At 45.5% G+C, this 139935-nt stretch overlaps 13 protein-coding genes, 1 long non-coding RNA gene and 1 pseudogene across 17 annotated transcripts; 8 read left to right on the top strand and 7 right to left on the bottom strand.

Annotated features, from left to right (window-relative positions):
* Positions 1–16367: 16367 nt before the first annotated feature.
* Positions 16368–18411, bottom strand: LOC121536038 (cyclin-dependent kinase 5 activator 1). Its single transcript, XM_041843321.2, has 2 exons — positions 17721–18411; positions 16368–17639 (listed from the first exon to the last, which is right to left on the bottom strand). Exons 1-2 carry the CDS (start codon positions 18141–18143, stop codon positions 17109–17111), a joined length of 954 nt encoding a protein of 317 aa, XP_041699255.1. The 5' UTR covers positions 18144–18411; the 3' UTR covers positions 16368–17108.
* A 2495-nt stretch (positions 18412–20906) lies between these two features.
* Positions 20907–39075, top strand: LOC123484525 (formin-like protein 2). The gene is given in 27 exon segments (XM_045214991.1): positions 20907–21738; positions 22461–22544; positions 22835–22915; positions 23114–23190; positions 23461–23544; positions 23694–23843; positions 23944–24070; positions 24703–24779; positions 25797–25890; positions 26014–26088; positions 26701–26811; positions 26910–27059; positions 27326–27427; positions 29007–29184; positions 29187–29342; positions 29448–29621; positions 30966–31090; positions 31340–31542; positions 36109–36343; positions 36474–36542; positions 36898–36978; positions 37437–37566; positions 37737–37900; positions 38015–38116; positions 38217–38315; positions 38563–38692; positions 38778–39075. Coding segments are annotated over 27 exon segments (3255 nt in total). The 5' UTR covers positions 20907–21621; the 3' UTR covers positions 38858–39075.
* Positions 39076–40954: 1879 nt separating this feature from the next.
* Positions 40955–42919, top strand: LOC123484520. Its single transcript, XM_045214986.1, has 6 exons — positions 40955–41237; positions 41407–41462; positions 41776–41848; positions 41989–42061; positions 42149–42292; positions 42365–42919. The coding sequence occupies exons 1-6, from the start codon at positions 41208–41210 to the stop codon at positions 42907–42909; spliced, it is 921 nt and encodes a 306-aa protein (XP_045070921.1). The 5' UTR covers positions 40955–41207; the 3' UTR covers positions 42910–42919.
* A 395-nt stretch (positions 42920–43314) lies between these two features.
* Positions 43315–45486, top strand: LOC123484536 (coiled-coil domain-containing protein 14-like). The gene is made up of 7 exons (XM_045214998.1): positions 43315–43423; positions 43711–43726; positions 43825–43907; positions 44008–44151; positions 44353–44485; positions 44660–44882; positions 45250–45486. Exons 1-7 carry the CDS (start codon positions 43315–43317, stop codon positions 45484–45486), a joined length of 945 nt encoding a protein of 314 aa, XP_045070933.1.
* An 838-nt stretch (positions 45487–46324) lies between these two features.
* LOC123484535 lies at positions 46325–50854 on the top strand (annotated as a pseudogene).
* A 1088-nt stretch (positions 50855–51942) lies between these two features.
* On the bottom strand, positions 51943–52845 carry LOC123484526. Its single transcript, XR_006658563.1, has 3 exons — positions 52814–52845; positions 52514–52646; positions 51943–52421 (listed from the first exon to the last, which is right to left on the bottom strand). It is a non-coding gene; the product is annotated as an uncharacterized LOC123484526 (long non-coding RNA).
* Positions 52846–52853: 8 nt separating this feature from the next.
* LOC123484534 (T-box transcription factor TBX19-like) lies at positions 52854–57712 on the bottom strand (the record flags this gene model as incomplete). The annotated part of the gene is made up of 6 exons (XM_045214997.1): positions 57257–57712; positions 55594–55858; positions 53783–53917; positions 53558–53619; positions 53076–53134; positions 52854–52975 (listed from the first exon to the last, which is right to left on the bottom strand). Coding segments are annotated over exons 1-6 (891 nt in total), but the record flags the coding sequence as incomplete, so codon positions are not given.
* A 1968-nt stretch (positions 57713–59680) lies between these two features.
* Positions 59681–65173, bottom strand: LOC123484538 (vesicle transport protein SFT2B-like). Of its 2 annotated transcripts, XM_045215000.1 has the most exons (8): positions 64939–65173; positions 64612–64701; positions 63672–63757; positions 63367–63448; positions 63014–63049; positions 62791–62849; positions 62065–62094; positions 59681–61360 (listed from the first exon to the last, which is right to left on the bottom strand). In XM_045215000.1, the coding sequence occupies exons 1-8, from the start codon at positions 65002–65004 to the stop codon at positions 61321–61323; spliced, it is 489 nt and encodes a 162-aa protein (XP_045070935.1). In that variant the 5' UTR covers positions 65005–65173; the 3' UTR covers positions 59681–61320. The 2 variants fall into 2 exon arrangements, with proteins under 2 accessions (XP_045070935.1, XP_045070936.1); XM_045215001.1 differs by lacking the exons at positions 59681–61360; positions 62065–62094 and adding an exon at positions 62101–62206.
* Positions 65174–68964: 3791 nt separating this feature from the next.
* On the bottom strand, positions 68965–71502 carry LOC123484524 (gastrula zinc finger protein XlCGF64.1-like). 2 transcript variants are annotated; one of them, XM_045214989.1, is made up of 2 exons: positions 71119–71502; positions 68965–70548 (listed from the first exon to the last, which is right to left on the bottom strand). In XM_045214989.1, the coding sequence occupies exon 2, from the start codon at positions 70347–70349 to the stop codon at positions 69306–69308; it is 1044 nt and encodes a 347-aa protein (XP_045070924.1). In that variant the 5' UTR covers positions 70350–70548; positions 71119–71502; the 3' UTR covers positions 68965–69305. The 2 variants fall into 2 exon arrangements, with proteins under 2 accessions (XP_045070924.1, XP_045070925.1); XM_045214990.1 differs by having other exon boundaries at positions 71125–71502.
* On the top strand, positions 70797–81090 carry LOC121536044 (zinc finger protein 629). Its single transcript, XM_041843331.2, has 9 exons — positions 70797–70869; positions 75618–75820; positions 76442–76528; positions 76702–76779; positions 76920–77012; positions 77163–77289; positions 77390–77870; positions 78248–78306; positions 80387–81090. The coding sequence occupies exons 1-9, from the start codon at positions 70866–70868 to the stop codon at positions 81088–81090; spliced, it is 1836 nt and encodes a 611-aa protein (XP_041699265.2). The 5' UTR covers positions 70797–70865.
* Positions 81091–81095: 5 nt separating this feature from the next.
* On the top strand, positions 81096–85006 carry LOC123484533 (gastrula zinc finger protein XlCGF7.1-like). The gene is made up of 2 exons (XM_045214996.1): positions 81096–81543; positions 84813–85006. Exons 1-2 carry the CDS (start codon positions 81096–81098, stop codon positions 85004–85006), a joined length of 642 nt encoding a protein of 213 aa, XP_045070931.1.
* Positions 85007–87228: 2222 nt separating this feature from the next.
* LOC123484532 (NF-kappa-B inhibitor zeta-like) lies at positions 87229–94355 on the bottom strand. The gene is made up of 10 exons (XM_045214995.1): positions 94348–94355; positions 94181–94205; positions 92961–93081; positions 92057–92148; positions 91703–91804; positions 89553–89616; positions 89192–89364; positions 88850–88960; positions 88188–88355; positions 87229–87531 (listed from the first exon to the last, which is right to left on the bottom strand). The coding sequence occupies exons 1-10, from the start codon at positions 94353–94355 to the stop codon at positions 87478–87480; spliced, it is 918 nt and encodes a 305-aa protein (XP_045070930.1). The 3' UTR covers positions 87229–87477.
* Positions 94356–98927: 4572 nt separating this feature from the next.
* Positions 98928–104893, top strand: LOC121536048 (polycomb protein eed). 2 transcript variants are annotated; one of them, XM_041843344.2, is made up of 11 exons: positions 98937–99104; positions 99703–99855; positions 100228–100320; positions 100464–100655; positions 100861–100942; positions 101141–101232; positions 101378–101511; positions 101742–101847; positions 101962–102120; positions 102364–102437; positions 104336–104893. In XM_041843344.2, the coding sequence occupies exons 1-11, from the start codon at positions 98988–98990 to the stop codon at positions 104460–104462; spliced, it is 1329 nt and encodes a 442-aa protein (XP_041699278.1). In that variant the 5' UTR covers positions 98937–98987; the 3' UTR covers positions 104463–104893. The 2 variants fall into 2 exon arrangements, with proteins under 2 accessions (XP_041699276.1, XP_041699278.1); XM_041843342.2 differs by having other exon boundaries at positions 98928–99104; positions 101742–102120.
* Positions 104894–105110: 217 nt separating this feature from the next.
* LOC123484521 (protein Hikeshi-like) lies at positions 105111–111695 on the bottom strand. The gene is made up of 5 exons (XM_045214987.1): positions 111513–111695; positions 110410–110647; positions 108465–108616; positions 105624–105742; positions 105111–105361 (listed from the first exon to the last, which is right to left on the bottom strand). The coding sequence occupies exons 1-5, from the start codon at positions 111540–111542 to the stop codon at positions 105307–105309; spliced, it is 594 nt and encodes a 197-aa protein (XP_045070922.1). The 5' UTR covers positions 111543–111695; the 3' UTR covers positions 105111–105306.
* Positions 111696–116875: 5180 nt separating this feature from the next.
* Positions 116876–134384, top strand: LOC123484523 (copper-transporting ATPase 2-like). The gene is made up of 21 exons (XM_045214988.1): positions 116876–117162; positions 118214–119060; positions 119568–119819; positions 120010–120173; positions 120344–120505; positions 123855–123931; positions 124052–124235; positions 124461–124694; positions 126486–126577; positions 126832–126959; positions 127330–127484; positions 127648–127782; positions 127928–128122; positions 128346–128528; positions 129516–129711; positions 129937–130083; positions 131991–132133; positions 132395–132598; positions 132747–132864; positions 133114–133216; positions 133816–134384. Exons 1-21 carry the CDS (start codon positions 116989–116991, stop codon positions 134096–134098), a joined length of 4176 nt encoding a protein of 1391 aa, XP_045070923.1. The 5' UTR covers positions 116876–116988; the 3' UTR covers positions 134099–134384.
* Positions 134385–139935: the final 5551 nt, after the last annotated feature.

Here is a 139935-nt window from a genome sequence, read left to right as displayed (position 1 = left end):
TGATTCCATCCCGAGCACAGAGGAGGAACCTATGCAAGTGGGTCGAGCTCGACTACCTCCAGCAGAACGGCAACGGCGCCTCCAGGCGGGTGAGTGCCTGTACTGTGGAGACGCCACACACATTCTGGCTACATGCCCTAAGCGGCCAAAAGACAAGGCTCGCTCGTAACGGTGGGTCTACTTGCGAGCCCAGAGTTAGATCCTGAACCCATCATTCCCCGATTACAAGTACCTGTAACCTTACGTTTCCAGAGTCATTCCCTGCCACTCTCAGCTCTCATAGACTCAGGTGCAGAAGACAACTTTATTAGCCACCAGTTCGTTACACAAGCTCGTATCCCCATGGAGCCACTACCTACCCCCCATTCGGGTCACAGCCCTTGATGGGCGCCTCCTCGCGGAGATAACTCATCAAACCACCCCCGTTTCCCTAGTGATTTCTGGCAATCATTGTGAAAGCATTCAGCTAAGAGTTATGTCTGGCTCAGCTACCTCCCTAATCCTTGGCTTCCCCTGGTTGGCTCTTCACAACCCACAAATTGATTGGACACGTCACACCATTCTCAGTTGGAGCACTAACTGCCATTCAGAGTGCCTTAGGTCAGCGGTTCCCCCCACTAAGTGTAACCCAACTCATCCCTCAGCTCCTCTTGATCTGTCATCTGTCCCCAAAGAATACCATGACTTAGCGGAGGTTTTCAGTAAGGACAAGGCTCTGTCTCTACCACCACATAGGCCTTATGATTGCCCTATTGAACTGCTTCCTGGTGCTCCCTTGCCCTCTAGTCGCTTATACAATCTGTCCCGACCGGAAAGAGAGGCAATGGAGCAGTACATTGGTGATTCTCTGGTCTCGGGCATAATCCGTCCTCGTCGTCTCCTTTGGGTGCAGGTTTCTTTTTCGTGGAAAAGAAGGACAAGTCGTTACGCCCCTGTATCGATTTCAGGGGTTTAAACAACATAACTGTTAAAAACAAGTATCCCCTTCCACTCATCAACTCTGCTTTTGAACCTCTGCATGGCGCCACAGTTTTCTCCAAGCTCGACCTCAGGAACGCTTTATCACCTTGTCCGGATCCGTAAGGGAGATGAGTGGAAAACCGCTTTCAACACTCCACTGGGACATTTTGAGTATTTGGTCATGCCCTTTGGGCTCTCAAACGCCCCCTGCTGTTTTCCAAGCCATGGTGAACGATGTTCTTAGGGATTTTTTGAACCGTTTTGTCTTTGTATACCTGGATGATATTCTTGTTTTTTCCAAGTCACCCGAGGAGCATGAGTCACACGTCCGTCAAGTCCTTCAACGGCTCTTGGAAAACAAGCTGTATGTCAAAGCAGAGAAGTGTGAGTTCCACAAACAGTCTACATCGTTCCTTGGTTTCATCATTGAGAGCGGGCAGGTGAAGGCGGACCCATGAGAAGATCCGGGCAGTGACGGAATGGCCCATACCCACCACCCGTAAGCAACTTCAACGATTTTTGGGCTTTGCTAACTTCTACCGTAGGTTCATTAAGGGTTTTAGTAAAGTGGTGGCACCCCTTACTAGACTCACATCCCCAAAAGTCCCTTTTCTGTGGTCCCCTGAGGCGGAGCAGGCGGTAGGGGTTTTGAAGGAACTGTTTTCCACCTCCCCTGTGTTGATACACCCCAATACCTCTCTGCAGTTTGTTGTGGAGGTGGACGCGTCGGACTCAGGTGTGGGAGCCGTCCTCTCCCAGCGCTCCCCCCACTGACCAAAAGCTTCACCCCTGTGCTTTTTCTCCAAAAATTGTCACCCACAGAACGGAATTACGACGTTGGAAACCGAGAACTGCTGGCGGTCAAGCTAGCACTGGAAGAATGGCGGCACTGGCTGGATGGAGCTGAACTGCCGTTTGTGGTCTGGACAGACCACAAGAACTTGGCTTACATCCAAGCCACTAAGAGACTCAACTCACGCCAAGCCAGATGGGCCCTGTTTTTTAGTAGGTTTAACTTTATTCTTACATACAGACCGGGGTCAAGAAATGTTAAACCAGATGCTTTGTCCCGCCAGTTTGCTGACCCTTCGGAGACCAGCGAGCCTGAGGCAGTCCTGCCTTCCTCATGCGTCGTGGCGGCTGTTCAGTGGGAGATCGAGTCTCTTGTGAAGACTGCACTTGCCACGGACCCGGGACCGGGTGATGGACCTCCCAACCTACTCTTTGTTCCCGAGACGGTCCGGTCTCAGGTGTTGCAGTGGATTCACACCTCCCGTTTTGCTGGTCACCCTGGGATGAGACGCACGTTGACGCTGCTTAGGAGACATTTTTGGTGGCCTTCAATGGAAACTGACGTTCGGGCTTTTGTGGCAGCCTGTTCAACCTGTGCTCGGGGCAAAGCCTCCCATCAGTCCCCTTCGGGGCTGCTGCTACCCCTCCCAGTTCCCAGCCGTCCCTGGTCCCACATAGCCATGGATTTTGTCACCGGCCTACCCAAGTCTGAAGGTAATGATACTATACTTACCATTGTGGACAGATTCTCTAAATCTGTTCACTATATAGCATTACCAAAATTACCGTCTGCCAGTGAGACAGCGGACCTCCTAGTCCAACATGTATTCCGTCCCCATGGAATACCTGTGGACATCGTATCTGATAGAGGCCCACAGTTTACTTCCCGTGTTTGGAAGGTTTTCTGTTCTGCTTTGGGTGCTTCCGTTAGTCTGTCCTCAGGGTTTCATCCCCAGACCAACGGTCAAACAGAAAGAGCCAATCAAGACCTCGAAGCAACCCTTCGTTGTGTGGCTGCTCAACATCCATCATCCTGGGCCAAACATCTGCCTTGGATAGAGTACGCCCACAACTCCCTCACCACCTCTGCCACTGGTCTTTCACCCTTCGAAGTTACCATGGGTTATCAACCCCCCTCTGTTTCCTGCTCAGGAGAAGGAATTGGCTGTTCCTTCGGTTCAGGAGAACCTCCGCCGCTGCCAGAGAGTGTGGCGCGACGCTCGGGAAGCGTTGCTTCGGACCACCGACAGGAACAAGATGACAGCGGATAGGAGCAGGACTCCCGCACCTGTGTTTCATCCTGGTCAAGAGGTTTGGCTGTCGTCTAAGAACGTACCTCTTCGTACCAAATCACGCAAGCTGTCTCCTCGGTACCTGGGTCCGTTTGTGGTGGAGTCCATCATTAACCCCGCTGCGGTTCGTTTGAAGTTGCCTTCAGCCATGAAGATACACCCTACTTTCCACGTCTCCCAACTGAAACCTGTGTCCTCCAGCCTTTTGTGTCCGCCGGCTGTTCCACCTCCACCTGTTCGTCTCATTGACGACCATCCGGCCTACACCGTCAGTAGGCTACTGGACTCTCGGAGGCGGGGTAGGGGTCTCCAATACCTAGTCGATTGGGAAGGTTATGGACCAGAGGAGAGGTCTTGGGTCCCTAAGCGTTTTGTGTTGTATCCTCAGTTGATCACGGACTTCCATCACGACAACCCTGACAGGCCTGGTGGGTCGCCAGGTGGCGACCATTGAGGGGGGTACTGTTATGTGGGCAGCTTGTCTCTCCCTTTTCTGTTTCCCTTCCTCCTTGTTTTGTCCCCTCTGTGTCTGTTGTATCTGTATGTGTGTTTGTCCCCTTTATGTGGGTGTGTCTGGAGTGGATCAGGGGCGTGCTCAGGATCTGCCTCTCCTGTGCAGCTGCGGGTTGTTTCCAGTGATTCCTGCCTACGCAGCTGCATCCTATTCTCTAATCAACCTGCACTACTAATTCCGGGGCATGGCTCTCCACCGGCGCCAGATCGTTGTTCTTACCAGAGCGTTTCGGACATACCTCCCAACCTGCCTGCCTTCCTGCCTGTCGGCCTGCCTGCCTGCCTGCCTGCCTGCCTGCCTGCCTCAGCCTCTCCTTCCTCCGGAGCCGACTAGCCCACTCTGTTCCTTTACTTCAGTTGTTTTTGGACTAAGACAATTTTAACTTTTATTAAATATTTTTGTTTCTTCCACTCCCTTTGTCGTGTTTGTTTCTCTGAGTGCTGGGTTGAACCATAGCCTAACAGGTTGTTTCTGGATGGGGCCATAGAGGGTAGGGCCTAGGGGTTGTTTCTGGACGTGGCCATAGTAGTAAGACCTGGGCTGGTATTCATGAAGCCTCTCAGGTTAAATGCTGGTCCATTCATTATAATCTAAAAAGCAAAACTGATCCTAGATCAGTACTCATACACTGGGACACTTAATGAATGTGAGACCTGAGTTCTGACCACCACAGGGGGGCGCTAGATTCCACTAAATCAAATCAGGCTCTGTACCAATACTTCCACATGCATCCTTCCTTCCTTCCTAGAGGTAATGACTGATCGGTAGGTAGATAAGTGAGTGGAGAGAAGGAAGGAAGGAAAGACAGAAGCAAGGTCAGTCAGGATGGAGGGGCGGCCCACCCAGGCTTTGTACAAATATTGGTATGAGTTCCTTCCCTACTTTGACATATAGTAATTTTTTTACATTTTTACATTTTTAGTCATTTAGCAGACGCTCTTATCCAGAGCGACTTACAGGAGCAATTAGGGTTAAGTGCCTTGCTCAAGGGAACATCGACAGATTTTTCACCTAGTTGGCTTGGATCCAGCGACCTTTCGGTTACTGGCACAACACTCTTAACCACTAAGCCACTAAGCTACCTGCCGTAATCATCATATATACAGTATATATATATATATATACAGTGGCGGCTCCTGAAAAAATTCTCAGGAGGGGCAATTTTTCTGATGATTTAGGTGACCTACACACATTTTAAAAAGATATGTCCAGCAACAACATGAAGACAGGGGCAGCATATAAGTCAATACCAGAAGCATTTATTGACTGATCTGGGGGAGATGGATTCCAGTTTCTGTGACAGATTATAAATAATCTCTGATGCCTTTGTTATATTAGCTTTTGGTTGAATGTACTGTCGTAGTAAATATATAATGTTATAGCTTGGTCTGACTAAAATCTTGTGCATGACCCATTTTGTGTTGGGCGTTTGTTTTCAATCAATGCTGTTCCTATCCTATAACAATGGACAAAAGAGTCCTATCTTGTCAGCCTTGTCAGCAGGTGGCCAAGGACAACACCCACGCCATAGGTCTCTCAGTTCTTCCAACTCACGAGTTCTTGCTCTGAGGACACACACACACACACACACACACACACACACACACACATCATCACTGATAACACACACACACACACACATCATCACTGTTAAACACACACACACACACACACAAAAATCCCCTCTCTTTAGGCTGAACATTTGAAGACAGAGAACCCGACTCAGAGCCAATGCAACAGTGGAGGGACCTCGCCCAACTCATCAGGACCAATCAGAAGATCAGAACTACTAGATTCAACCTACATCATTTATTGTATAAAATGTCTGCACACAATGTTTTCGGGGCTCTCTTCAGATAGCTCCCTAAGAGTTTGACGAACGAGTCCGTGCACGCGATTCCAGATATCTTTACCTCTGAATAAACTGCCTTTATTATACCATATCCACCCTGTCCAAAGTCTCTACTTGGTCTCAGTTCTCCAGTAAACTTGTGATTATCAACAGTACACAACGGTAACAAACAATTGGGGGAACTCACGGGGCAGATAGTAAGGTCGCAGTGACACAGAAAGCAGTTCAATGTCGGGGGTACAGAGTCGCTCTCTTACCAGGATCGATTTTCCCTGTGACTGTCAGATCGCGGTCCGCTCTGACCAGGGTGAAGCCGGCCGGCTCCACTTCTCTGTCCGGGACTCTGTCATCCAGCCAAGTCTCCCAGCTGTATTGGATTCCGCTGCCAGCAGCGTTTTCATTATTTAGTCCGTTCGTAGCGGGTATGTACACGATCAACAAGATCAGTCCAAAACCCACCACTGGAAATCCATGGTTGGCAGAATGTTTGTAAACTAAGTGTACAAATTAAAAACATAAAATAACGCCACTAAGTGTACAAATTAAAAACATAAGATAACGCCACACTGCAGGTCGCAACAGAGACGCTGCTAGCCGCTATTTTCTTAGTTACGTTCATGGTTACGTCACGTATGACGAAAGCGCGTAAGTGCAAGCCCACAGACACCCATAGAGATTGTATTGAAAGCTTTGAAATTTGAAAAAAATAGATTTTACATGGGAGTCTATGACAGACTTCTGGGCGATTTTCAACATGACTGAAATCGCCCCAAAAACGGGCGGGGCCATTTGAAGCACGACTTTAGCCTTAGAACACTGATAACTACTGTTGCCGTGATATAATTGATTAGAAAAAAAATCCCTTCCTTTTCCCGTTTGGCAGTGCGTCGCCCATATCGCCCTATTGAACACACCGCCCCTGTATATATATATACTCCCCTATGTATTTATTTGGACAGTAAAGCTAACATTTTAAATGTCTTTATACTCCAGCATTTTGGATTTGAGATCAAATGTTTTATATGAGTTGACAGTACAGAATGTCACCTTTTATTTGAGGGTATTTCATACATATCTGTTTTACCGTTTAGAAATAAATGCACTTTATGTATCTAGTCCCCCCATTTGAAGTTGTCATAAGTATTTGGACATATTCCCTTTTAGTGTATTAAATTGAGTCAAAAGTTTAGTATTTGGACCCAAATTCCTAGCACGCAATGACTACATCAAGCTTGTGACTCTACAAACTTGTTGGATGCATTTGCAGTTTGTTTTGGTTGTGTTTCGGATTATGTTGTGCCCAATAGAAATGAATGGTAAATAATGTATTGTGTCATTTTGGAGTCACTTTTATTGTAAATAAGAATAGAATATGTTTCTGAACACTTCTACATGATGCTACCATGATGACGGATAATCATGAATGAATCGTGAATAATGAAGCATAAATATCATACCCCACAAAAAATGCTAACCTCCCCTGTTATTGGTAATGGTGAGAGGTTAATATGTTTTGGAGGCATGATCTTTGTGCAGCTGTAACTTTCTCACTCATCATTATTCACGATTAATTCATGATTATCCGTAATCCTGGTAGCATCCACATGAATGTAGAAGTGTTTAGAAACATATTATATTCTTATTTACAATAAAGAATGACACAATACATTATTTACCATTCATTTCTACTGGGCACAACATAATCCGAAACGCAAATGCATCCAAAAACTTTGTAGAATCACAAGTTTGATGTAGTCATTGAGGAAAATGGGCCCAAACACTAAACTTTTGACTCAATTTAATATACTATAAATTAATTTGTCCAAATACTTATGACACCTTCAAATGGTGAGACTAGATACATAAAGTGCGTTCATAGGGGAGTGTATGGCATGATTAGGTTTGGCCTGCTGCATTCAAATATTTAAAATGCTTCCTTCCAACCTAGGAAAAAAACACTATGTAAAACTATTCTGAGCCCACGCCAACGGCCTGACAATTAATTCATAAACCTCATGGAAATAGGTGACATCATGTTACAATGGTGTAGGTAGTTCTATCTAGCTAGCTATCTAGCTCTCTTTCACACATACACACACATTCAAACGCACCTCCCTGAGGCATAAGTAAGTTCAACACCTTCTTTCCATCCTCTTCGCTCTATTTCCAACCGACCAACCTTATCAGCTATATCTATTAAAGAGGAACTGCCTACACGGGTATGAAAAGGGTTTTGTCTAGAAGGGATACAGCTTTTGTCAAAATTGACTTTTCGTAGCAGGTTTAAGAGAACTTACGCAGCAGGTTAGGAAATAATTTAGCAAAATAAACTTTCGACGTCAAATTTGACAAAAAGTGTATCCCATCTAGACCATGAAAAAGTGAAGTTTGTATACGAAGCTCATCAGCCAGGCCGGAACACCTAAAATGGCGAAGAACAACCCCACTCCTCCTCTCGCCAGCACCCCTCCGGATCCTGGCCAATCCCATCGGGAGGGAGTGTGTTGCCCTTCTCAGGTGTCTCGGTGTTACTCCACCTATAAATCCAGGACGCTGGCTCGAACAGGGTCTGAAGGCTATACTCACCCATGAGAGAGAGAACATCACGGCTCTGTCTGGTCTGACCAACAAGGCATCCTCATCGCCAGCTGTGCACCTTCAATGCAGGTAAATTAGACTATAGCATAGGCTATATATGTTGCCCAAAAGTTTTATTTTCACAATCTGCTTTATGAAATACCTCTATGCAAAATAAAAACATCTGAAGCATCGAATAAACAGCCTTTGGTCAGCATCAACTCAACTTGATTTTATTTATTTTAGGCTACCGCTACATCACCAATGACAACTTCATAACTCCATCTCTGGACTTGCCCATGGAGTCTATTCTGTCTGTTTTTGCGAAAATGTTGTCCCTCTCGAGAAGGTGAGCTCCATTCGAAGATCTGCACCTGCCTCACGCTGAGCCACGCGCACAATACATGATGAGGATGACGTTTTGTTCGTTCGGCTCGCGTTAAGCAGGTGCAGGATTACTACATGAAAACAAAGCAAAAACAAAAAACAAAGCAGATGGGAAAAGTGATCAAGTTCAAATAAATGTGAATATAATTTGAAAAGGCGCTATAAGCATGTAATCCATCGACCACTCATATGCCTGTTCTACAATATTCCCGTAGGGACAAGTCATTGGATCAGAGCCCAGTTTTGAGCAGGTAGGCTACCAACGCGAAGCATAGAGGCCTGTATAGCTGTCACATAGACATACAAAGAAAAACTCTGAAAGGAAATGTTTTCCACTTTTTTCTTTGTGTTGAGCAGGTAGTCACTATCTGCATGGAAACAGGGAGCTCTAATGGCAGTTGCGTGCCTGTTCATTATTTAGTAAACATTTACATTGACTTTTCTCTCGCGGGCAGAGAGACGAGGACCAGGTACTTATACTACCATGGAGATCCGAGTCCCGTCCATCAGTGTGGGTAAAATTACACGGTAATAGTAGGGTAGTCTGATGGAGGAATCGGTTAAACATTAACGGGCCGTGCGTGCGGCCTGGTGGACACAGTGGAGAGCTCTCCAACCAGACCATCTGTCTGACAACGAACTACGTTTTCAGTTGTCAGGAAATCTAATCAAATGTATTTGAATTAAGATTAATAATAGGCCTATAATGACACATACACACACACAAACACACAAACGCAGGTCAAGAGGGTCTTGGTGGAGCTTGCTGCCTGGGGTGGGTGTGTGTGTGCACATTGGTAGGTGTTATTTCTGCCTGAAGGGTGTGTGCTTTTAACAGACAGTCAAATGTGTCACAAATTAGACATGCAAACACCCTGGGAGATTGGCCCTTATAGAAGATAGAAAGGAGATACGAGAAACCCTGAGGCTTTAAGCCTCTCTCTCTCTCTCTCTCTCTCTCTCTCTCTCTCTCTCTCTCTCTCTCTCTCTCTCTCTCTCTCTCTCTCTCTCTCTCTCTCTCTCTCTCTCTCTCTCTCTCTCTCTCTCCCTCTCTCTCTCTCTCTCTCTCTCTCTCTCTCTCTCTCTCTCTCTCTCTCTCTCTCATCTCTCATCCTTCGCTCTCTTTTTCTCTCTCTCTCACACCGTCTGTCCAGGTTTGGGTGGCAGGAGTCTGTTTTTCACATTTGCTCTTTAGGAAGATTAGTTTCCAGGCTAACATGTGGTTGCTTGGTAACGGGTGGTGCAGGTCATTTCCACCTCTGCTCACTATTCAAACAGCCTGACCTTACAGGAGGAGCAGGACAACACTCACACAACACTGAAACAACACTCACACAATGCTGAAACAACACTCACACAACACTGAAACAACACTCACACAACACTGAAACAACACTCACACAACACTGAAACAACACTCACACAACGCTGAAACAACATTTACATTTACATCATTTAGCAGACGCTCTTATCCAGAGCGACTTACAAATTGGTGCATTCAACTTATGATATAGCCAGTGGGACAACCACTTTTTTTTTTTTTTTTTTATGGGGGTGGGGGGAGGGGGGGTAGAAGGATCGCTTTATACTATTCCAGGTATTCCTTAAAGAGGTAGGGTTTCAAGTGTCTCCGGAAGGTGGTCAGTGACTCCACTGTCCTGGCGTCGTGGGGAGCTTGTTCCACCATTGGGGTGCCAGAGCAGCAAATAGCTTTGACTGGGCTGAGCGGGAACTGTGCTTCTGTAGAGGTAGGGGAGCTAGCAGGTCAGAGGTGGATGAACGTCGTGCCCTCGTTTGGGTGTAGGGTCTGATCAGAGCCTGAAGGGAAGGAGGTGCCGTTCCCCTCACAGCTCCGTAGGCAAGCACCATGGTCTTGTAGTAGATGCAAGCCTCAACTGGAAGCCAGTGGAGTGTGCGGAGGAGCGGGGTGACATGAGAGAACTTGGGAAGGTCGAACACCAGACGGGCTGCGGCGTTCTGGATAAGTTGTAGGGGTTTAATGGCACAGGCAGGGAGCCCAGCCAACAGTGAGTTGCAGTAATCCAGACGGGAGATGACAAGTGCCTGGATTAGGACCTGTGCCGCTTTCTGTGTAAGGTAGGGTCGTACTATGCAAATGTTGTAGAGCATGAACCTGCAGGATCGGGTCACCGCTTTGATGTTAGCAGAGAACGACAGGGTGTTGTCCAGGGTCACGCCAAGGCTCTTTGCACTCTGGGAGGAGGACACAATGGAGTTGTCAACCGTGATGGCGAGATCATGGAGCGGGCAGTCCTTCCCAGGAAGGAAGAGCAGCTCCGTCTTCCCGAGGTTCAGCTTGACGTGGTGATCCGACATCCACACTGATATGTCTGCCAGACATGCAGAGATGCGATTCGCCACCTGGTTATCAGAAGGGGAAAGGAGAAAATTAATTGTGTGTCGTCTGCGTAGCAATGATAGGAGAGACCATGTGAGGATATGACAGAGCCAAGTGACTTGGTGTATAGAGAGAATAGCAGAGTGCCTAGGAACTGAGCCCTGGGGACACCAGTGGTGAGAGCACGTGGTGCAGAGACAGATTCTCGCCACGCCACCTGGTAGGAGCGACCTGTCAGGTAGGACGCAATCCAAGAGTGAGCAGCGCTGGAGATGCCCAACTCGGAGAGGGTGGAGAGGAGGATCTGATGGTTCACAGTATCAAAGGCAGCGGATAGGTCTAGAAGGATAAGAGCAGAGGAGAGAGAGTTAGCTTTAGCAGTGTGGAGAGCCTCCGTGACACAGAGAAGAGCAGTCTCAGTTGAATGACCAGTCTTGAAACCTGACTGGTTTGGATCAAGAAGGTCATTCTGAGAGAGATAGCAGGAGAGTTGGCTAGAGACGGCACGCTCAAGAGTTTTGGAGAGAAAAGAAAGAAGGGATACTGGTCTGTAGTTGTTGACATCGGAGGGATCGAGTGTAGGTTTTCTGAGGAGGGGTGCAACTCTCGCTCTCTTGAAGACGGAAGGGACATGGCCAGCGGTCAAGGATGAGTTGATGAGCGAGGTGAGGTAAGGGAGAAGGTCTCCGGAAATGGTCTGGAGAAGAGAGGAGGGGATAGGGTCAAGCGGGCAGGTTGTTGGGCGGCGGCCGTCACAAGTCGCAAGATTTCATCTGGAAAGAGAGGGAGAAAGAAGTCAAAGCATAGGGTAGGGCAATGTGAGCAGGACCAGCGGTGTCATTTGACTTAATAAATGAGGATCGGATGTCGTCAACCTTCTTTTCAAAATGGTTGACGAAGTCATCCACAGAGAGGGAGGAGGGAGGGGGAGGAGGAGGAGGATTCAGCAGGGAGGAGAAGGTGGCAAAGAGCTTCCTAGGGTTAGAGGCAGAGGCTTGAAATTTAGAGTGGTAGAAAGTGGCTTTAGCAGCGGAAACAGAGGAAGAGAATGTAGAGAGGAGGGGAGTGAAAAGATGACAGGTCCGCAGGGAGTCTAGTTTTCCTCCATTTCCGCTCGGCTGCCCGGAGCCCTCTTCTGTGAGCTCGCAATGAGTCGTCAAGCCACGGAGCAGGAGGGGGAGGACCGAGCCGGCCGGGAGGGTAGGGGACATAGAGAGTAAAAGATGCAGAAAGGGAGGAGAGGAGGGTTGAGGAAGCAGAATCAGGAGATTGGAGGGAGAAGGATTTAGCAGAGGGAAGAGATGATAGGATGGAAGAGGAGAGAGTAGCTGGAGAGAGAGAGAGAGAGCGAAGGTTGGGACGGCACATTACCATCTGAGTAGGGCAGAGTGAGTAGTGTTGGAGGAGAGCGAGAGAGAAAAGGATACAAAGTAGTGGTCGGAGACTTGGAGGGGAGTTGCAGTGAGATTAGTAGAAGAACAGCATCTAGTAAAGATGAGGTCAAGCGTATTGCCTGCCTTGTGAGTAGGGGGGGACGGTGAGAGGGTGAGGTCAAAAGAGGAAAGGAGTGGAAAGAAGGAGGCAGAGAGAAATGAGTCAAAGGCAGACGTAGGGAGGTTAAAGTCACCCAGAACTGTGAGGGGTGAGCCATCCTCAGGAAAGGAACGTATCAAGGCGTCAAGCTCATTGATGAACTCTCCAAGGGAACCTGGAGGGCGATAAATGACAAGGATGTTAAGCTTGAATGGGCTAGTGACTGTGACAGCATGGAATTCAAATGAGGAGATAGACAGATGGGTCAGGGGAAAAAGAGAGAATGTCCACTTTGGAGAGATGAGGATTCCTGTGCCACCGCCGCGCTGATCAGATGCTCTCAGGTTATGCGAGAACACATGGTTAGACGAGGAAAGAGCAGTAGGAGTAGCAGTGTTTTCTGTGGTAATCCATGTTTCCGTCAGCGCCAAGAAGTCGAGGGACTGGATGGTAGCATAGGCTGAGATGAACTCTGCCTTGTTGGCTGCAGAACGGCAGTTCCAGAGGCTGCCAGAGACCTGGAACTCCATGTGGGTTGTGCGCGCAGGGACCACCAGATTAGAGTGGCAACAGCTACGTGGTGTGAAGCGTTTGTATGGCCTGTGCAGAGAGGAGAGAACAGGGATAGACAGACACATAGTTGACAGGCTACAGAGAAAGGCTACAATAATGCAAAGGAGATCGGAATGAAATGAACTAAACATCTGGGAAAGCGAGAGAGCACAACACTGAAACAACACTCACACAACACTGAAACACTCAAACAACATCAAACAACTTCCCTCAAAATGTGTGTGTGTGTGTGTGCATGTATGTGTGTGTGTATGTGTGTGGTGTGTGTGTGGTATGTGTGTGGTGTGTGTGTGTGCGCCCAGATGTTATCAGCCCAGGTCATGCAAATGATGCATTTGCCAGTGAAATGGGACTAACTGCTATAGATGGTGAAGGACTGAAGGTTTTAAGTGTTGAGGGAGTAGTTAAATAGTTCCGTTAGTTAACGTCACACACACACAAACACACACACACACACACACTGTGTCTCCTTTTAGGACCACTAGGTGGAGGCATCAGCTCATAGATACAGATCACCTAGCATTCCATGACAAATATTCTAACTCTTACCAGAAGTGGAACCTTTGTTGCCAACATGGCAGCCTTTATAATGACAGTAGGCTATAAATGAAACAAGGTTTTCCTAACTCTGTGAAGGCCCATGGCTATGCTACGTACAGTATGTGTTTTCTATTAGTCTGGGCCCATATTTATGAAGCTGCTTGAAGGCCCAGTGCAGTCAAAAACGTGATTTTCCTGTGTTTTATATACATATATTTCCACACTATGAGGTTGGAATAATACTGTGACATTTTGAAAATTATGATAATGCTCTTTTAGTGTAAGAGCTATTTGAAAAGAACGCCTGAAATTTCAGCCTGTTTTGGTGGGATGGATTTTTGGGCTGCCTGGTGACACCACCAGGCGGTAATTTAGTTAATAGACATTTTTAGTCATTTAGCAGACCAATAAGAAAGAGAGTTCCAAACCTTTCTGCCAATAACAGCTAGTTTTCAGTTTTCCCCTCCCCACTCAGACCACTCCCAGACAGTCCTAGCTAAATTCTTTGCTTGAAAAATTGCTCTTTGCTAAGAAGCTATTTTAGTTTATTTTTGACCATTTTAATTGAAAACAATCACAGTAAGGTACTTAATTGTTACCCAGAAATGATTTGATATTTTGATTAAAAGGCTGCATTGGACCTTTAAAGAAGGAGTGCTGATCTAGGATGAGTTGTATCTTTTTAGATCATATTGAATCCACTGATCCTGGATCAGCACTTCTACTCTGAGATAGTTTGTGAATAAGGCCTCTGACCTCCTCTCAAAAGAAGACCTGTTATAATGATGAAAGTTTAATGTGTCCAGTTTCTTCTGATCTATTTGTGTCTAACATGCTCAATGGGCCACACTGGTTAAAGTAACTGTCCAGTGAAAATCTAACTTTTAAAAGTTCACATTCTGTTAACTCACTCATACCCAAATAATGTTGTTGACTCATCCTATACTCCTATTTGTGGCCAAAGCATAAATTGGAGAAAAAACATAAAAGATCCCACTTCAAGCTTGTATCTCAAACAGACTGGTTTCAAAATGCTTGCTATTTCCACATAGAGGATGTTGTCTTCCTCCTGAGGAGGATGAGCTGGCCAATCAGTGGTCAACTAGCATGAATATTTTTTATGACCGGTAAATGGCCACACCATTCTGTTGTTGGGGTACACCCACACCATTCAACACAGAAAATCTGCTTTTTAACATACTTAATTACCATTTTTTGGAAGGAAAACTATTTAACTCATATTGTAATTAATTATATGTCATATTTCATAGAAATCTGGAAACACTGGACAGGTACTCCCTCTCTTTTAGCCCTATGCTTTATTATTGTAAGGAGTCATCTGTTATGCACCTGTGGATGCAATGAATTGTAAGACATTGTAACAATAAAAGTATTATACCTTAGAATCTCTGTGTGTGTGTGCGTGTGCCTATAAGCCTACGTTATGAGATATGTTCATCTTTGCCATAAGTCACCTCTGTAGTAGGCTAATAATTCAATATTGTTTCGCTCTCTCCTCTCTCTCCTTCCCTCTGCAACCTGCTGCCTCAACGGCGTCTCCATGGTAACCCGTGTTCTGTAAGCCGGTGCTGATGGTGTGAAGTTGCATAATCGGTTTCCCCCTTAACCGACACAAACAATAGCCTACATCACGTCAAATAAGCTGAAATTGTTTTTGCACCTAGGAGATGAGAAAATAGGCCCATATAGCTGCCCAACACAATTAGTGGGAATAAAATAGGCTAAATGAAGAAGCGTGCCTCTTTGGGTGATAATGAGTAGCCTATTTATAGGCTAATAAATCCAATCCATTAGCATTATTTTAACGCATATTTGTTGTAGCTTGATCAGAAAACAGATGGTATGAGTTTGAGGGGGTTTAGAGAACACTACATTTTTGTATCTTCTGTGTTTTTTACAGCATGGCGATGTGAGCTTGTGTAAAGTCTCTCGCTCTCTCTTTCTCCCTCCGCTCTCTGTCTCTCTTTCTTATCCCCTTTGCTGTCTCGGTTGTTGCCTTGGATACGGAACGGGAATGCAGCAGCAGCTGGAGTGAAAATGTTGAATTCCACGGGCCCCCAGCTCGCGCCTCCGCAGTATCTCCTCCTCTCTTCTCCTTCTTCACATCGCCACTCCTATCAGACTGCAGCAAAATTCATCCAATCACCTTCTTGGAAAACTGCACCACGTGGTCCATCTTCCTTTATTCACAAATTCTGGGGGTTCTAGCTCTGCGCTCGAGCTGATGAGTCATCACAGAATGGCAACACACACGCACAGATGGAGACGGTGATGAGGAGGAGAAGAAGGAGGTGGTGTTGATGATAATGGAGATGATGACGATGATTTAAAAAAATCATTATAATGGTGAAGATGAGATCACTGTTAAACTCGGGTAGGCTACATTATCACACTCCCCTGCAGCGCTGTTTCATCGCTACTCTATTTCAGCACCATGGACAGCGACAATAAGAAGGCCTAGCATTGCTCCAAGAACGCCTGCCGCTGAGATCACGACTCCAGTTTTTCCTTCTATAAAAAGCCCACCAATAAACCTTGATATTGTCCATTGAGCAATAGTTCTATAGATGTTCTAAATCTGAGTCTGAATGCAGTGTTGACCTGCATGCCTTGATGGTCTATCTCATCTGAACTTTGGTTGACCCATGTTTGACCTATAGCCTCGCTGACCAGGCCATAACACAGCTGGGGGCATTATGTGCCCAGAGACATCAGTGCCAGCCCGGCTGTTGACTGTTGCTTCACTGTAGCAGGCTATTGGCTAGCCTTTATGGTTTTCCAGAGTCGTAGGCTTATAATCAGTCATGGAGATGGTGTTGCTCTGGGTCTAGTCAACTTAAAGCTGTCCATAAAGTGTACATCTCAGATTATTGCATATAGGGCTAACTTTCAGCGTTCGTCATGCTGCATGTTCTTGAGCACATTAATCACAAGGCAATTCAATTAAACATTGCTGGGAGGCACCGGGACCGTTTGTAACGATTTATGCTTGTATTTCTGAATGTACAATATATAAAACAGAACGCTTTATAATACCATAGTAACAGTTGCCACATGTTAACGGTAAAGAATCCCGTTGGTTTGAAGTGGTAAAATTGTACATTCAACGTTGAGAGGGGGTGGGGGGCAGGCAGCGACTCTCGCGACACTGAGTCCAGTACCTGGGAGAGCACCGTGTCTTTTTCCCCTCTCATGAAACGAATATATAAATATGACCCCAAAACACTGACGCACTATAAGCTATCACTTTAGTCCACCTTATAATAGCCTATCCATTTCTCAAAAGCCACAATGAAGGTACAATCAGAATACTTTTTATACAGCATGCAGTAAAGTGAACTATAGCTATCCCCTTTAACCCAAAGCCCCGTGTAGTGTCCGTTAGATTCCCCGAGCTTTGATTGAACACATGGAACGACACGACAGTTCGGTAACCGGGCGAGGTGAAGCGAGGCGTGTAACCAATTCCTCCTGATTCCTCAGACTCCGGTTCCTGATAAAAAAATCCCCCTCGTGCGTCTGTCCGGTTCACTAACAGTAGCTATACATTCAATCCCCGCTCGAACAACCGGCGGGTGTGTGGCTGGTGTCCGCGAACTTGTCCTAAACCAAATTCCTCTCTCTCTCTCTCTCTCTCTCACTCTCTCTCTCTCTCTCTCTCTCTCTCTCTCTCTCTCTCTCTCTCCTCCTTCTCCCCTCATCCAGTTCTTAACGATCCAAATCACTTATCCGTTTCCCGTCCTTCTCCTTCTCTTTCTCCTTCTTCTCCTTCTCCTTCTCTTTCTCTCTTGACCCTCCCTCGTTCTTCAGGTCCTGGAACACCTCGGTAAAGTAGTGCGGGTCTGCGTTGATTCTCAGCATTGGCCCGCTCATCCGGTCAATGAGGCCCAGGGCCCGCTCCCAGAAGGCCTCCCGGCTGGACTCCACCAGGAACGGCTTGAGCGGGTAGGAGATCTCATTGCCCATGTAAGAGTAGGCCAGGTACAGGCAGGTGAGGAAGGTCGCCTGGAGCTCGTACTCAGAGGCCGTGTCTTCCTCCACGGCCTCTCGGCAGAGCAGGTAGACGAAGACCAGGTTAGCCGGGGTGATGAAGCCCTGGTCCTGCCAGCCCTGCACTAGCAGAGACCGGTCCACGTTCCGGAACCACAGGATGACCTCATTGGCCGTGAGCTCTTTGAGCTTGAAGCAGCGGCGGCAGAGGAAGTCAGAGAGACAGCGCAGGAGCTCGCCGGTGGACGCCTGGGGGACAACCAACACAAACAGTTAGGGTTAGGCTTTAACACAGACACACACACACACACACACACACACGTTACCCACCTGCACCACCACCCTCCGAGGGGAGATGAAAGAGCGGCCATTCTGGGTCTGCCGCCGGGTCTGGTCCGGTACTGTAGGAACAGGCACAGGAATTGGCCCGGGTTTGGGCCCTGTCGGTTTTCGGTCGAGTATTCCGTTGGACGGTTGTGATTTCTTGATGTTGTCGGTGTTGAGCTGGTCCACCAAGGGCTCAGATTTGGCCTGGCTGGCTTCGGGTTTGGGGTTCACCTTTTTGGCATTCTTCTTCTTGGCGGAGGCGGCGACCAGCCGCTTCCACGTCAGAGCATGGAGCAGCACGGAGTGGCGCTTCTTTAGGCTCTTCTCCTGTTGTTTCCCGCCGGTCGCAAGGTCAGGTTTCTCGTCCACACACACACCGCCCGCCGCCTTCCTTGACCTCGGCGACAGAGACAGAACGGTACCCATGTCTGCAGCGCGCAGCGCCTTCCAACACACAGAGCTTCCCGAGCTCTGTGTCCCAGTCCGTATCGATGGGGTGTTCGTATGGTTTAATTAAAGTTCACACATTCAGCTCCATTGACGGTTTGACCGCGGGAGAGTCCAGAGATGTCCGGAGGTGTGTGATGCTCCGTGATTCCAGCAATATGCGCGAGAGTCACTCACACATTTCTCTCTCTCTCTCTCTCGCTCCCCTACTCTCTCTCTCTCTCTCTCTCTCTCTCTCTCTCTCTCTCTCTCTCTCTCTCTCTCTCTCTCTCTCTCTCTCTTATATATATATATATATATATATTTCTCTCCTTCTCTCTATCATACACACGTTCACGAATCACGATCACACACAAGCTGTGCCACTCCTTCTGTCGCAGCGCAGCGCGTGGCACGAGCTCATGGAATGGACAGAGGCCGGTAACTGCGGGTGCGCGAGAGATGCTGCCGGTTTAAAAGCGTTAACCAGGAGTTACAGCTCCAAATATCCAACCAGAGAGGATAGTGCTTAGATTGACAGCTTATTCGACCAATGTGTGTGCATGTGTGTGCGTGCGTGCCTGCGTGTGTGTGTGATATCCTCCATATCTCCAGCTTGTCGTGTGTTAAAACAGGCTGCAGATGTTCATGGGAGAGAGAGAGAGAGAGAGAGAGAAGAGTGAGAGAAAGAGTGAGAGAGAGAGAGAGAGAGAGAGAGAGAGAGAGAGAGAGAGAGAGAGAGAGAGAGAGAGAGAGAGAGAGAGAGAGAGAGAGAGAGAGGAGGATAAGGGAGAGGAGAATAAGGGAGAGGAGGAGAGGGGAGAGGGAGAGGAGGAGAGGAGAGAGGAGGATAGGGGAGAGGAGGATAAGGGAGAGGAGGATAGGGGAGAGGAGGAAAAGGGAGAGGAGGAGAGGGGAGAGAAGGATAGGGGAGATGAGGGGAGGGGAGAGGAGGAAAAGGGAGAGGAGGAGAGGGGAGAGAAGGATAGGGGAGATGAGGGGAGGGGAGAGGAGGAAATGGTGGATGAGAGGAAAGGAAATAAGAGTCTGCTGGTAACATAACTGCTTCTCTCTCCCTTCTCCTTCAACCTCTCTCTCTTCCCTCCCTCCCTTCACACTCCACTCTCTCTCTTCCTCTCCATCTCTGTCTGCTCATTACCCCATCCATCCATCCATTCTCCCTCCCTCCCTCCTCCTCCTCCTCCTCCTCCCTCCTCATCCTCCTTCTTCCTCCCCTCTCCCTCATTTCTGTTCAACTGGTTCTACCCTTCTGCCCCAGGTGTTCATTTGTTCACTTCCCTTGGTGGAATTAAAAGGACTGGTATAAGAGATATGGTGGAAACTCCCTCTAGTTTAGCCCATGCTTACACCAATCCAATGCTTTGAACTTGTGGGGAGGACTGCACACTTTGGAGAAAAAGGTGGAGATTTGGGACTGATTGAGAGAGGTGTGTTCGCTGTGAGAGCCAATCGAATGCTTTTAAATGTGTAGGGAGAGGTGCCCACTTCTGGGAGAAAAGTGGAGATTTGGGATGCAGAGAGAGGTGTGTGAGCTGTGAGAGCCAACCAGAGCCAACCCTCCCTCCCTCCACAGAGCAGAGCGCTGCATCACGACACCGCCTCCTACTGGATGGCTTTATGGCCGACGCAGCCTTCATGAGACTTTCATCATAATTTCGCTCTTTCCAAATACTCACCCAGCTAACAGGGTGGACATTTATGGCAGTACACTGTCACCCTGTGGCTCATGCATGGTATTGCACTTCCAGTGCTACACAATAATCTACTTCTCACTGACCGAATCGTCACAGGTAGATGTAATACACGTGTTGTCCACTAGAGGTCATGCGCACACCGTGATGGTGAATGCCCCCATCTGTTCAGATATCAGTCAGAAACGGGGACAAAGGCGGCTTAGCGATGCATGGATTCAGGATGATATGATACCACAGGCCCTGAATACATGTTTATGCTGACTTTTTCATTTGCAAACCCCTGACTATAAGGGCTATAGGTCCGAGACGTTGGTGATTTGTAGCCTACTGACCACTAATGTTTATAATTAAAATGAAGGCCTATATTTTTGTATATATTGGATCTATGTATTTTCAATTTTATTATGAATAAAACTGTTTTTATAATTGTGGGTCTAGTAGGTATTACTATAAGGTCTTACTATAAGCATATCTGGGCCATAGCCATGCATCTGGCCCCAAAATAACTCAATACCAAAGCCACTAACGTCGTTTAGGCCTAATTATAAATAAAACCACTAATTTAATTTATCTCTGAAAGCCAGGATTAAAGAAGGCTAAACATGTTTAGTGGCAATTTTAGTAGGCCTAGGCTTAGATTGCCTGTACAAAATAACAGCAAAAGCCAGAAAGGTAGAATATGGTGAGAAGTCAGCAGGACCATTATAGGTCAATAGGCCAGGCCTATTCATAGAAATGGACCTAATAAAGGGGGGTCAGAAGTCTGGACAAAGAGCATCTGTGAGATAGATAGCTCGTCGTTAAACGATTAAGACTCCAACTACCAGGATGCACCAAAACAAAACAAAGCCTCCCATCCCTCTGCTCTGTGTAGAGATTGCCCAAAATAAGCTAGGATCAGTTTATCCTCCCCAAATCCTAACCTCAACCATTACTGGGTTACGCGTAAAACGGACTCTAGATCAGTGTCTAGGGGCAGACGTTATCCAAGTCCCCCTCCCTCGCGTCTCGCTCACGGATGTGGGCTGTGCGCTGCAGGGGGCGGGAGGCGAGGAGAGCGAAGCGGCAGAAGGCTCATTGTGTGTCGGCTAGAAAGTGGGGGTCGTTGCGGGGGGGAGAAAGCGTGCGTGGAGGCTGAACTCTCGCTTTTGTCGCCTGTGGAGGAGGGGGCGGATTAAGTAGCCTTCTCGCTCACACATACACACACCAGGGACGCCCGGTTCGTTTATCAGCATCATCATACCCGTTACCGAGGATACACAGTAAACCGGGAAGGGATGCAGACTTAGCGCGAGACGGACAGTGGGACTTCGGTCTCAGCTGGATTCGGTAAATGGTGCGTGCACCGTGCGGTCGTCGGCGATGAGAAGAAAGGAGGACAAAAGATGAACGCTGGAGGATAGACACGGCCCCCCGGTAGACACGCGCCATCGGTTTACCGCATCTCTCTGATCTCGTTTCGCCGTGCGTGAGTCTGTCTGTCGGTCGTTCAGACTGTGTCTCACTGGGAGAAAAAACCCGAATAGTATTCCCGAATCACAGGAGGCGTTGCCTGTATCTGACTGCCTGCAGAGAGACTATTGTCTGTGTGTGTTTGTGTGTATGTGTGATTTGACGTTTAGGGGTGTGAGCGGGTGTGCTCGTGTATGTGCGTGTGGTGACGACTGTGAGAGATGTGTTTGTCTGATTTGATGGCGAGGGGTGTGTGAGTTGCTGGTGTAAGGGTGTGTGTAATTGACAGTACAGGTGTGTGTGTGTGAGCCATGGGGAACACAGAGAGTATGGAGTCCCAGCTAGCGGTGATCCGGGCCAGGGCTGCTCCTGTCAAGCTGCCCATGCCTGATCCTGCTGAGCTGGAAGAGAGGTTCTCCATTGCACTGGTAGGTAACACACACACACACTCACACACACACACACACACATTCACACACACACACTCTCAAAAGGCCTACAGACATGCATGCATGCATGCACGCACACACACACATACACATGTGCACATGTACACACACACATGCATACACACAGAATGTGCACACACACACACACATGAAACTCACACATGCTCACATACACATCTCATACATTACATGTGTGTGTATGTACGAGCGTTGAGTGTGTGTGTGTGTTGGAGTGTGTACGCTAACCCATTATGGCTGACTAGTTAGAATAGATTCGTCTTGTTGTGAATACCATCTCTGTCTCTGCCTATGCAACGCATTGCCTCTCCCCCGATACACTGCCATATTTAATTCACTGAGTGTGTGGTTGTCAGTAAGAGTCTTTCATATGCACACATACTCATGTTTAATTCACTGCTCACGCATGCTCATCTCTCTGCTGAAGAGGGAATGTTTGTCTTCAGTAGACAGAGATCTTCTGGAGAAGCCGTGTGCGTCCTTTATTAGTTTAATTTCCCTCCCCCCTCTATCTATCTATCTATCTCTCTCTCTCTCTCTCTCTCTCTCTCTCTCTCTCTCTCTCTCTCTCTCTCTCTCTCTCTCTCTCTCTCTCTCTCTCTCTCTCTCTCTCTCTCTCTCTCCATCTCTCTCTTCATCTCTCTCTCTGTCTCTCTCTTGCTGTCTCTCTCTCCGTCTCTCAGAACTCGATGAACCTGCCTCCTGACAAGGTGCGTCTGCTGCGTTGCTACGACAACGAGAAGAAGTGGGAGCTGATATGTGATCAGGTGAGACAGAAGGTCAACCCTGATTGGCCAAAGAACAGCCTGGTCTGATAATGACCCCTAGCACTGTCCCTCTTCTATGTTAGTAGACCTGAAGGAACTGGATAGGTGTAAGATATATGGACAAAGCTCCCCTAAGCCCATTGGAAGGATGTGTGTGGCCAGCGTCACATGGCTGATATACCAGTCCAGTCCTTGGCCAGTGTGAAAGGCAAGCGTGTAACCATTGCTTGTGGGTGTGTGCGTGGGTGTGTGCATGTATGTATGTGTGTTTGTACTTGTGTGTGTTGTAGGAGCGGTTCCAGGTGAAGAACCCTCCTCACACCTACATCCAGAAGCTGAGAGGATTCCTTGACCCAGCCGTCACACGCAAGGTGAGTGACAACCACGTCACCATGGTAGCAGAACTAGTAATATCATAGAAACAAGATGGTAACACACCCTGTAACATTTGTCCCTCAACCTGACACAGTAGGGTAGATACAATTTAGAATTCCAGAATTTCCCAAACCAGCAGACAGGAAATTATTTTGAGGGGAATTCCAGAATAACCGTAACCCTACTGTTGTCAGAAATTCCGTCGGAGAGTCCAGGAGTCGACTCAGGTGCTCAGAGAGCTGGAGATCTCACTACGGACCAATCACATCGGGTGAGTCACAGGCCGCAGCCAATCACTTGCAAAGAGTCCTGGATCAAAATGAATCTGAACCGAATCAGAGTCACGCTGACGTTCACTCAGTTCCAAACCATTCTGACTCCGAGACAGGGTTTAGCTGGCTAGTGGTTTTAGTGATTGTTGATTGGCTAGCAGTTCTGCTGATTGTTTGTATAGCTAGATATTTAACAGTTAATTATTTCTATGACAATATATTATAATAACATGATAATAAATGGTAATATACTGTTCCTCTGTCTCCAGGTGGGTGAGGGAGTTTCTCAATGAGGAGAATCAGGGTCTGGATGTCCTAGTAGAGTACCTCTCCTTCGCTCAATACGCAGTCACGTGAGTGTGTGTGACTGTGTGTGTGAGTGACTGTGTGTGTGTGTGTGCATATCACTTTTTCCCTATGCGTGTGTTCTGTTGAGTCACACGTGTATGTGTGTGTGCGCATGCGTGTGTCTGTGTGTGTGCGTGACTGTGTGTGTGTGTAGGTTTGATGGGGAGGTATCTGAGGCCAGTACTGAGGAGAGAGCTGTAGATTCCCCCTGGAGTCGTTCTATAGAAGATCTCCATGGAGACAGCAACCTGCCCTCCCCCTCCAGTGGCAACAACATACCGCGCTCCGCACGCCACTCTATCGGGTAACACACACACACATTTATGCCAATCCATCAGATAACACACACACACACCAACTTCCTGTGTTCATTCTGTGTTTACTGTATGTTGACTGCGTGTTAGTTCAGCGTTGGTGTCCAGGTCTAACACACTGCCCAGTAGGAAGACACTGAAGAACTCCCGACTGGTGTGTAAGAAGGACGACGTGCACGTGTGTGTGATGTGTCTCAGAGCCATCATGAACTACCAGGTGAACTACTCCTCTGTCTCCTCTCACCTTGCTGCTCTGACTCCTTCTCACCCATCGCTCCCTCTCGCTTTTAACTCCTCCTATCTCTCGCTTTTAACTCCTCCTATCTCTCTCTTTTAACCCCTCCTATCTCTCTCTTTTAACCCCTCCTATCTCTCTCTTTTAACCCCTCCGATCTCTCTCTTTTAACCCCTCCTATCTCTCTCTTTTAACCCCTCCTATCTCTCGCTTTTAACCCCTCCTATCTCTCTCTTTTAACCCCTCCTATCTCTCTCTTTTAACCCCTCCTATCTCTCTCTTTTAACCCCTCCTATCTCTCTCTTTTAACCCCTCCTATCTCTCTCTTTTAACCCCTCCTATCTCTCTCTTTTAACCCCTCCTATCTCTCTCTTTTAACCCCTCCTATCTCTCTCTTTTAACCCCTCCTATCTCTCTCTTTTAACCCCTCCGATCTCTCTCTTTTAACCCCTCCTATCTCTCTCTTTTAACCCCTCCTCTCTCTCTCTTTTAACCCCTCCTATCCCTCTCTTTCCTTCTCTTTCTCTCTTCCTAGTACCACCTCTTCTTCCCCTCGTCCTCTTGAGTATTTGTTCATCAGCGTCATTATTTGCATTTTTTCTCTCTGTCTGTAGTATGGCTTTAACATGGTAATGTCCCATCCTCATGCTGTGAATGAGATCGCTCTGAGCCTCAACAACAGAAACCCAAGGTCAGTAGACAGTACACACCTCTCTCTGTGTCTGCCCTAGGAAGGAAGAAACCTTCAGAGCAGTGGTTCCCAACCAGGGTACTAGGACCCCTTGGGGTACTTGGTCTATCCACGGGGGTACTTGAGAAGACTCATGAGACTAAAGGCCTACTGGTAAAATTCATAGGTACTCTGGGCAGAGCAACATTCAGTTGGTGGTACAGTAACCGAAAAAGGTTGGGAACCACTGCTTTAGAGGGAACCAGACCTTGTATTTTGGCCAGGACTCCCTTGTAACAGAGAAGGGTAACTAGATAGAACCTCTGAAGTCCATCTAAATACTCTCTCTCTCTCTCTCTCTCTCTCGCTCTCTCTCTGTCTCTCTCTCTCTCTCTCTCTCTCTCTCTCTCTCTCTCTCTCTCTCTGTCTCTATCTCTCTCAATTCAATTTCAATTCAATTTCAATTTAAGGGCTTTATTGGCATGGGAAACTTATGTTAACATTGCCAAAGTAAGTGAAGTAGATAGTAAACAAAAGTGAAATAAACAATAAATATTAACAGTAAACATTACACTCACAAAAGTTCCAAAAGAATAAAGACATTTCAAACGTCATGTTATGTATATATATATATACAGTGTTGTAACAATGTGCAAATAGTTAAAGTACAAATGGGAAAATAAATCAACATAAATATAGGTTGGATTTACAATGGTGTTTGTTCTTCACTGGTTGCCCTTTTCTTGTGGCAACGGGTCACAAATCTTGCTCTCTCTCTCTCTCTCTCTCTCTCTCTCGCTCTCTGTCTCTCTCTCTCTCTCTCTCTCTGTCTCTCTCTGTCTCTCTCTCTCTCTCTCACTCTCTCTCTCTCTCTCTCTCGCTCTCTGTCTGTCTGTCTCTCTCTCTCTCTCTCTCTCGCTCTCTGTCTGTCTCTCTCTCTCTCTCTCTCTCTCTCTCTCTCTCTCTCTCTCTCTCTCTCTCTCTCTCTCTCTCTCTCTCTCTCTCTCTCTCTCTCTCTCTCTCTCTCTCTCTCTCCAGGACTAAGGCTCTGGTATTGGAGCTGTTGGCAGCTGTGTGTTTGGTCAGAGGAGGTCATGAGATAATCCTGTCTGCTTTCGACAACTTTAAAACAGTAAGTTGTGTGTCTGTGGGTATGCGTGTGTGTGTGTGTGTAAGTGTAAGTGTGTCTGGCTACACTGGATTGATTGCTGATGGTGTTTCTCAGCCTTTTCCAATCTCCCCCTCGTTATGTCAGGTGTGCTCTGAGACCCTGAGGTTTGAGAAGCTGATGGAGCATTTTAAGAACGAGGATGACAACATTGACTTTATGGTATGACTCTCACCCTCTCACTCTCTCTCTCACTCTCTCTCTCTACTCTCTCACGCTCACACTCTCTCTTACTCTCTCACTCTCTCACGCTCACACTCTCTCTTACTCTCTCACTCTCTCACGCTCACACTCTCTCTTACTCTCTCACTCTCTCACACTCACACTCTCTTACTCTCACTCTCACACTCTCGCTCTCACTCTTTCACACTCTCTCACTCTCACTCTCTTACTCTCACACTCTCTCACACTCACACTCTCTCTCACGCTCACACTCTCACACTCTCACTCTCGCTCTCACTCTCTCACACTCACTCTCTCACTCTCTCACACTCTCACACTTCACTCTCACAGTCTCACAGACTCACACTCTCACAGTCTCACAGTCTCACACACTCACACACTCACACTCTCACACACACTCAAACACTCACACTCACACTCTCACACACTCACACTCTCATACACTCTCACACTCTCACACACTCCCACACAGGCGTGGATGATGCCTGCTGATGCTTAGCCTTGATTGTGGTGGCTGCAATGTCAGATATGTGTGTATCTTAGATGTGTGTGAGAGTATTCAGAAGTGTGTGTTGTCCTCTGTCTGTGCAGGTGGCCTGTATGCAGTTTATAAACATTGTGGTACATTCTGTTGAGGACATGAACTTCAGAGTGCATCTTCAGTATGACTTTACCAAACTCAATCTGGACGATTACCTAGAGGTGAGAACACACACAGACACACACAGACACACAGACACACACACACACAGACACACACACACACACTGAATGAACACATTCTCCTCTCCCCCTTCCAGAGGTTGAAGCACACAGAGAGTGATCGGCTGCAGGTCCAAATCCAGGCTTACCTGGACAATGTGTTTGACGTGGGGACGCTGCTGGAGGACGCAGAGACCAAGACCGCCGCGCTGGAGAGGGTAGAGGAGCTGGAGGAGAATATGACCCACGTAAGGACACACACAGTCGGACCGACTCTGACACATACAGTGGTGGCTGGTGGCACTTTAAATCAGAGGACAGGCTCATGGTAATGGCTGGAACAGAATTAAATCATGTGTTTGATACCATATAATTCCGTTCCAGCCATTATTATGAGCCGTCCTGCCATCACCAGCCTCCTCTGACACACGCACACACGTGCAGGCACACGTACATACACACACACGTACACACACATACAGACTGCTGAGTAGACGTTTATGTTTCCTTGCAGATGACGGAGAGGCTCCTGGACACAGAGAACGAGGCCATGGCCAAGATAGTGGAGCTGGAGAAACAGCTGATGCAAACCCACAAGGAGCTGGACACCATACGGGTGAGGGAGATGCTAGGCTAGGCTATCGCTAGCAACGGGGCATTGAACACTCAGCCATTTTGTTACGTTACAGCCTTATTCTAAAATTGATTTAATAGTTTTTTCCTCATCAATCTACACACAATACCCCATAATGACAAAGCAAAAACAGGTTTTTAGACATTTTAAATGTATTAAACATAAAAAACTGAAATATAACATTTCCATAAGTATTCAGACCCTTTACTCAGTACTTTGTCGAAACACCTTTGGCAGCGGTTACAGCCTTGAGTCTTCTTGAGTATGACGCTACAAGCTTGGCACACCTGTATTTGGGGAGTTTCTCCCATTCTTCTCTGCAGATCCTCTCAAGCTCTGTCAGGTTGGATGGGGAGCGTCGCTGCACAGCTATTTCCAGGTCTCTCCAGAGATGTTGGATCGGGTTCAAGTCCGGGCTCTGGCTGGGCCACTGAAGGACATTCAGAGACTTGTCCCGAAGCCACTTGGATGTGTGCTTAGGGTCGTTGACCTGTTGGAAGGTGAACCTTTGCCCCAGTCTGAGGTCCTGAGCGCTCTGGAGCAGGTTTTCATCAAGGATCTCTCTGTACTTTGCTCCGTTCATCTTTGCCTTGATCCTGACTAGTCTCCCAGTCCCTGCCGCTGAAAAACATCCCCACAGCATGATGCTGCCACCACCATGCTTCACCGTAGGGATGGTGCCAGGTTTCCTCCAGACATGACGCTTGCCATTCAGGCCAAAGAGTTCAATCTTGGTTTCATCAGACCAGAGAAACTTGTTTCTCATGGTCTGAGTGTCTTTAGGTGCCTTTTGGCAAACTCCAAGTGGGCTGTCATGTGCCTTTTACTGAGGAGTGGCTTCCGTCTGGCCACTCTACCATAAAGGCCTGATTGGTGGAGTGCTGCAGAGATGGTTGTCCTTCTGGAAGGTTCTCCCATATCCACAGAGGAACTCTGGAGCTCTGTCAGAGTGACCATCTGGTTCTTGGTCACCTCCCTGACCAAGGCCCTTCTCCCCCGATTGCTCAGTTTGGCGGGGCAGCCAGCTCTAGGACGAGTCTTGGTGGTTCCAAACTTCTTCCATTTAAGAATGACGGAGGCCACTGTGTTCTTGGGGACCTTCAATTCTGCAGACATTTTTTGGTACCCTTCTCCAGATCTGTGCCTCGACACAATCCTGTCTCGGAGCTATACAGACAATTCCTTTGACCTCATGGCTTGGTTTTTGCTCTGACATGCACTGTCAACTGTGGGACCTTATATAGACAGGTGTGTGCCTTTCCAAATCATGTCCAATCAATTGAATTTACCACAGGTGGACTCCAATCAAGTTGTAGAGCAAAGGGTCTGAATACTTATGTAAATAAGGTTTTAAGTTTTAATACATTTGCAAACATTTCTAATAGCCTTTTTCGCATTGTCATTATGGGGTATTGTGTGTAGATTGATGAGGATTTGTATTTATTTAATCAATTTTAGAATAAGGCTGTAACGTAACAAAATGTGGAAAAAGGGAAGGGGTCTGAATACTTTCCGAATGACCTGTATATGCTCAAGCTAGGCTAACTCTCTCCTATTCCAGGATGTGTACACTAGCACTAACAACCAGGTGCACACCCTGCGGAGGATCGTGCGTGAGAAGGACCAGACCATCCGCAGGCAGAGTCGACTGGAGCGCCAGGCTCAGGAGGGTGGAGGGGGCACCTTGGTGGTACAGGGAGGGGGCACCTTACACCCCGCGAGGGGCGAGGGGGACGGAGGGTGGGGGATTTTTCCTCCCCTTCTCTGACCCTCGGCATGACCCTCTCCACCAGCCCAGAGACAGTGGGCTATGGCTTACCAGGGGTGGGACTAGGGATGATGCCAGCCCCTCCCCCTCCCCCACCACCTCCACCAATGCCAGGGATGCCAGGGGACAGTGAGTGTTAGTTCTGACCTATCATATCGCTCGGTTGTTAATGTAATTGATGTAATAGTTCTAATCAGCCTTCTCTCTCCTGTCTTCTCTCTTCTTCCTCTGTAGTTTCAAACGGGCCCTACCCCGCCCCTCCCCCTCCTACTCCTCCTCCTCCCCCTCCTCCCCCCTTACGTTCCATGGAGTCCTCCGGCCCTCTGCCTCCCCCTCCTCCTCCATGCGCCCCTCCACTCCCCGGCTGTGGTGGATCACCCACTGTCATCTTTAACTCCGGCCTGGCAGGTAAGGCTGTGTTGGTGCTGTGTGCCGCATGTATCAAAGAGAGATTTGAGAAGTGTACTTCTATAGTTATATAAGGATCTCCTGGTGTTAACACTGTAGTGATCTGCCTCCCTTTCTCACTGTAGTTGATTCTGATTGTAGTATTCTGAACTACCACTCTTCTCTACTGCCTGGGTTCTCTCCCTCTCTCTGGTTCTCTGTCTCTGATTCTAATGTTCTCTCTTGTTCTAATTCAATATTCTCCTCTGTTCTGCTCTCAGAGGGCTCACTCAAGCTGTTCTGTAGGTTCCCTCTGATCACACGCTTAGTACCTGTCTCACACCCCTCCTCAGTACCAGTCTCACACCTTAGTACCTGTCTAACACCTCTCTTCAGTACCTGTCTCACAACTCTCCTCAGTACCTATCTCACACCTCTCCTCAGTACCAGTCTCACTTCTCTCACCTTAGTACATGTCTAACACCTCTCCTCAGTAACTGTCTCACACCTCTCCTCAGTACCTGTCTCACGCATGTCTCATACCTGTCTCACGCCTCTCTCCTCAGTACCTGTCTCACACCTCTCTCCTCAGTACCTGTCTCACACCTCTCGTTAGTACCTGTCTCACACCTCTCCTTAGTACCCGTCTCACACCTCTCCTCGGTACCTGTCTCACGCCTCTCTCCTCAGTGCCTGTCTCACACCTCTCTCCTCAGTACCTGTCTCACACCTCTCGTTAGTACCTGTCTCACACCTCTCCTTAGTACCCGTCTCACACCTCTCCTCGGTACCTGTCTCACGCCTCTCTCCTCAGTGCCTGTCTCACGCCTCTCTCCTTAGTACCTGTCTCGCACCTCTCCTTAGTACCTGTCTCACGCCTGTCTCTGTAGTACATTACATCTGTGCCATACATCTCTCATAACGGTACACCTCCTCAGTACCTGTCTCACGCCTGTCTCTGTGCCATACATCTCTCATAATGGTACACCTCCTTAGTACCTGTCTCATACCTGTGTTATTCTGTGTCGTGTGGTTATGTGGTGAGGTGATGTCTTGTGGTGTGATCATGTTGTGTTGTGTGTCATTTTGTTAGATGAATGCTGTGTTCACATCTCTCTACTGCTGCTGATACTTCTCTCTCTCTTCCTTCCTTTCCCTCCTCCTTCTCTCTCCTCCTTCTCTGTCTCCTCCTTCCTTTCCCTCCTCCTTCTTTCTCTCCTCCTTCCTTTCCCTCCTCCTCCTCTGTCTCCTCCTTCCTTTCCCTCCTCCTTCTCTGTCTCCTCCTTCCTTTCTCTCCTCCTTCCTTTCCCTCCTTCTTCTCTGTCTCCTCCTTCCTTTCCCTCCTCCTTCTCTGTCTCTCTCTAGCTGTGAAGATTAAGAAGCCTATTCAGACTAAGTTCCGTATGCCAGTGTTTAACTGGGTGGCTCTGAAACCAAGTCAGATCAATGGAACTGTCTTCAACGACATAGACGACGAGAGGATCCTCCAGGTACACACACACACACACACACACACACACACACACACACACACACACACACACACACACCGAGACACACACACACACACACACACACAGAGACACACACACACACACACACACACACACACACAGAGACACACACACACACACACACACACACACACACACCAGAGACACACAGAGACACACACACACATCTTCCTCAGTACAATGTGTGTAACATACAGTATGTGTGTGATTCCCTGTCCTCTCCAGGAGCTGAATGTGGAGGAGTTTGAGGAGATGTTTAAGACCAAGGCCCAGGGGCCAGCAGTGGATGTGACTCTGAGCAGGCACAAGGCCCCTCAGAAGGGCCCCAACAGGGTGTCTCTGCTGGAGGCTAATAGAGCCAAGAATCTGGCCATCACCCTCCGCAAGGCTGGCCAGGGGCCCGAACTCATCTGTAGGGCCATCCAGACGTAAGTCACCCCTAACCTCTGACCTTTAACCGTTACACTATATATTACTATTACTAATTATTATAGCTCTCTGTCTCCCCCCCATCTCTCTCTCAATTCAATTTCAATTTAAGGGCTTTATTGGCATGGGAAACGTATGTTAACATTGCCAAAGCAAGTGAAGTAGATAGTAAACAAAAGTGAAATAAACAATAAATATTAACAGTAAACATTACACTCAGAAGTTCCAAAAGAATAAAGCCATTTCAAATGTCATTATGTCTATATACAGTGTTGTAACAATGTGCAAATAGTTAAAGTACAAATGGGAAAATAAATAAACATAAATATGGGTTGTATTTACAATGGTGTTTGTTGTTCACTGGTTGCCCTTTTCTTGTGGCAACAGGTCACAAATCTTGCTTCTGTGGTGGCACACTGTGGTTTTTCACCCAGTAGATAAAGGAGTTTATCAAAATTGGGTTTGTTTTAGAATTCTTTGTGGATCTGTGTAATCTGAGGGAAACATGTGTCTCTAATATGGTCATACATTTGGCCGGAGGTTAGGATGTGCAGCTCAGTTTCCACCTCATTTTGTGGGCAGTGTGCACATAGCCTGTCTTCTCTTGAGAGCCAGGTCTGCCTACAGCAGCCTTTCTCAATAGCAAGGCTACGCTCACTGAGTCCATAGTCAAAGCTTTCCTCAAGTTTGGGTCAGTCACAGTGGTCAGGTATTCTGCCACTGTGTACTCTCTGTTTAGAGCCAAATAGCATTCTAGTTTGCTGTTTTTTTGTTAATTCTTTCCAATGTGTCAAGTAATTCTCTTTTTGTTTTCTCATGATTTGGTTGGGTTAATTGTGTTGTTGTTGTTGTTGTCCTGGGGCTCTGTGGGGTCTGTTTGTGTTTGTGAACAGAACCCCAGGACCAGCTTACTTAGGGGGCTCTTCTCCAAGTTCATCTCTTTGTAGGTGATGGCTTTGTTATGGAAGGTTTGGGAATCGCTTCCTTTTAAGTGGTTATAGAATTTAACGGCTCTTTTCTGGATTTTGATCATTAGTGGGTATCGGCCTAATTCTGCTCTGCATGCATTATTTGGTGTTTTTCGTTGTACACAGAGGATATTTTTGCAGAATTCTGCATGAAGAGTCTCAATTTGGTGTTTGTCCCATTTTGTGAACTCTTGGTTGGTGAGCGGACCCCAGACCTCACAACCATAAGGGGCAATGGGTTCTATAACTGATTCAAGTATTTTTAGCCAGATCCTAATTGGTATGTCAAATTTTATGTTCCTTTTGATGGCATAGAAGGCCCTTCTTGCCTTGTCTCTCAGATTGTTCACAGCTTTGTGGAAGTTACCTGTGGCGCTGATGTTTAGGCCGAGGTATGTATAGTTTTTTGTGTGCTCTAGAGGCAACGGTGTCTAGATGGAATTGGTATTTGTGGTCCTGGCAACTGGGCCTTTTTTGGAACACCATTATTTTGTCTTACTGAGATTTACTGTCAGGGCCCAGGTCTAACAGAATCTGTGCAGAAGATCTAGGTGCTGCTGTAGGCCCTCCTTGGTTGGTGACAGAAGCACCAGATCATCAGCAAACAGTAGACATTTGACTTCAGATTCTAGTAGGGTGAGGCCGGGTGCTGCAGACTGTTCTAGTGCCCTCGCCAATTCGTTGATATATATGTTGAAGAGGGTGGGGCTTAAATTGCATCCCTGTCTCACCCTACGGCCCTGTGGAAAGAAATGTGTGTGTTTTTTGCCAATTTTAACCGCACACTTGTTGTTTGTGTACATGGATTTTATAATGTCGTATGTTTTTCCCCCAACCCCACTTTCCATCAATTTGTATAGCAGATCCTCATGCCAAATTTAAATTTTGAAATCAACAAAGCATGAGAAGACTTTGCCTTTGTTTTGTTTTGTTTGTTTGTCAATTAGGGTGTGTAGGGTGAATACGTGGTCTGTTGTACGGTAATTTGGTAAAAAGCCAATTTGACATTTGCTCAGTACATTGTTTTCACGGAGGAAATGAACTAGTCTGCTGTTAATGATAATGCAGAGGATTTTCCCAAGGTTGCTGTTGACGCATATCCCACGGTAGTTATTGGGGTCAAATTTGTCTCCACTTTTGTGGATTGGGGTGATCAGTCCTTGGTTCCAAATATTGGGGAAGATGCCAGAGCTAAGGATGATGTTAAAGAGTTTAAGTATAGCCAATTGGAATTTGTGGTCTGTATATTTTATCATTTCATTGAGGATACCATCAACACCACAGGCATTTTTTTGGGATGGAGGGTTTGTATTTTGTCCTGTAGTTCATTCAATGTAATTGGAGAATCCAGTGGGTTCTGGTAGTCTTTAATAGTTGATTCTAAGATTTGCATTTGATCATGTATATTTTTTGCTGTTTGTTCTTTGTTATAGGGCCAAAAAGATTGGAGAAGTGGTTTACCCATACACCTCAGTTTTGGATAGATAGCTCTTCGTGTTGTTTTTGTTTAGTGTTTTCCAATTTTCCCAGAAGTGGTTAGAGTCTATGGATTCTTCAATTACATTGAGCTGATTTTTGACATGCTGTTCCTTCTTTTTCCATAGTATATTTCTGTATTGTTTTAGTGATTCACCATAGTGAAGGCATAGGCTCAGGTTTTCTGGGTCTCTATGTTTTTTGGTTGGATAGGTTTTCTCAATTTCTTTCTTAGGTTTTTGCATTCTTCATCTAACCATTTGTCACTGTTGTTACTTTTTCTTCAGTTTTCTGTTAGAGATTTTTTAGATTTGATAGGAAACAGAGAGGTCAAATATACTGTTTAGGTTTTGTACTGCCAAGTTTACACCTTCACTATTACAGTGGAATGTTTTGTCCAGGAAGTTGTCTAAAAGGGATTGAATTTGTTGTTGCCTAATTGTTTTTTGGTAGGTTTCGACACTACTTTCCTTCCAGCATTTCTTAATATTATTCAGTTCCTTTGGCTTTGATGCCTCATGATTGAGTATTGCTCTGTTCAAGTAGACTGTGATTTTGCTATGGTCTGATAGGGGTGTCAGTGGGCTGACTGTGAACGCTCTGAGAGACTCTGGGTTGAGGTCAGTGATAAAGTAGTCTACAGTACTACTGCCAAGAGATTAGCTATAGGTGTACCTACCATAGGAGTCCACTCGAAGACTACCATTGACTATGTACATACCCAGTGTGCGACAGAGCTGCAGGAGTTGTGACCTGTTTTTGTTGGTTATGGTGTCGTAGTTTTGCCTAGGGGGGCATATGGGGGATGGAATGCTGTCACCTCCAGGTAGGTGTTTGTCCCCCTGTGTGCTGAGAGTGTCAGGTTCTTGTCCAGTTCTGGCATTTAGGTCGCCACAGACTAGTACATGTCCCTGGGTCTGGAAATTATTGATTTCCCCCTCCAGGATGGAGAAGCTGTCTTCATTAAAGTATGGGGATTCTAGTGGGGGGATATAGGTAGCACACAGGAGGACATTTTTCTCTGTTGAGATAATTTCCTTTTGAATTTCTATCCAAATGTAAAATGTTCCTGTTTTGATTAATTTAATAGAGTGAGTTAGGTCTGCTCTATACCAAATTACCATACCCCTTGAGTCCCTTCCCTGTTTCACACCTGGTAGTTTGGTGGATGGGACTACCAGCTCTCTGTAACCTAGAGGGCAACCAGTGGGTCCGTCTCCTCTATACCATGTTTCTTGTAGGATGACAATGTCTGTATTTCCGATTTCTTTGGTGAAGTCCAGGTTCCTGCTCTTTAGGCCAAAGGCAGATGACCTCAGGCCTTGGATATTCCAGGATGAAATAGTGAAGGCTTTGTGTTCCATAAAGTGTCTAATGTTGTTGGTCGTGTAGTTTGGCCACAGGCCAGTAAGTGTGAGCAGAGCCTGCTGAGCATCTGGTACATGCCACTGGCTTGGGCTAGTGTAAGAGTGGGGGTTGGGCCTGTTTGCCTGCTCACAGCCTGGGCGTATGTGTGACTTTCATGTTGAGGCCCTCTTTGCAGGAGTGGGGGGCATGTGGTAGGTAGGAGGGGCATAGGTCTGATCTGAGGGGGCCTAAATGGAGTGTGGGCATGGTTGACTTGGTGGGGTGTTAATTGGTGGTGGTGGGGGTGTAGATGTAGCTGATGGTGCTGTGGTCTGGATGTAGGTCCTCTCGGCGGGGGTCCTCTATGTGTAGGTCCGGGGGGGTCGTTTGTGCCTGTGTGTATTATTATGTGGCCAGTCAGACAGAAGGTCTAGGGCGCGCTGGGTTTTTGGACACCAGAGTTTAGACACTATTTCTCTCTCTCTCTCTCTCTCTCTCTCTCTCTCTCTCTCTCTCTCTCTCTTCTCTCTCTCTCTCTCTCTCTCTCTCTCTCTCTCTCTCTCTCTCTCTCTCTCTCTCTCTCTCTCTCTCTCTCTCTCTCTCTCTCTCTCTCTCTCTCTCTCTCTCTCTCTCTCTCTCTCTCTCTCTCTCTCTCTCTCTCTCTCTCTCTCTCTCTCTCTCTCTCTCTCTCTCTCTCTGTATGGTGTAAGTCCCTGATGTACCTGAAGTGTATAATGTGTGTACTGGTATAAAAACTGTGTGTGTTCTCTATAGGTTTGACATGCGTACTGTGCGTGTGGACTTTGTGGAGTGTCTGATGCGTTTCCTCCCCACTGAGGGAGAGATTAAGATGCTACGGCAGTACGAGAGGGACAGAAAGCCAGTGGAGGCACTGAGCGATGAGGACCGTTTCATGTTGCAGTTCAGCCGCATAGAGAGACTGGCCCAACGCATGTCCATCATCACCTTCATGGGCAACTTCCAGGACAACATACAGATGCTCACACCGGTACACACACACACTGTGATATACTCTGTCTGAACACACACATACTGTTACAGGTCCACTCATAATACACATAACATAACATAATAACATTCTATAATAACTTGATTGTTGGTTTGGTTTCTGTCCAAAGCAACTCCACGCAATCATCGCTGCTTCTGTGTCCATCAAGTCCTCCCAGAAACTCAAGAAGATTCTAGAGGTGAGTGTGTGTGATCTCTCTGTCTCTCTCTCTCTCTCTCTCTCTCTTTTTGTTCTCTCTCTCTTTTTGTTCTCTCTCTCTTTTTGTTCTCGCTCTCCTCTCTGTCTCTCTCTCCTCTCTCTCTCTTTTTGTTCTCTCTCTCTCCTTTCCATCGCTCTCTCCTCTGTCTCTCTCTCTCTTTTTGTTCTCTCTCCTCTCTGTCTCTCTCTCTCTCGTCTCTCTCTGTCTCTCTCTCTCTTTTTGTTCTCTCTCTCTCCTCTCTGTCTCTCTCTCTCTGTCTCTCTCTCTGTCTCTCTCTCTCTTTTTGTTCACTCTCTCTCCTCCTGTTTTAACTGTATATGTGTGTGTTTCTCAGATTATCCTGGCTCTGGGGAACTATATGAACAGCAGTAAGAGAGGAGCGGTGTACGGATTCAAGCTGCAGAGTTTAGACCTGGTAAAACACACACTCTACCCAACACACTATTTCTAATGTCTAACACACACTACCCAACACACTCTTTCTAATGTCTAACACACACTACCCAACACACTATTTCTAATGCCTAACACACTCTACCCAACACACTATTTCTAATGTCTAACACACACTACCCAACACACTATTTCTAATGCCTAACACACTCTACCCAACACACTATTTCTAATGTCTAACACACTCTACCCAACACACTATTTCTAATGTCTAATACACTCTACCCAACACACTATTTCTAATGTCTAACACACACTACCCAACACACTCTTTCTAATACCTAATACACACCTTCTGATTCCTAACACACACTACCTAATATACATATCTTTGTGATACGTAACACACACATAATACGCTTGATACACACTTTTGCATGTCAAATACACACCAGAAGGTAATATGTGTGTTCCTCCCAGCTGCTGGAGACTAAGACCACCGACAGAAAGCAGACCCTGCTGCATTACATAGCCAACGTGGTGAGAGAGAAATACCCTGGAGTCGCTCTGTTCTACAACGAGCTGCACTATGTAGAGAAAGCTGCTGCAGGTGAGTGTGTGTTTGTCTTGGTGTGTCACAGTTCTCTTCCTCTGGAGAACGTGGTGTGTGATATTAAGGAACTAACCTATTATATTGTGTGTGTGTGTGCCAGTGTCCCTGGAGAACGTGGTGTGTGATATTAAGGAACTAACCTATTATATTGTGTGTGTGTGTGCCAGTGTCCCTGGAGAACGTGGTGTGTGACGTGAAGGAGTGTCAGCGTGGTATGGAGCTGTCGTGGAGGGAGTACAGTATGCATGGCCACAACCCACTCCTCAAAGACTTCATCAGCAAACATGAGACCCGCCTGCAGAAACTACAGGAGGGACGACGCATCGCACAGGCAAGAACACACACGGGATCTCAGATACATCACATAACAAAGTGGTATATGACCATGGTGACCATGGTCCTTCATGGTCCTGTTTTCTGACCCTGGTTGTGTCATGGTTCTCAGGATGCATTTGACGATGCGGTGAAGCACTTTGGGGATAGCTCTAAGACCATGCCGCCCTCTGTCTTCTTTCCTGTGTTTGTACGATTCATCAAAGCCTACAGGGTGAGCAGAATTTGTGTGTTTGTGTGTGTGTAGCTACAGTATACATAAAGATGCTACTCAAAGCTGAACTTAATGTGTGTGTGTGTGTGTGTGTGCGTAGCTGGCGGAGGAGGAGAATGAACAGAGGAGGAGGCAGGAGCAGGCGTTGATGGAGAAGCTGGAGCAGGAGGAGCTGCAACAGGAGCAGGAGGAGCCTAAGGTACAGCCCCGTTACCATGGAGACAGGCCTGCCGGTCTGTCGCCATGGATATGACAGCATCACCTTGACTTCACAGATACAGTATCTGTTCTGTGGAATGGAAGGACTGATGTTTTCTCGTTCCCTCTCTTTATCTCTCTCCATCTTTCCTTCTCTACTCCTCACACATACATTGACTCACCAACACATATCTCCTCTCTCTCTCTCTCTCTCTCTCTCTCTGTCTCACACACACACACACACACAGTCCCCGTCCAACCGTCCAAAGCAGCGGCAGCAGGAGTCCCTGATTACAGAGCTGAGGAGGCGACAGGGTGGTAAAGACAGCAGACATGTCTACGAGGGCAAAGATGGAGCTATAGAGGACATCATTACAGGTACACACACGTGCACACACACACACACACACACAGTAGTTTAGTGCTGTGTGCTGTGTTTTGATTGGCTGTTTTCTGTCTGCAGTGCTGAAGACCGTCCCTTTCACTGCCAGGACGGCCAAACGCAGCTCCCGCTTCTTCTGTGATCCCGCCCACACTGAATAACACTACTAAACTCTCAGAGAGAGATAGAGAGAGGGTAGAGGGAGAGAGAGGGAGATGAAGAGGAAAAAATATACTCTTCGAGAGAGATATACAGGGTAGAGGGGAGAGAGAGGGTGAGGGAAAGCTAGGTGGGAGAGCTAAAGGGGAATAACAATGAGAGGAGAGAAGCATGGGGGAAAAGAGCGGCAGTTAGAGAGAGAGAGAGAGAGAGAGGGGAGGGAGAGAGAGAGAGAGAGAGAGGGAGGGAGAGGGGGGGAGGGAGGAGGAGAGAGAGAGAGGGAGGGAGAGGGGGAGGGAGAGAGAGAGAGAGAGAGAGAGAGAGAGAGAGAGAGATCAAGATGACCTGTGACATCACCTGTCTGGTCTGATATCACTGCCCCCCCACCCCCATCCCCTCTGTTTCACTTACACATGTTATGAAGCTTCTTCGCTGATTATTACTGTTAATAACCCTCCTATAACCCTGGAATCAACCTGCAACCCACCATGCACTTTGACTTTCTGTCCTCTAAACCCGAAGACTGTTGAAGGGGGTCGGGTGAGAGGGTGAGAGGGAGGAACTTGATATGCGATGACAGTGACTGGACATTTAGTAGCAACACAGTCTGGTCATTTACTAGCTACATAGCATTGCCAGTTTATCAGTTAATATTAGACATGACAAGCAAAACAGAACAGCAAAAATAAACAGTTGTTTTTTGTCCAATTAGTATTAGTGATGTACAGTATGTGTCTCTAAAGCTGTGTGATGATGTCAGCAAATGGCGTGATCGCTGTCATAGCATATTGAGAAGGGAGGGGAGAAGTTCGAATCGTTTCTTCTTGTTGAACATTCCAACCAATTCTAATTGGTAATGGCATCACAAAGGGTTCTTAACCCACTCCTATCCAGCTGTAAGATGCCAGAATTGAACACTGAGAATAGTGTTCGAAAAGCTCACACCTACAAGGGTCCCTCTCCTCTGTCTGCTGCTGTGTGCCAGTGAAACTTGTACAGCGCTCGCTACGTTCACTACATTGACTGTGTTTACTATTTACTACCTTTAACCTCCAACAGGGTTTTTCCAAAGCTCAAGCCCTCCAGTTCCTCAGTCCTGCTGGTTTTCCTTTCTCCCTGGCACTTGATTGATTGTTTAGTGTTACTGATAATGATTGGCTGTAGAGTGCACACACACCTGGTTTCCCAGGTAGAAATCAGTCTCTGATTAAACGAGAAGTAAGAAAACCAGTAGACACTGTGGCCCTCGAGGACAGGGGTTGATACCCCATACTACCCTCAAATAAAGGTCCCTGTCTTATCCTTGCCTGACCATCCAGTGGGCTGAGTCCCAGTCTGTTTCTGCTTTATAGCCAACTACTCCTTTGTTGTGGTCTTGTCAAGGTGAGGTAAAGGATGTAGTGTTCTTGAATGCAGAAACAGTCTGGCACCTAGGCTACTACATCCCCCATGATCTTTTCTGGCCAACTTTTGGCAAGACTCGAGAGGGATCGCTCCATTTCATAAAAAAATCATAAAAAAATGTAACTGCAAAAACAACAGCACAATACTTTTCTACGTGTATATATATTTTCTAGGGAATCCCGCTCGTTGCTTTTATCCCCCACTCCCACCCCTGCTGTTTGTCAGTGTTGATGTTAATTCTTAATCTGCACATGTTGTGTAAATAAACTGTATCCAGTCAGACTGTGTGTCTCTGTGTGTTTGCCACTGGAAGACCCTCACTAGTAACTTTGAACATATATTTATATCATAAAATTCGTTTCCATAGTAAGATTTACATTAATCCAACAACACAATATATATATACTTTAACACATATCACCGGGAAAAACTTCTGAAAAACCGCGAATGGTAATCAAATAATCTTTGGCGTTAAATTGTATCATCTCGTCTCCATGGTGACACCGAATTCAGCGTCGTCGACAAAATGTGTGTGGGTGTGTGTGGGGAGGGGAGGGTGGGGGGGGTTACATTTGAGTGACATTTGCTTCATTCAATCGATAAACTGGAAATTGCGAAATCAATTTACATCCGCCAATAACGTTCATTGGAAGTATGGAAGCGATGTTTTCATTGGTCCGACGTTACTTCCCGTTTCAAACAAAACCCGCCAGTTCCCGTTTATGCTAGCGCCAGTAAAAAAAGTTAATGTAACAAAAGCTTCAACTTGACAACATCAACTAGTTTCGCTCAAGATAGTGCTTCAGAGAATGCTTCAGACATTTTTTGCACTCAAAGTTGGTGCAGTTTGCAGATAGTTGATTAGGGCTACTCTTGGAAAGAATTTGTTAGCTGTTAGCTACCGTCGTTTTTATTCCTTTGATTTGGACAGCAGTTGGCTAGCCAGCTATGCCAAAGCAAGGGCTTGCTAGACACAAGGTAAGACATCTCACCTATTCACAATGTCCCTGTGAACTGGTTCTTAGACTTCCTGAAAATGACTGTAGTTAGCCTCATACAGTAGTGTCTAGCTTTTTCCCCTAGCCTCTCAGGGAAAGGACACCATTTTAGAGCGTATTCATATTCAGCTCCTGTTTTTGACTAACAGGTGATATCCTCTGGAAGACTAACTGGAGGTGGGAGGGGCCAGGGCTCAAAGAAGAGGTAAGTCAGGGCTGTCAAACTCGTTTAGCCCCGGGGACCGCATTCGGTCTTCAACGAGGGCCGCACTGAAATATTTCCTCGCCGCCAAAATTTGCAAAAAATAATTCCGTTTTTGGAATTTAAGGCTCCCCGACTGTCTAGCTTTCATTTCGGTTATTATTAGCGAGCAGATTGGCATTTATTGTCATGAATCTTGCCCTGGAGGCAGCTCTGTAGAGTGGTCACTAGCTGGCACAGGCAAACAAATCAGATTTGAAACCTAACCCTGTTACAGAGTGTCATCATATCCATTCACTGTCACTCTGTTCTGTAGGGGAGCAGGGCGTCCACTAGTAACTTCTACTGAGCCGGCCTATTCCCTCTACTCCACCGACTCAGAGAACCAGGTAATAACACATCCATAAACAGTCAGTAGCGACTTTAAAAACAAGCCTATAATGTGTAATATATTAATAAGAGTTATAATCACCTAACAGTGATTATATGGTAAGTTGTAACCATGTTTTGCATCTATGCTCTCTCTAAGGTGACAATCATTCACAAGGGTCTGGATCGGTGTGCTACACTGCTCAATGGCATTCTCCAGGCAGAGACAGCAGGTACCAGTCAACTATTTACTCTGTTTCCACAGAACCTTTACATTTCTAGTTTAAATTATTGACTAAAGTGTTTGCATTGTGTGATAGAGGCCAAGCCAATCTCCGTCAGGGGAACAGGGAAGACTCGAGCCGCCAGATCCCGACCGCTGTGTACTCTGGGAAAGGAGAGAGTGGACGCAGAGAGGAGGAAGCAGACAAAGAGACCTGTCACTCAGACCGCTAAAAAAACAGGTGGGACCTGTGTGTGTGTGTGTGTGTGTGGTGTGCGTGGTGTGCAAAAATGAATACCTCTCTCTGCTCCAGCTCCCGTGCAGAAGACGATCCTATCATCCCTGTCGTATCCTGGGATGAGGAACAATATTCAGAGTTCAGCCGGAACGTCAGAACCGGGGTCAGACGCTCGTTTTAACTGTCGCCTGACCACCTCCACCCCCACCCTGAGTCCCCAAAGACTCCCCCCTAACAACACACTATCGACACTACCCCCAGGCCCCTCACTCCCTCTAGCCCAGCCTGGAGGCTCCATCTCTGGGGTGGCATCAGTCCACCTGGGGGGCTCTACCTCCACAGCTCCGTTAGCTGCTCCTGGAGCTGTAGCTACACCTCCACCCACAGGCCCAGTCCTCTCTCTCCTCGCAGCCCAACCAGGAGGCTTCATCTCTGGGGTTGGAGGTCCGGCTGCCCAGGGGAGATCCAGGTCCTGTAGTCTGCACCTTGGTGCTCTCTCTGTGGAGAGGCTAGCCCTGTCTGCCCCCTGCCCTCTGACATCTCTGTGTCTGGAGAAAGTGGACATCAATCTCTTATTCCTGCTCTCGCCCTCGTCAGGGAACACCAGTACTCTTCTCTGAAATTCATCCTCACCCCCCAGCCTCAGTCCCAACCTCACTCTCACCCCCCAGCCTCAGTCCCAACCTCACCCCCCAGCCTGAGCCCCAATCTCACCCCCTTGCCAACAGTCAACCCCAGTCTGCCCCAGATGCTCCATCCCTGGGCAGGGGGGTCAGCTGGATTCTACCCAGGATGGAGAGGCCTTAGCCAGGAGGCATGGGGCCACATGGAGGGTAACAGCTGGAGAGGAGGAAGAGGAGTGTCCCGTGAGAGACACCAGTGCCCAGACCAGCTTTAACATACAAACACACACCCAGCTGGCATACACACACCCACACACACACAAAGATCCAGTGCCTGTACAGGCATACTTACAACACACACATCCAGGTGTGGCTCCCAACCACACACACTCCTACACACGCATGGCGCTGGCAGTGGGCTGTAAGGGCTGTAGTCCAGAGGAAACGGCTCGTCAGGTGATGACTGTTCAGTACCTCCTTGGAGAGTTGAAGGCTCTGCTCGCTGGCCAAGGTAATCACTCAATCAACCAAACTGTCAAAATAATCAGTCAACTAATCAGTCAGTCAAAATGACTATTTAATCAAATGTTAATGATCTCCGCCACTCTCTCTCTCTCTTTCACTCTCTCTCCTTCAAACCATTTTCCCTCCCTCCCTCCCCCCTCCCCCTCTGTAGACGGTGTAGCAGAGCGTCTGGTGGGTGAGCTGGAGCAGACAGTGTCTCTACTTCCTGTCATGGTGGGCAGCTCTAACATCCAGGCTGAGATTGCTCTGGTCCTGCAACCTCTACGCAGTGAGACGCACTGCTACGCAGGTCAGGACCATCCCCATCACCCAGGTCCTGGTGTGAGTGTTTCATACAGAAGGTTGATCATTTTTAACGCGCGTGTGTATGTGTGTGTGTGTGTTCAGGCGTCTGAGGATAGTGAACCAACAGTTGCAGGAGAGAGAGAGAGCAGAGAAGGAGGCCAGATATGTCCACTGTGACAATGACGGTAAGATAAACTGCCCGACACTCTTTCAACTGTCTATCAGTGTGAGTTTATTATTTTGTGTGTCTGTATCTCTAAGTATCTAACCTCCTCTGTCTCTTAGTGTCGGCTCTGCAGTCGGAGCTCAATGACGCTCACACAAGTCTGCAAGAGCTGCAGCGCGACAACACTGAGCTACGGCAAGCCCTGGTGGACACACACAGCCAGCTGCAGCAGAGTGAAGCGGAGTGCAGTCGCATCAGGAAAGGTAATAGATGAGGGGGGAACGTACTCAACTTATTTTCTATCTCCAGAATCAGGAGGAGTCATAAAATACATGAAGATCGGGGCCTTAAACTGGTCCATATTACGCTGAGATTAAAGGATCTCTGTGGTGTCTGTGTGTATTATCTAATATGGATATAATCTCTTTATATAAGTGTGTGTGTGTGTGTGTGTGTGTGTGTAGATGTGCAGTCTGCTCTGGCTGATGTGCAGGGCTGTAACAGCAGGCTGGAGGAGTGTCAGAAGGAGAACACTGCACTGGCCCTCAACATCCAGAAGAGGGAGCAAGAGATCCACACACTACAGGAGCACCTCAGGTGTGTGTGTGTACTTTGTAATAATTGATTGAAGGAGTTTTTATTTTTATTTTTTACTGACATTCTTTCTCTATCGACCTGTCCCCTCTCTCTCTCTCTCTCTCTCTCTCTCTCTCTCTCTCTCTCTGTCTTTTCCTCCTGCTCGTTCTTTCTACCCTTCTCTCTCTCTCTCAGAGCTCTACAGGTCCCTGTCGCTGAGTCTCCCACTGTGACTGACATCCCTACGTCCCGCCTCCCTCTCACTAAACGAGCTCTGGACCAATACCAGGACCAGCAGGGTCCGTCAGACCACCCAGTCAGCCAATACCTGTGGTCGCTGGAGCAGAAGGGGTGTGGTTCTGTCTCCCTGCCCTGTAAAGGCCCTGAATGCAACTATACACACCAGCAGGACTTCAGTGTGTTTTGCGCCAGGTGGTCCGAGTGTGTGTGCGTCTGCAAATCAGGACATGAGTGTGTGTGTGGCTCTGGAAAGAAAAGCCACCCCGCCTTTGGCCTTCGCCCCCCTGAGAGAGAATGAGAGGTCACCACTTCCTGTTGAGGGGTCACCGCTTCCTGTGAGGATGTCACAGAGAGGGGGGTCACCGCTTACTGTGGTGTCACAGAGAGGAGGAGGAGCTTATGCTCAGGGTCAGAGGTCACCGCAGGGTCTTCAGAGCCTCAGTGTTGCCCTCGAGAGTTTCCCTCAATTAAAAAGCCTATTTTCTAATCTCCACCAATCGAACGGACTCTGCTCTAATGGCGCAGGACCCTCTGACCTGTCCCAGAGTCACCGGCGCCGTCTGGACATGGATATGGCATCACCGGGTAAGGGGCAGAACTCTTCACTTGACTCCACCGGCCTCTCCTTATGTGAGGTCAGATCCTTGGCTTCTGATTGGAGCGCAGGGTCAAGCTCGACCTTTGACACGCGTGACGAGCAGGAGTTCCGGAATGGGCTGGCCGCTCTGGACGCCAGCATTGCCAGCTTGCAGAAAACTATAAAGCAGGACCTCAAGAGATGAGACAGACAGAGACACATGCAATCACACACACAGCGAGGTAGTCTGAATCTACTCCAATGTAATAAAATAACCAATGTATTTTTTCTAGGTTAGTGTTTTTTTTTTTTTTTACTTTATTTGAATAAAATGGCAAATAAAATATGTATTCTTTATTCGTTAATATTTATTATTTACTTTATAGACTGGTTAGCTGAGAACTTCACGAAAACGAAGCACAAGCTTCAATGGGGGAGAAGGCCATGTGTTGGTCCTCTGTAGCTCAATTGGTAGAGCATGGCGATTGTAACGCCAGGGTAGTGGGTTTGATCCCCGGACCACCCATACGTAAAAATGTATACACGCATGACTGATTTGGATAAAAGCGTCTGCTAAATGGCATATTATATTTTGGGTGGCCAGATGGCTAGCAACAATGACAAGAAACTGCCATGTGGGGAATCATAAGCGGCTCATTTCAGCTAGTTGTATTTTCTTTTTGATACCATGTCTTTTTTGAGGTGTTTTGACAGATGTCACTTCAGTGGTAATATGGCTCAAATTCGCTAGCTAGCTAACCAACAACTGTAATGATGTATTTGAGAGACAAGTGCTCATTGTACAACTTCATTTATGTTTTCAATAAACATTGGAGACGAAATATAGTTTACATGTTATCAACAATATATGCCAACCCTGTCTCTTTTGCCCCATAGTTGAGCACGTGTCGGTTTTTGTTATTAAACAACCAACCCGTCATTTGAATTAAGGGAGAAGGAAATATGATGTATTGTAAAGAAAGAATGGGAATTGTGCCCTGCTAACTGTAGTCGCACATTAGTGACGTAAGGAGTGTTGCTGTAGAAACAAGTTAAGCTTCCTGGTCCGTGCTTGTGGCTGTTGGCAACAAGAAAGCACGAAAATTGATTTCTATTTGATCGCGTCTGATTTCATTCGAAGAATAATGTAGCTAGTCAATTTTGTATATGGTTTTATAATTCAGATTTGGGAGCGAAAGATTACTGTAATAAACTCGCGATGAGTTTCGCTAGAAATGACACAGACGCCGGGCTACGGGCACTGGTCGCGAGCACAAACATTAAGCCAGAGCAGAAGGTTCCTCAAGTTCTCTCAAAATTACAAGGTTAAATTAGTTAGCTAACTCCTTTATATGCAAAAAACGTGTTATTTGACTTTGCTTGCACGTGTGTGTCATTCCTGATACCCAACTAACTATCATTCCTTATTTTTCGACATTGAAGATATTCTGAATAGGATATCTGTCCAAGACGATAGAGAGTTGGGTGCGTTCAAGAACGCCTTGTTCAGCCATGGCATACTTCAATACTGCGCAGGAGACGCCCTCAAACTGAACTATGCCAAAGTTGAAGGAGGCTACGCAACTGCCACACAGTTGGCAGAAATTCTCAGGTACGATTTTAGAATCTTGAACCACACCAAAAAGATACAACAAAGTCTGTGTTGACTGTACTAAAACAAACAACCCTAGACATGACACTACCAATGGACAATGCCTACCCCAGATACTTCTTCAAGGCCCCTGATAGGCCTAGGATGGAATAATAATTGATGCAAGCAGATCTATGAGGTGGGGGGGGGGTCATATGTATGTAAACTTTAGCTAGCAGTGGTTTGGCATTGATTTCTTTGTGTGCATATGCATTCTCCTTTAGCTCCTGCTGTGTGGGTGTGGACCTGGGCGGAGACACTGAGGCCTTCCATAGGCGGCTGCTCCCGTCCGTCACAGACAGCCTGCTGTCATTGGCCAGTCGGCTGATGAACAGAGCTTTGGCGGTAAGGGACGTAACATTTAAAGTTTGGAATGTCCTCAACAAAAATATGTCTATTGACATCATCTCTCTCTCTCTCTCTCTCTCTGTAGGAGAATGGGCAGCGTGAGATGTTTCGTTTCTTCAGGAAGGTGATGGACTCTGTGTGTTGGCTTCTGAAAGCCCATGGTCACCTGGCCACACAAGGTGAGATCTAACGTCCAATACCAAACAGACCCCTAACCCCTATCCCTTACCTAACTAACAATGCACACCCTTCTTTCTTTCTCTCTCTCTCTCTCTCTCTCTCTCTCTCTCTCTCTCGCTCTCTCGCTCTCTCGCTCTCTCTCTCACTCAGTCCTGCAGTCAGACCACTATGAGAGGATGTTAATGAGTGAGGAGGAGAGAGTGGGAACCGTGTGTGTGTCACTGTGGCATCAGCTTCTGACAGCCAACAGGTAGCGTATTACCACACACACACACACACACACACACACACACAATCAATTCATTACCCCACTCTCTCTCTGTAGTGAGTTAGTAGCAGGTTTGGGAAAAGGCCCCTTGTCTGTGATTCTGGATGACGTCGTGTACAGAATGGCTCACACATCCAACCCTGTTGTGGGAGGGGCAGCAATTAGGACGCTCCTCCTGGTTGCCCGGCAGCAAGAATCCGCCCTGCAGCTTATCATCCACAGGTTCAAAGGTCAGGGGGCAGGGTTTGCATATTTTCAGGCTATGAACTAAAAAAGGACTTTCATGCGTAGACTTTATATGCTTGCAAAAGCAATCATGACGTTTTTTATGGTTTGTGTGTTGCAGGGTTGGAGGGCATGATTGGTCGAGAGTGGAGGGGACGGGGCTTCGATGAGGAAGTGGACCAGCTGATAAAGCTGCTGCAAAGAGAAGTCCCCAAACCAGCTGATCACACAGAGGTAAAATATATTGTGTGTGTGCGTGTGTGTGTGCGTGCCTTACACTCTCTCTTTGTTGACAGACGTGGCCAGAGGAGTGTGTGAGAGCGGCGTCTGTGATCCAGGCAGCATGGAGATCCTATCAGACCAGGAGGAGAGTGAAGAGTCTGCCCAGAGCTGTCAGAACACTGCAGAGGAGCTTCAGGTGTGTGTGGCCGTTACTTTTTCACCAATCTATGATCGTGTTTTGTATCTCTGTTAAATGTGTTGAAATTCCAGGGCTCATCTGTAAAAGAGACATTGGTCTCAGCATGACTCAAAATAAAGGTTAAATAAATACGATAATAATAATTCCACAGACATTTCACTGTGTGTGTGTGTGTGTGTGTGTGTGTGTGTGTGTGTGTGTGTGTAGGGAGCGGCGGCGGAGGGAGTGCAGCAGGCTCAGGCTGTGTGCTGGGAGGAGGAGCTGAGACTACAGCTGTGTGTCAAGAGACAGAGAGCCAGGAGAGAGTTCCATCAGAAACAACTACAGCTACTGTACCTACTGCCCCCAGGTACACACACACTCACTCACTCACTCACACACACTCACACACACACACACACACACACACACACTCACACAGGTACACACACTCACACACTCACACAGGCACACAAACACACCACACACACACTCACACAGGCACACACACACTACCTGTTACAGCAGAGACAGAGCAGAATGATGCCAGTTTGTTCGTTTAGTTAGGCCTGCCATCTACAGCCTTCACATTGTGTGTGTGTGTGTGTGTGTGTAGGTCAGGTGCAGCAGTACCTCGGGGAGGTTGAGAGGCAGGCTGCGATACGGATCCAGAGGGTTTGGCGAGGCCACCGAGAGAGACGGAACTTCCAGCAACGGAGAAACACACACACAGAGCACAGAGCTGCTGTCGTCCTGCAGAGAGCAGTATTAACACACACACACACACACAGAGCTGCTGTCGTCCTGCAGAGAGCAGTATTAACACACACACACACACACACAGAGCACAGAGCTGCTGTCGTCCTGCAGAGAGCAGTATTAACACACACACACACACACACACACACACACACACACACACACACACACACACACACACACACACAGAGCACAGAGCTGCTGTCGTCCTGCAGAGAGCAGTATTAACACACACACACACACACACACACACACACACACACACACACACACACACGAGCACAGAGCTGCTGTCGTCCTGCAGAGAGCATTATTAACACACACACACACACACACACACACACACAGAGCACAGAGCTGCTGTCGTCCTGCAGAGAGCAGTATTAACACACACACACACACACACAGAGCTGCTGTCGTCCTGCAGAGAGCAGTATTAACACACACACACACACACACAGAGCACAGAGCTGCTGTCGTCCTGCAGAGAGCAGTATTAACACACACACACACACACACACACACACACACAGAGCACAGAGCTGCTGTCGTCCTGCAGAGAGCAGTATTAACACACACACACACTTCCAATAGACTACCGCTGTTGTAAGCTAAAGCTGAACACAACGATCAAACAAATGTAGCACGCAGCAGCATCTGAATTCATCTTGACAGTTTATTGTCCCTCCCCCGTTAGGTTCTTCGCTTTCTGAGCGGCGGAGAGCTGAGAAAGCCCCTCCTTCCCTCTCTCCTTGGATTGGTCCTCGGGGTTTGACTGACAGTCGGAGGGCGGAGCTGAAGAGAGAGGTGGAGGAACATATTGCCCTGCACCCGGTGAGTCTGAATATTACTTCCAAGTTGTGTGTCTGTTTGGTTTTACTATCCTTGTGGGGATCAGATGTTCTCACATGATAGTAAAACAAGGAATATTTGGACAAGTGGGGACATTTCACCGGTCCTCACAAGGAAAAAGTATATTTTAGGCTTAGGTTTAAGGTTACGATGAGGGTTTGGGGTTAGGGAAAATAGGATTTTGAATGGGAATCAGTTGTTTGTTTGTGTACAGAAGTCTTGTTTGGTCCCCACAAGGATAGGAGAACAAACGTGTGTGTGTAACGATCTGTCTCTGTGTGTGTAGTCCTCTGTGGTGTCTCTAGAGGACAGTAGGGAGCTCCATGCTCAGACCCAAGCCTTGCTGCTCCAGCATCTACAGGGGAGAGAGGCGGAGAGGAGAGAACACACACACACACAGGCCCTGCTGGCACAGATCAACACTGACCTGGAACTGCTGCTGAGTAGGTATCACACACACACACACACACACACCAGTCTCTCCTCTCTTCCTCTCCCTCCTTCCCTTCATCTATCTTTCTCTCTTAGATGCCCCCTCACTCAGTGACGCCACGGTAACCAACTGTGACGTGTTCAGGAGTCGCTCTGCCCCCGTAGCCGCCCGCGCCCGGCAATCCCACAATGCAATGCTCCAGGCCGGTCGCCTGCCTTGGTGGAAGATGCTGGGAGATGATGACATCACCTGTCCTGAATCAGACTCCGCCCACAAAGACCACCTGCTGGAGGCAGAGTTTAACTCACTGTATTTAGGAGGAAGCTGACGATGTTGTTCCACAACAGTATTGTAACGCTATTATAACATTGTCATAGGGCTGTTGTGATAACGTCATTATAACACTATGACGTCAAACCTGCTTTGGAATTCAACCAATCATGGGTTTCAGTCTGGACCGGGGGTTAGTTGAAGCAGGTGTGTTGCTGCAGGGGAGTTTTCATCAGTCTCTGTGTGACTGGTCCCTTAAGGAAGAGTTTGTGTCTAAGTAATTGTAAAGCAATTTTGTGTACAGAAGTCTGCATTTAAAGTTTGTACTTTTCTACTATTATGTAATTGTGTGTCCTGGCTGTAGAGATGTTCAGTCATTTTGATAAGTAGAGTATTTATTTGTTGTCCAACAACTCACATGCCAGTGCTGAATTTGTGTGTTAACAGTGTACCCAGACTGCCTAGTGCTTACGCAACGCCAACAGTCATTATGTTGTTACACACACCCAGAAAACACACATACCAGAAAGATTTGATTGGCCAATGTTTATTTTCAGCGTATTACAATGAACAGCATTTATCAGACAGAAACATTATCATAAAGCTTACAAAATGAAGGCACAGACACATAACACATATTTTTCTGTACCGTAGTTTCACATAGTTATTTCTTCTGACTCCTGCATATTAAGGCTGGCAGTTTTACATAGCTTTTTACTAGGGCCCAGAGTTAGAATCTGTCAGGGCTGAACCACAAACAGAATGATAAGTCATTTGAAAGCAGACAGAGACATTTAGGGCTCGATTGAATCAGATCCGCTTTAGCTGACATCCTCATAGCGGTTGTTTTGGCGGTGTCGGTGGTGGAACTGTGTTAGAGCTGTCAGATCCACAAGTGGCTCCTGGCATTATACCTAAAGCGGACATTGTCATTGGCTGCACGGAGTCACATTAACAGAAATCCCATGCAGCCTTGTTCACACGTTTGAACACTGGAATGTGAGATGTAATCTACACCTCCATTAAGATGATAGAAATCCTCATTTAGTTTAACGATTTTCAATTTGAGCGTCATTATTTCTATATAGCCTACACTTTCTCGTTCTGAACTTCTAATGCGGGTGTGGTTAGGCTCACCGATTTGATAGCTCCAATGCAGTTCCACCTCCACCTCCAACAACACCTAAACATCTGCTATGCAGGCGTCTGCTATTGCTGGTTAACACTTGATCTGATTGAATCTAGGCCTTTGTTTTTGAGGTGCACATACACTAACACATTTGTTTGGCATCATATGCACATACACATTGGTCGCGTTGCCCTGCTCAGACGTTGCATTCATCAACCAATGGCTCCGTGCCACGTCATCGACTGTGCTGTCGGGCATCAGATTGCTATGACATATGATGTGGTTAGCTGATACTTAAAATACCTTTCCAGAAGATGTAAGATCTGGCATACGTTTGCAACGCCTTGGCAGAGGAACACCCAGCATCTAAGATGTTGAGTTAATTAAAGGCCTTCCGGTGCCGGGTCCCAGGGCAGTACTGATCATGCCCATGTGGGCATTGACCAATCACATCGTTTATTAGAAGGAATGGGTGGAGACAGGTGGCCAACCGGGCCCGCCCAGCCGGACGTGATTGGGTGGCTGTGGGTGGCTCTCGCTGTTGATTGGTCCGTGAAGCTGGGCGCAGGGAGAAGAGGCGGTACTCCCGTCTGTACGCCCGACCGTCCACAGACACGGGTACTGACTGAGAACACACACCTTGCTTTATAAACAAAAACTGTAGATTCTAAAGAGCTATACCATTACTTAATCTATATCTATGTTTTCGTGTCGTACCTGCTGCTATTGGTGGACGGGGGTGAGGAGGGTGTGGTCACGGGTAGGGCTGAGGAGGAGGGGCCGGGGGAGGAGACACTGGACCAGCCATCAGGACCCCCAGACAACACCTGTAGCCCCTCAGACAGAGAGACTGGAGGGAGGGTTGGAGATGAGGGTGAGGCGGAGCGGGAGACAAAGGGGTGGGGAACAAGAGGGACAAGGGAACAGGTCAGGCTGGTGTGATAGCTTCATTTTTCAACAAAAGTTTTTAAAAGGGTGTGGAAGAGAGAGAGCTGGGGAGATGGCGGTGTGTCTCACCAGAAGTGTGCGTGCGGTGCGGCAGGTAGGAGGAGGGTAGGGGGCTGGCCTGGGGGGTAGTGCTTGTACCCATGAGAGGGGCGAGAGGCAGACCCCCGCTATAGGGGAAGCTAGGACCCCCACCTGAACACAGCGAGTCTGGGTTAGACAGAAACCAACCACCTATAGGAAGAGGGAACACAAGGTTTAAAAGTGTATTATTGTTATTTAGTAGATTCAAATAATTCAATTTGAATCAAATTAGTCCTAAAGGCCCACTCACAGTGTTGAATTCCCATATGGCTATCAAATGGGGACTCCAATGGACTGTTCGGGTGGTTCCTGCAAAGAGAATAATTCAATGATAAGCTATATGAGTTCACTCTGTGAACTGGTGCGATTCAAATAAGCAAGAGATACAGCATTACAGTGACTAGTGTGAGACCTGTGCTAACCATGCTAATTGTGTTAGCAAATACGTGTAAACAGCTAAGGTAGTGTCTGTGTATGTGTGTGTGTGTCTGTGTGTTAGGAGCTCTAGTTTCTCTCACACACTTCACACTGCCTCTTCAACAAGCCTCACATAGAGATGGTGAACTAGGCTTTAAACAGCTAATAACGACCCGCTAATCACTTACCATTTCAGGAGCTAATGCTAGCCCGCAGTGATATCATAATGGGACAAGTTAATGCTAACATGTAGTAATATCATAGCGATATCCTGGTGGGAAACCCTAACGCTAGCTGGTACAGATGAGGCCTTACCTCTCTTTGGCGTCCAGGAAAGCCTTAGCGAAGGGGTTGTATTTGATCTTCAGAGCAGTGATCTTCAGAGGGAAATAAACAATGTCACTGACTGTAACATACACACATTTTAGGCGCTCTGGCTTAATCAAGAAGTTTAATCGTGAACTCTGGATGATGACGCTGATTCAATGACAGTTGATATTGACAGTGTGTGTGTGTGTGTGAGAGAGAGAGACCAGTCACCTCTTCGTTCTGGTAGGCAGTGACAGCGATGAACTGTGTGTCGCTGAAAGAGACGTTAGTGACCATTCGGTGGCTTCCGCCCACTCTCACGATGTGGAGCTGAGGTTCATACTTATGGAGAGAGTTCAACATGATCTGGAGAGAGAGAAGGATGGGGATGGGGGAGGAGAGGAGAGGAGAGGAGAGGAAGAAATAGAACGAGAAGGGGGGATGAAAGAAGAGAATGGAGAGGGAGAGAAAGAGAAAGAAAGAGAGTGGGTACAACTCAGAACACTGGGTAGGCCTACATTATGACAGTTTGAGGGAGAGGTTTGCAGGAACCCCAAACCCTAAAACTAAGAACAAATAGACTACAGTCCTTACAATATTACTTCATTACTGTCCATTCTAGCATAAAATCTAGTCTCTGGCTCTCTCTCTCTCAATCGCTCATTCCACCAATTAACCAATTACAGCCCTCAGAGAGAGGACAAAACAAACTGTTTTTTATTCTAATTGGGAGCTTAGCTTCACCTCTCACACCAACCAGCTGCCCAGGGCTCTCTCTCTCTCTCTCTCCGTCTGTGTGTGTGTGTGTTGTTTTTGTTTGCGTGTGTGTGTGTGTGTGTGTGTACACTCTAGTTGGAGTGTGTGTGGGCTTTTTAAATATGCTGTTTTTGCCTCCATCTCTCTATAAAACATCTGAAGGACTGATGGATAAATCAATTTTACATAGTAAAAAAAAAAACAGGCAATTACCATAATGTACAACTAACCACTGCAATTATTTAATTATGCCTCGGCTCTTCTTTACCGGACGCAGTGCCAACACCACATTACCTGCCAGTCAGAGGTGTGTGTGTGTTTCTGTGTGTGTGTGTGCACGTGCGTGTGTGCGTCCGTATCTGTGTTTGTGTTTGTTTGGGTTATGGGTTCATGTAAATACCATAAAAAAAAATTGGCAGATCACAGTGGTTAGTGTGTGCGTATGTGGCCCCTGGAGGGCCTCCTGGAGTGGGCAGCTCTCAGCAGGAAGTGCATTAAACCTCAGAGAGCCAATTAAGAGCTGTTTATCTGGTTCCCGTGGAGACAGGGGCCACAGGGTGAAGTGGGCGAGGAGAGGGGCCCTAAGCAGGGCACTAATTGTATAAATGCACACTTGATGTTTCGCTTTTCGGGGAAACAAACAGAGATTAGGGGAAAGACATGGATTATGAAAAGATCCATGACTGAAGGGCCCCTCCACTGGAGATATAGGGCTGCGTTTACACAGGCAGCCAGATTCTGATATTTTTCCCAATTATTGGCAAAAGAGCTGATCTGATTGGACAAAAGACCAATTACTGGGAAAAAAAGATCAGAATTAAGCTGCCTGTGTAATCGCAGCCTAGGTAGCCCTTAATTCACCCCCGCAGAAAAGGAAGACGACCTGAGAAAGGAAAATTGGAGAGTGGTTAGCAGTCTACTGCTAGAGGAGGAAGGTCGGGGATACATTATTTTCTATGTCTATTTATGTATATTATTTTAGTAGAACTTTAGAAGTTGCCTGAAGAAATATGAAATAAATAAAATGCAACAACATGAAGTTTGTGATGTATGTAGTGCAGCTGGGGATGTACTGTTGAGTTTTGGCTTAGCCCCAGAAACAATGTTAGCGACAATGGACTGACTGTGTGTGTGTGTGTGTGTGTGTGTGTGTATGTTTGTGTTTGTGTGTGTGTGTGTGTGTGTGTGTGTGTGTGTGTGTGTGTGTGTGTGTGTGTGTGTGTGTGTGTGTGTGTGTGTGTGTGTGTGTGTGTGTGTGTGTGTGCCTGCCTGTGTGTATGCTCTACCTGTCCACCTCCGTTGAGCTTGTTGGTGAGTTTGACCTTGCTGAAGGAGACTGGTGCCTTCATCCAGTGGGCTCCGAAGTTCGGTGAGTCGGGGTGGATGTACACACAACCATTACCGGCAGGCTCCGGTTTACCGGCTGTAACCCACTCCCCGTTAACGTACTTCCAGCGGTGGCTGTCAGCTGGCTGGAAGTCCAGCAGGAAGGAGTACATGGCGTTGGGGTCCAAACCCGATACACTCACTTTCAGCACCGGAAACATCCGCCTGGAACACACACACACACAGTAGGAACGCACAAATGAATACACGTACACACACACACAGGCACGCAGTATGCACCCGCACGCACACACACACACACATAATCCAACTCTAAACTCGCGGTTTCAGACTTTTTAGATTTTTTTTCTGTCTCTTTTTACTTTAAAAAAATAATGTTTTGTTTTTCCCAAATAAAAACGTTCTGAAGTGGTCAACGTGTAAATGGACAGACACCCACCAGGTGAGCTGACCTGCCACTAAAACCGGTCAAGCCGCCCCTCAGTGCATGAGAGGGTCGGCACAAAAGCGTCCATGCACCAGAAAAATCTATTAAACCGTCCTATACACTATGGGCATTACTGATTATAGAACGCAGATTTTAAAAAAATAACATGTTTTCTTAATTTAAGAATGTGCCGATAAATATAGTCAGTAATAACCAGCTTGGCGAGGTTTGCAGTCGGAATGTTCCAAACTAATGTTTTGTAGACGAATCAAATAGACGATTAACATATCAAATGTTAATTCATAACATCAAAGACACCAGACTATACAATTAAATTGAATCAATTTTAATAACTCTGCATTTCGTATAAGCCTTAGGCTATAGCCTATAAGGGATCATGATAAAGGATTATGTCATTGACATTTTCAAAACACATTTTATGTCTCTCCTTCCTTGTCTTACAATATTTTCTGGTTTACTAAATTTGACCTGAACTTTCTCAAACTTAACTAACATAAGCTCAACATTTCTGGTTGTTAAAATGTGTTGCCCTTTTGTTACGTAGGCTATGACACTTTCCAGCTCTAATAAGTATAAGAAAAAAACGTTCTGTCTATTCCTAAATAACGAATATTATTCAATAGCACTAGGTCTGAAATGACAGATAGGCCTATGTAATTAATAGTTTTCGCTTAGATCTAATTGTTATGAAATCGTAATGATTATATAGGAATAGGGCAATAGCTACGCTTATATACATTTCACACAAATTTGAAGCTGAAAAAAGGGCTGAATTAAAAGTTTCGATCAATATGCGTTTTGGAAGAAGTGAGTAATTGAAAATCGAATTATTAATTGAAATCGAATGGTCTCTTAATTGGGTAATTGATTAAATCCCCTCTAATATAACATACGTGTTAGAAGTTTTAGAGTGATATGTGTGACAGAGAAATATTGGTTTTTGTATAGGATTAAATTATCCTGCATGTGTTCATTAAATTAATTTAGCAATGGGTGGATAACTATAATGGGTGATCAAATGACCAAACTCTTGAAACTTGCATTTGGTGTTGTCTATATGTTTGTCTGTGAATATCCTCTTGCGGTTGAGGATCAATAAAGTATTTTTGACTATTCTAAAATTATCGTCTATCTCACTATCAGCTCGAGCTCACCTGCCGCTCTTGGTGACTATCATCTCATTGGTGACTTCCTTAAACTTCCGCCACAGTTCCGCTTCCTCGAGCGTCACCTTCAGCTGCTTCTCGGTGGGGTCCCCCTTCTCGCGCCCCGCTTGCAGCTCGCTCTCCACCACGCTTAGCAGTCGCGAGATACAGCACTGGCTGGCAGGACCGGGGCAGAGGGTACCCCCAGCCCCAGCCCCAGCCCTGCCGCTACCTTCTGCCAAACCCTCAACCTTCATTTGGGGACCTGAACGAGGCTAAAGGCTACCTCTCAAATAAGACTGATTTTTTCTCTAAGGAAAGTTTAAAATGAGGTCAAACCAAAAAAATATCGATAACTAATTAGCCTAAATATCTCACTCAACAGGTGATGGGGGAAAAACGTCGTTAGAATCGGTTAAATTGAAACAAAACAAATGATTTCCCATTTGGGGGTTTTAGCCATGAGGATGATAAGCTGCAGTTGAAAATCAATGCGACACTGGTGCTGAGCACAAGACAGGTTTCGCCGGCCGGTCATGTGATCAACTGTCACTAATTGACCGTTTATAGAGCGTCATCTGTCAAAGGGGTGAGAGAGGAAGAGCAAGAGAGAGGAAGAGGGAGGGAGAGAGATAACTTTTTCTTTGATGAGCTAGCCTAGACCTCAAAGGGGCAATTTGCAGTTGCTGCATCTAATTTTGGACTTACAAATTAATGATATATACCCATTGATTCTTAAAGAACATAACGTGTAAATGCCTCATGAGCTTAGTTCAACTGTAAAACCTCAACATAACCCAAATGTTAAGCTTGTAAACATTGTAAATGTAAACAAACACTGTAGCCTATAGCCTCAAAACATGCTTAAAACTACAGTGTTTATATCTTGGATGATCAGTCCTTGCATCCATAGCTTGGTCTATGAATTTGGGAGTGGTTACATTTCCCCAGGCACATCCCCTCATCTTTTGACCAAAACAGAGGCGGGATTTTACTTTGTTATTGTTTCAACTAAGCTAAGGATAGCCCCTTTAAGTCTTCAGGATTCCGCTCTCAAAAAGGTTTAGGGCTTTATAAAATATCCAAAGACCTATCAATAATATCAGGCTCTCTCTCATCTTGCGTTGAAATGCCATACGCCTATTTGACCACTTTTGTCAGTATGGTGACTTTTTAGTCGCAAACTTTCAGCACCATGGATAGCGAACGTGTGCGTCGGCGGGGGCCAGAAGCCAAGTTGACTGGCTTTTCCGTTCGGAATGATCACAATTCCACAAAAAGACTAACGTCGCTTTCGTGGGCCTGTAGCCTTATTATCTAAATCATTATTCGTGACTAAGGTTAATGGTCTAACTAAAGGTACTCTTGGCAAGGAGAGAAATCAGATGCTTTTAGCGCACGGATCGAACAAGCCTCGCTCTCGTCCAAAACCACAGAAAAGCTTCTGAAGAAAATTAAATATAGCCTAGGTAATTTCCTACGGTAATTTTTTCGGATAATAATTCAGAATTAGGCCACGTTCCTGCTCTTAAACATATACAACGGGAGATAGGTTGTTAAAGAATGAACGACTGAAAACGTAAAAAGCTTCCCAGAACATTACACTCTTGGTCTGACGACCTAGTGGGCTCAGAGCCAGTCCATTTTGACTACACTAATGTAGCCTTCTGTGTGTTGTCTAAAAAATCTAGACTTTGGGACTATAAAGTTCTATCTGCATTTTTGTCAAAATGTAGTCATTGACATAGCCTTGTTCTGTTCAATGTTCTCTACCTATACAGTAGTCTAAATACTCCAATTCATGTTAAATTCAAAATAATACACTATATACATTTCTGACACCATTCAAACCAATGAGGTTTCGGAACTTTAAAGCAAATTATGTCCGAATCATCTTTTTGCAGGTAGAACCAAGCTCTCGAAATGGTGTTGATTCAACCTGTTTGTGCACAGTAGAAGCTCCATGCCCTGCAATCTTGCCCTTAGAAAGCACCTTGCAACATGGGGGCCACCCGAGGAGGGAAGAACAAGAGCGAACGGTACAGGTCAGTGTCCGGAAGGGCTCGTATAGCGACACCCGATCTCCGCGGGCTGGCGGTGTGACCGAGCCGCCTGTGCGCTCGCAGCTGCAGCAATGTGTTTGGGGACAGAGATAGTTTAATCAGCGGCGGGCGGAGCGCGGAGATTAGGGGCTTTACTGATTTAAAACGCATAAAGGAGCGTCATTAACCGAGCACGAGGCAAATATCAAAAGGTGGGAAGCAAAGCACAGGTAAACCCACGACACACACACCTTAGACCTTTTGTACCAGGAATGCGTTTGTGTGTGTCGTGACCGTTGTGAGACCCCATCAGAACATACAAAGCCAAGGCAAAACAGGTGGCAGGCACAACTCTCTCTCTCACTCTGTAGTCAACATTAAAACACTCCACAATATAACAATTTATTTTATTTCTGTTGTAAGATGGTGAGTCACACACAAGGGAGAATAAGACATGAAATATGAGTCATAGTCACACAATACATTATCATTACACTTTAAAATATGAGCGTTGAATCTTCAATGGATTCAAGATGGTACAAAAAACAATCATGCTTTAAAAAGGTATATCAACAGAAAAAAATATTTATTCCAAACCTGTAACTACTTGGGCTCATACTAAATGTATATTAGACAAGTAGACTAACTATACTGTAGTCCTAAAACAATGTATCCTGAATATTGAAAATGTTATTCTATAAAACAAGCATTTAATAGCATATCTTTATGCAGATGAAACAAGCATCTATAGGGAGGGTTTTGTGAAAAAGAAGCCACTCAGGGGAGTTACAGTAGTACAGTATAAAAAGACAGTGATTCAATAGAAAACGGTTCTCTGGGTTTACATCATGTGAAGTAAGGCATTTCTCTTTTGCAAGTTAACATAAAAGTCACTCAGACACAGTGAGAGGGTTTGAAATGGTCGTGACTAGGGCAAGCTGAATCCAGAATTTATTTTATTTATGGCCAGAAAATTAACCATGAAACAGTTAAAACAGCAGTTAAAGAGAAATATTAACAGGAAGCATTATTTAAATAAAAATAACAAATTCCCCCAGAAATGATTAAAAAACAGAAATAACGTAAACTAAAATACCTGTGGAAAATTAAACCAAAATCAGTGATCATACTACTAACTAACCATGAAAGTTAAAACGGCAGTTAAAGAGACATGTTTACAGGAAATGTTGTTGAAATAAAAAGAACTGAACAAAACAGACATTTTAAATAAAAGGTGAACAATTCAAGAGCACTTGAAGCAGTTCTTCCTTTCATTTTTCCCCAGTATCTATATCTATCCAGCTAGAAGAAAGTTTAACAGCAGGCACTTCAATTCAGACTCCTGGTAAGTGCACTTGGGATTAGGTGCAAAAAAATCAACTAGGTACTACTGACTGTACAGATGTCCAGACCTGAGCCGTTGAAATGATCAGGAGTCATCTGTACAGTGTGAACACCTATTTAGGCAATAAGGCCCGAGGGGGTGTGGTATATGGCCAATATACCATGGCTAAGGGCTATTCTTCAGCACAACGCAATGCGGAGTGCCTGGACTGTGGTATAATGGCTCAAACCACCCAGTTTATACATGTAAATAAACACCTACAAAGAACTAGTGAAGACACACCATGTTGGCACCTAAATATAGACCTGAATAGTTTGGGACTGGTTTGATTTACAGTTAGAGAAATGACAGAGGTGGTACATTAAGATGAGCTGGACTCACTGTGTGGGAAAACAAAGAAAAAGGGACACAGACACTGACCATAAAGGGACACAGACACCACACCATATACACACAGAGAAGATAAGGCTTCCCTCACAAACAGATTCCTCTACACAACATCATCCCTCACGTACACTTCTGATCTGGAAAGCATTCGGTGACGAGTGTTTACTCAGTGGGCACCAGCCCAGCACACCTGTGTGGAGTCTGTGTGTTTGCCAGAGAGTTGAGGGCTTTAGCCGACCCCAAACACACACACACGTCATAACCCCTCAGAGGGAGAGAGAAAGGGGAGGATTGCAGCCTCACTTCAGACAGACAGAGAAGGCCTTTATCACCGCATCTCTGTGAACAAAGAAACAATCATTAGTAAAAGAATAAACACTCCAAAGTCAAAAGTTTGTCCGAAGTTTTCAGACTTCAAAAACGTTGCTTTAGGACTGAACTATCACTGAATGGGAAGGGATGATGTAATACTGGTTCCGTGTGAATAGGGCTTAAGGCTATGGACAGAGGTGGACCGGTAGTTACTGTAAACCAATAGGGCTTACGGCTATGGACAGAGGTGGACCGGTAGTTACTGTAAACCAATAGTGCTTAAGGCTATGGACAGAGGTGGACCGGTAGTTACTGTAAACCAATAGTGCTTAAGGCTATGGACAGAGGTGGACCGGTAGTTACTGTAAACCAATAGTGCTTAAGGCTATGGACAGGGGTGGACCAGTAGTTACTGTAAACCAATAGTGCTTAAAGCTATGGACAGAGGTGGACCGGTAGTTACTGTAAACCAATAGGGCTTAAGGCTATGGACAGGGGGTGGACCAGTAGTTACTGTAAACCAATAGTGCTTAAGGCTATGGACAGAGGTGGACCGGTAGTTACTGTAAACCAATAGGGCTTAAGGCTATAGACAGAGGTGGACCGGTAGTTACTGTAAACCAATAGGGCTTAAGGCTATGGACAGAGGTGGACCGGTAGTTACTGTAAACCAATAGTGCTTAAGGCTATGGACAGAGGTGGACCGGTAGTTACTGTAAACCAACACTCACCTTGCGAATGGAATGTAGGACAGGCCATACCTGAAACACCACAGTATAGTATAAGACAACCTGAAGTCACACTGAAGGCTACATCATACACAGCAAAGGGCTGGATAAGGTCTTTATCTGAAGTGTGTCAGTGGCAGAGAGTCTGTGAAAACAGAGTATATGCATGAGTGTTTGTTGTGTTACAGTGTTTGTGTAAGTTATTTTAATGATGTTTGTGTATGTCTGTAAACTAATTGCACATGTGTGTATCCCTGTATGTGTGTGTGTGTGTGTGTGTGTGAGAGAGAGAGTGTGAGAGAGTGAGTGAGTGAGAGAGCGTGTACATGAATGTGTGTGCATCTGTGTGTATTTCAGAGTGTGTGTGGGCAAGAGAGAGTGTGAGTGTGTGTGTGTGTGTGTGTATATATGCATCTCCTGTCTTTGTGAAGGAGGTGCTTGAGAGAACAAAGCTAGCTGCATTAGTCGTGTGTGATTAGCCAGGCTAAAAGCTATGGCCATAATTACTCTGTTTTCAGTTACAAATAAGGACCTGGCATTGAGCTGCCTGCCAAAAAGCCATCAGCACAGAACAACTCCGGGCGTGTGTGTGTGTGTGTGTGTGTCACTCAGTCTGCAGACTGTAGGGATGTGCGTAATACACACACACTAAAGGAAGGACATTACTCAAGGATGTGTGTGTGTGTGTGTGTGTGTGTGTGTGTGTGTGTGTGTGTGTGTGTCACTCACCAAGCGAAGGCCAGAAACTGTAGAATACAGAAGAGTAAGGCTAGACCATTATTCTTCCACTGTAGAGAGAGAGAGAGAAGCCCTCAGGACTCAGCTAGACATACTTTGAGGTGGAACAATGTAAGACAAAGTTTAAATGAGAAACATACTAGCTAAAAAAGACAGGTAGTTGATAACACAACAGGTGCAGGATATGTATCGTGTGTGTGTGTGTTATACTCACCCAGAAAGCAGAACACATAGTTAGCACCAGACATGTCTATGAGGAGAGAATTAAGGAGAGACAATCAGCGTGGAATTAATGAACAAGAACTGTGTGTGTTTTTTTGGTTTTACTATCCTTGTGGGGACCAGAAGTCCTCACAAAGATAGTAAAACATGGAAAATTCAGACAAGTGGGGACATTTTGCCGGTCTCCTATTTTAGGCTTAGGAGTTAGAGTTAGGGTTACAATTAGGGTTAGAGGTTAGGTTTATAAGTTAGGGTTAGGGAAAATAGTATTTTGAACGGGAATACGTTTTGGTCCCCACAAGGATAGCAAACCAAACTGTGTGCGTGTGTGTTGTGTGTTCTCACCAGCATGATAGCTGTGGCCAGCGCTCTTTCTTTGGCACACATCCTCTTCAGCTGATTAAGGGGTCCCATCAGGAACATAGTGCTGAGAATACACACATTATTTTACTACACTGACTTTATTGTAGCAACGTACAAATGCACTACAAATTTCATTGCTGTATCATGTGCACGTTAGGTGTTAAAAAACTGGACGAGGGTCCCCGGATAGCTTAAATCTAAAATAGGCCTAACTGTTTTGTAAAAGCCCACATAAGCCACACATACACCCACTCACATACACTCACGCTCAACAAAACTCTACTCACCTGCACAGAGAGGCAACGTTGCCGAGTGTGTACAGCACGGCAAACAGAATCAGACCACCCCTTGGAATCCACAGCAAGCATGTCCCCTGCCACCAGGTAAGAGGATGGACAATTTAGCGTAGACCCCTATTCTACTGTAGACACTATCACTGGGGCCCAAACAACCCTTATATTACTGTAGACACTATCACTGGGGCCCAAACAACCCTTATATTACTGAAGACACTATCACTGGGGCCCAAACGACCCTTATATTACTGTAGACACTATCACTGGGGCCCAAACAACCCTTATATTACTGTAGACACTATCACTGGGGCCCAAACGACCCTCATATTACTGTAGACACTATCACTGGGGCCCAAACGACCCTTATATTACTGTAGACACTATCACTGGGGCCCAAACAACCCTTATATTACTATAGACACTATCACTGGGGCCCAAACGACCCTTATATTACTGTAGACACTATCACTGGGGCCCAAACGACCCTTATATTACTGTAGACACTATCACTGGGGCCCAAACGACCCTTATATTACTGTAGACACTATCACTGGGGCCCAAACAACCCTTATATTACTGTAGACACTATCACTGGGGCCCAAACGACCCTTATATTACTGTAGACACTATCACTGGGGCCCAAACGACCCTTATATTGCTGTAGACACTATCACTGGGGCCCAAACGACCCTTATATTGCTGTAGACACATTCTAGTTGCCCTTCGTGTCTAGACCTCTAAAGACAGTTTTTAATTTCTCAGAGATCAACCCCCCCCCCGTACTTTCTGGAATAAATACATAGCTATGTGAACTTGCTTACTGAATGAGGTTTGGGGAAACACTTGGTTTGTTCCAAGTCTGACTGACTGTGACAAACATAATTTACAGTCAGAGCAATGCTGAAATAATGGGAGAGAGATGACGACTCACCAGAATGGAACACAAGACCCCGAGCACAAAACATGCGATAAAGCCCTTCATACGCGTGCCCCAGCCCAGGGTGGAGGCTTGGTTCGCCGCCTGTGTCAACACCGCACCATTTATAAACAACATAGCTATAAAACATGGATATCATTGACCTAGCTAGCAAGTGTTTCTAGCAACTATGTTATTGCTAAGCAACTGTACTCGTATTAACGTAGATAAAGCACGCTTGGCAAACGGCTTAGCGATAAAGCCAAACTTAGCTAGCTATTATTTAGGGTAAAAAACATATTAGCTAACTACAGTAGCTAGCTATCTAGAAAAAGTACCTACTTGCAATATGTCGCCGTCATCATTGTTGCCATCTTGGCCACTCAAAACTTTCTTTAGTTTGTCCATTAAAGTTGAGACAGGGATAGAATGTAGCTAGTTCTAGAACTTTCCCGTGGCTTCGATTAGCTTAGTTTTTAGGAATTCAAAATATCGATTTGTCGAGCTATTTTTCCTGTTCGAAGTGCGAGTGCAGCAGGTGGATTGCGAAAACTTCCGCCAGTGTAACCACGGAGACGAGGCGGGCTGGGGCTAACTGCAGTACCACAATAACAAAAGGTGGCAGCAGAGCCTTATATTTGTGGTGGAAACCTTCACAGGAGTACACAGTAATCAAAGATAATGCAATTTAGCATGCATTTTACAATTAGAACAACCAAGTATTTTATTCAAGGACTTGGCAAAAACAAAGACAAAGATAGGATACAATGTAAAAATGTAAATGCCCTAATCGACTAAACAAACGTTAAATCTTGAGATAAACACAGGTTGAATCAATCCTTATAAGAAAAACCTTTGAAAAAAATCCATACATTTCACTCATACACTATCACACAAACAATTTTAGAAGATACTGGATTATTGGGATTTGGGAGAATACAGAGAAGCACAGCACTCTAGATAGAGATTTGAGGGATAAGTTCTGTCTGTATCTAGACAGTTCTGAACGGTTCATTACTCTAGGCAGTTCTGAGTGTTTTTCTGCAGTTCTTCATGGGTTCTCTGCAGTTCTGGGTAGTTCTTCCCGGTTCTGTGTATTTCTGTCTGGGTCTAGGCAGTTCTATGTTGTTCTTTCCAGCTATATGCAGTTGTGGGAGGTTGGGTCCAGTTCTAGACAGTTCTGGGCAGTTCTAAGCTGTTCTAGGTGGTTCTGTTCAGTTCTAGGCTGTTGTAGCTGGTTCTGTCCAGTTCTAGACTGTTCTACGTGGTTGTCAGGGTACTTTGACCCGAGTGGAGCTCCAGTAGAGTGGTTCTGGCAAGAGCACCACCTGCACACGACACGTAGGACACGCCTGCTTCCTCCACAGCCACTCCTCTATACACTTCAGGGAGAGAGAGAGAGAAAGAGTGTGTGAGAGAGAAAGAGAGTGTGTGTGTGTGTGTGGGTGTGTTGTCAAGCTGCTCTTACCTCACTGTGAAAGCTATGAGAGCAGTGCAGCGTCCTGATTCCACTCCCTCCTCTGTGCAGGTCATCATGGCAGATGAGACACACACGATCGGCGTCGCTCTGCAACACACACACAGATTTACTGTTAACAAAGTGTTAATTGAATGGAATTAGACTAAAGCGGTGTTCTCAGAAAGACCCCAACCTGGCCATCACACACACACATACCGCAAGCCTACCAGAGACATGACATTCCGCCTGCGGAACCGTGTTTGCATTTTAATCTTTGGCATTCCGGCCAGCTCTGGAATGGTGGATGGAATCATGGAGGATCGTCGCTCCATATTGGCTGGTTTCGGGCAGCCAGGATCCTCAGTGGACGAGATGCATTGCAGGGAGTTTGGCCTGGCGGGTGACGGGGCCCTGGTAGCGTTGTGGAGATGAGACAACTGCATCATCGCTGTGAGTTGAGCCTGAGAGAGAAACAGAGAGAAACACAGATATATATATAGAGAGAGAGATATAAAAACAGAGAGAGAGATGACGGGAGAGTGGGGGGGGTGAGAGACAGATAATTCAGTAAATGCATCCGAATTCACAACAGGAGGAACTCAAGTAAACATACCCTCACACCGGAGGGAGGTGTGTGTGTGTGTGTCTAAATGATGCTCCTGCTCTGTAGCTCTTTAGCTCTTCAGCCTATTCTAATCCTATTAGAGTTCCTGTCCCCTGGCTGTGGCTAAGGCACAACAAAGCAATGGGATGACTTTTATTTCTCTGGCTGACAGTCACTGCCTTTTTGTTTTGACTTCCATCAAATCTCTCTGGCTGCTGTTTACAGAACATTTGTTGCTGTCTGATTAGGATATAAAAAGGGCAGGTCTCCAAGAGGCCAGTTAGACATTTCCTCTGCTTCTGTGCTGGTGGTGTCTCCCGGTTGCAACTTGTAATAAACCGGATAGATTTTTGATTGACTTTACCCTACGACTGCTCTCCTTCTTGTTCACCTGGAAACTCCTATAACACTGAGCGTGAGAAAGAGGACATGGCTATCTACCTGTACTTTGGGCTCCAGGCCAGGAGCTGAAGAGCCCTGTGGTGGGTCGGTGGGTGGTAAAGGATCCTGGTGGAGTGACTGTGACTGTAATGAGTGTCAGTGGTCAAACCCAGCAGCCCTAGCTCTGACCCTCCCCTCAAATCTCACTCCTAAAGCTCTGTGTATACAACTCCCAAAGACAAAGCAGATTCCTCTACAACAGCATCTCACACGTACACAGACTCACCGGACAGGGTAGGGATTGCCGCCGGTCAGCCCGTGGTGGAGCTTGTCGTTCGAAGCTGTTCTTCCTCTCCTCTATCACTGCCTCTCTTTTCTCCACCCCCTTTATCATTGTCCTCCTGTTCTGCTGCTTTCTTGTAGCGGCCCATCAGTGTGGCAAATATGTTATCATTATCCTCTTCATCATCTTCCTCCTGTTGCTCCTCTGGATCTTCTGGCTCATTGAGAATCCCATCTGGCTCCTCAGCATCTGAACCTTCTGGATCAATGAACACTCTATCCTCAGGTTCCATTACGATTCTATCCTCCAGTTCTGTTCCAATTCTATCGTCCAGTTCTGTTCCAATTCTATCCTCAGGTTCCATTACAATTCTATCGTCCAGTTCTGTTCCAATTCTATCCTCAGGTTCCATTACAATTCTATCCTCCAGTTCTGTTCCAATTCTATCCTCAGGTTCCATTACGATTCTATCCTCCAGTTCTGTTCCAATTCTATCCTCAGGTTCCATTACGATTCTATTGTCCAGTTCTGTTCCAATTCTATCCTCAGGTTCCATTACGATTCTATTGTCCAGTTCTGTTCCAATTCTATCCTCCAGTTCTGTTCCAATTCTATCCTCCAGTTCTGTTCCAATTCTATCCTCAGTTTCCATTACGATTCTATCCTCCAGTTCTGTTCCAATTCTATCCTCCAGTTCTGTTCCAATTCTATCCTCAGGTTCCATTACGATTCTATCCTCCAGCTCTGTTCCAATTCTATCCTCAGGTTCCATGATATCCTCGTCCTTGGGTTCTGTTCCAATTGTATCCTCAGGGTCCATGATACCTGCCATGGGGAGCAGGGGGTAGTGGAGGCTCACTCAGGAGCCAGGCCAGGGAGTACCAGAGGAGGGCTGGGGTAGAATAGAGGCTGGGACAGAGGGTTGGGTTGAGACAAGGGGAAGTATAGATAGGCTAAGGCTAGAAGATGGAGGCTATAGAATATGGAGGCTATAGCTAGACACTTTCAGGTTGGATTTGCTGCTGCGTGCTGGGCCTTTGTCCGATCACATCGCTGCCTGTTTCCCTCTACCCAGATCAGTGGTGAGGTAGTTCTCGCTCTCTTTCCCTCTCATATTGTACCATCTGTTTGGTGTGTGTGGCTAAGCTGGACACCACAATACACTGCTAGGCCATGGCCCCAACAGCGTGTTAATAGCAGAAAATCCTCTGTAATCTGGTTAACGCAGGGCTGACAGGGGGAGGCACAGGGAAAGGGGAGGAGGTTAGAGATATAGAATGAAGAGGAATACCAGTTTGTTTTTGTGGATTCATTTGGGTAAAGAGAAGGATAATGGGGAGATGAATGAAGAGAAGGGTGAACAGAAAAGGTAGCAGAGAGGTGGACTAATAGAGGAGTAACAGAATAATGGAGTGAGGGATGAATAGAGGGGTAACAGAGAGTAACGGAGTGGGGGATGAATAGAGGGGTAACAGAGAGTAATGGAGTGGGGGATGAATAGAGGGGTAACAGAGAGTAACGAGTTGGGGATGAATAGAGGGGTAACAGAGAGTAACGGAGTGGGGGATGAATAGAGGGGTAACAGAGAGTAACGAGTTGGGGATGAATAGAGGGGTAACAGAGAGTAACGGAGTGGGGGGATGAATAGAGGGGTAACAGAGAGTAACGGAGTGGGGGATGAATAGAGGGGTAACAGAGAGTAACAGAGTGGGGGATGATCACTTAAGTAGCTGCAATAAGCAGTAAGCATCTTACAAACAGTGAGAAGTTGGGCTAAAATTAGCCTTGCCAATGAACTCTAATTAAACTAGAGAGAGACAGAGAGCGAGAGAGACAGGGAGGGGGGAGAGAGAACAGAAAAACACATGCTATCACACACACACACACATCCACAAAAAAATATTATTTCATTGCAACCTGGTTTGCCCGCTGTGCTGTTTTTGTGTCTTGAGTCTGCCTGTCTGTTAGTGTGAATGTCTCTGTTATAGTGTGTGTGTCTCTGTACCATCCACATGGAGGGTCAGAGGTGAAGTACCCTCTCCAGTGTGGTGCCTCTTCTGGTGTTTCTTTCGGTCGCCATCTTGTGAGAAGCTTCTCCCACAGTCAGAGCAACTGTACGGTTTCTCTCCAGTGTGAATTCTCATGTGTGTGGTTAGTGTGTCCTGTTGAAAGAATCGTTTGTCGCAGCAGGAGCACTGGAGAGCTCTCTCTCCATAATGGAACCTTCTCAGATGCCTCATCACTCCATCAGAGCGGGTAAAAGTCTTCCCACATACTGAGCAAGGATAGGCTTTCTTTTCAGAGGGTGGTAGCTCGTGTTTGCGCTTGTGTCTCCTGTACGTTGCATCATGTCTGAAACTCTCCCCACACTCGTTGCAGAGGTAGGGTTTCTCCCCAGTGTGTATTCGCTGGTGATGTTTCAAACTGTGTGCCTGTGTAAAACCCTCCCCACAGTGAGTGCATATGTATGGCATTTGTCCACTGTGTACTCTCTTGTGTCTTTCAAATTTTCCTTTGTGTAAGAACCGCTTGCCGCAGTCAGAGCAGTAGAGGGCCAGCTCTTCGGTATGTACTGGTAAGTGTGTTGTTAGTTCTTCCAGGTCAGAAAAGCTCTCGTCACACCTTGGACAGCTGTGAGGTTTCTTTTCCTTGTGTGTTAGGTGATTTTTTTGAAGATGTTTTTCAAGCTGCTCCAAATGGACAAAGCCTTTCACACAATCAGTACACGGGTGTTTTAGTTTCTTCTTTTTTCTTTCATGCGTTTTCAGGTGTGATTTCAGATGATCCGTACGGGTAAAACCTTTACCACACTCAGAGCAGAGGTACGGTCTCTCTGTCATATGAATTTTCTGGTGTGTTTTAAGATTATCTGAACGGGTATAACTTTTACCACAATCAGGGCAGATGTGACAAGGCTTCTGTTCTCTGGTATTAGAACTCTTGAGACTGTCCTCTGTATCGTGAGGCTCTTCTCCATCCTCCTGCTTTATTTGCACCTGCAGTATATCTGTGTGTTGATTGTCCATTTTCTCTGGTGTGTCCTCCTGTAGCACTTGAAAGGAAGCTTTTGATGATTCGGTCAAAAGAGGACCATTTTGGCCCAAAGTGAAAGGGGAGAGTCTAGGATTCTGATGTGCTGTCCCAGGTAAGGCTCTCCCGCTGGTGATGTTACGTGGTGGACAAGATCTGATAGGATCGTCTCACTAAATACCATGTAGTGACGGTCTTGAGGTAAAAAAATAAAATAACAAGAAAAAACATGGTTAGCTAGTTCGTAACTTGACAAAACCAATGACTGAGACAATAAAAGTAGGAAAATGTTTTGCAAGTTAGCTAGTTACGTGCCTAAGTTGGTTGATTATCAACATCCATCAGCTTTGTTGTTGTTGTGAGTCGCAGAACGCACGCTGGCTATCTGCCGCTCTAACAACTTCCGGTTCATCAACAGTTTACGAGGAAACGAGCAGCTAGCCTTGCCTCTTCAATCAACATTTGTAAATACGACTAAAAGACTGCATATAAGATTTCCACGGGGCAGCAATATGGGTATGCATTCCTGTAAAGATTGTGGCAAGGTAGCTATATAGATTGCTCTTACTAATCAAGCTGTCGGTGGAAGCAGGCCGTTGTGGGTGTAGTTTAGCTATTAGCTAAAGTTAGCTTCCGCTGGTATGAGTTCTTTATCTCTAGTCTAGGTATCAAATATAGGCTAGCTAACGTTAGCTAGCTAAAATTGCACACTCAATTTCAGTGCATCTCCTGCGAAATGTGGGGTTAACTGTAAAAGATACTCACTCGTACTTGCTTGGTAGTGTCACTCGGGTCGTGTTGTGGCCTATGCACAACGTTTGCCAACCAGTAGCTACGAGTCATGGGTAACTGCACACGATGAGTGGGCGTTGCGAAATAAGCGGGAGGATCAACATAAGCGGGTATATGGAAACCTAACAGCTAATTGGGCAGATTGGTTGTCACTCAATAACGTTTCGCGTGGCTGCTTCCTTGTAGCATTTTAGCTAACCTTTGCATGGTCAATCCGACGTCTGCATTGGCCAAGCAGCATTTACGGGGTGATATGGCCTCTGCAGAAGTCAGGGCATTCATGCGCTTCGCCGAACAGCGCAGACAAAGATTGTTATAAGTAAACCAAGATAGACCACAGCCCGTCGTTTCAAATGGGAACAAATGAGTCATAGTGGGCAAAACAAGCAAGGAGGAGGGAAGAGCCAAGCACGAGCTAGCGAGATCCTATTGGCGTGTTCCAGCATCATTTGCATATATCCGTTAGGGAACGCCTACTCTGAAGTGCGCATGTGCAACTCAATTAGCCTTTTAATTCCTTCTAAACAACGCATTTTTTTTTTTACTTTGGCAAAGGATAAAGTCTACAAAACTTACTCCACTCTGTTCGTAACATATTATAGTTTTGGGAACAGAAAACTGTATTGAGATCAAATATTTAATTGACCAAAATCTATCTCGTTCCATCTATTCCCATCTTCTCCCACTGCCGGCCACTGGGCTTGTAGTGAGTGGAAACGCCAAGCGGATGCCTCACATTTATACATCCGGTAAAATATCTGTCTCATTGTTCTATCTATGGCGCAGAGCTGTTGTGAAGGAATTCTTCTTCTTCTTCTTCTTCTTCTTCTTCTTCTTCTTCTTCTTCTTCTTCTTCTTCTTCTTCTTCTTCTTCTTCTTCTTCTTCTTCTTCTTCTTCTTCTTCTATGCTATATTGGCGATCACACCTACTGTGCGGGATGTAAACAGGATTCCCCAAAATGGAACAAAATACCAAAAAAACTACCAAACCATTTAATAATAAACTAAACTAAATCAAACAACTTTTATGTTAAAAAAATAAAACAGATCTGATCCCTAAACAGGCTCAAGGGGAACCTGGGAGGGCGGGTCTTCCGGCGCCAGTACATTTGACATTTTAGTCATTTAGCAGACGTTCTTATCCAGAGCGACTTACAGTTAGTGAGCGCATACATTTTCATACATTTATTTTCATACTGGCCCCCCGTGGGAATCGAACCCACAACCCTGGCGTTGCAAGCGCCATGCTCTACCAACTGAGCTACACAGTACCCCTTGCAAGTCTTCAGATGTAAAATCCTTAAGTTCCAAAAACTTTTCTGCCCAAACCACAACAATGTCCAGTTTCTTAGACTTCTTTGAGACTTGTGCCGTACAGTTTATAACTGTGGCAATGAACGCCACAAAATCCACAATGTTAACACACAGGGTATCTTTTGACTGGCAGCAAACATTTACTACAGGCTGTGGTGCGTCCGCTACCATATCTTCACTAGCATCACTTGTTTTCTCAATTATTTTAATCGCCTCCGCATAGGAAATTCGATTGACCGCTCTATCTTTTGGCACCTCAATCTCCTTCGGCCTTACAGGGCACTCCAGGAACTCGGGATCATGATCCACACCACAATTGCAACACCGTCGTCCTTCTACACACCATTCTTCAATATAATCTGTCTGTCTGCACACACTTGAAACATAGCCAAATCCTTTACAATTCTTACACTGCAATGGTTTGAGGACGAAAGCTCTTACAGCGTGTCTTACATAACCAAGCTTCACATGCGTAGATTTGCTCTTTAGCAAAAAAACTACAGAACCGACAGACTTTCTTCTTTTCTCCATTCACCCAGCGGGTCAGGCGCCGGGCACCAAGAACACCAGGAATTGTTTCTTCAGGTATTCAACCTGAACATCCGTCGTCACCTGAGATGACTCCTTTGACGGTTGCTCTACTCCGAAGTTCAAAACACAAAACTTCTGTTGTCTGGATTCTTTTGAGGCTCATTGCAATCTTCCTCTAATCTTCAGAAATACATTGAATCAAAATAAGACCACTCCTGGTCACTCTGACAGACTCCACTTCACCATCTTCGACACCTCAAACGGGTTTCGCACATATTCATCCTTACTTAACAAGAAGTGATTCATTGTCATTCATACACGTATCCTCCACTCCAATTTTAGACAATTTCCTTTTGGTTCCTGTTTTCGCTGCTACTGTTGTCCATTCAGAACATTCGTCACCACCAACTTTGCTCGACTCGCTGTTTTATTCGATTCAGCATCCACTTCCGCCATCTCCCCCAAGGAAGTTGTCAAGGAAGTGAGTTTGTGTTTGTACAGAACCTCCTGCCCTCACCTACTGTCAACCAATCATGTCAATGCGGAGCTATACAGCGCCACCGCATTGTTATACTATTTGAAAGGTGCACGGCAAAGCGGTATGGAGCTTGATTTGGCCTCTGCATGCCTCCGTAGGCTCCGAAATTGCGTCACACCCTCCATAGGAAGCCTCCCACCACATTTTCGGATCAAGCATAAATTGCCTTTAAACCTAACCCTTTTCCTAACCTTAACCTCATTCTCCCAACGTGCTAGACTAGTTCTTCTAAACCTGCCACGTTAATTATCCTAACCTGCCAAGGTAATTATCCTAACCGCCCACGTTATTATCCTAACCTGCCTAACCAGTTTAGCTAAAACACTATAAGGAAGCAGCAAGCAGCCAGGCAAAATGATCTTGAATGGCAACCAATCTGCCTAATTAGCTGTTAGGTTTCCATATACCTGCTTATGTTGATCCTCCCACTTATTTAGCAATGCTCACTTTCAGACACTCAATATATGCAGGTACCCATACTTGGCCAGTACAGCTCACACTGTAGCTCTGGTCCAGGGCGTTAGCGCGTCCCTCTGATGTCCTAGACCAGAGCTATTAACAGTGAAAACAAGTGGTGTGATTCTTGGATATGGTGAAATGTGTTTGAACACTTGCATCTCACCTAACTTCCATCCTTCTTTGAAGTATGCACTGCTGTACTATAAAGTAAGTAAGTAAGTAGCCTTGCATGAGCCTACAGTGCCTTGCAAAAGTATTCATCCCCCTTGGCGTTTTCCTATTTTGTTGCATTACAACCTGTAATTTAAATGGATTTTTATTTGGATTTGATGTAATGGACATACACAAAATAGTGAAATTGGTGAAGTGAAATGATCAGTATATATACACCTGTTCTGGAAGGCCCCAGAGTCTGCAACACCACTAAGCAAGGGGCACCACCAAGCAAGCGGTACCATGAAGACCAAGGAGCTCTCCAAACAGGTCAGGGACAAAGTTGTGGAGAACTACAGATCAGGGTTGGGTTATTAAAAAATACCAGAAACTTTGAACGTCCCACGGAGCACCATTAAATCCATTATAAAAAAATGGAAAGAATATGGCACCACAACAAACCTGCCAAGAGAGGGCCGCCCACCCAAAACTCATGGACCAGGCAAGGAGGGCATTAATCAGAGAGGCACCAAAGATAACCCAGAAGGAGCTGCAAAGCTCCACAGCGGAGATTGGAGTATCTGTCCATAGGACCACTTTAAGCCACACACTCCACAGAGCTGGGCTTTACGGAAGAGTGGCCAGAAAAAAGCCATTGCTTAAAGAAAAAAATAAGCAAACACGTTTGGTGTTTGCCAAAAGGCATGTGGGAGACTCCCCAAACATATGGTAGAAGGTACTCTGGTCAAATGAGACTAAAATTGAGCTTTTTGGCCATCAAGGAAAACGCTATGTCTGGTGCAAACCCAACACCTCTCATCAGCGGAACCATCCAACTTGAAGGAGCTGGAGCAGTTTTGCCTTGAAGAATGGGCAAACATCCCAGTGGCTAGATGTGCCAAGCTTATAGAGACATACCCCAAGAGACTTGCAGCTGTAATTGCTGCAAAAGGTGGCTCTACAAAGTATTGACTTTGGGGGGGTGAATAGTTATGCACGCTCAAGTTTTCTGTTTCTTTGTCTTATTTCTTGTCTGTTTCACAATAAAAAAAATATTTTGCATCTTCAAAGTGGTAGGCATGTTGTGTAAATCAAACGATACAACCCCCCCCCCAAATATCCATTTTAATTCCAGGTTGTAAGGCAACAAAATAGGAAAAATGCTAAGGGGGGTGTATACTTTCGCAAGCCACTGTATCTCCTGTTTTCTGAAGCGTGAGGCAGCTTGATGTGTACTCCCGTTGGACAGGACACTAGTCTATCGCAGGGCCTTACCCACAATCCATTGCTGAGTGCGAAGCAGAGACGCATCTGGTCCCATTTTTACAGTCTTTGGTATGACTTGGCTAGGGATCGAACTCCTAACATTCCAATCTCAGGCTGGACACGCAAGAATTATTCAAACCGGGCCAATATGTGCTTTGTGTAGCCTGCCTGTCTATACATACTTACCTCCCCCTCTTTTCTTTCCCCACAGATGGCCCCCTCCCTCTCTCCTCTCTGAGACTCCTGGTGCCACCGCTGCGTCTGATGTCAGCGGTCATGTGGCAGGTGGTGGAGCGGCGGAGTTTGGAGCATTATGGGAAGCTGGAGGACTTTGTGTGTTTGATCACAGAGGCAGTTCCAGAACTACTGACTGACAGGCAGAGAGCAGTACTGCTTCTGGGCCTCAGAGCAAAGGTGTGTGTGTGCATGCGTTTCTTCAACAACAAAAAACGTTTGTACTTTTTGCCCCTTTTTCTCCCCAATTTGTAGTTACAGTCTTGTCCCATCTCTGCAACTCCCGTATGGACTCGGGAGAGGCAAAGGTCGAGAGCCATGCGTCCTCCGAAACACGACCCCGCCAAGCCGCACTGCTTCTTGACACACTGCTCGCTAACCCGAAGCCAGCCGCACCAATGTGTCGGAGGAAACACGTATAGCTGGCGACTGAAGTCAGCGTGCATGCGCCCGGCCTCCACAAGGAGTTGCTAGAGCGCGATGGGACAAGGACATCCCAGCCGGCCAAAATTCTCCCCTAACCCAGAAGACGCTGGGCCAATTGTGCGCCACCTCATGGTTCTCCCGGTTGCGGCCGGCTGCGACACAGCCCGGGATCGAACCCGGATGTATAGTGACGCCTCTAGCACTGCGATGTAGTGCCTTAAACCGCTGCGCCACTCTGGAGGCCACATGCATTTCTTCTAGCAGTAACCTACACAGTATTTTCCATGTGCTGCAAATCAGAAGTTCACCTCTGTGCCTTGCAAATCTGTGCCTTGAGTAATTCTAAACGGACCTCCCGATCGGTCCGTGTTGCAGATGTCCCAGGAGTGGATAGGTGAGAACGTCGCCCCAGACCTCATCCAGACTCACCTGGACAGGATCCAGTCCATCTGTCTGACACAGGTGAGAGAGGGGGCTCATGGGAACTGGAGTTTTACACCTGCCTTTTACTGAACGTATAGAGTGAAAGGGTGGAGTAAAGGGAGGGAACCGAGTGCCAGAATGGGGACACCGAGTGCTGAGAGGGATGCTTTGGCCCTGACACACGCTAAGGTATGTGTCTGTTGTTTTTACAGTCCAGTGACAAGGCCTTCGAGGATGCCAAAGCCAGGCTCATGGCGTACACTCGGAGGAGTCCAGGAGATCGATGGGCTGTAAGAAAATGACTCTTTCGTCACTTGAGTAACATGCAGCAATCTACTAATCTCTGGGTTCAGTGAAGAATTGTTCTCTCTCTCTCTCTCTCTCTCTCTCTCTCTCTCTCTCTCTCTCTCTCTCTCTCTCTCTCTCTCAGTTTGGTCAATACTTTAATGCAGAGCTGGAGTCTCTGGTGTGTGTGTTCCTCTCCAGGCTGGAGGAGCTGCTGCCAGTACCAGACTTTAAACAGGTACACAGTTACCGGCGACCACATGTCAACCCCAACTTCACCACTAAGAGACTACACAGGCTACATATTGACCACATTTATCAACCACACTTTGACCACCACACATCGACTGCATTCATCAACCACACATCTCCCCCCTGTGTTCCCCAGGCTGCCTCCTGGCTCGACTCTGTCCCCGGTGGTGTGGATGAATGTCTGCAGTCTGTCCCCCACAGTGAAGGGCTGAGGTCTGTACTGCAGAGCCAGATGTGCTGCCGGGAACACCTGGTAAATAGAGGTACGTCACCAGGTACGTCTGTAGTCTCAGTTGTTTTAGCAGTTTAGTAAAACATTTATTTAAATAGTTTACAACTGTGTTTCTCGCTTGTCTTGTGCAGACTCCAGCCCATCCCAGACCAACCTCCTCAGCTCTCTACCTGTTTGCCTTCCAAATATGATGGTGTACCATCCATCTGCCGACTCTGACAGTGAGTCAGAACCCTTCCCCAAGGAAAGGATGGCTGAAGAGAGAGGAGAAGAACAGGAGACGGTCTGCGTCAAACGAGAGGACGATGAGAAATCGAGAGTAGCCGAGCTGATTGGTCAAGACCAGGGATCAGCCAATAGATTGGCAGGAGAAACGGAAACATCCGACCTAGGGATTCTGGGTTTCATTGTTCAGAGCCAATCTATAATGATTATCCCCCAGCCGGACCAGCCCTCTCTTGCTGTCGTCTCCCAGTCTGCACCCACTCTCACCCTGCCTGTGGCCTGCAGGGGGCAGACTGCAGTCAACTCTCCCTCAGGACAGAGCAGGCCCTCACCAGAGAGAAAAACTGTTCCTGTGAGCAGCCAAAAGCCCCAGGCTTCACCGGGGAGGTAAGTGTGGTCAGCGTGTGTGTGTGTGTGTGTTAGGAATGCTGTAGCGTGACAGTAAGTATGGACAGATTGTATCAGCATGGGTGTTTTGAATGGTAAGTGTGTGTGTGTGTTAGTGTGACAATTGGTGTGGACAGAGTATGTGTGGGTGTTTAGAAAGTGTGTTTGTACAGTGTGTGGCCCACACCACACTGAGGAGGAAAGTGTGTGTGTGTGTGTTAGGAATGCAGTAGCGTGACAGCAAGTATGGACAGATTGTATCTTCTTGTTTGTTTTGACTGTACAGTATTTGAACAGTGACAAAAGGCGAACTGTGTGTGAGTGAGTATTGAGTAAATGATGAATGATTAACATGACATGTTCTTTTCCCCCCTCAGCATCATCCCTGAGTCGTCTGATAAGCCTGTAGAATGTATTATGGTGGAGAGTGACACAGGTGAGTGTCTTATACCCTCCTAACCACCTGCAGCTCACAGGAGACTGCTGAGGGGAGGACGGCTCATAATAATGACCGGAACGGAGCAAATGGAATGGCATCAAACACCTGGAAACCATGTGTTTGTTGTGTTTGACACCATTCCACCTATTCCGCTCCAGTCATTACCACAAGCCTGTCTTCCCCAATTAAGGTGCCACCAACCTCCTGTGCTGCAGCTCCCTATCAGGTGTTTTGTCCTCCATCACAAATTCAATTTCCCAACATCCTCTCTGCTTATCCTCTTGTGTGCCTTTTAAAAATTGATGTAGTTCTGTCCTTGAGCTGTTCTTGTCTATTAATGTTCTGTATTATGTCATGTTTTATGTTTTGTGTGGACCCCAGGAAGAGTAGCTGCTGCTTTTGCACCAACTAATGGGGATCCTAATAAAACACAACATACAGTGGGGAAAAAAAGTATTTAGTCAGCCACCAATTGTGCAAGTTCTCCCACTTAAAAAGATGAGAGCGGCCTGTAATTTTCATCATAGGTACACGTCAACTATGACAGACAAATTGAGGAAAAAAAATCCAGAAAATCACATTGTAGGATTTTTTATGAATTTATTTGCAAATTATGGTGGAAAATAAGTATTTGGTCACCTACAAACAAGCAAGATTTCTGGCTCTCACAGACCTGTAACAACTTCTTTAAGAGGCTCCTCTGTCCTCCACTCGTTACCTGTATTAATGGCACCTGTTTGAACTTGTTATCAGTATAAACGACACCTGTCCACAACCTCAAACAGTCGCACTCCAAACTCCACTATGGCCAAGACCAAAGAGCTGTCAAAGGACACCAGAAACAAAATTGTAGACCTGCACCAGGCTGGGAAGACTGAATCTGCAATAGGTAAGCAGCTTGGTTTGAAGAAATCAACTGTGGGAGCAATTATTAGGAAATGGAAGACATACAAGACCACTGATAATCTCCCTCGATCTGGGGCTCCACGCAAGATCTCACCCCGTGGGGTCAAAATGATCACAAGAACGGTGAGCAAAAATCCCAGAACCACACGGGGGGGACCTAGTGAATGACCTGCAGAGAGCTGGGACCAAAGTAATAAAGCCTACCATCAGTAACACACTACGCCGCCAGGGACTCAAATCCTGCAGTGCCAGACGTGTCCCCCCTGCTTAAGCCAGTACATGTCCAGGCCCGTCTGAAGTTTGCTAGAGTGCATTTGGATGATCCAGAAGAGGATTGGGAGAATGTCATATGGTCAGATGAAACCAAAATAGAACTTTTTGGTAAAAACTCAACTCGTCGTGTTTGGAGGACAAAGAATGCTGAGTTGCATCCAAAGAACACCATACCTACTGTGAAGCATGGGGGTGGAAACATCATGCTTTGGGGCTGTTTTTTCTGCAAAGGGACCAGGACGACTGATCCGTGTAAAGGAAAGAATGAATGGGGCCATGTATCGTGAGATTTTGAGTGAAAACCTCCTTCCATCAGCAAGGGCATTGAAGATGAAACGTGGCTGGGTCTTTCAGCATGACAATGATCCCAAACACACCGCCCGGGCAACGAAGGAGTGGCTTCGTAAGAAGCATTTCAAGGTCCTGGAGTGGCCTAGCCAGTCTCCAGATCTCAACCCCATAGAAAATCTTTGGAGGGAGTTGAAAGTCCGTGTTGCCCAGCGACAGCCCCAAAACATCACTGCTCTAGAGGAGATCTGCATGGAGGAATGGGCTAAAATACCAGCAACAGTGTGTGAAAACCTTGTGAAGACTTACAGAAAACGTTTGACCTGTGTCATTGCCAACAAAGGGTATATAACAAAGTATTGAGAAACTTTTGTTGTTGACCAAATACTTATTTTCCACCATAATTTGCAAATAAATTCATTAAAAAATCCTACAATGTGATTTACTGGATTTTTTTTCTCATTTTGTCTGTCATAGTTGACGTGTACCTATGATGAAAATTACAGGCCTCTCTCATCTTTTTAAGTGGGAGAACTTGCACAATTGGTGGCTGACTAAATACTTTTTCCCCCCACTGTACCTCTCACCTTCTCTTCCTGTTTCCTCACAGACAGCCCCACAGGTGAGTCCTCGTCTTCCGAGACGCACCCCTCTAGCGTATCCCACAATCCCCGGCGTGTTGCCCACAAGTGCCCGACGTGCGGGAAGTGTTTCATCTACCGCTCCCAGGTGCTGCGTCACCTGACCACACACTCACGAGGCGGCCGCTACAAATGCTCCAAGTGTGGCATTGGCTTCCCAACGCCCTGGAGCCTGAACGACCACAAGCGCTCTGTGTGTGTCAACGCCACTTTCGACTGCCCCCAGTGCGGGAAGGGGTTTGCGTCGCTCCGTGAGCAGTACCGTCACCGCCTCACCCACAAGACCAACACCTGTTTTCAATGTGGGGTGGGCTTTAGGACCCAGCTGGAACTGACCCGACACCACAAGACCCACTGGGCCCAGCCGCTGCACCAGTGCTGCCTGTGCGGCAAACGCTTCCGCCTCCTCTCCAGCCTGACCAATCACAAGCAGACTCACTCGTCCGGTGGTGGCTTCGCCTGCACCCAGTGTGAGCGTGTGTTCGGCTCGGTGAAGGAGCGCGACGCCCACCGGCAGATGCACCGCGTACCCAAGCTTATCTGCCCTGTCTGCGGCGAGACGTTCACCTCGCAGGCCAAACTAATCAAACACCAGCAGACCCATCCGGCCCCGAGGGGAGCGAGGGGCCGAGGTACAAATGCCGTTACTGTGAGGATACGTTTACAGGCCTGACTCTCATGAGGATCCACCAGAGAAGCCATATTGTGGACAGACCTCATCAATGTGACCAGTGTGAGAAGAGCTTCACTACTCTGGGGTCCCTCCAGTCTCACCTCAGAACCCACTCGGAGGAGAAGCCCTTCCTCTGCGCCCGCTGCGGCAAACGCTTCCGGACCAAAGACGGCATGGAGGGACACCTCCGGATCCACACAGGCGAGAAGCCCTTCCACTGCTCCTACTGCGGGAAACGCTTTACGGCGCTCGCCGGGTTGAATGTGCACGTACGGCGGCACACGGGCGAGAGGCCGTACGTGTGTGAGGTGTGCGGCAAGGCATGGCCCTCAGGTGGGGACCTGCAGAAACACATGCGCTGTCACACAGGGGAGAGACCTTACAGCTGTGTTGACTGTGGGAAGACATTCTCCATATCCTGTCACCTGACAGAACACATGAAGACACACTCAGGTCAGGACCAGGAGCATGTAGTTAAAGGGATAGTTGGGGATGTTGGCAATGAGGCCCTTTATCTACTTCCCCAGAGTCAGATGAACTCGTGGATACCATTTTTATGTCTCTGCGTGCAGTTTGAAGGAAGTTGCTAACTAGCACTATCGCAATTGCTAACTAGTTTTAACGCAGTGAGTGGAAGTCTATGGGTATGCTCTAGCATGCTAGTAGATACCCATAGACTTCCAGTCATTTCACTAATGCTAGTTAGCATTGGCTCACAAAACTATCTCTAACTTCCTTCATACTGGACACAGAGACATAACAATGGTATCCACGAGTTCATCTGACTCTGGGGAAGTACAGTGCATTAGGAAAGTATTCAGACCCCTTCCCTTTTTCCACATTTTGTTACGTTACAGGCTTATTCTAAAATTGATTAAATTATTTTTTCTTCTTCATCAATCTACACACATTACCCCATTTATGATAAAGCGAAAACAGGTTTTTATTTATTTTGGGAAATGTCTTAAAAATAAATAGCAGAAATACCTTATTTACATAAGCATTCAGACCCTTTGCTATGAGACTCAAAATTGAGCTCAGGTGCATCCTGTTTCCATTGATCATCCTTGAGATGTTTCTACAACTTGATTGGAGTCCACCTGTGGTAAATTCAATTGATTGGACATGATTTGGAAAGGCACACACCTGTCTATATAAGGTCCCACAGTTGACAGTGCATGTCAGAGTAAAAACCAAGCCATGAGGTTGAAGGAATTGTCCGTAGAGCTCTGAGACAGGATTGTGTAGAGGCACAGATCTGGGAAAGGGTACCAAAACATTTCTGCAGCATTGAAGGTCCCCAAGAACACAGTGGCCTCCATCATTCTTAAATAGAAGAAGTTTGGAACCACCAAGACTCTTCCTAGAGCTGGCCGCCCGGCCAAACTGAGCAATCGGGGGAGAAGGGCCTTAGTCAGGGAGGTGACCAAGAACCCGATGGTCATTCTGACAGAGCTCCAGAGTTCCTCTGTGGAGATGGGAGAACCTTCTAGAAGGACAACCATCTCTGCAGCACTCCACCAATCAGGCCTTTATGGTAGAGTGGCCAGATGGAAGCCACTCCTCAGTAAAAGGCACATGACAGCCCGCTTGGAGTTTGCCAAAAGGCACCTAAAGGACTGGTCTGATGAAACCAAGATTGAACTCTTTGGTCTGAATGTCAAGCGTCACATCTGGAGAAAACCAGGCACCATCCCTACGGTGAAGCATGGTGGTCACAGCATCGTGCTGTGGGGATGTTTTTCAGCAACAGGGACTGGGAGACTAGTCGGGATCGAGGGAAAGATGAATAAAGCAAAGTACAGAGAGATCCTTGATGAAAGCCTGCTCCAGAGTGCTCAGGACCTCATACTGGGGCGAACTTTCACCTTCCAACAGGACAACGACCCTAAGCGCACAGCCAAGACAACACAGGAGTGGCTTCGGGACAAGTCTCTGAATGTCCTTAAGTGGCCCAGCCAGAGCCCAGACTTGAACCCAATCGAACATCTCTGGAGAGACCTGAAAATAGCTCTGCAGCGATGCTCCCCATCCAACCTGACAGACTCAATGCTGTAATCGCTGCCAAAGGTGCTTCAACAAAGTACTGAGTAAAGGGTCTGAATACTTATGCAAATGTGATATTTCAGTAGTTTTTGTTTTATAAATGTGTAAAAATGTCTACAAACCTGTTTTTGCTTTGTCATTATGGGGTACTGTGTGTAGATTAATGAGGAAAAAACACAATTTAATCATTTTTAGAATACGGCTGTAAAGTAACAAAATGTGGAAAAAGTCAAGGGGTCTGAAAGCTTTCCCAATGCACTGTAGATACAGGCCCAACATCCCGAAGTATCCCTTTAAGGGGGCCGTTGATATACAACTATTTGGTGTCTATGGATGATGATACACTGTCGTTGTCATTTGTCCAAGAATATGTGATGCAGGACATATTTACATTTACATTTACGTCATTTAGCAGACGCTCTTATCCAGAGCGACTTACATATGCAATACGTTTATACTAGGGCTGTCAAATGATTAAAATTTTTAATCAAATTAATCAGAATTTTCAGTGGATTAATCATGATTAATCACTATTTGCAATTACACCTGAATCCTAACCATTTTTTTTCTGAAATGCATACCAAAAGATAAATAACAGGACACAGATACATAATTTTCAGTGAGTCCGCTGTCAGCAAGACTCACTGTGACACTTCTCTGCACCATGTGAGCGACACAGTTCATGTGTTCATAGCGTGTAAGTCGAATTGCGGCAACCATGTTGCGTGCACTGTCAGTCCCAATGGTTGTAGTCTTGCCCTCGATGTCCCACTCACGTGCAACAGACAGGAACTGTTCTTTACAAGCCTCCGCAAAATGACGCTCCTCAGTTTTTAATATAGTCAGCGCAAAAGACTTCAGTTCCCACGTGTCACTGATTAAATGTGCAGTTACTCCGAGGTAATTGTTGTTACTCACTGATGTCCAATGGTCTCCTGTCAGGGCGATATGATTTACTTGAGCCAAGACCTCTTTCCTTTTTTCTTTTTCGTTTTCATAGAGCTCGTGGATTTTCTTCATAACTGTGGCTCTTGACGGTGGCTTATAGAATGAGTCTTGAGACGCCACTTGCAAAACATCAAGGAAACCTGAGTCTTCTACAATGCTAATGGGTCTACAATCCTTTGCAATCCATTTTGCTATTGTGTTGGTCAAATTATCTGAGGTTGATTTTGTTAATTGCCTGCAAACATTCAGCGTGGTCTGGCGCAAACCACTTGCTGAATCTGACGGCCCAGCAAACGCATGTTTGGCGTTGACATGGTACTTCAAGCTTGAACAGCTCCGGTGAAATTGAAACTCCTTCTTACAAATCTTGCAAATAACCTTGTACTTGTTAACTGTACCATCATCATTCTTTTTATATTTGAATCCGTCAATAGGCCCACTTTGCTCACCTTGCTCCATCTCGCCTCTAGCTCCCAACCACTTTCCTGACCTGAATAATTTGTCACACTGCGCATGCGTGAAATGCGTTAAAAAAATTGACGTAATTAACAGCAAACAACTAATTAACGTCGTTAACGCGCTATTTTTGACAGCCCTAGTTTATACATTTGTGATTGATAATAATAAAACAAATGATTTAATCGTAGTTCTTCTGTGTAATCTGGAAATAACTCATCTGAAGTAACCTTGATTTATAGTCCTAATCTAAATACTGTCCCGTCCCTCAGGTGAGAAGCCGTTCTCTTGTCCAGAGTGTGGGAAGAGCCTGAAGAGGAAGTTTGATCTGAAGAAGCACCTGTTGACCCACTCTGGGGTGCGTCCATACCCCTGCCCTCACTGTGACAAGAGCTACACCCGCCGCACACACCTCAACAGGCACCTACAGAAACACTCGGCTGAGCTGTTAACAGCAGCATTGTAGCCAGCATCAACAATTGCCCATGGATGGACATCTCAATAGAATTCTGCCCTTGAAATAACAATGGGCTCCCATCACCAAGATTCTGAATTGGAATTCAATGACTTCCAGAGACTAGAGCAGCAGAACGTTCTGCCTACAGATGGGAGGGGGGAAGCAGTCTCCCTGCTGGTTGAGGTAGATTGACAGAGATCATGTGACTTTTCCTGATTCATCTTGAGTTAATCAAGAATATGATTTGTGTGTGGTATCACTGTAGTATATTGTTATCGAATAGACCTAAAGCCATTTCTGTCTCCTGATTTTCTACGTCGTGCCAAACACAACGTCCGCGGCCTCTACGTTTCTTGGTGAAACAGTTCATTATAAAATAGTTGACTGATGGGTAACTTTTAACTTAATAATGCCTCTTCAATTTATGTCCTGTCTGTAATTCAGTTGAATATTTGCTTCTCTGCATTGATAAAACCCTTCCTAAATTATACCAGTGTGTTGGCATTCTTCTTAATAATAATATGCCATTTAGCAGACGCTTTTATCCAAAGCAACTTACAGTCATGCGTGCATACATTTTTTTATTTTATTTTATTTTTTGTGTGTATGGGTGGTCCCGGGGATCGAACCCACTACCTTGGCGTTACAAGCGCCGTGCTCTACCAGCTGAGCTACAGAGGACCACACCTATGACAGCTGGTGGTTATAATATACCCTTACAAAGGAATGATGTCAGGCAGCATAGTTATATCAAATGCACTGGAGATCAATTGTATTTATTGTTAACAAATTTGGTGATAATTCATGAATAATCCTATATTTACATTCCAAAAGAGATCAATTAAACAAATTACAAATCTAAATATTGTACTAACATTTCATCTCATCTCCACGGGACAGTATATAATTGAGATTGGTACTAAAGAAAAGTATGCAAAATATGCAGGAAATCAATGACATAACCATAGATATTTAGCATACTCAATGACACATGATATGCCTTAATTATTTGTGACACCAGCCAACTCATGGTTAATTTTCATTTATTTATAAAGTAAATGAAAAGACATTTAAAATTAATAAAATATAATAAGGCAATACACCCATGCTCCTACCATCCCATAATATATGTTACTATGTGGTCAAGCCCTAGATACATTACACTGTTACTATGTGGTCAACCCCTAGATACATTACACTGTTACTATGTGGTCAACCCCTAGATACATTACACTGTTACTATGTGGTCAACCCCTAGATACATTACACTGTTACTATGTGGTCAACCCCTAGATACATTACACTGTTACTATGTGGTCAACCCCTAGATACATTACACTGTTACTATGTGGTCAACCCCTAGATATATTACACTGTTATTATGTGGTCAACCCCTAGATACATTACACTGTTACTATGTGGTCAAGCCCTAGATACATTACACTGTTACTATGTGGTCAACCCCTAGATACATTACACTGTTACTATGTGGTCAACCCCTGGATACATTACACTGTTACTATGTGGTCAACCCCTGGATACATTACACTGTTACTATGTGGTCAACCCCTAGACACATTACACTGTTACTATGTGGTCAAGCCCTAGATACATTACACTGTTACTATGTGGTCAAGCCCTAGATACATTACACTGTTACTATGTGGTCAAGCCCTAGATACATTACACTGTTACTACACATTACTAAGAACAGTTATACCTATTTAGAAACAAGACTTAACGCTAAATTACTAAAGATCTATTAGTTATCCCTTAACCCCTTACTTGAAGACATATCATTGCAATGCTGCAACTACTTACTCTACAATACAAATATTCACACCTTAGTTTTCATACAATGCACATTCCAGCTCAAGGTGTTTCACACTGGCATTACAGGTGAGTCGACCTGTGACTTAACCCAAAGTGGTATAATTGACACCTTCAGGTGAAAAACCCCTTCAGGTGTCATTCCTTAAAGCGGCAATCAGCTGTTGAAACAAGAACAAAGCGTACTCCCCCCAATTCGGTAAAAAGCTGAGGGGGTGCGGCTGGAGAAATGTTACCACTCTCAAATTCATTGACACAGCTATGGATGTAAGGACTGACCATCCATGATATCAACATTATAGTTTTAACCATATTTTTGAAGCTATATAGTGTTTGTTTACATTTTGGGTTCTGATGGGGTATGACAGTTGAACTAAGGTCATGAGGCATTTATAAGTTATATTCTCCAAGAATCAATGGGTACATATTAATTAATTTATAAGTCCAAAAATGGATGTAGCAACTGCAGATTGCCCTTTTAAGGTAGAAGATAACATGGTTACCTCAAAATACACTACACCGTAGCGAACAACATTCACTGTTTCATTGAAACAACTGACATCTGCCATACATACGATGGCAAATGATTTCTACATAGAATGGACTGTCTGACTGACAGTGTTTCTGGACAGTAGATCCCATCCTGCACCCTACTGGGCAGCAGACTGGGCCTGGTAGCCTTTCCCCTTCAGGATACGCAGCACCTAAGGGAAACAATCAATCAGAGGTACATTATTGCAAAACAGTCCCATCTTGTTGAAGCGTGTGTGTGTGTGTGTGTTGAATGTCTGCCAGTCTAACACTTGAACTCTTGTGTATTCTTCATGTTCTGTTTTTACTGTGTCTCTGTGTTTGCGTATTAACCAGGCCTTAATAGTAAGTGACAAAAGGTTCTCAATCGACTTGCCTCGTTAAAGAATGATTACATTATAATAAAACAATGACATGGGAATATTCACCTGAAAGATAGATACCAGAACACTTAAATGCTCACACAGTGGGAGGGTTCAACCGTGTGCTGGTATCTTATATTATTTCCAGGAAATGGCATAATTTTTTATTTTTATAATGTAGAATCATGCTGTACTTTTTGTGCCCTGCACCTGCAAGTTCCTGGATGTGCTTACACTACACTCTTAGAAAAAAAGGGTGCTATCTAGAACCTAAAGGGGTTCTTCGGCTGTCCCCATAGGAGAACCCTTTGAAGAACCCTTTTGGTTCCAGGTAGAACCCTTTTGGGTTCCATGTAGAGCCCTTTCTACAGAGGGTTCTACATGGAACCCAAAAAGGGTTCTGTCTGGAACCAAAAAGGGTTATCCTATGGGGACAGCCGAAGAAACTTTTTTGGGGCATTATTCACCTGGTCTCCGACGGGCCCTTCAGGCACCAGCTGGGCAGGCTGCTCATTCTCCAGGTTCTTGTAGCTGGGGTCGGCCCCTCTCCTCATCAGCAGCTTCACAGCATCCACCTGAGTCACCCGACCATGCACAGAACTGGCAAAGTGCAGCGCTGTGTTTCCACTGAATGCCTGGTTGAGACAGAACTCATGTTAGAGGGTTTAGTTAACTTACCTCCTGATGACCAAGAACAATGAAAACACTTTGTTTGTCAACTCAGAATTTGAGCCAGCACGCTGATTGGTTATCATATAAGTTTGTTTTCCAGAGAGGCGAGACCTCACCTTGACATTAGGTACTGTAGCAGTATCTCACCTTGACATTAGGTACTGTAGCTGTATCTCACCTTGACATTAGGTACTGTAGCTGTATCTCACCTTGACATTAGGTACTGTAGCAGTATCTCACCTTGACATTAGGTACTGTAGCAGTATCTCACCTTGACATTAGGTACTGTAGCAGTATCTCACCTTGACATTAGGTACTGTAGCAGTATCTCACCTTGACATTAGGTACTGTAGCAGTATCTCACCTTGACATTAGGTACTGTAGCAGTATCTCACCTTGACATTAGGTACTGTAGCAGTATCTCACCTTGACATTAGGTACTGAAGCAGTATCTCACCTTGACATTGACAATAGAAAGAGAGTCTGGCTGGTCGAGGAAGATGCGTAAGAGCTCCACATTGGCCTCCTGAGAAGCCATGTGCAGGGAGGTGCGACCACTTTTATGATCCTGTTGGAAAAAGACACAGGTACAGTCAAACACTGAGCTGTATCAGACTGTATGGAATGGGCTACGCTGCCAAAGAATGATACGCAAAAATGATAAATGAAAGACGCTCAACCTCTAGCCTGGTTCCAGATCTGTTTATGATGCCTTGCCAACTCCAAAGACCATAGGAGTTGGCTAGGTTGGAGTTGGCAAGGCAGCAAACAGATCTGGGACAAGGCTTTTCAAACTCACCTTAGTTGCACAGGAGGCTCCCATGAGCAGCAGTGTGTTGACACACTCCCGCAGTAGCTTCCTTCTCTGCATCAACTCCACCACCCCAGGGGACTGGGGGGTCGCCGCCATACGACCCAACTCCTGGACAACAGCATTGTGAGACAGGACCGCTGTCTGAAGAGGTGTTAGGCCTGGAGAAAAGCAGAACGGGGCATTGGGGAGGTAGTATTTATTTTGCCATTATGACGGTTAAATAATGTTGACTGTCGTAGTTTGTGACTCAGCCTTGGGTTGAGTCACAGGTAGCCTCACCTGTTCTATTATATAGCAGATTCTGAGCAACTCTGACAGGTCATAGATCTGAGCAACCCTGACTCACCATCATAGTTGACTTCTTCCACATTAAGCTCCTGACCTTTACCCTTCAGAGCTCTTCGGATGGTCTACGGAAAGAGAGAGTGTGTGAAGGAAAATGTTCAACAGAGGGATAAAGGGCAAATGGGTATAACAGGAATAACTTTTCATTTCAATTGAAACACACACTTGTGCTAAGGTACAACTGTGGAATTAACTAGTCAGAGTAAAACATCCTCGCTAACGACGACAGTGTCAATGTGTAGTTCTAGAGATCTAAAAGAGCTAACTAGATGCCAGCCATTTATCAGCAGCTCCTGTTCTTCCTTAATGCATTAGTATCCGACAACAAGAACTGTTGTGAGAGTCAGCCAGGACCAGATGAGTAACAGATTAACAGGTGTTAATGATTGGGAGCTTTAGCGTGTCATGTTCTGTTGACGGTTAATGTTTGATGGGCTGGGAGTGCATTTGCCATGACCTCTTATCAGAAGCACATCTGTTGTTAAACCAGTTTTTCAAAGAAAGGGGGATTTTTTTCCCCAGTGTTGTTTTGAGGAAATGCTCTATGATTGGCTGTCTGTCCTAGATATCTGTTATGAGGTGATGAGGAAGTCACTGCCTGAGATCTAACCCGATACAGAACAACTGTCGCCATGGGACACAGGAAAACATTCAGGAGGAACGTCCTAAAAACAGTGGGACAAACTTCCAACTAAAAGATAAAGACTGAAAAGGGCAGACAGTTTATCACAGATAATCAAGGTGGTAAAGTTTCAGTGAAACCTATAAATCCATTCATTGAGTCATTAGCCAAATTTGCATAGATTCTTATCAAAATGGCATCACAAAGTTGCTGACAGATCTGTTCAGATGGTGCACACGGCACCAGAGTTCCCTATAGTGTTTTGCATAACCACTCTATATTTGGTGTGCAGGGGCGCAAACCATCCTGCCTTATTAACATATACTGTAAGTCTAAAACAATCGACCATTGACAACCAACCTGTGGTTTTACTTCTTGAAACTTTGCGGGGTAAAACAACCTGAAAGCCAAGGTTGCACAGTCCAGATAACATACTGTATCAGATTAGACTATGTTCAAGTCATCTGTTGAAGTCATAAACTGATCATTATTCAGGGCGATCATAAACCTAGCCTTTTTTAGTGACTTATTTCTTCAGAGTGAGGAAACAACTCTCTGATCCCATAGTGGAGAATGGAAGATATTGCAAGGCACTATTAATACATTAACAAACACAAGGCTCCTGGTAAAAACGTTAGAGTTTGTTTGCTGTGATTGGCAACCAGTGTTATTAAAAGAGAGAACACACACACACCCCCCTACAGCTCAGTGTTTCCCTGAAAACAACTATTTCCTTCCTCTAGCGCCAAGACATTGATTAAAGTCATCAAGCCTTGTGTATAATAATAATAATAATAATAATAATAATAATAATAATAATAATAATAATAAGAGAAACAGAGATTGTGTTCAACAATCATCATGTTTTCAGACCTTTCTTCAGACCTTTCAAACCATAGTCTCTGTGTGATGAGGTATGCTCACTTTAGTCTGGAAAACCCGACCCTCGGCAACACAGTGACTAGTGTGTGGTTTCAATGACGGACTCTTTTGGCATTGAGGAACTAGGCCACTGCCTACGTTGATAAGGGCAAAAATACCTCTGGGGACTCGCCCCACAAATCATGAGGGAGACATGCCATAACATCATGATTCAAAACCAAAGTATGCAGGCAAAACTTTTGCAGTGGTTTTAGTTAAGGTAGTTGATGCAAACTAGCCACTTGCGAAATGCACTCATTAAAAATGACCTCCGTGATCTCCATCTTGCTAGCTACTATTTAAGAATTTTATTCAGGCTGATAAAGTGGTGACGTAAGCAGTGACGTAGTTCCTCTATGCCAAAACACTCCATCACTGAAACCAGACCTTAGTCACTGTGTTGCCTACACTGGTCTATGGGCATGACACTTCCCTGACTTAACTATCTAACTGCTAAGGTTGACTGCCTGCAGTGATGCCTCAAAGATAAGGTGTGCAATACAAGTTACAAGGCTAGAACATCACGTGGTCAGATAAAATACAGAGCCCTATTCACATCACATCACACTCTTAGTATGTGCCACAGTGGGAAAGTCAAAGGGGCTGACCTGGAGAGTGAGCGCGTGGCCCTTCTCTGCACACACATGCAGAGGAGCGGCCCCAGCAGTCAGCGGTGTTGATCTGAGCCCCCTGGGCCAACAGGTCCTGCACTATCAGATGTTGATTGGCTGCAACGCTCAACTGAAGGGCACTCTGGGTACAAAAAAGAAAAAGACAAGAAAGATCAAATGTCGAAAATCCTCCTTTTCAGATGATATGATTCCAACTGTGATTATTGCACCCCTTGTGCCCAATTCCAAACCAACCCAGAGCCACAGCTCCTAGGCACTAGTGTGTGTGTAGCAGAAGTCTCTGGGGCTAGGTGTCCATTTAGAATTGGGCGTGAGGATGTAATTCCTCACCTGGCCATTGTGCTCCTTCATATCCAGCATGCCGACGTTAGCCATCTTGCTGGCCAGCACAAAAGCTAGAGCCCTTCTGCCCTGTGCCACAGCTATGTGTAAGAATCTGGCAACGCAGAGATAAAACAATCTACACTAAGATAAAAGGGTTCGAAAAGGGTTCTTTGGCTCTCCCCATAGGAGAACCCTTTTAGGTTCCAGGTAAAACCCTTTCTGGTTCCATATAGAACCCTTTTGGGTTCCATGTAGAACCCTCTGTGGAAAGGGTTCTACATGGAACCCAAAATGGTTCTACTTGGAACCAAAATGGTTCTTTATGGAACCTGAAAGGGTTCTTCAAAGGTTTGTCATATGGGGACAGCCAAAGACCCCTTTTAGGTTCTAGATAGCACCTTTTTTTCTAAGAGTGTACATTTCTGGCAAGCATAGGTCACATGATGGATTAGAACAGTGGTCACTAACATTCCTGTTCCTAGAGAGCTACAGGGTGTGGCAGGTTTATGTTCAAACACTGTGCTAGGCTGGAACAAAACCCTGCATACCCGTACCTCCCCAGGACCAGAGTTGGAGGCCACTGGGTTAAAAAGATAACTGAGTTGAGTATGCATAGTTGCTTAGATCTATAAAAGGCAAATGTATACAACGGGTTGATGAATACTACACAAACTGACGTGTCTCCATCACTATCCTGGCTTGTGAGCATCTGGGGGTTGAGCCCTGACAACTTCTCCCTCTTCCTGTTGTATCTGCCATTGAAAGAAGGTCATCGGCTCCCCTTCAGCAAACTGAGCCAATGGCCAAACCCCCCTTGGGGTTAGCGGGGCTATGAAAGGCTGGGAGACATAGGAGTTTCCCATTGCATGTGGAGCATGTGGCAGGTGATTTTGAGGGTAGAGGGACTGACAGTCGATGAGGCTGAAGGGGTCAGGGGTGGTCTCTTGTAAGGAGGTCTCTGATTTCATGGACTCATATCCAAGGTCCATGAAGTCAATGTCCAGTGTGCTTCCCTCTGGAGGGCTCAAAGTCTGAAAGAGAAGTGGATGATACATACTTAAAAACGGGTAATCTGCAGTTGATACATCCGTTTTTGAACTTATAAATTAATGGTATGTACCCATTGATACTTGAAGAATATAACTTATAAATGCCTCATGAGCTTAGTTCAACTGTCACACTCCATCAGAACCCAAAATAAAAGTTTGTGTTATTCCAATGTTTGTAAACAAACTAAATGTAAACAAACACTATATAGCCTCAAAACATGGTTAAACTATAACGTTGATATCATGGATGGTCAGTCCTTACATCCATAGCTCTGTCTATGAATTTGACAGTGGTTACATTTCTCCAGCCCCATCCCTCAGTGTTTTAGAACGATTTGTTATTGTTTCAACTGCTGATTGGGATTGTCTTTAAGTACATTTCCTTTCATGAAAAGGTGAACAATAAGGAAGACTAATATTTGTAGTTAAGTTCCCTCCAAAACAGCAGACTCTACATGAGACACACATGCAAAACATAATCATCTATATGCATGATGACATTGCCAAACTCCATTCCTCATTTTGAGTTCTGGAATGGCCCTCAGGGTGGAGGCGGTAACTCCCCGAGTCTCAATGGGGTTTACCCGGAGGGTAACTGAGCAAGTGAAGTGACATCAGACTACACAGAAAAGGAGAAATGGAACTGGGTTATGGATTGAAGTGGTCGGCCATATCACCCAATATAGTTTGTAGCTATAACAACATGACATGCAAGAGACTTTGTGGTTTTCACTAGTTCTTCATTAGCTAAACCAGAGGAATTTCCCTGGATTTATTTAGCCTGGGTCCATGAAATCACCACTAGCCTGAACACAAAGAATCGTGGGAAAAGTTCAAGGGGATTCAATTAAAATAACATTATAACCAAAATCATACAATTACCTGGATTGCCTTTGCAGTAGCAAGTCTTTTAGTAGGTGAATCGGTTATCAAGCTGAAGTCTGCAGTCCTCTTATGCCCTTGGAGAAGGAAGGTCAATTCTACATGATAACGAACAAAAAAAACATTTGCACATCATATTATAATGTACTGTATGTACAGTGTTTCTGGGAAATGTGTGTCGATAAAATTGTAATATTACCTGTGTATTCTCCCTCAGAGTGTTGCTGGACATTAAGAAAAACAGAGATCATGAGAATATGGACAGATGTAAGCTAAATATGTAATATGACAATATGTAAGATTTTATAACCATAATATTTACACAAGTTAGCAGAACAATAACATAACATAAATCATTTCATTGACCTGTACATTTTGGTTGCTAAGGCGCTTCTGCATGATGAGTTCTTTCACTGTATTCTTCACCCGCACACCTTGGAAACGTCCAAAAGACCGCACCTCACTCATGGAACACTCTGAAACAGGTATAAATACCATCAATGAGAATCTTTGATCCCAAGGCAAGTTTGAAATAAACACTCCTTTTGATTAATTTGGTATTTAGGCAAAAGTGGTTGCGTTGAAGTTGTTGTTAAAGGTGCACTCAGCAATACATACAATTTTAATTTGCAGAAAGCCCTTGCTGTATGATATATCTATAGTGTTAGGATACATGAATACAGTTCCTGGGAACTCTGCCTGCCAAGTTCAAGCACAAACGTACATGTAATTGCTAAAATATACTTAATTATTGAAAGTAAAATTATAAATAATTTCAAATTCCCTATATTAAGCAAACCAGACGGCACCATTTTCTAGTTTTTTATTATTTACACACTCCAACACTCAGACATCATTTACAAACAAAGCATTTGTGTTTAGTGAGTCTGCCAGATCAGAGGCAATCAAGATTACCAGGGATGTTCTCTTGATAAGTGCATGAACGTGACCATTTTCCTGTCCTGCTAGCCATTCAAAATGTAACAGTACTTTTGGGTGTCAGGGAAAATGTATGGAGTAAAAAGTACATTATTTTCTTTAGGAATGTAGTGAAGTAAAAGTAAAAGTTGTCAAAAATATAAATAGTAAAATACAGATACCCCCCAAAACTACTTAAGTAGTACTTTAAAGTATTTTCACTTAAGTACTTTACACCACTGTCAAATTCACACTGTAATCTACAACATTCACCAAATGACAGTAACTGTTTGTTTGCCTCTGCCGTTCAAATAGCACAATTTATCAAATCTATCTTGTTCTTCCATTGCACAGTGCTATTATAGGTCTAAATATGATTTTGGGTCTACCCATGATCACTAATCCTAAACTCCGTGTCACTAATGCAGTGTTCTTTTCCGTGTTCCAGGAGTAGGCTAATAAGGAAGTAACTTCATTAATTATTATCTGATAATATAAAGTACCCTCGCTATCATTCTTAACACAATAGCTTGCTTAGAGGAAAAGTTTTTAACAACAATTACAAATATGTATATTAATTTCTAAAAGTAAGGGTTTTATTTTATTTTACCGTTTGTGCCGCTGTCTTCTGTTGACGGAGTCGGGCTCCCAATTTTGCCCCAGCCATCCAAATCGTTTGGCGCACAGAGAGAGATGTTGAGCTCCGTTGCAGGTGAGGTATCCTGGTAAAAAGACCCCAAATACACCGGGCTCGTCTCAGCAGTCCCTGGATTCACAAGACTCCAACCGTTCTCGATAATTCTGTCGATGATCATGTTGTGCTCACAGCTAGATCACGATGTATGCACTATCAAGAGTTCTAATGGAGTTCCCGATTGGAGCATGTGACAACTGTACCTTGAGCGCTTGTAGCCTACATGAATTACACATCGGGCGCGTTCCAGATCTGCCCGAGGACGTCCTACAAAGTAGGTCATACCAGAACAGAGCCTCATAAATACAATACAATCTTTGTTGTCCATCAAAGTCGCCATATCACATCTGACACCAGTGTAGCGCAGGCTTACAAAGATGTAGGCTAGACCAAAGAAAATAATTGAAAAAAAGTGTCAGTTCAAATGAAATATAATTGTATTGGTCACATGCACCGAATAGAACAGGTGTAGACTTTACAGTGAAATGCTTACTCATGAGCCCATTCCCAATAGTGCAGATTTAAAAAAGTAAGACAAATATTTGCTTAATAAAAAAGGAAATAGTAACACAATAAAAACAATATTGAGGCTATATACAAGGAGTACCAGTACTGAGTCAATATGTGCAGGGGTACGAGGTAGTTGAGGTAATTGAGGTAATACAGTATGTACATGTGGGTAGGGGTAAAGGTGACTAGGCAATCAGGATATATAATAAACAGAGTAGTAGCAGTGTATGTGAAGTGTGACTATGTGTGAGTGTGTGTGTGTGTGTGTGTGTGGCGTCAATATGCATGTGTGTGTGTTTTGTGTATGTGAGCCATTGTAGTGTGTGTGTGTGTGTGTGTGTGTGTGTGTGTGTGTGTGTGTGTGTGTGTGTGTGTGTGTGTGTGTGTGTGTGTGTGTGTGTGTGTGTGTGTGTGTGTTGGAGTGTCAGTCTAGTATGCGTGAGTATGTGGGTAGAATCTAGTGAGTGTGCATAGAGTCAGTACAAGGGAGTCAGTGCAAAACAATTAAGATAAATAAATAATAAAGGAAGTCAATGTAAATTGTCCGGGAAGCCATTTTATTAAATGTTCAGCAGTCATATGGCTTGGGGTGAAAGCTGTTCAGGTGCCTTCTGGTCACAGACTTGGCACTCCGGTACCGTTTGCCGTGTTGTAGCAGAGAGAACAGTCTATGACTTGGGTGGCTGTAGTCTTTGACAATTTTTAGGGCCTTCCTCTGACACCGCCTGGTATAGAGGTCCTGGATGGCAGGGAGTTTGGCACCAGTGAGGTACTGGGCCGTACGCACTACCCTCTGTAGCGCCTTGTGGTCGGATGCCGAGCAGTTGTCATAACAAGTGGTGATGCAGCCAGTCAAGATGCTCTCAATGGTGAAGCTGTAGAACTTTTTAAGGATCTGAGGGCCCATGCCAAATCTTTTCAGCCTCCTGAGGGGGAAGAGGCGTTGTCGTGCCCTCTTCACGACTGTGTTAGTGTGTTTGGACCATGCTGGTCCTTAGTGATGTGGACACCGAGGAACTTGAAGCTCTCGACCTGCTCTACTACAGCCCTGTCGATGTGAATGTGGGCGTGTTCGGCCCTTAATTACATGTAGTCCACGATAGGCTCCTTTGTCTTGCCCACATGGAGGGAGAGGTTGTTTTCCTGGAACCACACTGCCAGGTCTCTGACTTCCTCCCTATAGGCTGTCTCATCATCGTCAGTGATCAGGCCTACCACCGTTGTGTTGTCGGCAAACTTAATTATGGCGTTGGAGTTGTGCGCTGCCACGCAGTCGTGGGTGAACAAGGAGTACAGGAGGGGACTGAGCACGCACCCCTGAGGGGCCCCCGTGTTGAGGGTCAGTGTGGCGGATGTGTTGTTACCTACCCTCACATCCTGGGGGTGGCCCGTCATGAAGTCCAGCATCCAGTTGCAGAGGGAGGTGTTCAGTTCCAGGGTCCTTAGTAATGAGTTTGGAGGGCACTATGGTGTTGAACGCTTAGCTGTAATCAATAAACAGCATTATCACGTAGGTGTTCCTTTTGTCCAGGTGGGAAAGGGCAGTGTGGAGTGCAATAGAGATTGCGTCGTCTGTGGATCTGTTGGGGCGGTATGCGAGTTGGAGTGGGTCCAGGGTTTCTGGGATGATGGTGTTGATGTGAGCCATGACCAGCCTTTCAAAGCATTTCAGGGCTACAGATGTGAGTGCTACAGGGCGGTAGGTAGTGCCTTGGCATTCTTAGGCACAGGGACTATGGTGGTTTGCTTGAAACGTGTAGGTATTACAAACTGGGTCAGAGAGAGGTTGAAAATGTCAGTGAAGACACTTGCCAGCTGAGTATGCGTCCTGGTAATCCGTCTGGCCCTGCGGCCTTGTGAATGTTAACCTGTTTAACCTTTTACTGCAGTGGGCTAAATCAGGGTCACACAGAGTGTGTCTTGGTAGTCTTAAACAAATCTACTTTGAAACAAAAGTATACACCTCACACACATGGTTATAGCCTTAAAAAAAGAAGACACCTGTCATATATACAGTTGAAATGTATTCAATTTTGAATTTGCATCCCAATATTATGCTTTATATACATCACAGAAGACTGAAATATAACAAAACCGTTTGACATAGAAACACCAGATTTTCGGCAGGTTTTTGAAATAATGTTTATTAATTATGAAATTATGAAAAATATGAATAACATTCCACCCATGACTAGGTCATTTGACTGCAGGAAAAGGCTACAGGTTTACTCACTTCGGATACGGAGAGCGTGATCATACAGTCGTCCGGAATAGCTGGTGCTCTCACGCATGGTTCAGTGTTGTTTGCCTCGAAGCGAGCATTGAAGGCATTTAGCTCGTCCGGTAGGTTTGCGTCACTGGGCAGCTCTCAGCTGGTTTTCTCTTTGTAATCCATGATCGTTTGCAAGCCCTGCCACATCCGACGAGCGTCAGAGCCGGTGTAGTATTCGATCTTAGTCCTGTATTGACGCTTTGCCTGTTTGATGGTTTGTCGGAGGGCGTTGCGGGATTTCTTATAAGTGTCCGGATTAGTGTCCTTCTCCTTGAAAGCAGCAGCTCTAGCCTTTAGCTCAGTGCAGATGTTGCCTGTAATCCATGGCATCTGGTTGGGATATGTATGTATGTATGGTCACTGTATTCCAGTCACTGTGTTCCAGTCTACTTAACGGGGTGTCTCCCATAGACACCAATGCAATAGCAGCTGGGTCTGGTCTACTTAGTTCATTGACTTTTATTGAACCAGAAAAAACTGCCTTTTCCGTCTCTGGCTAGACTAGACTATTACCGGTACGTGTGGGACTTTTATTGTGAAGACCAAAGGAAATAATAGACCCGGAAGTTGTTCTCGCTGTCGCGCTATGATTGAATCTGAGAAGAACGGAGGATGAGGAGGGAGAACATGTCTGATACCCCTACCGAAGCGGGAAAGGAGATGCCGACAAAAAAGCAGAAGCTGAGCAGTGATGAAAACAGTAATCCCGACCTCTCTGCAGATGAGAATGTAAGTTCGATGTGGGTTTGTTCTGTTTGTATCGGCGCCAACATGAAAAATGGTTAACTAACGTTAGCTAAGTAGCTAACGTTAGCTAGCTATGAAAAGTTCGGCTAACTAGCTAGCGTCTGGTAGTTGATTTTGGAGTTCGTGATGATAGCTGGGCCTTTCCCTATATTTCAACTAGGCCTAGTTGTTGTTTTTAGCTACCTTGCTAACGTTAGTTGTGGTTATTTCCCTTTCAAACATTCCAGAACAGGAAATAAGAAAAGCCTCACTCAACGAGCAAGGGATGCGAGACAACACTGCAAAGGGCCTCCACCTAAGCTAGCTAGTTGGCTAGTTATGCTCTCTAGGTAGCGTTAGCTATCAAGTTTTGGACCCTTCTGGGATTGCCCAAGTAGATAATCATTAGCCAGTTGTCAGTTTAGTTTTTCTAGTCTATCTCAAGCCCCTCACACCCAGGTATGCCTTAGATGGCCTCATGGTAGGCCAGCCCACATCTGACACCAGTGTAACGAACAGGGGGTGCAGAACATCATTGCAGGTTGCAAACGCATCAACCACAACCTAGCCCATCACATGTTGCTATCATTTGTGTTTGTAGGATGATGCTGTCAGCGTTGAGAGCGGGACCAATGTGGAGCGCCCAGACACACCCACCAACACAGCCAACGCTCCAGGCAGGAAGAGCTGGGGCAAGGGCAAGTGGAAATCAAAGAAGTGCAAATATTCCTTCAAGTGCGTCAACAGCCTCAGGGTGAGCCCATGTTATCAAGAATATTACCAATAAATTCCAACTGCAGACATGTCACATCTTGTCAACTGCGCCTACTTTTGATTCCAGAAATGTCGTAATCTCAGCCTTGGACTTGGCATGCCTGTTATAAGTATGTGTGAACTGTGCTGTGCATATGATACTGTGTGAGTTGTAAACAGCTGAATGAAGGTGTGCTAATGTTACGGGTGGGCTCTGAACCCAGGTCTCCCACAGGACAAACCAATGTCTTGACCAAGAGGAAATTCCCCCTTGGGCCGAGGTTCACACTGATTTTGAAGTCGCAGGCAGGGATACCTCATCACCTTGACCATGAGCTCAACTCAACACATAATTAACTGGTTCTTTACACAGGAGGATCATGGCCAGCCATTGTTTGGGGTCCAGTTCAACTGGCACAGTAAAGAAGGGGACCCGCTTGTGTTTGCTACTGTGGGGAGCAACAGAGTAAGTATCTTTGGCATCACATACACCATGTTGAAAGTGTAATAACCAACGCAGGTGGCGTAAAATACAGAAATGAGGGGTCTAATTCTTAAACCCATGTGCCACTTGTCACTGCTGACTATGTGATGTCCTTCATTTACCAGGTAACACTGTATGAGTGCCATTCCCAAGGAGAGATCCGACTCCTGCAGTCTTACGTGGATGCCGATGCAGATGAGAACTTCTACACCTGCGCCTGGACCTTTGACACCAGTACAAGCCATCCGCTCCTGGCCGTGGCCGGGTCACGTGGCATCATTCGGGTGATCAACCACATCACCATGCAGTGTATCAAGGTGGGTGAATCTCTAAGTAGATCAACCACATCACCATGCAGTGTATCAAGGTGGGTGAATCTCTAAGTAGATCAACCACATCACCATGCAGTGTATCAAGGTGGGTGAATCTCTAAGTAGTTTTAGGGATGGAATTTAAATTGGTGCAGAAGGGGGGAGGGGTTAGTTGTGCCACATCTGAATATTTTGTTGTTTTTCAATGCAGCACTATGTGGGTCACGGGAACGCCATCAACGAGCTCAAGTTTCACCCCAGAGACCCCAACCTCCTCCTATCTGTCAGCAAAGGTAGAACAACTACTCACCATAGCTGTGACTTTACAGAAGATAATATTTCCTCAACTGACTTAACCTTTTGAGAACTTAACGATTTACATTTAGGAAGGATTATAGTCTGTGTGTATTTACACCATTAACAGAATGACTTAACAGAAAATCAACTGTCGGTGTGAATATCTCATCAGCTTTGTGTTTGTGTGTTTTTAGACCACGCCCTTCGTCTTTGGAACATCCAAACAGACACACTAGTGGCCATCTTTGGAGGTGTAGAAGGCCATAGAGATGAAGTCCTCAGCGCAGTGAGTACACCACACTACCATCTCTTACTAGCTTTCTTGATCAATAGAAGTCAGGGATTTCTATGTGTATGTTATCATTGAAAATGTCAATACATGTCAAATAAATGAGATTTCTGATTTAATAATCAAAGTCTGTCTGCGCCAGGACTTTGACCTGCTAGGTGAGAAGATCATGTCGTGTGGAATGGATCACTCTCTGAAGCTCTGGCGGATCAACTCGGAGAGGATGCAGAAAGCCATTAACGGATCCTATGAATACAACCCCTCTAAGACAAACAGGTGAAAATATTGATTGTGGGCAACAAACGTACGTGTATTCCCATGTATATTTCAGTTATTCAGCAGACTTTTACCCACAACAAAGCGCATTCAAATAATAGGGCTGGACAAAATGCATAAAAGGAACATCGTACAGTGTTGCCAGGCTATAGTCAGAGTCTCACTTTGTTGAGGTTTTCAAAGTAAAAATGTTTGCTCCTTTAACCGATGATTCGGTCTTCTTCTTACAGGCCATGGGTCTCTCAGAAGATCCACTTCCCAGACTTCTCTACCAGAGACATCCACAGGAACTATGTGGACTGTGTACGCTGGCTGGGAGATCTGATTTTATCCAAGGTAAGACTGTGTGAGAAGCTTCTTGTTCAAACACAGATACGTTACATCCTGTTATTAGGTTGTGGATCCCGTTGTGAGCCTCAACCCCTACTCCTTTGTTCCTGTCCTGACCAGTCGTGTGAGAACGCCATCGTGTGTTGGAAACCAGGGAAGATGGAGGACGACATTGACCTCATCAAACCAAATGAGTCCAACGTGACAATCCTGGGTCGCTTCGACTATAGCCAGTGTGACATCTGGTACATGCGTTTCTCCATGGACTTCTGGCAGAAGGTAAAGATGATATTCTCCTTTCGTTGTGTCTGTCGGATGTGAAGAATCCCTTATCTGCTACTGTTCTTCCCAGTATTGGAAGCAAACAGTGGTTTGGTGTTGGAACTCTATAAAAAATAGATGCAAGGCTGTTGTTTTACATAAAAAAATATAAAGTATAGTATTGTCTCTCCACATAGAAAGTTGTCTGAAGCTCAATAAGTATTGTTTGACTATTGAAATAATACATGTCTTGTCCTACAGATGTTGGCTCTGGGAAACCAAGTGGGGAAACTGTATGTGTGGGACCTGGAGGTAGAAGACCCTCACAAAGCAAAGTAAGCATCAGTAGGGAAACTGTATGTTGGGGAAGATACTCTGAAAACACAGTTTACCAAGCTACCAACCGATTCAGACTGGAAGAAGTAAAGCTACTCTTAAGAAACATTGTTTACTAAACTAAAGTTACTTTGAAAAAGTAGTTCACTACATCCAAACTACATCTGAAATGTCAGACTAGTAATTGCATGAACAGATCACTTTGGAGTCAGATGTTAACATAATGTGTAATTTAGCCTTATGAAAGGGCAACATTTTGATTTCCGCCTAAATAGACATACCCAAATGTAATTATTTTTCATGATGGCCATAAACAATAACCGGTAATGTTGTATAGTTTTAGAAAGGTCTGGAACTCACCTTTCTGGTAAATGTTGTTATAAATTGCTGAGGTGTACTCTTTTTAGGACACAAGCTCAAGTACATAGTACAAATATGAAAAACAGAACTTTCTCCTAAACGTCCACTGAGCAGCGCGGAGACACCATTGAAACGTGTGCAGACTCGTTACAACTTCAGTCTGTGACCAAGAGAAAGTGGTCTTTCAATTCAATGAAATTATTTAGTATTTTTTCCATTTTGAAAGCTCTATGTCCGGCTGAGAATATCACAGCGAGATGAAACCACAACGACTGGACTCAGACTGTCACCGTTCATATGCCGTTTCCCAGGCTGGGCTCACTTGATCAGAGGAAATCGATTCTTTGTCTGGATAGGCCAGAGAATGTGACACGTCACTCCCTATGTAAATGTGGGGTCTGAAACGTGACACTTCAAGTCAGCTCCGCTGAGAGAGTGGAAATGGTGAGCAGACAGATGGGGCTTTCTGGCACTATAAGGCACAGGACCCTATGGCATTCAGAGCGCTTTTTACTCCAAAATGTCAGTCAGAACCGGTCCAGAACTGCTCAGTCCCCCATACATGGGACTTAACATCTAAGAGGTTTAAACACACAAAAATGTTTCAAATGAGAATTAGACAGGTCTGATGCTGAAAAAGAAATGAAATTGCCTACTTTACCCATAATTTATTTTGGCAAATTTTTTTTATTAAAAAGTTAACTACTGAAAACACCAATAATTGAAGTTAGTTCAACTAACACCAAGCACAGCAAAATGTAATTAAATGACTAGTTGAACTACATGTATTTCACTACTCCCTGTATGTGTGGGACGTGAAGGTAGAGGACCTGCAAAGTTAAGTCAACCTCCCACCAAGACACCTCACCTTAGCAGTGGTCCATACCTAGATGCTAGACTGCCTGAGAGAAGAAGTGATGTTAGAAGGCCAGTAGAGAGTGCTCCTCTCCTTGTTATGTGTAATGTTCCAGGACGGTGACAGAAAAACCACAGAACAATGACAGATATTTCACCGGATGTATAAATGTGAAGCATCCGCTTGGCGTTTCCACTCACTACCAAATATGGTAGTGAGAGGAAGCCAAGTGTCCGGCAGTGGGAGAAGCTGGAACAACATGGATTTTGGCTGACATTCTGCACATTTCTCATTTTCTCAACATTTGATCTCAATACAGTTTTCTGTTCCCAAAGCTACAATCTGTTATGAACAGAGTGGACTACGTTTTTTAGACTGTACCCTTTGCTAAAGTTTTCTAAAAATGAATTGTTTAGGAGTGCAAAGGCGAATTGAGTTATTGCGCATTTCAGAGTAGGCGTTCCCTAACAAATATGCAAATGTGTGCTACAGCGCGCCAATAGGATCTCGCAAGCTCGTGCTTGGCTCTGCCAACCTCCTTGCTTGTTTTGCCCACTGACTAATTTGTTCCCATTTGAAACGACGGCGGGGGTCTATCTTGGTTTAGTTCTAAAAAAAAATCTGAGACTGTCTGTTTCTGTTGTTTCACCAAATACATTCTAACCTGGATCTCTGGTTTAGATGCACCATCCTCACCCTCCCAAGATGCACCTCTGCCATCAGACAGACCAGCTTCAGCCGTGACAGCAGTATCCTGATCGCAGTCTGCGACGACGCCTCTATCTGGCGCTGGGACCGCCTGAGATGAAGATGACGTTGACAATGAGCAGCCGACTCTTATCTGACGGACCAGTCACTTTGCTGTCAGGAACCGGAGACATTTTCCAGGTACACATTTTCTGTGTATAGTCTGCATCAGATCTGTCCAATGGAGGAGGGGTTTAACATCTCAGGAACCACTCCCAACATGACACAACGGTGCTACAGTCTACGCAGAAAAATGTGTATCTGGAACGCACCAATTATCTTTGTTTTGTTTCCCTACCCTTCTCCGGATTACACTTACACCAGCCCATCCTTATTAAACCCATGAGGGGGGAGTGGAAAGGGGCACAATTTGGGGAGAATCAGACTGCAACCCTGGAGCCCTTCAAGCTTTCTCCCCCTTGCTATTTGCTTCCCCTTTGCTTACTTTTCACTTTTAAATGGGCTTTAATAAAAGCTATTTTTCTAAATGTTTCTGGTCTCATTGTGAGGTACTGAAGCTTGAAAAGAAGCTGGGAAAGCCTGCTAACTAAATAAATACAAGCCCAGACCACCTGAATGCGGAGAACAGGAGTAGAGACAGTTAGGCTGCCCCAACAATGCATCTCATCCACTAGAAAATAAATGAAGCAACTAGGATCCGCTTGTATAGGCATGCTAAATATGTATAGAATAAACTAGTGGCGCAAAGAACATTTTAGGAAATGTTTTAATTAATATTATTTATTTGACAAAAGACCTACAAGTAATTGTAGCTATAAAACAAGACCTCTTCATCTTCTGTGGAGGACCATTCCTGGACATTATGGAGCAGAAAATGAAGTCTTTGGTTCTCTGTCCATGCCCATTTATCATTGTTTTTAATACTGTGGTATCATCGAGACAACTCATGTCTTCCAGAAATTAGGGTTTTGAGCCATGCGCCTCTGGAAGTTCTCATACCTGGGGAGAAAGAGACCAAAGGAGCACATGACTTTATGCTTTTGATATAGGAAGCATGTTCAGATCTTTTGCAGTGTCCATGCTTAACTGAGTGATTTGAGCAGTTCCTCCGCAAAATGTTAGTTTCCTTCTTGTAGCCAGCCCAATAACCACAGGTTCCACAAACGTGGGTCAGGCAAATTTTAAAATAATTAATTGGGTTAATTCAAGCAGGTGTTTAAATGGTCTGACTTTGAATAGGACCAACAGGGAATCATTTTACCATTTGAGGATGGAACTGGCAGGGATGAACATTTCTGAGGGGTTTGGAGTCATCTGCGACTGGGAAACAGCAAATGACGAGGAGAAATTATACAAACTGTCCAGCATCTTCTGAGTGAACTGAGGAGAGAGAGTTGAGTTTCAGTGTCAGCTGAGCGTGTAGGTGCTCTTAGCAATGTCAAAATAAAAGTCCTGCACGTTCGCCATAAGTGGACAAAAAAGGAATAACTTGTGGGGGACTTTTATTGACACGAGGTAAGCAGAGAGGAAGTGGCTCTACAACAGACCCACGTTTGAAAAGTCTCTTAATACGATCCTTTAGATATTATCTCAACTTCCCCCAGTCATACTGGCCAACTGTTCTGCCCACCGGCACAGTAAGTTGAAATGGAATTGTATTTAACTCCTGGCTGCCCATGGACTGTTTTTGTGCAACCTAATACGATTGAACACAACGCTTTAGAAAGTCTACATTTTAATGTGTTACAAAGTGGGATTAAAATGTAACATTTTTAAAAGATGAATAAAACAGACTCCAATATACCTTAATTTGATAAGAATTCACCCTCTTGAGTCAATGCATGTTAGAAACACCTTTGACTGTATCTTTGTGTCTGGGTGGTTTAATACATCATCCACAGCATATTTATTAACTTGACCAGGCTTAAAGATAGTCTGATTTGTTATTGTTACCATCAACCAATCACTGCCCTTTGAGGCTTTCGAAAAGCTCCTTGATCTTTGTAGTTGAATCTGTGCTTGAAATTCAATACTTGACTGAGGGACCTTACATACAGTGGGAAGAACAAGTATTTGATACACTGCCGATTTTGCAGGTTTTCCTACTTACAAAGCATGTAGAGGTCTGTAATTTTTATCATAGGTACACTTCAACTGTGAGAGACGCAATCTAAAACAAAAATCCAGAAAATCACATTGTATGATTTTTAAGAAAATAATTTGCATTTTATTGCATGACATAAGTATTTGATCACCTACCAACCAATAAGAATTCCGGCTCTCACAGACCTGTTAGTTTTTCTTTAAGAAGCCCTCCTGTTCTCCACTCATTACCTGTATTAACTGCACCTGTTTGAACTCATTACCTGTATAAAAGACACCTGTCCACACACTCAATCAAACAGACTCCAACCTCTCCACAATGGCCAAGACCAGAGAGCTGTGTAAGGACATCAGGAAAAAAATTGTAGACCTGCACAAGGCTGGGATGGGCTACAGGACAATAGGCAAACAGCTTGGTGAGAAGGCAACAACTGTTGGCGCAATTATTAGAAAATGGAAGAAGTTCAAGATGACGGTCAATCACCCTCGGTCTGGGGCTCCATGCAAGATCTCACCTCGTGGGGCATCAATGATCATGAGGAAGGTGAGGGATCAGCCCAGAACTACACGGCAGGACCTGGTCAATGACCTGAAGAGAGCTGGGACCACAGTTTCAAAGAAAACCATTAGTAACACACTACGCCGTCATGGATAAAAATCCTGCAGCGCACGCAAGGTCCCCCTGCTCAAGCCATCGCATGTCCAGGCCCATCTGAAGTTTGCCAATGACCATCTGGATGATCCAGAGGAGGAATGGGAGAAGGTCATGTGGTCTGATGAGACAAAAATAGAGCTTTTGTTCTAAACTCCACTCGCCGTGTTTGGAGGAAGAAGAAGGATGAGTACAACCCCAAGAACACCATCCCAACCGTGAAGCATGGAGGTGGAAACATCATTCTTTGGGGATGCTTTTCTGCAAAGGGGACAGGACGACTGCACCGTATTGAGGGGAGGATGGATGGGGCCATGTATCGCGAGATCTTGGCCAACAACCTCCTTCCCTCAGTAAGAGCATTGAAGATGGGTCGTGGCTGGGTCTTCCAGCATGACAACGACCCGAAACACAAAGCCAGGGCAACTAAGGAGTGGCTACGTAAGAAGCATCTCAAGGTCCTGGAGTGGCCTAGCCAGTCTCCAGACCTGAACCCAATAGAAAATCTTTGGAGGGAGCTGAAAGTCCGTATTGCCCAGCGACAGCCCCGAAACCTGAAGGATCTGGAGAAGGTCTGTATGGAGGAGTGGGCCAAAATCCCTGCTGCAGTGTGTGCAAACCTGGTCAAGACCTACAGGAAACGTATGATCTCTGTAATTGCAAACAAAGGTTTCTGTACCAAATATAAGTTCTGCTTTTCTGATGTATCAAATACTTGTCATGCAATAAAATGCAAATTAATTACTTAAAAATCATACAATGTGATTTTCTGGATTTTTATTTTAGATTCCGTCTCTCACAGTTGAAGTGTACCTATGATAAAAATTAAAGACCTCTACATGCTTTGTAAGTAGGAAAACCTGCAAAATCGGCAGTGTATCAAATACTTGTTCTCCCCACTGTATGTATGTATGGGGGACAGAGGAAGGGGTAGTCATTTAAAAAATAATGTCAACCGAGTGAGTCTATATAACTTGTGATTTGTTAAGCCAAATTTTACTTCTGGACTAATATAGGCTTGCCTAAACAAAGGGGTGAATACTTATGTAACGGCTATAGTTTTAATTTTTTATGTGTAGTATTTTATTTTCACTTTGACATAGTATTTTCTGTAGATCAATGACCAAAATAAATATTGAAATCTATTTCAATCCCACTTTGTAACAGCAATGTGAAAAAAGTTCAAGGGGGTGTAGACTTTCTATAGGCACTGTAAATACACCCGTGTTGCTAGGACACAGCAATCAAAGCAAGCAGCTTGAGTATTGACTCGTATACATATCAAAGGAAGATTACTTTCACTGATTATGTACACTGCAAACCACCCATAATATTCTTCTAACTAACCTGCATGAAAGAGTCAACAGCGGACACAGTGGCACCTGATACAGGCGTCTGTTGGACCAGCTGCTCCAAAGGCTCAATAGATACACCGACTTGGGCCATGGAGGCAAGCTGAGGTACTGCCATCATTCCAAATGGATGCGCTCCACCCTCACCTATAGGAAGACAGCAGAAACAACACCATTTCATTTTCACCGCGACTGGCAATCAGTTTACCCACCTAGTTTTTTACCACTACATCACTGTGTAACACACATACAGGTAAAAGTCAGTAAATTAGAATATTTTGAAAAACTTGATTTATTTCAGTAATTGCATTCAAAAGGTGTAACTTGTACATTATATTTATTCATTGCACACAGACTGATGCATTCAAATGTTTATTTCATTTAATTTTGATGATTTGAAGTGGCAACAAATGAAAATCCAAAATTCCGTGTGTCACAAAATTAGAATATTGTGTAAGGGTTACATTTTGAAGACACCTGGTGCCACAAACTAATCAGCTGATTAACTCAAAACACCTGCAAAGGGCTTTAAATGGTCTCTCAGTCCAGTTCTGAAGCCTACACAAACATGGGGAAGACTTCAGATTTGACAGCTGTCCAAAAGGCGACCATCGACACATTGCACAAGGAGGGAAAGACACAAAAGGTTATTGCAGAAGAGGCTGGCTGTTCTCAGAGCTCTGTGTCCAAACACATTAATAGAGAGGCAAAGGGAAGGAAAAACTGTGGTCAAAAAAAAAGTGTACAAGCGATAGGGATCACCGCGCCCTAGTCAAGATTGTGAAAAAAACCCATTCAAAAATGTGGGGAGATTCACAAGGAGTGGACAGCTGCTGGAGTCAGGGCTTCAAGATCCACCACCAAGAGACGCTTGAAAGACATGGGTTTCAACTGCCGCATACCTCGTGTCAAGCCACTGTTGACCAAGAAACAGCGCGAAAAGCGTCTCACCTGGGCTAAGGAAAAAAAGAGCTGGACTGCTGCTGAGTGGTCTAAAGTCATGTTTTCTGACGAAAGCAAATTTTGCATTTCCTTTGGAAATCGAGGTCCCAGAGTCTGGAGGAAGACAGGAGAGGCACAGGATCCACGTTGCCTGAAGTCTAGTGTAAAGTTTCCACCATCAGTGATGGTTTGGGGTGCCATGTCATCTGCTGGTGTCGGTCCACTCTGTTTCCTGAGATCCAGGGTCAACGCAGCCGTCTACCAGCAAGTTTTAGAGCACTTCATGCTTCCTGCTGCTGACCTGCTCTATGGAGATGGAGATTTCAGGTTCCAACAGGACTTGGCGCCTGCACACAGCGCAAAATCTACCCGTGCCTGGTTTACGGACCATGGTATTTCTGTTCTAAATTGGCCAGCCAACTCCCCTGACCTTAGCCCCATAGAAAATCTGTGGGGTATTGTGAAAAGGAAGATGCAGAATGCCAGACCCAATAACGCAGAAGAGTTGAAGGCCACTATCAGAGCAACCTGGGCTCTCATAACACCTGAGCAGTGCCAGAAACTCATCGACTCCATGCCACGCCGCATTAATGCAGTAATTGAGGCAAAAGGAGCTCCAACCAAGTATTGAGTATTGTACATGCTCATATTTTTCATTTTCATACTTTTCAGTTGGCCAACATTTCTAAAAAAATCCCTTTTTTGTATTAGCCTTAAGTAATATTCTAATTTTGTGACACACTGAATTTTGGATTTTCATTTGTTGCCACTTCAAATCATCAAAATTAAATGAAATAAACATTTGAATGCATCAGTCTGTGTGCAATGAATAAATATAATGTACAAGTTACACCTTTTGAATGCAATTACTGAAATAAATCAAGTTTTTCAAAATATTCTAATTTACTGACTTTTACCTGTATACTGAAAAAACACCTTGTGACAACTGCTAATGTAATAAGAACTTTATTAGCTACATTTGATTGGGTGATACTCACCTGGTTTTAATTGAGATATTTTAAAGATGGCACTTGGTTTTTCGTTGGTGATGAAACCCAGGAGCTGCCAGACCTGCCCACTGACGGGGTCCGGGAAGGAGAAGTAGACGGCGCCACCCATCCCCGCAGGGAAAGGCACTGTGCCCAGCATGAACACCACTACATGGTTCACATTCTCATAGTCTGGTAGGTTGAAGACGAACTTGTCACCAGCAACCTGCTGGGCGTCGGTCTGGACCTAAAATACAATTTTGACTCCTACATGAGGCACAATTTGTTTCTGTATTTCAGCAGTTCGACCCTGCCACTTTTTTTTTGTAAACTGAGGAATTGGGGGGTAGGTAGAGACCAGTGGAGGGTGGTGGGAGGAGTTACAGGAGGACAGGCTCATAATAACTGGAAAGGAGTCGAACATGGTTTCCATATCTTTGATGTGTATGATACCTTTCCATTTATTCCATTCCAGCCATTACAATAATAATATGCCATTTAGCAGACGCTTTTATCCAAAGCGACTTACAGTCATGCGTGCATACATTTTTTTTTGTGTGTATGGGTGGTTCCGGGGATCGAACACACTACCCTGGCGTTACAAGCGCCGTGCTCTACCAGCTGAGCTACAGAGGACCACAATGAGCCTGTCCTTATAGCTCCTCCCACCGGCCTCCTCTGGTAGGGACATCTTGATGTATCTCTATAGGGACAATTCATAGACAGCCATGCATGCTTGCATGTCCATGGACCTGTCATGGTAGTAGGAAATATACTTCAAAGCTATACATTTCCTGTTTATAATGACACAAAAAAACATTGGAGTACAATTTCGGTTATGATACTAGCTAGTAAGGGTAAGAAAAGTTATACAAGCTAAACTGCAGAGCCATGATGTACACAACATCTGTTTGGCTCTGCTAAACACATATCATAAAGCATTTATAACTAGCTATAGTGTTCAACAATCAATGGGTATATGTAGCCACGAGTATAAATGACCAGTGAACAGCAGGAATACAATAACACATTGTCCCTTCATATCAAATGTGTAGCTAGCTGTCATTTCACTCCCAAGTTAGCTTGCTGCCGTTAGCAAGTTACATACTTACCAATCTACCAGCAACCAAACATCCAAACATTGTAATGTCCTTGGTTACTTTATATTTGGGTCAAGATGACTGTTTTACACTCAATCGATAGCACCAGCTGTGCCCATTCCACAAAACTCCCGAGAAATTAGTTAGCTAACTCAAACGTTTTGTTTATTGTATGGTCTGGCTCTGACCACGTGTTTACAAGAGCTTCCGGTTTGATTGACATTTCAAAATAAAAGCGCCCAGATAGAAAGTGATAGAATGTGATAGAACGCGTGTGTGGTTCTAATACAGCGAGGGAAAAAAGTATTTGATCCCCTGCTGATTTTGTACGTTTTCCCACTGACAAAGAAATGATCACTCTATCATTTTACTGGTAGGTTTATCTGAACAGTGAGAGACAGAATAACAACAACAACAAATCCAGAAAAACGCATGTCAAAAACGTTGTAAATTGATTTGCATTTTAATGAGGGGAAATAAGTATTTGACCCCCTCTCAATCAGAAAGATTTCTGGCTCCCAGGTGTCTTTTATACAGGTAACGAGCTGAGATTAGGAGCACATTCTTAAAGGGAGTGCTCCTAATCTCAGTTTGTTACCTGTATAAAAGACACCTGTCCACAAGCAATCAATCAGATTCCAAACTCTCCACCATGGCCAAGACCGAAGAGCTCTCCAAGGATGTCAGGGACAAGATTGTAGACCTACACAAGGCTGGAATGGGCTACAAGACCATCGCCAAGCAGCTTGGTGAGAAGGTGACAACAGTTGGTGCGATTATTCGCAAATGGAAGAAACACAAAATAACTGTCAATCTCCCTCGGCCTGGGGCTCCATGCAAGATCTCACCTCGTGGAGTTGCAATGATCATGAGAACGGTGAGGAATCAGCCCAGAACTACACGGGAGGATCTTGTCAATGATTTCAAGGCAGCTGGGACCATAGTCACCAAGAAAACAATTGGTAACACACTACGCCGTGAAGGACTGAAATCTTGCAGCGCCCGCAAGTCCCCCTGCTCAAGAAAGCACATATACATGCCCGTCTGAAGTTTGCCAATGAACATCTGAATGATTCAGAGGAGAACTGGGTGAAAGTGTTGTGGTCAGATGAGACCAAAATGGAGCTCTTTGGCATCAACTCAACTCGCCGTGTTTGGAGGAGGAGGAATGCTGCCTATGACCCCAAAAACACCATCCCCACCGTCAAACATGGAGGTGGAAACATTATGCTTTGGGGGTGTTTTTCTGCTAAGGGGACAGGACAACTTCACCGCATCAAAGGGACGATGGACGGGGCCATGTCCCATCAAATCGTGGGTGAGAACCTCCTTCCCTCAGCCAGGGCATTGAAAATGGGTTGTGGATGGGTATTCCAGCATGCCAATGACCCAAAACACACGGCCAAGGCAACAAAGGAGTGGTTCAAGAAGAAGCACATTAAGGTCCTGGAGTGGCCAAGCCAGTCTCCAGACCTTAATCCCATAGAAAATCTGTGGAGGGAGCTGAAGGTTCGAGTTGCCAAACGTCAGGCTCGAAACCTTAATGACTTGGAGAAGATCTGCAAAGAGGAGTGGGACAAAATCCCTCCTGAGATGTGTGCAAACCTGGTGGCCAAGTACAAGAAACGTCTGACCTCTGTCATTGCCAACAAGGGTTTTGCCACCAAGTACTAAGTCATGTTTTTCAGAGGGGTCAAATACTTATTTCCCTCATTAAAATGCAAATAAATTTTTGACATGCGTCTTTCTGGATTTTGTTGTTGTTATTCTGTCTCTCACTGTTCAAATAAACCTACCATAAAAATTATAGACTGATCATGTCTTTGTCAGTGGGCAAACATACAAAATCAGCAGGGGATCAAATACTTTTTTCCCTCACTGTTTGTTTAAGAAGGAAAAAACATGTACAAAAATAAAGCACCAGAAACAAGAAATGTCTATAATCTAATATAAATTATATTGTGATGGGACTGCAGAAAAAATACACAATTTGGGTCCATGAAAGTATGAAAACAGACATACTGAGGAGAGTTCCTTGATATTAGGAATTGAAGGAGCATTCAGTAGGAGTCTGTGAAAGGCTTCCTTGTTTGGCCTTTCAATCTGAGGATCTGTTCCAATCACTGATGCTCGGAGGAGAATGTTAGGGTGAATGTGAGCTATTCGTCTGTGACCTCTGGGTCTACTATATTCTTGGTTGGCTTGGAATTAATCCACATTTTAAACAATTGCCATTGAAGTCATGAGTATCCACCTATTATTGGCTTATTGGTCATCTAACATTGGGGTATATTGGGGAAATTTAACTTTGATTTTTTAAATTGAAGAGTATTTTATTGAAACTGGTTGCACTGGGTTGAGTAATGTTTGTTGATATGTCAATATAGATTGAATAGCACCAATGCCTGCCACAATGAAACCATTATTGTCAGCCAGACCATAGTCACCAATAACTAATAACTGTCACCAAAAGCTGCCAAGGTAAACCTCCACACCCCTCACTGGACTTTTTATCATTACACTCCATCAAACTCTATTGGATGATACTATAGCTTTCTCTTTCCATGAAGTCAAGCACTCCAGCATTCCAGTGATGTGATAGTTTAGAGTTGAAATCATCAGTTACAGACAAAATTGGATAACTGTGACTTGTGTCATGTGGCTCATCCTGTTCAGACTGGAGTTGTCCATTGTTGTCTTGTCTTCAGATCATTTCTCTGAAGAAGACTGCAGAAGACCCCTGATCCAACGGGAGTTCTACCATGTATGGATCCACATGGCCCACTAAGTGGACCAGGAATTGCCTGAACTATGTGAGTAATCTGGATACAGTGTTACCTCTATGTGTTTACATGTTCATGTTATTATCAGGCTTCAGACTACTACTGAATTCAGGAAATATCTATACTCTGATCAATGGCTCTGGTCAATAGACTATTGTGCTACATTTGGGACAACTTCAAGCATATGGGTTGTCGAAACATTCATAACCTTCATAGAGCCTTTATTCAATATCTATTACATGTGAAGTTGTTGAATAGTATGGCATACTCATAAGGCAGACATATTTCTATTATCTGTTTCTGCAATTAACTTTAAAAAATAAACTTAAAACATTAAAGTATGACAATGAAACAACTGTATGTATTAGTCTAATTGATAAATAACTTAAACAACATAAGTTATTTTTATGCGTATACCATTCTGAAAAGGTTATTTTGAATTCACAGAGTAGGCGTAGGCTAGGCTATGCTGAAGGTGTGGTTGTAGGATTACAGTGAGGGAAAAAAGTATTTGATCCCCTGCTGATTTTGTACGTTTGCCCACTGACAAAGACATGATCAGTCTATAATTTTAATGGTAGGTTTATTTGAACAGTAAGAGACAGAATAACAAAACAAAAATTCCAGAAAAACACATGTCAAAAATGTTATAAATTGATTTACATTTTAATGAGGGGAATAAGTATTCCCAGCAATCCCAGAACAACAGCAAAGGACCTTGTGAAGATGCTGGAGGAAACAGGTACAAAAGTATCTATATCCACAGTAAAACGACTCCTATATTGACATAACCTGAAAGGCCGCTCAGCAAGGAAGAAGCCACTGCTCCAAAACCGCCATAAAAAAGCCAGACTACTGCACATGGGGACAAAGATCGTACTTTTTGGAGAAATGTCTTCTGGTCTGATGAAACAAAAATAGAACTGTTTGTCCATAATGACCATCGTTATGTTTGGAGGAAAAAGGGGGTCGATTGCAAGCCGAAGAACTCCATCCCAACCGTGAAGCACAGGTGTGGCAGCATCATGCTGTGGGGGTGCTTTGCTCTAGGAGGGACTGATGCACTTCACAAAATAGATGGCATCATGAGGAAGGAAAATTATATGGATATATTGAAGCAACATTTCAAGACATCAGTCAGGAAGTTAAAGCTTGGTCGCAAATGGGTCTTCCAAATGGACAATGACCCCAAGCATACTTCCAAAGTTGTGGCAAAATGGCTTAAGGACAACAAAGTCAAGGTAATGAGTTGGCCATCACAAAGCCCTGACCTCAATCCTATAGAACATTTGTGGGAAGAACTGAAAAAGCTTGTGCGAGCAAGGAGGCCTACAAACCTGACTCAGTTACACCAGCTCTGTCAGGAGGAATGGGCCAAAATTCACCCAACTTATTGTGGGAAGCTTGTGGAAGGCTACCCGGAATGTTTGACCCAAGTTAAACAATTTAAAGGCAATGCTACCAAATACGAATTGAGTGCATGTAAACTTCTGACCCACTGGGAATGTGATGAAAGAAATAAAAGCTGAAATAAATCATTCTCTCTACTATTGTGGTATCTAAAAATATGTTGCTAATTATGCTGTGAGAACAAGGAGTCCGCTTACACTGTACTTTGATTATAAAGGTTTATTATTTCAAAGGATTTCAGCATAAGTTTACAGACATCTGCAGGCATCTGGAGAACAACGGACCCAAAATAATATGTTGTTCTGTCCTCCTTTGTCCCAACCAAGTATTTATAATCTTTAACATGATATGGGTGGTTTCCCCTACAGACCAATCCCATGACTCCACACAACAGACTTCCTCTGTTTTAGGGTGCCCCTATAGAACTGCTCTCCAGATGCCCCCCTAAGCTGAATCAACATCCTCTAAGACACCATTTGCAAACGTTAGCAAAGTCACAAATTCCTTAGACACCACACTATTATTCTGACATTTTACATTCTTAAAATAAAGTGGTGATCCTAACTGACCTAAGACAGGGCATTTTTACTAGGATTAAATGTCAGTAATTGTGAAAAACTGAGTTTAAATGTATTTGGCTAAGGTGTATGTAAACTTCCGACTTCAACTGTATTGGCATATTTGTAGCTAATACAAGACACAGCACCGAGTTTGCTACATTGTTGCACTCGTTTCCAGTATAAAGTGCAACGGGAGGGGCTTTGCGCGCGTCCTCTTCTAGCCAGGTTAATGATCTACGAGACACGCTGCACCTGCACTACAATACAGTAACACAAACACCAAACTAAGCGCCCAGTGCAAAATTGTCATGGGTTTCTGTATTACTGTGGGTGTTCCACAGCTGGGTCATGAACTGTTACGATCATTCAAGTGCCCACTGCTTTTTTTTTTTTATTAGTACGTGTTATTACTTTTCTATTATTTATATATTTTCTTTCGCTCTGCATTGTTGGGAAGGGCCCGAAGTAATAATGTCACTGTTATTCTACACCTGTTGTATACGAAGCATGTGACTAATACAATTCGATTAGTCCAAAAGCTGGGCGCAAAAGAATGGCATTGTCAGAGGCAGAGGTAGCGGCAAGCAGTGCGACTGGACTTCAATCATGCGCACAGCTCTGCACTCTGCGCTCTCTGACATTGTAGTGGCGTGTTGCCGAATAGAAACGTGAACCACGAACTTTTGCCCTCTCTTGTGTGATGAGAAACAAAAAAAGAACCACAAAGAAGTGACCATGTTTTCGCAAAATCCGATAAGTAGCCTTGCTAAATATGTTTCGAAGCCGTCGGCCGTGGGACAGGTTGAGGTTTGTATGGTTGAATGTCAGTCTTCTTGCGCTGTTAGGACCGTTGTCCCAGACGGAGAAACCGTGGACCATGGGAGCGTAGCAAATCAGGCTGATCTGAAGGTAAGAAGAAACCGGTCAGTTAGTGTTTAAATGTTTACATTTATATTCCAATTTTAGATATACATGTATGGTGTTATACTGCACACAAAAATTATGAATTGATTTATAAATTATGAATTGATGTATTTGAAATCTGTGAAAATATTGTTTTGAGTCACGACAGTCAGACCATGTTGTGTGTCCATGTCACATCCCTTGACCCTTTGGTTGGAGGTTATTACTGTACTGTACATAGAACGCTCTCTCTCAGTTTACATTCCCATCAACAAACATGGAGTATCTCAGTATTTGTTTAACAGACAGTGTGAGCTGGGGCTTTCCTCATAGGACATACAGTAAAATAATTTTACAAAATGTATTGCCCATATGTGATACAAGGCCACGAGTTCATATTCATCAGATGAGGTGGTGTTATTTGTTATTGTATGGTAGCCTGTAGTTTTACCATGTTAGAAAATGGCATTGGCGGTGTTCACAATGACTGCCAATGCACCGAATGCTCCCTGGCCTCTCCTCTCCTCCACTTAGCCCGGCTCTTGAGTGTCAGATCCAGATGAGCGTTGACTCTAAGCAGAGTCACATTGTTACCGTGTGAGCAGGGTTACTTATGGTCATGTGGTCCTGGACCTGTTAGTAATGCATTGGGCTTTCAACCCCTCTGTTTTACACCAGCAGTCTCTGATCTGTGCGCTCCATCCATTTTAACCCTAACCCTAGCCCTCATATTAAAGCCACACTCCTCCACCTCCACTCCAGAGTAGGTCACTAACAATGTTGACAATGGAGAAATCATTGTGAAGCACCCATGACCTAACTTGCCCTCTGCTTCAAGCCTTTTTAAGGGGCGGCCACAAATCCAAGTCAAGATTTCCTTCAGCTGATTGCAATAAAATTTTTATGGCATCCAGTATTTAAAGGGCTATAAAAAATGTTGCTGCTTTGACTTCTGAAAACACTGAGCCTACATATAACTGACATGATGAAGTATGTGTATCTCTAACTTTTCTCTCTCTCCTGCTCTCATCCTCTACCTCTCTGACCCTCTCTTAAGGAGAAGGTGTGTCCCTGTGAGGCCTGGTGTCTCCAGAAGACGGCATATGAGAACCTGGCCTACGAGCCTGGGAGTCAGACTGAACTCTACCCCCAACCCCGGGCCCTCTCCCGGGCTGTTTTCCAGCTCTCTGGCCTCACCCCCAAGTCCTCCATCCAGGCCATCGAGAGCCCCATCGCTAGCCTGAAGGGAGTGGTGTCTGTCGACTTCTCCGCGGCCAGTGGCCTGGCTCAGGTGGACTATAACGCATCATCTATCTCTACCAGGGAGTTATCTCTGGAGATCCAGGCCATGGGCTACGGCATTGTGGACGTGGCTGGGGAAGAGGTGACTAAGATCGGGGAGACAGAGGCCACAGAGTCTCTGACGAGGATAAGGGTGGAGGGTATGACATGCCAGTCCTGTGTGCACTCCATCGAGGGACGGATAGGGACCCTGCCAGGGGTTCTGCACATCAAGGTGTCTCTGAGCGAGCAAGAGGCAGTAGTACGATTTCAGCCCCACACAGTGACATCTGAGGAGCTAAAGGAACAGATTGAGAATATGGGATTTGGCGCAACTCTTACAAACAAAGACACAAGTATCGATTGTGGGCAAGGGGAGACACCTGCGTCATCCTCCATCTTGGATTCACTGACTCAGACGTCATTCATTGGGATTGTAGGGATGACCTGTAATTCATGTGTCCGGTCCATAGAGGGGAAGATCTCTGAGATGACTGGGGTGTGTTCTATAGTGGTGTCGTTAAATGAGGAAAAGGGAACCGTCACCTTTGACCCCAATCTGACTCAGCCAGAGGAACTAAGGGCAGCCATTGAAGGCATGGGATTTGATGCTTCACTCATAGGTATGCTTAATTATTTATTTCACCTTAGAAATGTAACAACAATCACAAACTGCACTTTCATAATCACACATTTCTTTCACGTAATATGGTGAGGGGGGCAGCACAACTGAGTATGTACATTGTTGTACAGAATGCAGAGAAATGGATTACTTCAACATTCCAAACCCACCAAATTGGCAGTCTGGCAGTGGGGGGTATACAGTAATACTGCTTTCAATGGACAATGCTGTTCAAAGCATTCCATTTCCATCCAGCCTTGCTATTGGTGGAGAGCAGGCAGCGCTTGGGCACGTCTCCTTGGAAACGAGACAAGTGTGCTTTCTAATGTGGCATCAAGTGTTCTTGAATTACCCAGACTTGGGGCCAGTAAAACAAGCTTATAAACGGATTATGAAACGGTTTGGTTCTTTTATTTCCCCCCCTACACTGAAAGCACTCTCTCTCCAGCCATGCATAATCCATCCGACTAATGGTCTTGTTAATATGTTGTGTTCTTTTCTTCTAAAGAATCTGGTTCTGCAGAAACTCTACCAACTCCTCCACTTCAAAGACCAAAGACCCCCCTTTCCCCCTACTCCCCCAAAATGGCTCACAGTAGCTCTGACCTTACCAAGACTTCCATTAACGGTGGCTCTGGCTCTACCAAGATGGCCACTGCCGGTGAGGAGGGGAAGGTTCAGAAGTGCTTCATCCGTGTGACAGGCATGACCTGTGCCTCCTGTGTGGCCAACATTGAGAGGAATTTACTCAAACACAGAGGTGGGTGATGTTATCCTTTAGGTCACTGTCATTACCCATAGAGTCACTAAGCAGAACGCTTGACCTGGCAGTACAGTTTCCATCATGACGATAAAACATGATTTTGTGGTGATGCCACTTTCGCTAGCTAGGGGTTAACTGCACACCATTGTGTGTGTGTGTGTGTGGTATGTGTGTGTGTGTGTTCCAGGTGTCATCTCAGTGCTGGTTGCCCTCATGGCTGGTAAGGCGGAGGTGAAGTATGACCCTGGTTTTGTTGATGCCAAGCGGATAACACAGCTCATAGAGTGCCTAGGCTTCGGTGCCACGCTGATAGAGGACAACGCTGTTATGGACGGGAAACTGGACCTCTCTGTGAGTCCTCTTGTTGGCTGAGACAACATGGAGAAAGAAGAAATACATTTCTATGCTTGGTTAAATACATGTTCTATGCTTTGATGTGTAGTCCAGTCCTACATCGGCCCAAAGTATTGTCTGGTACAGCTGCATTAAGTTTCAATTTGTTTGGCTCATCTCATGTGTAGGTAACTGGGATGACGTGTGCGTCGTGTGTCCATAACATTGAGTCCAAACTCACCAGGACCAAAGGGATTCTAGAAGCCTCAGTTGCACTGGCAACCAACAAAGCCCAGATCAAGTTTGACCCAGAAGTGCTTGGAGCTCGTGACATCATCAGAATGATTGAGGTACAGTGCCTTGCAAATGTATTCATCCCCCTTGGTGTTTTTCCTATTTTGTTGCATTACAACCTGTAATTTAAATGGATTTTTATTTGGATTTCATGTAATGGACATACACAGTTGGACAATAGTCCAAATTGGTGAAGTGAAATTAAAAAAATAACTTGTTTCAAAAAAGTATAAAAAATAAATAACGGAAAGGTGGTGCGTGCATATGTATTCACCCCCTTTGCTATGACGCCCCTAAATAAGATCTGGTGCAACCAATTACCTTCAGAAGTCACATATTTAGTTAAATTAAGTCCACCTGTGTGCAATCTAAGTGTCACATGATCTGTCACATGATCTCAGTATATATACACCTGTTCTGAAAGGCCCCAGAGTCTGCAACACCACTAAGCAACGGGCACCACCAAGCAAGCGGCACCATGAAGACCAAGGAGCTCTCCAAACAGGTCAGGGACAAAGTTGTGGAGAAGTACAGATCAGGGTTGGGTTATTAAAAAAATTCCGAAACTTTTAACATCCCACGGAGCACCATTCAATCCATTATTAAAAAATTGAAAGAATATGGCACCACAACAAACCTGCCAAGAGAGGGCTGCCCACCAAAACTCACGGACCAGGCAAGGAGGGCATCAGAGAGGCAACAAAGAGACCAAAGATAACCCTGAAGGAGCTGCAAAGCTCATCAGCGGAGATTGGAGTATCTGTCCATAGGACCACTTTAAGCCGTACACTCCACAGAGCTGGGCTTTACGGAAGAGTGGCCAGAAAAAAGCCATTGCTTAAAGAAGGCGAACACGTTTGGTGTTCGCCAAAAGCCATGTGGGAGACTCCTCGAACATATAGAAGAAGGTACTCTGGTCAGATGAGACTAAAATTAAGCTTTTTGGCCGTCAAGAAAAACGCTATGTCTGGCGCAAACCCAACACTTCTCATCACCCCGAGAACACCATCCCCACAGTGAAGCATGGTGGTGGCAGCATCATGCTGTGGGGATGTTTTTCATCGGCAGGGACTGGGAAACTGGTCAGAATTGAAGGAATGATGGATGGCGCTAAATATAGGGAAATATTGACTTGAAGAATGGGCAAAAATCCCAGTGACTAGATGTGCCAAGCTTATAGAGACATACCCCAAGAGACTTGCAGCTGTAAAAGGTGGCTCTACAAAGTATTGACTTTGGGGGGTGAATAGTTATGCATGCTCAAGTTTTCTGTTTTTTTGTCTTATTTCTTGTTTGTTTCACAAAAATATATATTTTGCATCTTCAACGTGGTAGGCATGTTGTGTAAATCAAATGATACAAACACCCAAAAAATCCATTTTAATTCCAAGTTGTAAGGCAACAAAGTAGGAAAAATGCCAAGGGGGGTGAATACTTTCGCAAGCCACTGTAGCTACCTATAACTTGACTTTGCTGTCATGTCTCTTTAAATGTAGTTGTTGAATTTGTTTTTTCCATCACCAACCCCTTGTTGTTGTCCAATAATTGTTTCCAACACCTATGCATTCACATTGTGCAATTACAGTGTTGGTACAGTGGGGAAAAAAAGTATTTAGTCAGCCACCAATTGTGCAAGTTCTCCCACTTAAAAAGATGAGAGAGGCCTGTAATTTTCATCATAGGTACACGTCAACTATGACAGACAAATTGAGATTTTTTTTCCAGAAAATCACATTGTAGGATTTTTTATGAATTTATTTGCAAATTATGGTGGAAAAATAAGTATTTGGTCACCTACAAACAAGCAAGATTTCTGGCTCTCACAGACCTGTAACTTCTTCTTTAAGAGGCTCCTCTGTCCTCCACACGTTACCTGTATTAATGGCACCTGTTTGAACTTGTTATCAGTATAAAAGACACCTGTCCACAACCTCAAACAGTCACACTCCAAACCCCACTATGGCCAAGACCAAAGTGCTGTCAAAGGACACCAGAAACAAAATTGTAGACCTGCACCAGGCTGGGAAGACTGAATCTGCAATAGGTAAGCAGCTTGGTTTGAAGAAATCAACTGTGGGAGCAATTATTAGGAAATGGAAGACATACAAGACCACTGATAATCTCCCTCGATCTGGGGCTCCACGCAAGATCTCACCCCGTGGGGTCAAAATGATCACAAGAACGGTGAGCAAAAATCCCAGAACCACACGGGGGGACCTAGTGAATGACCTGCAGAGAGCTGGGACCAAAGTAACAAAGCCTACCATCAGTAACACACTACGCCGCCAGGGACTCAAATCCTGCAGTGCAAGACGTGTCCCCCTGCTTAAGCCAGTACATGTCCAGGCCCATCTGAAGTTTGCTAGAGTGCATTTGGATGATCCAGAAGAGGATTGGGAGAATGTCATATGGTCAGATGAAACCAAAATAGAACTTTTTGGTAAAAACTCAACTCGTCGTGTTTGGAGGACAAAGAATGCTGAGTTGCATCCAAAGAACACCATACCTACTGTGAAGCATGGGGGTGGAAACATCATGCTTTGGGGCTGTTTTTCTGCAAAGGGACCAGGACGACTGATCTGTGTAAAGCAAAGAATGAATGGGGCCATGTATTGTGAGATTTTGAGTGAAAACCTCCTTCCATCAGCAAGGGCATTGAAGATGAAATGTGGCTGGGTCTTTCAGCATGACAATGATCCCAAACACACCGCCCGGGCAACGAATGAGTGGCTTCGTAAGAAGCATTTCAAGGTCCTGGAGTGGCCTAGCAAGTCTCCAGATCTCAACCCCATAGAAAATCTTTGGAGGGAGTTGAAAGTCCGTGTTGCCCAGCGACAGCCCCAAAACATCACTGCTCTAGAGGAGATCTGCATGGAGGAATGGGCCAAAATACCAGTGTGGTCCTCTGTAGCTCAGCTGGTAGAGCACGGCGCTTGTAACGCCAAGGTAGTGGGTTCGATCCCCGGGACCACCCATACACAAAAATGTATGCACGCACGACTAAGTCGCTTTGGATAAAAGCGTCTGCTAAATGGCATATTATTATTATTATTATTATTATTACCAGCAACAGTGTGTGAAAACCTTGTGAAGACTTACAGAAAACGTTTGACCTGTGTCATTGCCAACAAAGGGTATATAACAAAGTATTGAGAAACTTTTGTTATTGACCAAATACTTATTTTCCACCATAATTTGCAAATAAATTAATAAAAAATCCTACAAATGTGATTTCTGGATTTTTTTTCTCATTTTGTCTGTCATAGTTGACGTGTACCTATGATGAAAATTACAGGCCTCTCTCATCTTTTTAAGTGGGAGAACTTGCACAATTGGTGGCTGACTAAATACTTTTTTCCCCCACTGTACATATTCTTACAACTGTTATACCTCTGTCTGTGCCAGGGGCTAGGCTTTGGGGCGTCTCTAATGAAAGCTGAAGGCTTTGGGAACAACCTGGATCATGGGGAGGAGATTCAACAGCAAGTATTTGTTTTGGTAGTCTTTAGATTCTGACTTGAGATACGTGTTCTTGAATCAACCTTGATTTGTTTTAACACACTCTCCTCTCTGCATGCGTCCTGTGTGTGTGTGTGTTCCAGGTGGAAGAACTCATTCCTGTTCAGTCTGGTGTTTGGGGTGCCAGTGATGGGTTTGATGATCTACATGATGGTGATGGACAGTCAGCACGGGGAACACGGTGGCTCTATGCCCGAGGAGCAGAACCTTCTCCCAGGCCTCTCCCTCCTCAACCTGGCCTTCTTCCTCCTCTGTACACCTGTCCAGGTACAGTAAGACCCTACCGAGCCCTACTACTGATTATCTACTGTATGTAGTAGTCCATGATATAATACCTGTAAGTCACATTTCTCTCTCTCTCGCTCTCTCGCAATCTCTGTCTCTCCTCTGTCTCTCTTTCTCTCTCTCTCTGTCTCTCCTCTCTCTCTCTCTCTCTCTCTCTCTCTCTCTCTCCTCCTCTCTCCCTCCCCCCACCTCCTACTCCTCCATCAGATCTTTGGGGGTCGTTATTTCTACATGCAGGCGTACCGCTCGTTGAGACACCGCACGGCTAACATGGACGTCCTCATCGTCTTGGCAACTTCCATCGCCTACGTCTACTCAGTTGTGGTCCTCGTCGTGGCGATGGCAGAGAGAGCCAATCAGAGCCCTGTCACCTTCTTTGACACCCCGCCCATGCTCTTCGTCTTCATCGCCCTGGGCCGGTGGCTGGAGCACATAGCAAAGGTACCTACTCTACTGTACTCTACTCTATTCTATTCTACTCTATTATATTCTATTCTACTCTACTCTACTCTACTATATTCTACTCTACTGTACTCTATTCTACACTACTCTTCTCTACTCTATTCTATTCTACTCTACTATATTCTACACTACTCTACTCTATTCTACTATATTCTATTCTACTCTACGCTATTCTACTCCATTCTACACTACTCTATTCTATTCTACTCTACTCTATTCTACACTTCTCTACTCTATTCTACTCTACTATATTCTACTCTATTCTATTCTACTCTATTCTACACTACTCTTCTACTCTATTCTACTCTACTCTATTATACTCTATTCTACTCAATTCTACACTACTCTATTCTATTCTACTATATTCTACTCTATTCTACACTACTCTACTCTACTCTATTCTACTGTACTCCACTCTATTCTATTCTACTGTACTCTATTTTACTCTATTCTACTCTATTCTATTCTGCTGTTCTCTACTCTATTCTACTCTACTCTATTATATTCTGCTGTTCTCTACTCTATTCTATTCTACTCTACTCTACTCTATTCTACTCTATTCTAATCTATTCTACAATACGCTACTCTATTCTACTCTATTCTACACTACTCTATTCTGCTCTACTCTATTCTACACTACTCTATTCTACTCTATTCTACTGTACTCTGCTCTATTCTACTCTATTCTATTCTATTTTACTCTACTCTATTCTACACTACTCTACACTACTCTACTCTACTCTATGCTACACTACTCTATTCTACTGTACTCTACTGTACTCTATTCTACTCTATTCTATTCTACTCTACTCTACTCTACTCTTTTCTGTTCTACTCTACGCTATTCTACTCTATTCTACACTACTCTATTCTATTCTACTCTATTCTACACTACTCTATTCTACTCTATTCTATTCTATTATATTCTACTCTATTCTATCTACACTACTCTACTCTATTCTATTCTACTCTATTCTATTATTTTCTACTTTATTCTACTCTATTCTATTCTACTCTACTCTAGTCTACTCTATTATATTCTACTATATTCTACTCGACTCGACTCTATTCTACTCTACTATATTCTACTCTATTCTAATCTATTCTACACTATTCCATTCTACTTTATTCCATTCTACTCTACTCTGCTCTATTATATTCTACTCTATTCCATTCTATTATATTCTACTCAATTGTATTCTACTCACTCTACTCTATATTATTCTACTCTATTCCATTCTACTCTACTCTATTATTTTCGACTCCATTCTACTCTATTCCATTCTATTCTACTCTACTCTACTATACTCTAGTCCATTCTACTCTACTCTGCTCTATTCTACTGTACTCTATTCCATTCTACTCTACTCTACTCTACTCCATTCCATTCCATTCTATTATATTCTACTCTACTCTACTCTACTCTACTCTACTCTACTCTACTCTACTCTACTCTACTCTACTCTACTCTACTCTACTCCATTCTATTCTATTCTATTCTATTCTACTCTACTCAATTCTAATGGCAGTGTTTCCCCTACCATTAGTTATGCGGGTTGCATTCCACTTTCCTTTACCTGGACCACAGCTAAAGCAGTTTTGGTTGGTAGTACTCCTGTTCCTCTCAGCTTTATGGATGGTTGATCACCAGGGGGTTATTGTAGGTCATAAACTGAAGGCTTATCCTGAGGTCGGCTGGTAATTCCCAGGTTTAATCAACAGCCTCTTACCTCATTGTCTCTGTCTGTGTTTCCTGTTCCTGTTCTGCAGAGCAAGACATCTGAGGCACTGGCCAAGCTGATGTCACTGCAGGCTACGGATGCCACTGTGGTCACGTTAGGTCCTGACCACTCCATCCTCAGGTGAACACAAACCCAGACCCATTTTCCCACAGTGAACACTTGTGAAGAATACATGTATTTTATATGATGTTTATTATTATTATATTGGCCTCATTTAATCAAACCTGCCTTAGCCATGATTTCTCTACAATCTGTTTATAGCTGTGTCCATAAACTATTCTGAGAATATTTCACCACAATAAATCTGTACTGTGTCTGTGCTGTGTGTGCGTGCATACGTGCGCGCGTGCTTGTGTCTGTACTGTGTGTGTCAGTGAGGAGCAGGTGTCGGTGGAGCTGGTCCAGAGAGGGGACATAGTGAAGGTGGTGCCTGGGGGAAAGTTCCCCGTGGACGGGAAGGTGATCGAGGGAAGCTCCATGGCAGATGAGTCCCTCATCACAGGTAAGAGCCGTTTTGTTGGGGAACCAATGGGCCATAGCGGTTTACTGTCATTATGGTCCTTTTGTGGTCTATTGGTGGTTGACTGTGGTCATCGGTGTTGTAGTGAAGGTAAAGGCATGTAAACGCCGGTTACGCACCTTTTTTTATTTAGCGCTAGCAAAATACTACTAAATGACCCATCTATCATGGAAAAATGCATTGAAAATATAGGTAGCATTACTTTATTCCCTGCTAACGGTGATCAGCGTTTACCTACTTATTTTCTTAACACTACGTCACTGGTAGTCATTGTGGTAATTTAGTGGTCTATATCGGTGGTTGTTGGGAATCATTGTGGTTCTTTGGTGGTCAATGTTCTCTCTGTGGTCAGGTGAGCCCATGCCTGTGAGTAAGAAGCCTGGCAGTTCAGTGATAGCTGGCTCCATCAACGCCCACGGATCTCTACTGGTGCAGGCCACCCACGTAGGAGCAGACACTACCCTCTGTCAGATAGTCAAACTAGTGGAGGAGGCACAGACATCCAAGGTAAACAAACCACTTTATGTCCAAGGTCAAGACTACATGTCTTTGATTGTAGGATACAGCTACCTGTGTAAATATAAGACAAGAACACAAGTTGTAGGTTGCAATATAATCAGTTATTGATGATATTTTCAAAGTATCTGAAACATCTCTTTTGTTGGACTAGGCCCCCATCCAGCAGTTTGCAGACAGACTGAGTGGCTACTTTGTCCCATTCATAGTCATTGTCTCAGTGCTAACACTGCTGGTCTGGCTGGTGATTGGCTTTGTCAACTTCCACGTTGTGAAGGAGTACTTTCCTGTGAGTAACCACAAGAGCTTATCAAACTCTTATCAAAGCCTTATGGCCTTATGTACTTTCTGAATGAATGAAGAGATCAGTCCTGAATGATAGTCTTAGTGTGTGTGTGTGTGTCTGTGTGTGTTTGTGTGTTTCCACCTCACAGGGTTACGATGAGAACATCCCCAAGACAGATGTTATTGTCCGCTTCGCCTTCCAGGCCTCCATCACAGTCCTGTCCATCGCCTGCCCCTGCTCTCTCGGCCTGGCGACCCCGACAGCTGTCATGGTGGGCACGGGGGTCGGAGCCCAGAACGGCATCCTCATCAAGGGAGGGGAACCGCTGGAGATGGCCCACAAGGCAATCCACCTCTATTTACTTCCTCCCAACCGAAACATGCTTCCTGTAAACCTCCAGTGTTTTCCAAACTGTAGTGTGGGCCGGGTACAGGGTACAGTCGGTTATGGTGACTTAGTGTGAAGCTGTACATGTATGATAGGCATTTTCCACTGCTAAAGCTACCACCAGTAACACAGAAAGGAAATGACAGTGTTTTTCGCTCCCTCCTTTCCTCCCCATTCAGATCGGTGCGGTGATGTTTGATAAGACGGGCACCATCACTAACGGTGTCCCGCGGGTGACGAGGGTGTTGGTGCTGTGGGAGAGGGCACGGCTGCCCCTGCGTAAGGTCCTGGCACTGGTTGGCACAGCGGAGGCCAGCAGCGAACACCCACTGGGGATTGCTGTGGCCAAGCACTGCAAAGAGGTGAGGGTATTTCATTTATATTGAAAAAAATATAAACACAACATGTAAAGTGTTGGTTCTATGTTTCATGAGCTGAAATAAAAGATCCCAGAAATGTTTCCATACGCACAAAAAGCGTATTTCTCTCAAATTTTGTGCACAAATATGTTTACATCCCTGTTAGTGAGCATTTCTCCTTTGCCAAGATAATCCATCCTCCTGACAGGTGTTGCATATCAAGAAGCTGATTAAACAGCATGATCATTACACAGGTGCACTTTGTGCTAGGGACAATAAAAGGCCACTCTAAAATGTCACACAACACAATGCCACAGATGTCTCAAGTTTTGAGGGAGCATTCAATTGGCATGCTGACTGCAGGAATGTCCACCAGAGCTGTTGCCAGAGAATTGAATCTACCAGAAGCTGCCTCCAACGTCGTTTTAGAGAATTTGTCAATACGTCCAACCGGCCTCACAACCGCAGACCACGTGTAACCATGCCAGCCCAGGACCTCCACATCCGGCTTCTTTACCTGCGGGATCGTCTGAGACCAGCCACACGGACAGCTGATGAAACTGAGGACTATTTCTGTCTGTAATAACGCCCTTTTTTGGGAGGAAAACTCACTCTGATTGGCTGGGCCTGGCCCATGGCTGCGCACATGCCCAGTCATGTGAAATCCATAGATTAGGGCCTAATGAATTGATTTCAATTGACTGATATCCTTATATGAACTGTAACTCAGTAAAATCGTTGCATGTTGTGTTTATATTTTTGTCCAGTGTATATCTACCAGGTATCTGTGCCTTAGCTGCTGTATAAACACAGACAAGTCATTCTCTTTACCCTGGATAGCTTCTCCAGGTCGTTGATATAAATGACAATGAATGTTCTCAGTCAACTTACCTGGTGAAGTAAGGGCTCAATAGAATTGAATAAAGAACTAATGTGTGTATGTGTTTGTCTGTCTTTGTGTGTGTATGCGTCTGTCCATATGTATATCAGGAGCTGGAGACAGATGTGCTGGGTTCCTGTAAGGACTTCCAGTCGGTGCCAGGCTGTGGGATCAGCTGTAAGGTGTCTAACATTGAGGAGGTACTGCTGGAGGGTGACCAGGGCTCCTGTCATACCCAGCAGGTCACACTGCAGGGGGCCACGACTGACGAGAGCAGCCTGGTCGGTGACACCGTGTCAGTGTCAGGTCAGTGTTGCTTTACAACATCACGGTTTTTACCGCTTTACTTTGTGGTTGTACTCATGATGTAGTTCCATTTGACCTCCTCTCCTGATGAGTGTGTGAGAGAGACAACAAGAGATAGACAGAGAGAGAGAGAGGTGGAGACGGGGAGAGAGAGCGAGAGACTGTAGAAAGTTGCCTAGACTTGAAGTCCACTCCATTGCTAATAATGTTTTGTGTGTTGTCCAGGTGCCTCTGCTAGCCCCTCCTATTCGGTCCTGATCGGGAACAGAGAGTGGATAAGGCGGAACGGGCTTCATGTAGGAGCTGACGTGGACGACGCCATGTCCAGCCACGAGACCAAGGGGCAGACAGCCATCCTCGTAGCTATAGATGGTACAGTCTCTGTCCAATGACAGACATTTACATTTTTGTCATTTAGCAGACGCTCTTATCCAGAGCGACTTACAGTTAGTGCATTCATTGTAAGATAGCTAGGTGGGACAACCACATATCACCATCATAGTAAGTATATTTTTCCTCAATAAAGTAGCTATCAGCAGTCAGTGCTAGTAAGGGGAAAAAGTCAAGTGTGAGTGTTAGTTCACAAAATATATAGTTTTTGTTGTTTGTTGTTTTTTTGGTCCAACAGAGGAAAAGCCTCCACATCCCACTGGGTCAGGTTATGGACACATACTGTAATAGTCCTGAACTGTGTTCCAACAGTTTATCTATGACCCTCAGGACTGTGTCATACTCCAACAGTGGTTTATCTATGACCCTCAGGACTGTGTCATACTCCAACAGTGGTTTATCTATGACCCTCAGGACTGTGTCATACTCCAACAGTGGTTTATCTATGACCCTCAGGACTGTGTCATACTCCAACAGTGGTTTATCTATGACCTCAGGACTGTGTCATACTCCAACAGTGGTTTATCTATGACCCTCAGGACTGTGTCATACTCCAACAGTGGTTTATCTATGACCCTCAGGACTGTGTTATACTCCAACAGTGGTTTATCTATGACCCTCAGGACTGTGTCATACTCCAACAGTGGTTTATCTATGACCCTCAGGACTGTGTCATACTCCAACAGTGGTTTATCTATGACCCTCAGGACTGTGTCATACTCCAACAGTGGTTTATCTATGACCCTCAGGACTGTGTCATACTCCAACAGTGGTTTATCTATGACCCTCAGGACTGTGTCATACTCCAACAGTGGTTTATCTATGACCCTCAGGACTGTGTCATACTCCAACAGTGGTTTATCTATGACCCTCAGGACTGTGTCATACTCCAACAGTGGTTTATCTATGACCCTCAGGACTGTGTTATACTCCAACAGTGGTTTATCTATGACCCTCAGGACTGTGTCATACTCCAACAGTGGTTTATCTATGACCCTCAGGACTGTGTCATACTCCAACAGTGGTTTATCTATGACCCTCAGGACTGTGTCATACTCCAACAGTGGTTTATCTATGACCCTCAGGACTGTGTCATACTCCAACAGTAGTTTATCTATGACCCTCAGGACTGTGTCATACTCCAACAGTGGTTTATCTATGACCCTCAGGACTGTGTCATACTCCAACAGTGGTTTATCTATGACCCTCAGGACTGTGTCATACTCCAACAGTGGTTTATCTATGACCCTCAGGACTGTGTCATACTCCAATAGTGGTTTATCTATGACCCTCAGGACTGTGTCATACTCCAACAGTGGTTTATCTATGACCCTCAGGACTGTGTCATACTCCAACAGTGGTTTATCTATGACCCTCAGGACTGTGTCATACTCCAACAGTGGTTTATCTATGACCCTCAGGACTGTGTCATACTCCAACAGTGGTTTATCTATTACCCTCAGGACTGTGTCATACTCCAACAGTGGTTTATCTATGACCCTCGGGACTGTGTCATACTCCAACAGTGGTTTATCTATGACCCTCGGGACTGTGTCATACTCCAACAGTGGTTTATCTATGACCCTCAGGACTGTGTCATACTCCAACAGTGGTTTATCTATGACCCTCAGGACTGTGTCATACTCCAACAGTGGTTTATCTATGACCCTCAGGACTGTGTCATACTCCAACAGTGGTTTATCTATGACCCTCAGGACTGTGTCATACTCCAACAGTGGTTTATCTATGACCCTCAGGACTGTGTCACACTCCAACAGTGGTTTATCTATGAGGTACATATACTGAACATGGGCTATGTTTCAATCCCCAGCATCAACCTCACCTTTCCGTGTTGTGGACATGTTCCATCTCCTCTTCCTGTGCGCTAGGTGTACTGTGTGCCATGCTGGCCATAGCAGACACAGTGAAGCCAGAGTCTGCCCTGGCTGTCCATACGTTACTCAGCATGGGGATAGAGGTGGTCATGATCACTGGGGACAACAGACGTACTGCTAAGGCTATAGCCACACAGGTAAGAGAAGGAGAGAGACGGCAGGCGTAGCACCTGGGGATGTGTGAAACGTGCTCCTCATTCTGAAGTGTTGCCACTTGTACCGACAAATTGTTCATTTTCTTGTGGCGCCGACTGGTAAGACGATTCGGGAGGGCGTGTGTTAGCAAGAGGGTTTGTAGCCTCGTTTTGAGCTGAGTCAGGAGGAAGCGGTACTCGCTAAGCAAGCAGCGTGGCGTTCATTACACACACGTCTGCATTGTGTCTCTGTCCCTCCTCCAGGTGGGCATCAGGAAGGTGTTTGCGGAGGTACTGCCGTCCCACAAGGTGGCCAAGGTGCAGGAGCTGCAGGAGAGGGGTCTGAGGGTGGCCATGGTGGGCGACGGGGTCAATGACTCGCCCGCCCTCGCCCGCGCCGACGTGGGCATCGCCATAGGGACGGGCACCGACGTGGCCATAGAGGCAGCTGACGTGGTGCTGATCAGGGTGAGGAGCAGAGTGGGGTTGGGGATGTTAACTACATACTAGTTACTTGTGTTGTGATCTACTTGAAAGGGAGAGATGAGGTCTACAGGCTGTATTTTCTGTCCCAAAGGAACTTTAGTTGTTTGAGTTTTTTCTCCTTTGTACGTAGAATGATCTGTTAGACGTGGTGGCCTGTATTGAGCTGTCCAAGAAGACTGTTCAGAGGATACGCATCAACTTTGTCTTCGCTCTCATCTATAACCTGGTAGGGATTCCCATCGCCGCAGGTGAGTACCAAATCAAATCAAATTGTATTGGTCGCATACACATATTCAGCAGATGTTATTGCGGGTGTAGCGAAATGCTTGTGTTCCTAGCGCCAACAGTGCAGTAGACTGTGTGTGTGTATTTGTATTTATTATGGATCCCCATTAGCTGCTGCCAAGACAGCAGCTACTCTTCCTGTAGGTGTCTGTGAGATGTCTGTGTGCATGTATCCATGTAGTAAAGCTGGGTTGTGCACTGTACTCCTCCAGGTGTGTTTCTTCCCGCTGGTCTGGTCCTACAGCCATGGATGGGTTCAGCAGCTATGGCTGCTTCCTCTGTGTCTGTGGTCGTCTCTTCCCTCCTGCTAAAACTGTGAGTGTATGCCTCTGCCCCTCTGTCTGTCCGTCCTTCCATCTATCTCCCTACCGATTTATTTCAACCAATCAAACTTGCCCTCCATACTTTTCAACATTCCAGATGGGAACTTTTACTGGACGTCATGCGAGCATTTTCATATCACTTTTCAAGTACCTCAATCTCTTCACTGTAAACTCGGTCCATTGAGAAGCGTTTCCATAGTAACCCGAGTAAAGCAGCGGTAGGGCCGCCCAGGGCAGTGTGTCCATGGTGTCTCTGTTGCAGCAGCCCACTCACTGAACACTACCCAGACTGAACACAGTGCACTTTGACCTCTCCGCTGTTAACGATTTGGAACCACTCCAACGCCCTCTTTATCTATCGCAAACAATGTAAACGTCTCCATCTTTCTCTCCTTTTCTGTTCCTTACATACCACTTAGTTTTATGTGATGTTTGTCTTACTCACTCACACGTTATTTTGCGTATATAAACACGGCACTTGTCCGTTTCAGGTCAAGTCTCTGTCTCTAACACTTTTCTCCCCATCCTCCTCTTACTCACTCTCTTTTACTAAAACTAACCTCAGTCCTCTCCTGCCTCCCCCTGCTCCAGGTATAAGAAAACGTCAATTGAGACGTTTGAGTTCCGGGCCCAGGGGAACATGAAGAGCCTGAGCCCCAGCCAGGTGAGCACCCACGTGGGTCTGGATGACCGGCGACGAACCCCTCCCTCCCTCCGCGGGGCCTGGGAGCGCCTGAGCCAGGGCAGCCGCCTCTCCGTGCCCATCTCCCTCTCCAGCCAGCCGGCCAGCCGAGGTCCATCCACCCACTCTCTCCAGGACCAGGACCGCTGCTCCCTGCTGGACCACGAGAAGGAAGTGGGCCTCATAGTGTAGCAAGGTGCCAGGGAGAGGAGGTTATGTCGAAAGGGAAACTACCTGTCCTATGGAAATCGTCTGATGGAAAGGTCCAAGGGAAACTGTCCACATTCCTTAGTCGTATCCTATTCATTATTAATTATTATGAGGAAATGTTATTAGTTTTCAACTTTTGGAGGGTGATTGTCATGTGTGGTGTGCCTACCTGTTGTCTGTTATGAGTGTGTTCTAATGATACATTTGTCTCTCCTTTGTCCCTGTAGTCCTTACTGTACAATTACCAAATATATTTCAGTAAAATCCACCAATGTTTCTGCTTTCTACTTCTCTTGCCTTGCTAGCCTATCTCATCACGCTTTTACAATACATCTCCAGCAACATGTACATTTAGGCCTATAACTAGGCCATACGTGTATAATCACCTTCTAATTCAAAGCATTGTGTTTGTAGAACCTCATTGGAAAGACTTCTACTACATCTTCAGAGCTAAAGAGATACATCATTCTGTGTCAGTGAGAGAATTGATCATTCATGTTGCATGGCCTGTCATGTCTTCACACTAGTGGTAGTAGATGGCGAGGACAGGGAATAGGTTACACCCCTGATGTACTCCCCTAGGGTGCATCTCAATAGTCTGCATTGGCTTCCTCAACTGTCTATGTCATCTGATTTACATGAGAGAACTGAGATGAATTTGGATTCCTTAGAAGATGTGATTTTCCCCTCTCCTTTACAAAGTTCAGGGTAAGAAGTGGGGTTACCAATCTCTGTCTACGTTGCATGATAATGAGGTCCACAAAATGCTCTCATCTTTCATTCAGTAAACTGAGAAGGCTTCTTCTGCTATTAAACTTGTATGTCTATTTCTAAACGATGTTACATAACTGGTTTAACCGGTAGGTGGGCAGCTGCAGGTAGCCTGCGAGAAGAAAAAACAGGATTTTAGGCACAACATTCAGAGAAACGCATTTGGACAATATTCCTCCTATTCATGAAAACATTGCACTCATTCATGCAGTTGTTTTAATAAACTACTCTGCGGGGGTGGGGGAGGGCGAGACTCTCCCTGATAAAGAAGAGGGGCTCAAGAATGCGGTTTCACAGAAGATGCTCAACTGAAACCGTCCGCATTGTCTCCTCATTCCACTTGTTTTGTTGTGCACTGATTCAAAAACAGAACATTTACACACATTGTCGCAGACTATTTCAGGAAGGCTAGAAGGTAAGTGATTGTAAATTGATGGAGTTTTTAGGTTATTAACAAGTATTTGCGAAGAGCATTTTTAATTATATCTAAACTGTGACACTCTGGCTCTATGGACTTTGATTTTTGAGCCAGGGTTGTTCATTTCACTTGGGTGTATTTCTATGTTGGTTAGTCTAGGTTGTTTTTCTATGTTTGGTCAATGACTCCCAATCGGAGGTAACGAGTGTCAGCTGTCGGCTCGTTATCTCTGATTGGGAGCCATATTTATACTGTGTTGGTTTTCATTGTATTTGTGGGTTTTTGTTCCATGTTTCTGTCAGTGTTACAGAGGACTTCACTATCGTCATTTGTTGTTTTTGTGGTTGCTTTATTGAATAAAGTCATCATGTTCACTCCACGCGCTGCGTATTGGTCCGCTTCTTCAGACGATCGTGACAGAAAAACCCACCGTAAAAGGACCAAGCAGCGTGTCCAGGAGCAAGACAGCTGGACATGGGAGGAAGCGCCTGGTAAGGAGATCGAGAGGCTGGCGATGGCCCAGGTGGGCAAATCGTGGTCCTGGGAGGACATGCTCGGGGGCAAGGGACCTTGGGGGAAGATCAAGGCCCTGGCGAGAGAGGAGCAACGGCGTCAGCAGGGCCATCATCGTTGGAAGGACGAGAGGCAACCCCAAAAAGTTTTTTGGGGGGCACATGGCTTGGCGGCTGGGCAGCAGGAGGCTGCTACAGGGAGACGTGGAGAGAAGGCTATCGGATTACGGGAGCCATTGGCGAGTAGAGGAAGGGAAGTTGTTGCGGCACGGCGTGAGAGACTGATGTGTGTTACCAGTCCGGTCCGGCCCGTTCCTGATCCCCAGTTAAAGCCAGTGGTGTGTGTTCCCAGTACGGACCGCCTGTTCCTACTCCACGCATCAAGCCCACGGTGTGCGTCGACAGCCCTGCCCGGCCTGTTCCTGCTCCACGCACCAGGCCCGCGGTGTGCGTCGCCAGCCCAGCCCGGTCTGTTCCTGCTCCACGCACAGAACCTACGGTGTGCGTCGCCAGCCCAGTCCGGCCTGTTCCTGCTCCACGCACAGAACCTACGGTGTGCGTCGCCAGCCCAGTCCGGCCTGTTCCTGCTCCACGCACAGAACCTACGGTGTGCGTCGCCAGCCCAGCCCGGCCTGTTCCTGCTCCACGCACAGAACCTACGGTGTGCGTCGCCAGCCCAGCCCGGCCTGTTCCTGCTCCACGCACCAAGGATACGGTGTGCGTCGACAGCCCTGCCCGGCCTGTTCCTGCTCCACGCACCAAGGATACGGTGTGCGTCGACAGCCCGGCCCGGCCTGTTCCTGCCACCCGCACCAAGTCTACGGTGCGCGCCGCCAGCCCGACCCGGCCTGTTCCTGCCACCCGCACCAAGTCTACGGTGCGCTGGCGCCAGCCCGGTCCGGCCTGTTCCTTCTCCCCGCACTAGCCCTGAGATGCGTGTCCTCAGCCCGGTACCTCCAGTTCCGGCACTACGCGCCAGGCCTAAGGTGCGCCTCAGACGGCCAGAGTCTGCCGTCTGCCCAACGGGGCGCCTGAACTGCCCGTCTGCTCAACGGCGCCTGAACTGCCCGTCTGCCCAACGGCGCCTGAACTGCCCGCCTGCCCAACGGCGCCTGAACTGCCCGTCTGCCCAACGGCACCTGGACTGCCCGTCTGCCCAACGGCGCCTGAACTGCCCGTCTGCCCAACGGCGCTTGAACTGCCCGTCTGCCCAACGGGCGCTAAAGCCGCCCGTCTGTACTGAACCTGCAAAGCCGCCCGTCTGCCATGAGCCTTCAGAGCCGTCCGCCAGACCGGAGCCGCTAGAGCCTTCCGCCAGACAGGAGCCGCTAGAGCCTTCCGCCAGACAGGATCAGCCAGAGCCTTCCGCCAGACAGGATCAGCCAGAGCCTTCCGCCAGACAGGATCAGCCTGAGCCTTCCGCCAGACAGGATCAGCCAGAGCCTTCCGCCAGACAGGATCAGCCAGAGCCTTCCGCCAGACAGGATCAGCCAGATCCGTCAGCCAGCCATGAGCAGCCAGATCCGTCAGCCAGCCATGAGCAGCCAGATCCGTCAGCCAGCCATGAGCCGTCCAGCCAGGATCCGCCAGAGCCGTCCAGCCAGGATCCGCCAGAGCCGTCCAGCAAGGATCCGCCAGAGCCGTCCAGCCAGGATCCGCCAGAGCCAGCCAGCCAGGATCCGCCATTCAGTCCGGTGCTGCCCCTTAGTCCGGTGCTGCCCCTTAGCCCGGTGCTGCCCCTTAGCCCGGTGCTGCCCCTTAGCCCGGTGCTGCCCCTTAGGCCGGTGCTGCCCCTTAGGCCGGTGCTGCCCCTTAGCCCGGTGCTGCCCCTTAGCCCGGTGCTGCCCCTTAGCCCGGTGCTGCCCCTTAGCCCGGTGCTGCCCCTTAGTCCGGTGCTGCCCCTGAGTCCGGTGATGCCTCTTAGTCCAGTGCTGCCCCTTAATCCTGTGGGGGTTTAGTTGGGGGTGGTCATGTGGAGGAGGTTACACAAGCGGGTAGTGACTATGGTGGGGTGGGGACCACGACCAGTGCCTGAGCCGCCACCATAGACAGACGCCCACCCAGACCCTCCCCTAGACTGTATGCTGGTGCGCCCGGAGTTCGCACCTTTAGGGGGGGGTACTGTGACACTCTGGCTCTATGGACTTTGATTTTTGAGCCAGGGTTGTTCATTTCACTTGGGTGTATTTCTATGTTGGTTAGTCTAGGTTGTTTTTCTATGTTTGGTCAATGACTCCCAATCGGAGGTAACGAGTGTCAGCTGTCGGCTCGTTATCTCTGATTGGGAGCCATATTTATACTGTGTTGGTTTTCATTGTATTAGTGGGTTTTTGTTCCATGTTTCTGTCAGTGTTACAGAGGACTTCACTATCGTCATTTGTTGTTTTTGTGGTTGCTTTATTGAATAAAGTCATCATGTTCACTCCACGCGCTGCGTATTGGTCCGCTTCTTCAGACGATCGTGACATAAACAGTAAGCTATGCCTTTAAGTCTCTGGGTTGTTTGACATAATTGACCATCCAAGTCATTCGATATAGCCTATTCAGTTATTTCAATTGGATGTGCATGACTAACACTGTCTTCCAGTACGGTCTCCCTCTGTTGTTTGGTCAGTGTGGATGCAACATAATGTTCTGGTGGTTATTAGGTTCTAGGTGACCTGTGCAGAATTCATCATGACTGGTGTGGCGAAGGCATGTCATAACTGTCTGTCTAAAATGGCCAGTAATGGTGAGTGAGACACACACACACACACACACACACACACACACACACACACACACACACACACACACACACAATGTATTCAGTAACATGAAGAAACTGAATTGCACTGTGGGATATCATGGATGAAATGTTTGGTCCTCTGTAGCTGCACTTTCAATAAAAGCGTCTGCTAAATGGCATATATTATTATTATTATATATTAAAATAGTGTTGTTGATCACTTTATTAGCACTTCAGATGTGGGCAATAGATACAAATACAAAATATGTTACAATTTACCCCAGTCTCCCCTAAGTCAGTACATGACACTCAACAATTTACCCCAGTCTCCCCTAAGTCAGTACATGACACTCAACCAATTTACCCCAGTCTCCCCTAAGTCAGTACATGACACTCAACCAATTTACCCCAGTCTCCCCTAAGTCAGTACATGACACTCAACCAATTTCCCCCAGTCTCCCCTAAGTCAGTACATGACACTCAACCAATTTCCCCCAGTCTCCCCTAAGTCAGTACATGACACTCAACCAATTTCCCCCAGTCTCCCCTAAGTCAGTACATGACACTCAACCAATTTCCCCCAGTCTCCCTAAGTCAGTACATGACACTCAACCAATTTCCCCCAGTCTCCCCTAAGTCAGTACATGACACTCAACCAATATCCCCCAGTCTCCCCTAAGTCAGTACATGACACTCAACCAATTTCCCCCAGTCTCCCCTAAGTCAGTACATGACACTCAACCAATTTCCCCCAGTCTCCCCTAAGTCAGTACATGACACTCAACCAATTTCCCCCAGTCTCCCCTAAGTCAGTACATGACACTCAACCAATTTCCCCCAGTCTCCCCTAAGTCAGTACATGACACTCAACCAATTTCCCCAGTCTCCCCTAAGTCAGTACATGACACTCAACCAATTTCCCCCAGTCTCCCTAAGTCAGTACATGACACTCAACCAATTTCCCCCAGTCTCCCCTAAGTCAGTACATGACACTCAACCAATTTACCCCAGTCTCCCCTAAGTCAGTACATGACACTCAACCAATATCCCCCAGTCTCCCCTAAGTCAGTACATGACACTCAACCAATTTACCCCAGTCTCCCCTAAGTCAGTACATGACACTCAACCAATTTCCCCCAGTCTCCCCTAAGTCAGTACATGACACTCAACCAATTTCCCCCAGTCTCCCCTACTAGCTGTGCAAGGAAATTCCAAGGTGCATGACCAGGTTTGAGGATGTGTTTCAACAAAAGTAAAGTACAGTAGGCTAATGTTATGGGTAAAGTAGGAAACACAGGTTATAATAGGGTATAAAATATAAATGTGTCATGAAAGGAGTGTGGATATCTGGCCCAGCGGAGTGGTTTTATGCGTTGCCTGAAGGGATAAT

This window comes from Coregonus clupeaformis, unplaced genomic scaffold, assembly GCF_020615455.1.
Source record: "Coregonus clupeaformis isolate EN_2021a unplaced genomic scaffold, ASM2061545v1 scaf0348, whole genome shotgun sequence".
Lineage (NCBI taxonomy): Eukaryota > Metazoa > Chordata > Actinopteri > Salmoniformes > Salmonidae > Coregonus > Coregonus clupeaformis.
Note: the sequence above shows the minus strand (reverse complement) of the source record. Positions and strands in the feature narration are given on the sequence as shown.

What these genes read in the sequence shown, in the direction of transcription:
- LOC121536048 (XM_041843342.2), top strand. Translation starts at nt 98,988, where the DNA reads ATGAGGAGGGAGAACATGTCTGATACCCCTACCGAAGCGGGAAAGGAG. An exon ending in AGTGCGTCAACAGCCTCAGG is followed by an intron (nt 99,856 to 100,227) that starts GTGAGCCCATGT and finishes TTCTTTACACAG; the next exon opens with GAGGATCATGGCCAGCCATT. An exon ending in CCTCCTATCTGTCAGCAAAG is followed by an intron (nt 100,943 to 101,140) that starts GTAGAACAACTA and finishes GTGTGTTTTTAG; the next exon opens with ACCACGCCCTTCGTCTTTGG.
- LOC121536044 (XM_041843331.2), top strand. An exon ending in TTCTGGGCCTCAGAGCAAAG is followed by an intron (nt 75,821 to 76,441) that starts GTGTGTGTGTGC and finishes TCCGTGTTGCAG; the next exon opens with ATGTCCCAGGAGTGGATAGG. An exon ending in GTCCAGGAGATCGATGGGCT is followed by an intron (nt 76,780 to 76,919) that starts GTAAGAAAATGA and finishes TCTCTCTCTCAG; the next exon opens with TTTGGTCAATACTTTAATGC.
- LOC123484523 (XM_045214988.1), top strand. Translation starts at nt 116,989, where the DNA reads ATGTTTTCGCAAAATCCGATAAGTAGCCTTGCTAAATATGTTTCGAAG. An exon ending in CATGGGGAGGAGATTCAACA is followed by an intron (nt 123,932 to 124,051) that starts GCAAGTATTTGT and finishes TGTGTGTTCCAG; the next exon opens with GTGGAAGAACTCATTCCTGT. An exon ending in CTGACGTGGTGCTGATCAGG is followed by an intron (nt 132,599 to 132,746) that starts GTGAGGAGCAGA and finishes CTTTGTACGTAG; the next exon opens with AATGATCTGTTAGACGTGGT.
- LOC123484536 (XM_045214998.1), top strand. Translation starts at nt 43,315, where the DNA reads ATGGCGCTGGCAGTGGGCTGTAAGGGCTGTAGTCCAGAGGAAACGGCT. An exon ending in TGTCCACTGTGACAATGACG is followed by an intron (nt 43,908 to 44,007) that starts GTAAGATAAACT and finishes TCTGTCTCTTAG; the next exon opens with TGTCGGCTCTGCAGTCGGAG. An exon ending in CACACCAGCAGGACTTCAGT is followed by an intron (nt 44,883 to 45,249) that starts GTGTTTTGCGCC and finishes GACCTGTCCCAG; the next exon opens with AGTCACCGGCGCCGTCTGGA.
- LOC123484520 (XM_045214986.1), top strand. Translation starts at nt 41,208, where the DNA reads ATGCCAAAGCAAGGGCTTGCTAGACACAAG. An exon ending in AAGGGCTTGCTAGACACAAG is followed by an intron (nt 41,238 to 41,406) that starts GTAAGACATCTC and finishes TTTGACTAACAG; the next exon opens with GTGATATCCTCTGGAAGACT. An exon ending in TCTCCAGGCAGAGACAGCAG is followed by an intron (nt 42,062 to 42,148) that starts GTACCAGTCAAC and finishes ATTGTGTGATAG; the next exon opens with AGGCCAAGCCAATCTCCGTC.
- LOC123484532 (XM_045214995.1), bottom strand. An exon ending in CCCCTTCAGCCTCATCGACT is followed by an intron (nt 92,149 to 92,960) that starts GTCAGTCCCTCT and finishes TCTTACACATAG; the next exon opens with CTGTGGCACAGGGCAGAAGG. An exon ending in GGAAGAAGTCAACTATGATG is followed by an intron (nt 89,365 to 89,552) that starts GTGAGTCAGGGT and finishes GCTTTTCTCCAG; the next exon opens with GCCTAACACCTCTTCAGACA.
- LOC123484524 (XM_045214989.1), bottom strand. Translation starts at nt 70,349, where the DNA reads ATGGACAATCAACACACAGATATACTGCAGGTGCAAATAAAGCAGGAG.
- LOC121536038 (XM_041843321.2), bottom strand. Translation starts at nt 18,143, where the DNA reads ATGGGTACCGTTCTGTCTCTGTCGCCGAGGTCAAGGAAGGCGGCGGGC. An exon ending in CTCGGAGGGTGGTGGTGCAG is followed by an intron (nt 17,640 to 17,720) that starts GTGGGTAACGTG and finishes GTTGTCCCCCAG; the next exon opens with GCGTCCACCGGCGAGCTCCT.
- LOC123484521 (XM_045214987.1), bottom strand. Translation starts at nt 111,542, where the DNA reads ATGTTTGGATGTTTGGTTGCTGGTAGATTG. An exon ending in GTTTGGTTGCTGGTAGATTG is followed by an intron (nt 110,648 to 111,512) that starts GTAAGTATGTAA and finishes ATTGTATTTTAG; the next exon opens with GTCCAGACCGACGCCCAGCA. An exon ending in GCCAGTTCCATCCTCAAATG is followed by an intron (nt 105,362 to 105,623) that starts GTAAAATGATTC and finishes CTTTCTCCCCAG; the next exon opens with GTATGAGAACTTCCAGAGGC.
- LOC123484533 (XM_045214996.1), top strand. Translation starts at nt 81,096, where the DNA reads ATGAGGATCCACCAGAGAAGCCATATTGTGGACAGACCTCATCAATGT. An exon ending in ACACATGAAGACACACTCAG is followed by an intron (nt 81,544 to 84,812) that starts GTCAGGACCAGG and finishes CCCGTCCCTCAG; the next exon opens with GTGAGAAGCCGTTCTCTTGT.
- LOC123484538 (XM_045215000.1), bottom strand. Translation starts at nt 65,004, where the DNA reads ATGGACAAACTAAAGAAAGTTTTGAGTGGCCAAGATGGCAACAATGAT. An exon ending in TGGCCACAGCTATCATGCTG is followed by an intron (nt 63,050 to 63,366) that starts GTGAGAACACAC and finishes CTCTCCTCATAG; the next exon opens with ACATGTCTGGTGCTAACTAT. An exon ending in CTATGTGTTCTGCTTTCTGG is followed by an intron (nt 62,850 to 63,013) that starts GTGAGTATAACA and finishes CTCTCTCTACAG; the next exon opens with TGGAAGAATAATGGTCTAGC.